This window comes from Plutella xylostella, chromosome 18, assembly GCF_932276165.1.
Source record: "Plutella xylostella chromosome 18, ilPluXylo3.1, whole genome shotgun sequence".
Taxonomy (NCBI): Eukaryota; Metazoa; Arthropoda; class Insecta; order Lepidoptera; family Plutellidae; genus Plutella; species Plutella xylostella.
The window spans coordinates 3,310,743-3,454,921 of NC_063998.1; the positions used below are offsets into that span (position 1 = coordinate 3,310,743).

A 144,179-nucleotide genomic window follows, 5' to 3' on the forward strand; every position below is an offset into this window, starting at 1 on the left:
TCCTTCATTGGAATGAGAGACCCGTGCCCCAGCAGTGGGGACGTGATGGGTCGTGATGATGATTTGTAAACTTATTTATACAAACAAGATATGGTTACGAAGCTTAGGCTGAGGCCAGTTGTGGTGCTCCTTGGCAAAAAGACCTATGCCTGGACAGCAGGAGTGCATGATTACAGGTTGATGATGACTAAAATGGATAATGATAATATAATACAGAATCTAGTTCATACCAGAAAATACTAGATAGGCATTCGTTGCACTACTCCTATGTATTTCCATATCTAAGTGCCTGTTTTTCATATGATTACTTATACAATTTTATTCTATTTTTAGTTTTAACAACCTAATAAGTGTTTTATTTTTCTACTTGTATCTAACAATAGCAATTCACAGTGGACATGTTTTCATGTTTGTCGGATACGTCTATCAAGTGTAATACGATGATAATGCAACGTTGAATATGTTAATTTAATCAGCTATAAATGGTACAGTCAACAAAAGAGATATCTACACCCCGTGCAAAGCTATTAATTACCTATTTAATTAACAAAAAATCGAAAATTTTTGAAAACGAGATACCTATCCAGGTAAAGAAATGTTAAAAGAAACACCCTGTGATTTTCATGAATCGAAACATTCTAAACTAAAGGATCAAATAACTTCATGGCCGCATTTATTTAATTAATCTTAGTTCTGACAAGTTCTCATTGTAAATATTACGCATTACGCATGGTTAAATTGTCAGCAAGGCTTTCTATTGCACGTCAACAATGTAATAATTACAAATTATTATGTCACAAACATCATAATTTGCTGTGAGACCAACGTCCTAAGTACCTTAGCCTACCGTTGCAGTGCTTTGATGCACTCAAAGTAATACCTATGCTATACACAATAAGAGCCAAAATATAAATGCAGAATAAAGGATGGTGATCCGATTGTACCTTATCAATTGTGTCCCATTAGTGCATAATTAATATGACAGTATACAAGGCCCGTCTCAATGATTCATGTTTATGATCAGATCACACAAGATGACATGCTGTACGAGTATATCTCGTGAGATAGCGCGGGAAATAGGTCCAATTGATTATTTACTACTTAGGTAAAAATACACCCTGATATTTTATTGAATTTTCTTCGTCTTAGCGTGTTGGTAATAAACACTACACCTGGTCTAGGGTTGGTCGTCAATCTCTAATTAAAATAAACCCTCTAAACCCTATAGGTATAATGTTATTAATTACCAACAAGTAACTGGAGCTGTTATACCAGCTTGGTAAATAAAGTAAGTAGGTACTTAAACTTGGTTCTCAAAGCTATTAAGAACAAACGTGTAAAAAGTGGTTTAGTAACGACATCTATTGTGTCCGAGGATTAAATTGTTGATAATTCGATTGATTGTTCATTTAATTCTACACCTAAGATACAACATGACTATAGGTCCAGTTATATCGCCTTGAATCTTTTCCTGCTGGGTTCCTAAATTACTGGTACTTACTCACGTATCCGTGGTGTAAGTTTAAAGACGTGAGTATATAGGATTATTAACCTTATGGATTCAATTTTATATCTTCAGGACTCAAATTTATGGAATAATTAGTAACTACATAATAGGTAGTTGAACTGAGTATTTTTCTTCTTGTATCTTTAGGTACACCTATATTGTAATTATGAATCAATACAATATACAACTGTACACGTGTCTAGTATGTAGGTACCCTGCCCACCTACAAATTGCATTCGTCGTAAAATGGCAGTTAACATGGCTAAGTGCTAAAGCGTGACTAAATATGCAAAATAAACAATCAGAGAAGCGGCTGACATCATAAAATCATAATTCATGCATGTTATTGTTTACCGACTTTACTGCAGGACTTATCATTAACCAGATATTCATCAATACAATATAATTATTATTACCAATACATTAAATTTAATTACTTATTATATTTGTGTAGTTGATGCATTATTTTTTAACCAGAAGGTAACCTTTAAAGCATTCACCTGAAAATTTACCATGATAAATTACTTATTCAGTTTTAGCCTTTTGAAGTTGGTATTTTACAGGTGAATAGTCGAGGGTATGCAAACTTAACGTGGGACGCGCTTTAGTCCACTGGACCGACGATCTTAGACTGGTAGCAGGAGTGGTAGAATCATGAATTCCTATACCGATTTGTCAGAGAGCTCAAAGACGGGTGGATAGATACAGATGGACTGCAAAACAACCTACTGCTGCAGCTATACCATTCAGTAAAGCTATCCTAACTGGACGAAAGCGAAGCAGATGACAACAAAATATGGCTACGGATGATGTCCATCATTGGTATTCAATTGTCTGTCGTTGCTCCAGGGAACTTGGGGTTGGGGAGTCTACTCACTAATCAGAGAGCTCCAAGACCGAAGGATAGACACAGATAAGAGAGAAAGAGAAGACGCAGTTATAGACAATCCATCAATTTCCATCGTCTGTCGTAACACTCGTAACCCTAGCGTTTCTCTTTTGGCTTCATAACGGCTTTTGTACTAGATCCTCCTATAACAAAGGCAACTCACTCAGTCTCCTCGCACAGCACCCTCATCAGTCCTCGTCCGCGCCACGCGGAGTGCGTGGAGGCGATGCGCACCTCCAGCACGGGGGCGCCGGCCAGCTGCTCCCACACCTGCGCCGCGCGCTCCAGCTATTGCAGCACGGATAGGATGCATAGGAACGCGGGGTTGGGGCAGTCAGCCGACTTATCGAGTGACTTAAGACCACAAGGATGGACGGATAGACACAGATAGACGACGAAATGACCGGACAGATAGACACAGGTGGATGATAAAATCACCTTATACCTATCAGAGAGCTCGAAGACGGACGCATAGACACCAGATGTACGACAAAACGATCCTATCAAAACTGCTGCAGTTATGAAATTCAGTAAAAACACTACCCTGAACGATTGCACAGAATAATAACTATATAGTAACTAGCGTTAATAACGATAGCTAAGTTGAGAAAGAAACATGGCGTCGGATGACGTATTGAAAGCAAAAAACATTCCATCGTCTGTCGTAGCTCTAGTGTTTCTCTTTTAGCTTCATACTGGCTAAATTTGCACTATAGCCCTAAAACAAAGGCAACTCACTCAGTCTCCTCGCACAGCACCCTCATCAGTCCTCGTCCGCGCCACGCGGAGTGCGTGGAGGCGATGCGCACCTCCAGCACGGGGGCGCCGGCCAGCTGCTCCCACACCCGCGCCGCGCGCTCCAGGTGCCCTAGCACGGATAGGATGCGACGGAATTTGTGGTTGGGGCAGTCGGAAGACTTGTCAGAGAGCTCAAAGACCGAAGGATAGATATAGATGGACGACAAAAATGCCTTATATTGCTGCAGCTATGCTATTCAGTAAAACAATCCGATCTGATATGGACACAGATGGACGACAAAACGATCCTATACTGCTGCAACTATGCAATTCTGTAAAAAAACCGCCCGGGACGCAATAGCACAGAATAATAACTAGTAACTATCTTTATCGATAGCGAAGATGAGAAAGAAAGATGGCGTTGGATGAGGTATTTCAATATCTCATCCGTCGACGCAGTTAACTACCTATAGACACTCCATCAATTTCCATCGTCTGTCGTTGCTCTAGCGTTTCTCTTTTTGCTTCATAACGGCTTCTAATATATCCATAAAACAAAGGCAACTCACTCAGTCTCCTCACACAGCACCCTCATCAGTCCTCGTCCGCGCCACGCGGAGTGCGTGGAGGCGATGCGCACCTCCAGCACGGGGGCGCCGGCCAGCTGCTCCCACACCCGCGCCGCGCGCTCCAGGTGCCCTAGCACGGATAGGATGCGACGGAACTTGGGGTCGGGGCATTCTGATGATTTGTCGACGGCGGCGGCTGCTAGCGCGTCCTGTAGAGGAAAGTCGGGTTAGTGATTGTGGGACAGTTTTTTCGTTGGATGCGTCAGAACTTAAGGTTGGGGCAGTTGGGAGACTTGTCGACTGCTGGTTGCTATGTCGAAAGTATCAGATTCGATTCCCGGCCGGAGCAGATAAGCTTAAATTTTAATTAATTAACAGAACAGTAAGTAGGTATTAAGTAAGTAGATATGAATAGGTACTGTATAAGCTAAATACCAGCTCGATACTGAACAAGACAAATTAACTTAATGACACGATAAAATAATTTCATGGTTGATCAGTTTCTTCGCTTTAGATAGGTAATTGTTTCGGCCAATTTCTTAAAACAACAATGATTGTGCGTTATTTGATAGCTGCAATTTGCGAATAGCTTTCCGCATTGGTTTTGTTGAATACCTTATCGGTACAAAATGGTACAATTCTGGTAAATTCATAGGTGAGAACTAGTCACTACAACAACAGAAATTAGTTTAGTAAATTATCGATTAAGAATAGGTAAGTATAATTAATAATGATATAACTGTATATGTAAAGTTTACTGTCATGTCTGTAATGTCTGTTAACTGCTGGTGTTCCTTATTTAAATAAATTAATAAACTATTTATGAATAATCGAGTGGTAATAAAAGGTAAGATAGAAATGCTTTAGCAGGCACGTAGGTATTAATTACCACATTATAATAATAATAATAATTATACTAAGAACTAAACGTTTTATACATTAAAATTAGCTCTTCATTACAAGTATACATGGACATGGATATAACAATAAATTATTTTGTAATTACTTCTAGTACTTATGGGTAGACTTCAGTACCATCTCCTATAGGAGTCCGGTAATCATGTACCTACCTAATTTTTCTTGTAACTAAGTAGGTAAATACTATCAGTATCAATATCATGAATTAGCGGAATCGTCCCTAAGGCTCAGTAACAGTCGGTGGAGCGGCGCGCGCACTGAACCGGGTCAGCTTCTCTCATTGCGACACCTTGAACTTGAGACAGACAACTAGATTAGAGGATTTATTGACTAATTCAAATATCTATCGCTATCGCTGTATTTATTTTTTTGATTTCACCGCTGAAAGACGCTACGGCCTCTTCTTGTGCCTGGTCTGAATTTCCTTCCGTGTTAATTAATTTTCTAGATTTTCTATCAATTTTAAATCTAAACTTTCCTACAAAATGATAACCATCGCATCTCGCATCACAGTAACCAGACAGATATTTCGATATCGATATAAGATAGCTATTTATAGGTGAGGTGAAATAATACTATCGTGAATTAATTTCGTCGTCGTTAAGCCTAGCCTTCGGGCGGCTTGAAAACATCTGACAGTCGGGTTGCCCACTTACCCGACAACTCTCTCAGCACAAGCTTGCTTGTGTTGGGGTCCACCAACCCGCACTTGGCCGGCGTGGTGGACTAGGCCTAAACCCTTCCTTCATTGGAAGGAGACCCGTGCCCCAGCAGTGGGGACGTAATGGGTCGTGATGGATGATGGAATTAATTTCTAGCCTAGCTTGTAATTATACAATCTATAATGATTGCTTTTCAGAGAAAAGTTCAAAGTATGTAAGTCAAACAAACAAACAAAGTCAATGCACACTGGAAATTAGAAAGGTCCTTTCAAAGTTATAGCGATAGATATTTCAACTAGAATTAACTAGATAATAGGTACCTAAATGCAGGTCAACTAGAGTTAGTCAGAGAAGCAATCTAGTAGGCCTAATGATTTAAAAATTTCGAGGCAAGGCCTTTCTTTACACGCGCTTAAAACCTGTCAATCTGAATAACAAAGGTCACATACCAGCCTACTTTTGTTTTTATTATTTTTGAATTCGGTAATGTTTGAATTGATTCTAAGTCAGAGACGGACTGTTTTTTTCGAGGTTTTCAAAATCTCACCGAAAATACAAATTAAAATCGCAAAAAAGTACGGTGCCTCCTACGATGGAAAAAAAACTTTAGAGTTAAATCACTTATTTAAAAAGTTCGGCCATCCCATGACCTTGTCATAGGCTGAAGGTCAGCGACTGTAATCCGTTTTCAGAATCTCCTTTCAGAACCTTCAGCTGAAATCCAAGGACGGAAGTGAAAGACACGAAATTTCCGATAAATTAAAGAGGGATAGTAATATTGATGGGTTCCGCTCATCTGGCATAATCTTTATTGACCAAAACTCATTTCGCATAACTCGTATGGTCTAAACTTTTTTGGCAGAACCATCACTTTGCCAAGACTTATGTGGCATAAGGCTCGTTTCGTCTAAAACTCTTTAGGCACAATCTTTAAAAACCTAAGTTTCGTTTGCTCAAATTTATGTTCGTCTATACCTATGTATAATCTTGTTTCTCCTAATGTTATCTTAATAAATAATATATTAAGTATGTAGTAAATGTACAAATTGTGGTATTTTTCTCCTACATCCCGAAAATCACCATATTGTATGATCAAAAAATCGAAAGTTAACGACCAATATAATTATTACAAACCCCATGAGATCGAAACCTAAAAATAGGTGCGACGACGAGCAAAGCGAGGAGGAGCGTGTTAGGTGCACATGTTCATCAAAACCAAAGCGGAGCGCAGCGAAGCGGAGCGGAGCGTTTTCCAAACAGCGGAAACAATACAAGGCACCAGTTTGCGCTATGTAGGGAGACGCTCCGTCAAAGTTAAAGCCAAACGAATATTATTACTTTGTATAAACCTATGCCATAGCATTATTAGGCTATTCAAGATTTGGCCATACCATTATTAGGCTAAACAATGTTATGCGAAATGACTTTCTACTAAACGAGATTTATGCCATACGATTTTCGGCGTAACGAGACTTTGACCAAACGTTACTATGCAATACGAGATTAGACAAAAAAATCTTATGCCAAAAAAGGTAGAACCAATATTGATACCTTTTCTTCAGAGTTCTGCGAATATTGAAAAGGTAGGACGGGATTTGCGAATTAAATCATTAGATTATTTAAAAAGACTTGTACTGACGCAGTGGTTCGTATTGAGTTGCCTTCTCAGCTGGAACAGATACCTAGTCGTTTAATCAATCATTCATATTTTTTTTAATGTGCCCATAAATAATAGGGGATTCGAGTTTCACTGCATGTTTCTGAGTTCGTTGTGAGTTTCAAAATACACTGATATTGCCCTTCCATGTTAGGTATGTCACTGGAACATTTTCATTGCTCGTGAGTGTATAAACAACGGATTCAATTAGTCAACAACACACAAACAACATAATATACAAACGAAACGTGATGAGATTGGAAAACGCTGAACGGCGAACACCTGGCCGGAAGTACGTAGCAGGATTCACAATGCCTTCATCAAATGTTGCTTTCAAATCATATCAACCGACGTAGGTTAGTACGCAGTAGCATGGGATTCATATCGAGGTCCATAAATGGGGTGGAGTGTATGGAGAAGCAGGATTTTTTAAGTTGGATCACAAAAGTGGTTTTAGCTACGCCCGTTTCGGTGTACCAACTGCGTACCATTGGTGTTCTTTTTTCTAAGACACTACAATGATAGAACTACATCAACAAATTGCGTGAATCTTACGTGTATACTTAATTGTATTTCTGCACACCCCCGTAACATCACCGCAACGCTTTATAATATTCGAGCACCAATAAGTAGAGGTACAGTCTGAGTCAAAGTAACCTGACCCCTAGATTGGGGGGTCACTATGACGTCTATATGACGAAAAACGAAGTTGTATTAAATTAAACGTCTCAATTGCACGGCAGCTCCCGTTCGTTCGTTTTTCGTCAGTACAGAGTAACCCTCCTCTACATACCACGTATCAATCAAGCTAAACAAACTCACCTCTCTTCTCACGATTCCATTAATGATGACCCCGGCGAACTCCCCCTGGTCGTCTACCACGGCAAAGGACACCTCCTCATCCAGGGTGGCTGCGGCGTAGTCCTCCAGCTCCTCACACCTGGAGTCGGGGGTCTCCAGCAGCTGGATCGCCTGGTTCATGGGCTCGTCGCGGAAGAAAAACCTGGGAGAGAGGTGAGGGTATTGAGCTTCTTCTGGGTTTGAGCATCGTAGCAAAACATGCAAAGCATTAAACATAATTTTATTCTAACCAAGTCTTTCTCTACAGGATGTTGCAAAAAGGGTATAGTTACTAAGCCGAAAGGGGGTCACTCAGGTTGTCCTTGTGAAAATCTTTGGGATATTTTTTTTTGCGGATTTAAAATGACTCCCTATTGGCTTAGTAGGTATACTCTTTTTACAACACCCTGTATAAGAGCCAGAAATGAAAGCGATAAATGTAGTCCAACTAGTGTACCCTAGGGTAAGCCTACATCGCGCCGTTGCGCCGTACGTTACTTTGTTCGTTTCATGCGATGCGTAGGAATTATTTTTCAATCCGTTCCACAAATGATGCATACACAAATACTCGTACTGTGGTTTGTCAATTGATTTGTGTTACCTAGATACTTACCTATAACTAAATGAACCATTATTCATTGTTCAAAAAACATAACAGTCAACTTCTGTGGGTTTTTATTTAAGTAAATGCCCAGTAAAGTAGTTAACTATAATAACCAGTGTTTCTGAATAACTCTGTGGTAACGTTATGCGGTAGGTTCATACCTAACTAGATTGATATTTCCTATAACTATTTAATTAGTAATAGAGTACCTGGTATCATGTCAGTTTGAACCGTGTAAATGCTTTATGACAACATTATTGGATTAATTGAATACTTGTACATAAATACACTATGTAAGTATTTATGAAGTATTGGACTTATATTATGTCACATCTATCTATAATCTTTGTAGAAATAAGTGCATTTTATGCACCTCTACGTGTACCTACATATACACTCGCGAGCAACCAAATCGACTCAAGCCTTGACGGCGCAAACATACATTAATACAAGTAAAATTATGAATAGAAATAATAAAAATGATATGTCATTTAAAAGCTTAAGATGTCAGCTTTAATTTGATATCATTATTATTGAAATCCATTCATCATTTTTGAAATAAATGATGTCTGAACGCAATTGTAGGAAAAACGGGAATTTAGGAAAAAAGGGTATGGGTATCGTATTATACAAATTAAACAAAAAATGTTAAGATAAAAATTTATTTATTTAAATCAATACTTTGTATTGCCCCCTCTTGCCCTAATTACAGCCTGCAGCCTGTTTCTCATAGACCTTATCAACTTTTTGACAGTTTCCTGAGGAATGCCGTCCCACTCCTCTAATAAAGCTGTCTTCAGCTCGTCCACGCTTGCAGGGACTGGATTCCTGGCCCGAACTCTTCTTTTGAGCTCGTCCCATAAGTGTTCGATGGGATTCAGGTCAGGACTGAGCGCAGGCCAGTCCATCGTGCGCAATTCCTTCTCTCTCAGAAACTGCCGACTGACTCGTGCCGTGTGGCAGCGGGCATTGTCGTGCATTAGCACGAAGTCTTCACCGACAAATTCTGCATAGGGCACAACATGACCGAGTAGAATGTCGGTGATGTACCGATCAGCTGTTAACCCGCCTCCTCGGCCGCCTCCAGGCACGAAAACAAGTGCGGTTTTTCCCTCTAGAGAAATACCAGCCCACATCATGCAGGAACCGCCGCCATATGCTACTGTTTCAGCGAAACAACATTGGGCAAATCGTTCCCCCGGACGCCGGTAGACCCGGCCTCTCCTGTCACTGCCATGCAGACACACTCTGCACTCATCAGTAAACAGGACCGACCGCCATTGCGCAATGCTCCAATCGAGATGCTCTCGAGCAAACTGAAGACGCGCTTGTCGGTGGCCTGCAGTCAATTTGGGGCCTGATGCAGGTCTTTTTGGTGTCAAGTTGGCTTCCTTCAAGCGTCTTCTCACTGTCCACTCGCTGACAGCCACTTGTCGTACACGTCTCAGTTCTTGCTGCACATCAACGCCCGTAAGGTGTCGATTGCGCAGCGAGGTTGAGACAATGAAGCGGTCGTCTCTCTCTGAAGTGCAGCGGTGGCGGCCCGTTCTTGGTCTTCGATTGAAGGCACCAGTCTCTTGGAACCGTCTGTATACTCGGGATACAGCAGACTGGCTCAAGTGGAGCTGGGCAGCGACTGCTCGCTGACTTAACCCTTGTTGCAGCAAGGCAACAACTTGAGCAGCTTCTTCTGGTGTGGTATCCATGGGTTTGCGAAAACAAGGAATACAATGCAACGAGATGTGTACCGGTCAACTTGCAACAAGCGACTGATAAGGTACACCGGATGTGGAAAGGTTTTATAGCGGGATCAGGTAGCGCAAGGCGTGGATTCCTAATGAGGTAATTAACACTGACGGGCAATTAAAATGCGTCATTAAATCTGCGCTTAGTTTTTTTTTATGGTATTGATCTTAATTGAAAGCCTAATTCTTCAGCTTTCGAATGACATATCACTTTTATATTTACCATTTATCGTTTTAGGAAAATCAATGTATATGTGCGCCGTGAAGGCTTGAGTCGATTTGGTTGCTCGCGAGTGTATTAAAGATAACTTACTTAATAATTGTACTAAATTTTATCTCAATTCAGCCCTCTTATCAAAACCTGGGTTTTGAAAATTCATTTTCAATAAGACACACACCCTTTTTTGAACACCCTGTAGTTCGACATATTCCTCCTTCTTACCTCCTCAAGAACTGTAGGGTCTGTTCCTTGTCCTGAGGCCCGAGTCTCCGGACGGTATATCCCGGCCGCTTGTCCTTGCTTAGGGGGCGCTGGTCCATACCCAGGGGGCGTTGGTCCAAACCTAGGGGGCGTTTGTCCAAGCTCAGGGGACGAAGGCGCAGCTCCGAGAGCTTCTCTGGCAGCTCGTCGGCCAGCTGTTGGCAAACAATTTTTCTATGTAAAAGGTAATTTATCAGGTAGGCTTTGTGCTAATAGGGAAGACAGTCAGCCAAAGAGTGCACAATATGCAAACTTCACTTTACACCTGCATGGATCATGTTGACAATATTTTCAATTCCTAATCATTTCCTGTATAAAATTAAGTCTTTATTTTAACACCTAAATTAAAGTAAAGGCGGCAAACAAATTTAAATTTTATGACGAATGTGGAAGGTCTCTAATCCAACTCTAATTTGTAATTTGTGACTGTAGACATTCAGTAGACGTACCTACCTACCAAATTAATTTCAGTATTAATATAGGGATGAATTTCGTGAGCGGTGGTAGCTCAGTCGGGTAAGCGCCCGCTTCTCAAGCAAGAGATGCGGGTTCGAATCCCGGCGCTGACATGTACCAATGAGTTCTTTTAACTTAAGTACAATGTATACCATCGCTCTTACGGTGAAGGAAAACATCGTGAGGAAACCTGCATATCTAGATTTAGCACATCTAGATATGTGAACCCACCAACCCGCAGTGGACCAGCGTGGTGGGAAATGGTCCAAGCTTAGGAAGGCAGTTTAGACCTTGGGGACATGCACAAAGGTTCCACTCGAGAGAGCCAGGTGCAGGTACTTACACCCCCACAGAGAATAGAATAGAATAGAATAGAATAGAATAGAATAGGGATGAATTTCTATATTAGGTTATTTAATCCTACCAATATTATGTTTGTGAGTGTGTATGTTTGTTATTACTTACCGATAAACTAAACCAATGAACCGATTTAAATGAAATTTGTTATGGAGTTAGCTAACACCCTGGATTAAAACATAGGCGACTTTTTCAAGTATAATTAGTAGTTTATGATAGACAAGGGATGCTTAAAATTTTCAAGTGGGAATTCCGGGATAAAAAGTATCTATATGTTAATCCAGGGTGTCATCGTCCTACATACCTTCATGAAGATCCGTCCTGTAGTTTATAAGTGGTGAGAAGTAGGTATTAACTAATTATAATTATAACTTCAGTATACAGTTTTTCCATAGACAACATTTTCAATAAGTTCTCGAGGTCTCGAGGGAATTTCTGGTAAAATTTTCACCGGAGTCACTATGAAAAGCGCAGGTGTTTAGGTGTGAAGCTAAGTACAGGTATAATAATTATTAATAGTAGTTTGCTGAACAGCAAATTGGCAACCCTGTTTGAAACTTGAAACTGTCACAGGTAATTTGCATTCAACAATGTAACTAGGTATTTTACTACAGGTATAAAATATCAATAATTTCGCTACTTGCTTTGTATTCCAAGATAAGGAGAATTGTGTTCAGTATTTCGCTAGGTAAGAATTACTATTTGCTGTGGTAAATACTTATACCACCTATAAAACAGTAACAAATCTAATGGCACTTAAGTATTTTTTTTCTAGTTCTCTCTGTCACTTGACTAGAGTTAAATCACTTCAAAAAAATCAATTTTCTTGAAAAAAATTTTTGATACTGGAGGGATTCTTTTTGCAAAGCTTTGAGTACTTGTAGGACACTCGAAAAGTATGGGATGGGCAATGTGATATTCCATAGGATTACGAAGAGTTTTTATGATTAGGCAACAATTTCATATTTATATATTATAGTGTCTGATAAAGTCCACATGAGGAAAATACAACGCCCTTGGAGGAAAATTACTCTCTTATAGAGGTATTGTTTATGTAGAAACGATAATGACACAATTGAGAGAAAGACAAAAATCTGTAAGTACTGTATTGTATATTTATATGTATTTGCTTATACCGTTTGCATACAAACTCGGTTATTTCATAGCAACCTCATTCATCAATCAATACATTGAATTGAGACAGGAATAACATTACCTTTTAGAGAAATCTTTACCATATTCATCTCATTCCACGACACACGACCAACGCTGTTAACAAACCCCAATCAACATAGCTTACCTAGGACTCATAGCGTACCTAGCTCATACTAGGCACTAGGAAATGTCCTACCTACACCCTAAGGTATTCGAATATCGCGTCCGGTTAGGTCACCTTGATCGATCTATAACCGTTGATAATTGTCCCGCCATAGTCAGAACCAGCTAGGTACGAAGTTCCTATAACGGATAATGAGATTAATAGGCAATAAATAATAAAAGGCTATACTTAGTGCTTGGCTAAGTCGTTGTAAGTATGGAGCTGCTTGAGTTCCTAACATGACGGTTGTCACGAGCTAGGGTTTTTTCAATAACTATTTTATAGAATGAGTAATATATTTATAAGTGGTGATCAATCAACTATCAGTGCAACAGTGTAGGATGTAGGACAGTAGCAGAAGCCTATATCCAACAATTATTTCCAAGACCTAAATTACAAATTATCTAGTATTATATCAGTGACGGGTAATGTTAGGTGTGAAGATTAACCCGCTCAACTTTTTGAAAGATAACTACATAGTTGATTCAAATATTTTTTAATTAATAAGAAATTGGGCTCTATTATTCATTTAGACGTTACGTTTTAGTGCTATAGATCTATCTTACAAACGATACACCCCGTATACCGGGGCGGGCGGGCTCTTTGTACTGTTTAATTACAATCAGGTAAAACGTTGGTTGACTGTGCGACGTTGTACGTTTGAAAATTGATCGCCTCTGATATTCCCGTTTCACTTACGAAAAAAATGTTAATTGCAAGTTATTTTAAATACAGGATGTAAATTTCATGCAACCAAAAAATAAACCACAATCACGAGTGTTATGTCATGACTCGTGAATCTCGTAATCACAAATTAATAACCGTATGATGTGAAATTTAATTAATAAATTGATAAATACATTTGCATAGTAATTTCTACTCAAAGCCCAGTATTCTTCCGGGGCAAGATCACTGACGAAAAAAACATTGTAGGCTAAGGTGACCTATATTTTATCTAGATCTAGAGAGCACGAACATTAGTCTGTGGGCCTGTAAGCCTGATGGCCTTTTCTCATAATGTTCTGCACGACAACTACATGTCATGTAAGGAAGTTGATCTAACATCGGATATTGTTTGCAAATGTCACAGGCTTGTCACAGGTCATCGGGATATAAATTGTAGATTGTCAACTTTAACGACCAGTCATTAATCAATTTAACATCCATCAGTCGACATATAGGGTGGTTCGTTATCTAACTGGATCAAACTTGGAATGCAGATACCTAGCCAACAAGATACTATAGGTCACACGTAGCAAATTTTATTAAATTAATCATCATTATTTATCACTACCCATCCCCACTGACGGGTCACAGGTCTCCTTCCAATGAAGGAAGGGTTTAGGCCTAGATATTACAGTTAAATAACTTAATCAAGTCAAATCGCAGCTCCATACTTCATACTGAAGTAGGTATTAAAAAGCCGCAGGACGCTGAATGTTTCACATAAAACTGATATTTTAATTAACTCTGCGAGATCGATAGTTCGGACCTAGGTACCTAGGTATATACGCTCTCTGATTGGAAATTGGCTTTTCCCGGACATAGCTGTACACTCACGGACACATCCATACTATGAATGTACCTCTTATTGTAAGCGCGCGCGGGAAAATTGCTGGGTAAGAAGCACAATAGCGTTTCACTGTACCTTTCTTTATGCAACTCGAATGCGGTATTTTTTGTACAAATTGTTGGCATTCATTCCTGCTACATTCATGAAATATTAAGTTCAGAGTAAGTATAATTATAGATTTTTTTAAACTCAAAAAAGGGAATTCAGAGTAAGTATATTTATAATTTTTTTTAACCCAAAAAAGAGAGATAAGTAGTTATAAACTTACGTAAGTATATTAAGTACTTGCACTGTAAAATAAAAAAATATAATATAGTCTATTAAATATGAAACTGTTATAAATAAGACGTTATTTACTACCCACAACATCCGCTCCTCACTAAGTAGGTATGTAAGGCAGTAAATCACAATTTCATTAATTAAATCCACATGCATTGTGTTGTTACGGTATTATGTAAATAATATACATGGTGCTCACGAAATCGTGATGTTTAGCCTCTGTGAGGTGAACTAGTTTGTAAAAGTTTGTGGAGCAGTGAGGCGATCTGTGTGACATTTGATTTATTGTAAATTGGAACCTAGGAATGTTCTAGGGTGCCTAGGGCTTACGTGAGAAACTGGGGCTTTGTTAAGCTCTTGGAAGATAAATGTTAGCAGCTTTGGATAGGACGGAATTTAAAATGTATCTGTGTAGGTAGCTATTCTCTGTACCACCACTGGTACTAGTACTGGTACTAGTTATTATTCTGTAGTACCACTTTAAATTAACTGACGCAAAGATACCCTGTGGGATGGGAATCTCGGGATGAATATTAATTACACGAGGATTTACAAGAAAAATTGCAGCTGTGTGTTTATTATATAGAATAAATATTTTATTTTATTTAAAAGTAGTTTTTATAACCACTTTCTCGGACGCATAATGTATTGAATTTGACACGAATTAAGTACTTAGTATATGTTATTTTGTTTTGACTTCGCGATAGGCCCCAGGATATCGTACGGGTCATAAACTGAAAATCCACGTATGATAATGACAAGTGATAAGTAGAAATAATAATTAAAACTTTATAAAAAAAGCTTCCTGTATTCCTAGAAAGTTCTCGAGTATTTCATAAGCCCTTATCTTGAAAGATCGACATTAAATATGCGGAATTGATATTTAAAAAAATTACATGGCCTCGCATGCTTTCAATTCGAATAACTGGATCAATTGTAAATACCATAAAAGTAGGTCTGTATTAAAAATAGCCATTTTAAAAATAAACTTTAGTTCTATAAATAAACAGTCAAGGCGATGCGAGTGAAAGGCCGAGCATCGAACCTAGAACCTTGATATTGAAATCAACTCGCGCAAAAAGTAACTACCTACCTCCGACTTGTTCGAAAAAAAAGTTTAGCCTTCGTAAGTAAGTTAGGTGGGTTTTATGTGTTGTCTTTGTGACATAGACAAAAAAATAGCATCGTAATTTAAAAAAATAAATACTGGATGGGGTTAAGTAATAACATCCTTGAACGGGCGTGCTCCAGGTGCACAAGTCAACCAATTTAAACAATAAGTACGATACCATCCCGTTATATTAATCTTTAATATTATTAAAATATACCTATTAAGAATATTACTTTCTGGATGAATGAACCGATATTTATACTTAAGTAGTTAGTTACTTACTATAAGTTAGTAGTTTATTTGTGATGAGTAATGTTTCACATATAATGTATAGGAATAGGACCTTTTAAATTTTGGCTCGCTTTTATTTCTTTCTGTATGCTAGAGAAAATTTAAGTTTTTCTACAATTTGGTTCCTAGTTATTGGATAAGTTCCAGCAGACCAGACCCTTTGCCAAGAATTAAATCGATCTGTAGTAAGTAACGTCTTTAAGACACAAAATTACCCATTAGTTTTATCTCGTAGCCATTTCGTAGCCCATTGTATCACTACCTACTAAGTTTTTATAAGCGGTATTTTGGTTCTACAAAATCTTACATAAGTATTGCGTCGAAACCTAGTAATTCGCAAAAATAAAGCCCTTAAATTAAATAATCCTTTCAAATAGACAATTATTTTCATATAAGTATTATACTTACGTCTATCTATCTACGCACTGAAACCGTTTCAAGATGTACCAAACATTTAAGGTCAATTGGCCGGTCAAACATGTTGTTTATATCGCGACCTACATAGGTACAATTTTCATGACCAATTCTAAATTAGTCACTTGAAGAAATTGTAAACAAGACCTACGCTGAACACAATATACGTCTGTACTTTTCAGTATAAACAACATTAAATGCTCCGGCCGAGAATCAAACTCGGGAATTTCGATTTGAACTTTTAACTAACGAAATGTTTACATATCGGCTTAGCGATTGCTTATTTCTATTGATTGCCAAAGTTAATGAATATCTAAATAAAATTTTAAATACATTTTCGTACTATATAACTGATAGACGTTTGACAAGGGACGTCAGGAGACAATCGATTGCACCAATTAATACAATTTACTTGAATTAATAAATATGATTTCACCATCAATAATCATTAATTCATAGTCACGGAACCCTTAGGTAAGTACTTAAAGTACTCTACTGTTTCAGAAGACTAATTAATGCTATGTATGAATATAGGTAGGTACTCAATGCTGATTTTATGGTGATAAAGGATGTAATCAGCACCTTTGCTGCACAAATTTTGGTCACTAGGTAGGTTGTAGGTCACCTTTTACCTACAACCTACCTAGTGACCAAAATTTGTTGTTTTATTTTTTTTTACAAATACAACGTTACTTATAAATACGTAAGCATTTTTTTGCAGAATGGGGATTTTATGACATATTGTACATAAACACATAATAAACATTTCATACAAGAAACAAAAAAACCCTTAATTTATTATAAATACTCTACTTTCTCTTCATAAAACCAACTAATCATTGAAATATCTCAGCTTAACTTTGGACATGCTCTCGGAACAATGTATGCCCACCAACCGTTAGTCTATGCTATTTATTTATGAGTCACGATCAATTGCGGCTTGTAACTACAACATTCACGGAACGGAACCTAGTACAGGATGCAGGTTTACCCGCGAATTGCGATAGTTCCGGACCAAATAACGACTATGGAAAGGCCCCAGTTCCTAGGCGGGCATTCCCAATTCTTATACAGCGTGTTGCAAAAAGGGTATACTAAGACTAGAGAGGGTGACTCAGGGGGTCATTCTGAACAACTTTGGTTCTACGAGTTTTGAAAATTAAGGTTTTTTTTTCCTTTTCCATTAGAATGACCTCCTGAGTCACCCCCTTTCGGCTTAGTATTTTTGCAAAAGTAGTAAAACCCTATACTTATGTATAATGGCTGTATGGAAGAATTGGCTTTTTATGATAATAAAACCGCCATTAATCCTATATTTTATAAACGTAACAGGATGGATGGACGTACGAGTACACGTACGAAAACGGATTATAGTTTTTTTTTATGTAACCTGGCATAACACCCTGGACAGTTTACATTTTATTACGGAATTCCCACGGGAAAACATTTTAACCCTACATAATTATAGTGTGGCAGAAGACGTTTACTGACCAAAGCATATTGTTATGCAAAAGAACGTAAATATACCTATTTGATAAGCGATCAATTTCTAAAAGCTGAAAACTAGAAGCAACTTTAAGGCACTTAATTCCTTATGGAGTCACCGGCTATAGTATGGAAGTACGAGTAAGTAGGTATGTACCTACATTTAACAGCGCATCTGAACATTACAATTACAAACCAAACCGTAAACATTGTGATCAAATTCTAAATTAAATCTGTTAAAAAAAAACCGGCCAAGTGCGAGTCGGGCTCGCGCACAAAGGGTTCCGTAGCAGCAAATATAATAAACTTATTATGTAAATTACAGTTAAATCAACCTATCTCAAAAACTATAAGAGATACTTTGATCAAACCAAAAATCGTTGAAAGAGTTAATTAGCATGCATCACCTCTATTTTTTTTAGAATTTTATACCCCGTAGTTATAAAAATAGAGGGGGGGGACATACTTTTTACGAGTTTGAGAGCTGATATCTCAAAAACCGTTCACTTTAAGAAAAATGTTTTTTAGAAAACTTTATATCATTTTAAAAGACCTTTCCATTGATACCCCACACGGGTATGTACATCGAAAAAAAAAATTTCATCCCTCAGTTACATGTATGGGGGGCCCCACCCCCAATTCTTTTTTTTACTATTTAGTGTCATATTTTTGTAGCGGTTCATACAACACATATTCCCATCAAATTTCATCACTGTAGTACTTATAGTTTCCGAGTAAATCGGCTGTGACAGACGGACAGACGGACAGACGGACAGACGGACATGACGAAACTATAAGGGTTCCGTTTTTGCCATTTTGGCTACGGAACCCTAAAAATTGGGTGATTTGGTGTCGAAATTTTGTAAGTAGAACTATTTCATTGCTCGTGAGTGTATTATTATACTGAAGTGGGATAAGAAGAGCAGCTGAGTGGCTCCGAGCAGCTGAGAAGCAGGATATGTCTGCCCGATATATCATCATCATCAGCCTATAGCAGTCCACTGCTGGACATAGGCCTCTCCCAAAGTAACTACGTCACTGGATGCGATCCATAACTTTCCCTATATTTTAGTTAAGTACTTTAATTTTCCAAAGAGAGCGTTCCTAAGGACACTTAAAATTTAAATATGGAATAGGTTTACGCATGCAGCAGTCGAAATGAATCCTTAAATCATTATAACATACGAATCAATCAATAAATACATTAATTTGTCAGAGTTTATTTTAAAATGTATGTTTTCAGAACGTACAGTTAATTGAAATAAATATTGGTGGTATTGAATTTAAAATTTGTGTTTTCAGAAGGTTCACCATTGGTTGTTCATTATATTTCAGGTTTATGAGGCTTTTCTAAGTAGGTATAAACAGTTTCTATCAAGAAAATATCTTCAATGTAAATTTTACAAAAGCAGATGCCAAACGATATAACCATTCGGGATTTGTGACAGGTAGATAGACTAAAATGATGCGTATTGCAACTTCCTGTATTTTTGTTAATCATTAATTAATAGGCCTATGTCCAGCACAGGATTACGGCATGATGATAAATCCAAAAAATATAAGTGGGGTTTTAATTTAAAAACATCAGCCCCGATTTATTATTAGATTATTACGCTACCCTCCATTAAATAGTCAAAATTACCGTATATTTCTCGATCCTCGCATCTTCATGTTCGAAATGCCCCTTCTCCTTGATCCCCACAATGGCCCGCGCACTGGTAACTGCCATCGCACTATTTCAAAAATCGAATTTCGAAAAGAGAAAAAATTGCGTGTCACTTTTCGCGCACTTTTCAGTTGACCGGCTCTTTCGCCCTCCGATGGGGTCGCGACAAGACTCCGAGATCAAATGCTGCGAAATAGCGCAGCCACACTTTTATATAAAACTGCGAGTAATATTATGTGCTCCGAACGCTCCCCCCGAGTTGTCCCTTTCATAATTAGCGCAGTGCATTCGCTCTCGCCTGCACAGATACGTTCAAATACCATTGTTCTAGTTTTATGTCTGTTTGTGAACTAGTTTCGCTCGAGGTCGGGATTTTCAGGATGCTGCCGGCTGCAGTCTTGTTTGTGTAACTTTAAACCTGTTTGTTTACATTACGGTTTGTGTGTGTGTGTGTGTGTGTGTGTGTGTACAGGTAGTTACTGCAATTGCAGCTGCTTTTATTTCAGTGAACAGCGCTACGAGAAAATTCCAAACAATTCGAGAGTGGTATTGCTATATCGTTGTTGTTAGGCACGCTTCCTTTTAATATTAAAATATTATAATAGTGGCCCAAAACCCTTCCTTCATTGGAAGGAGACCCGTGCCCCAGCAGTGGGGACGTAATGGGTCGTGATGATGAATAGTGGCAGAGATAGGATAATTTAAATTGACATCCTGTATATTAGTCCACAGGTTACTGGCAGGCCGTGGTGGATACGCTTGACGTTCAGGATAAGTATCCCAGATTTCAACAGCGGTTGCATAGTGCGTTTGATGTGTAGAAGACCAAATTTCAATGGACATTGGACAGATTTTTCTCCTTTATACGTCCTGAAGAATTTCCTCCTGATTCAGTCCTGCAGAATTTTATATCATCTTTTATATAGAAATGTGCTCCTGCGGAGTTGATTTGCTTTCATACATTACATATAGGTCCGAATTTAGACTGAATGCCCGGTGACCGTGAAACAGGGGTGCTATTATGATACTTTTTTTCACCATTGTTAATGTCAGCCGCAATGGCCATATTGCCATCTTCTGAGCACATGATGTGCTCACATCTAACACCAAAGAAGTTGAGACGAAATGTTTCTCCAGACCGCGAATCGAACCCGGAACCCCGTTCAGGTCGACTGGTGGACTCCAATACATAGGCTCGTGTAATAAAAAGACATTTTCAGATTTATGAAAATACCGCCATGAATGTACCACCCAGTTTTCCAATTATCTAATATATGTTTTTGTAAATACTCATTAAGTACTGTAGATTTTATATAGGTAGGTATGTTATGGTGGTACATTTAATGTGTCTAGTGCATGGTGGTTTGGTAGTGCAAATAATAACTCACCGCAAAACAATAACTACATTTTAACTATGGGCTGATGTGTGGTTTTATACCGTCTCATAAACATAAAACAATATCACAAAGTGTTTCTCATTAACAGTAAAAAACACGACGACTTACGTATGTACACACGGCAACATCAAATGGTCGGCAGGGCACACTAACGTAGTGTATGTGTGCACACTAACGTTGTCTATGTGTGCATAAACGCAGAAATCGGTTTACACACCAGTAACAAACCACACACACACACACACACAACAGCACAAACGAGTTTGCGCGTAGGCAAACGCCCGCATACCAGCTGTGACATAAAAATATCAACCGGTAGTGTTAGTGAAATAGTTATAAAATTGATGTGAAGCAAAATTTCACTACCTGTGTCTATACACTTCGTAGCTCATTGGTAGAATGTTAGACTAATGAAACATAGGTCGTGAGTTCGAGTCCACGGATGGTTATTTTTATTTAACTTAATTCAAATTTTGCGTTCATTTAAACGCTGTTGAGTATAAAATTAATATATTTGAAACTGACAAATGACTACAAGCTGCATAGCTGTCGACTATTTCTCTTCGCCAAAAATATATGATTCGTTCTTCATTTGAGAATTAAAACCATTCTACCCTCATACAATATGAATAAACGAAATTTGTTTTTAGTTTTAGTGACAATTCACCTCTGCGTCTGCAAAGTGATTCACTTTGTGATTTGTCAATTTAATTAATTACTCTTCGCAGTCAGTATGGAAAGTCACTTAACCATGTTCAAAAAGGCGGAGATAATCGTATTTATATGAACAAAACATTACAATTAGTGAAATCGCAAGACGTTTAACGGTAAGTAACATAGAATTGTAAATATTTTATTTGACTGTTAGAACATTTGTATTTGTATAAGCTAAGTATTTGTTTTTTTTTGTTTGCAGAGGAGAACTGTTCAATTATGGGTTCACCGATACGCAGATTCGGGACATGTAGACAGTAGTCGTCTATACGGATGCATCACCACGCCATCGAGATATCGTAGCTGCACATAGCGCTGATCCGTTCTGCAGCACCCGTTCTACGGCCACAACACATAATCTATCCCTACAAACAGTACGGGTTCACTTGCGTGCTGCTGGGTTGCGGTGTCGGAAGCCGACGAAGAAAATTGCTCTAACCGATCAGATCCGACGATGTCGAAACAGAGTGCGTTTTGCGACTGACTATTTTAAACTTTAATTGGTGCAACAATGTGGTGATATTTAGTGATGAAAAGTCCTTTAAGTCAGACAAGGATGGACGTAAGACATTATGGCGAAAAAGTGGTGAAAATTATAATTATTGGGGTTAGCTCAGTAATTTTTATTTTTCCATTTGTATAAGATTTTAGTTATTTTGTTAAAGACTTATTATTATTTACAACTATGGGTAAGCCAATGTGTTAATGATGTTATTGTTACTGAGGTTGGAATAAGTTATCTTATTTCTAGCTAATTAACATGTTGATTCATATAACTAATTACTTGCCTATTTACTTTAGTAAAACAGCCAGTCCATCCTTTTCTGATGTTTATTATGATTTAAAACTGCTAATTGAAAATGTTCCTTATTAATATAAACTACAACTATGTTTTAAAACGAAAAACAACTAAAACGTAACATCCTTAATGTTTATGTTACGGCAAGAATAAATTTGGTAATTTTAACACTTAATAACTTGTTTCATTTACTTTCTGTGTTGCTTTTATTCGTATATACTACAATACTATTATTAACCATCTTAAAAATAAATTAAATCTATAAAAAAAAAAACAAAAAAGGAATATTGTAATGTTCAGTGGGATTTGAACCACCATATCGATTCTTGTAAGTTTTGTATCATACCAACTGAGCCATTCATTCTATTACAATCCCTTGCAAAATTTTGCTTCATATCATAAAAACAATGAATCATTGTCACTGGCACAACTACATGCTTACAATATCCGTGTGTGGGTTGCCCAGAACTAAATAATTACGTCGACGTCGCTGACACACACATACACTACCTACGTTAGTGTGCCCTGCCAACCATTTAACGTTGCCGTGTGTACAAAACTATGACATCGTAAGGTGGCAATTTCCTACGATCGAAGTATAACAGTTTGTTGGGATCACTCATAAATCATCATAGTCAATCGAAGTTCGTTGGAGCTACCACTTTCATGTCACTGGCTAGGTAGGTACCTACGTACATAGAATAACGGTACTTGTTATTCTATGGTACGTAGCACGGGGCGCAAGACGTGCACTACAAGATTAGACAAAATTTTTATAACGCGCTCTGAAACCCGCGCTATATGGGTCACCGAAACATTAAACTTGTATCACGTCTTGTCAAGCGCTTCTGGGTATGCTGAGCGTTAAAAACAATGCAACAAAGTCCCACACAACCCCACTTTTAGTTCAGGTTATGTAAACACTAGTAGGTCTAGATTCTAGATATAACCTGGGTTCTATTCAGTCACAGCCGAGTGGTTCAGGGCAGCCTCCCCTTGATGAGGTGGTCATGGAGTTAAGAAAAGTGGAACAGGTATTCTTCCTATCTACGCATTTTCTGCTTTTGATAAGGTTCTGTGGGCATTCTGGGATAAGCTAGAAAAATTGCTTTTACACAATTATTATAAGATATAGGGGTGCACAAAAGGAGCCTGCTCAATTGACGTATAACGTTTGATAAGTACGTCCAACGCCCCTGGTCAGCGTCTGACGCTAATCTGACCGGCTAATCCTTTCACTACAATGACAAACCCCCTAGTTTATAGCAAGATGAAAAAAAAAGAATTTTAGCCTTGAAACAACTTGAACCAACTAGGTACAAAATTGTCAGAAAGTTGCTGACTGTATTGCAAAAATATGATCGAATTTCATTTAAACAATTCTCGGTGCATACTATGCAGTACAGTTATGCAACTAATATTATTTTAAGTAATTCATATTTATTTAAAAAAACTCAGTATTTTTTTTCCTTCTCGCCTACTGAGACATTTACATGACACGTAGCATGAACACGTCACACCGCGATCGTCAAGCTGACAGCTACTGGAAGCCATATTGGCAGGTGCTGACACACGCATCCGCCCCCTGACTCGACGTAGCTGGTAAAACCCTCTATTCGGATTTTACTAGGTACTATACTATGCATATCAAAGTCGCGGATACGTCTCCAAAAGGAGTCATCCTAAACAAAATTTTGTTTAGAGCTTTTGAAAATTCGGGAAAAAAAATTATGACCCTCTTTTTCGGCTTACTATACCACTTTGGCAACACCCTGTAGATCCCTATTACTAGTAAGTGCATTAGAAAAAAAAACCACTGTGGATTACTAGTAGATAAACAATAATACATTATACTTAGTAACAACCTCACGAGACGATAAAACTACCGCATCCTTCGCATTCTACTCTACTCCCGTGTGTTTATTTTTCTTTCAGCGCTTTTCATCATGTACATTCGTACTAATCCGTAGCGAGCGCTGCAGGTTAAAAAAAACACAATCTAAAGGGTTTTGTTGCAGTTCTCATAGCTGATAGAGTGTTTGTCTTTTTCCCCTCTATAGTGGCTGTGTCTAATTGTTCATGCTGAAATTTACTTTAAATAAAACTGCTTTTTATAAAAAAACTCGATTTTCAATAAGAGTGTCAAAAATGTAAATTAACTACGAAACATTGACATTAATTTACAACAACATAATTAATAATAAGATCGATTTTAATCAATATACACACACTCACTCCTTGTGCCTACTATTGTATCCTCTTTCGGGGTAGGAAGTGCATTACATTTTCACCAGGGATGAATGAGACTGAATTCATTTATTTAGTGGAGTTTATTGATTGCAATCATTCAGTCACAAACTCCATAATTACCTATATGCTATAAATACAATAACTATGCAACTGCTATTATAATAATGCACCCTGTTTAGGACAATAGAATTTAATAACATTTTAGACCATTGCATTGCATTTGCATTACAAATTAAATCTTAAATATTGAGCTTTTAATTTTAAATGGTTGAGCTTTCAAACGATATTAGGCTTGATTGATTAGCACCCGATACTATTTATAGACTAATTCTAATTCCACATTTAAAAGTAGGTAATTAATATAATAATATCATATTTTAGCTTCTACCATACACTATTTCAAGGGTATCAAGCCACTTTCAAATCTGAACAATAATTACAGTGCCTATCTAGTATATCAAAATCATTTGACATCGATAATCGGCCAAATACAATAGGCGACACTTTCCATTCATTTTCCTTGTTAGTGTACCCATTTTATTTGGCTGATTAATAGATCCGGAATTATCATCTCGAATTCCTAACCGATCTAGCAGCTAGACTGACAGGCAAAAACTAAATAGGTTAGATACTTACTGCTAGTGAAAAAAAGCCATATTTTAATTTGTGTGAAAAAATTATGCCTACCTAAACCAAGAAGGAAGTTGTTGAGGCAGGTTTTTGCGATCGAATACCGATGGAGTTTATTTATAAACGATTGTAATAAATGAGGTAGATCAATGCTTCAATAAACATATTTTTCAGGATTTGTTGCTAGATTAGATGTAAGTATGTCTATTCCCTATGAAAGACTTGTGGACTCGCCATCATTTACTTTCTCTGTAACAATAAAGTTAATATTACTTTCGCATTGCGCGTACCTACTTAAATAATTTAAGTTTGCTTAGATCATCTTTTGTATCCATCAATAGAAAAGTTTCCATGGTATGGAATCTGATTTTTCAGTATTTTCTAGAATGAAATAATTTCATAACACGTATACTTTTCCCTTGTTCCATGATTTTTTTCATTTTTCGCGAGTGTAAGTACTTATACCCTAACCTAAGGATTATAGTGAGAGGCGGTGCGGCAATAACTGAAGCCAATATCATAACTACCACAAACCTGTACTTAAATATCTAATGCTAATTGATCTGTTGACAAAGCTAATTGCAATTTAATGGTTTTATGATAATAGTTTACTTGGTAGGAAAATCTGAATAAATATGTATTGTTGAGTCGTTATTTATCTATCAATTAATTTAGGTATTAGTATACAATAAATTTGTGCCCAGTTACAATGTAAAATGGATTCATGTATAACAGAGGGATCTATTAATTTGGAAATCTATTATTGGTGGAATATATTAATAGCTGTAAAATATAACAACAAACAATAGCTAGGGTTTTTCACCGTGGTGAAAGAATTGGCCAGTATGATTATAAAGTCAGTGAACAGCACAGGGCGCAAAAAAGAATTTTTAATATTATAATAACCCCATCGCGACATTTTGAAAAACATTGTTAAAGTTATATGGCGTCAGTCAGTTATAGTTATAGCTTAGAATGCAAGTCTTTCAGTATTACTCTATATTACCCAATGAAGCCCAAACCATAATAAACCATTGTCTCATTTAAATAGACCATGAATAGATAAATAGACAAATTTTATGACAATTGCAATAAAACAAGATAAGAATGGATTGGAACGAAATATCTCTATAGTATTTGATTTAAGTAGGTATGTAATTTTCCCAGTTAAGTACTTATTTATTTTAATTACTGCACGTTAGCCAGTTGCTAATTAAACGTCACTTTAATGACGCTAACCATCGAACATTCATAATTAATTACTTTCGGATCTCAAAAATTGCATTGACTTTCAAAATTGATAGCTTGCAGGCCACAGCTTGCACGCGCCACCGTATGAAAGGTCAAGCGGGCCAATTCAACCTTCAAAATTTTGAAAAAAAAAATTATTATTATTTGTATTCGAGCCTATACATTAACATGAATAATAATTTACAATGGACCATAAAACAAAAGATTTCAGACACAATTTTCAGGGAAAGCTCGAGTTTTTAATCCGTAAAATTCAATTCTGCTATTCACAGGCTTGGTCCGCGTCTATGAAGTTTCACCACCGAACGGCAATTGAATACCAGAATCGGGTTAGGTTTTAACAGTGCGTATCGCTTGCCATTGGAGTTCCATGCCTAGCAGTGGCTAGCCTAGACTTACACGTGCTGAGCTAGATAGATATACGATACAATAACTCACTGCAGTGGCCTTTGCTAAGCTTTATTATCATGTAAATACATATGATATGTTTTCATGATTGAATGGCACACGACTCATAATAGCTATGTTATGATCTTTTTTAAGATTATGACAGAAGATAGATAGATAAATGAGCTTGGGGGTCGTGTACTTCGTTAGTAGTAAATTGTTGTATCAAGAATTATACTGAAAGTGATAGGGTGTTCGTGACCGAAATAAGCCTATCCTTAGGACTTGATATTGGGTACCGCTTATACAGAGTGTTGCAAAAAGGGTATACTAAGCCGAAACCAGCATGTGCAGCATGTTTTATCAAAGCCCGAAACAAAAATTCCCTTTTAGAAAAAAAAACCCTTTTTGCAACACTCTGTATAATAATATTATAATAGTAATCACCCTCTCTAAGCTTGGACAACTTCCCACCACGCTAGTCCGCTAAATTAATAATTACACGGTTATTTGAATACGAGTACATACATAAGTACTTATATCGTAAACATACATAAAGCAGGTATATTGATTAATAATTGTACACGTACTTAATTAAGTAAGTATATTACCATATTCAATAAATAAAAATATTAACTCATTCTGAGATCTGTATAAAATAAAAAAATTGTACAAGCGAGATAATTCTAATTTATCTTTAAAATCAATTACCAATTTGCATTAAATATCAATTTGCACCTATATCGTTTTTACAACTAAACGAAGATTATTTATATTAGTGTACTGTATAATATATTATGTATATTATAGCTATGATAAGTCCATACCTTTACTTACTTTTAACTTTAGGAAAGAAGGAAAAACGATTGACATTTCCCGCATATCTAGAATTGGAATCTATATCTAATCTAGATTTAGCACATCTCATGAATCGCTTACCCGCAGTGGACCAGCGTGGTGGGAAATGGTCCAAGCTTGGGAAAAGAGTTATTTGACTTTAGAGATATGTATAAAGGACCATTCGAAAGAGCGAGCTGATAGATGGAATAGCAACGCATTTGCGTTTTCACCTGTCCCAGCTGTATTGAACCTATATAATGAAAAAATAGGGGTGATATGTTTAAAGTGTTTGTGTATGTATATGTCTGTGGTAGCGTAGCTTCCGAACGGCTGAACCAATTTTCGTTTTGTTTTTTTAGGGTCGTAGGAAATGTAAACTTGGGTGTTCTAAGCCATGTAAGTATCATTAAAATCAATTCAGCTCAATAGTTATGCGACTTATAAACGTTCGTTCGGTTGTTGCTTAAGTTAGAAGCACTTACTGGCATGGAGTCAGACATTTTGAGATTTGAGCATAATGAACGGGAGCGTATAGCAACAGCCTGTTTGGACTCTATTAATCAACTAGTCAACTAAAAAACATTACCCTCCTCCTTCGGCAGTCGGGTAAATAGGTAAATAATTAGTATAAGTACATAAATATTACAAGCATCTTCTCAGTTCCAATTTATTATTTATTGAATGTATATACTAGCCTATACGAATAATTATTTAAACTGCCTAACATAGTAATCTCGGGACTGCAAAAGTTATCCTTGACATTTTGGCTCCGCTATACTTCCTTCATACTTTCATACTTAGATGTTGAACACGCGTTTCTTGCAAATTGACACGCAAACTTGGGTTTTATTATTATTTTACTAAGTGCTGAAAATATATTATTAAAACGTGGAATTTGGTGGATTCGAATAATAAGGAATTAAAGCATTTCTTAGCTTAAAGCAGAATCAACACTTATGTTACTAATGTGGATGCTCGTCAGCTCATCCTGCTGGATGTGATATGATAATGATAATAATATAGGTGAATTTTTATCAGTGACGTCATCGTTTCCATCTTACTAAGAAACCCTTTCGGGTAGAGTATAGCTAAGCAACCTTTAATATAATTATTATCACCTATGTAACCTATATTCAGCAAATAAATGCCTTTGACTTTGACTTTGACTTTCATGTCGGGACCAAATCTGAAATTTTGAAAAATTCATTCAAAGCGCTTTTTATCTATTTTTTTTAATGTTTGCATTTTTCTCGAATTTAACGGGCTAAATACCTATGTCGGGTACATTGACCTGGGAACAAGAACTTCACTGATAAAATTCCACCCTGTATATAAGTGCTAAGCAGGAAATGCTAATTCGTTGACATCGCTGTGATTGTGACACGATCTTTCTGATTTCAGTGTCCGATAAGGAAGCGTTGACCTTAGCACCTCGAATGGACAGGAAGAGAAGTAATGCAACTAAGTAATTACTTAAGTTACAATATTTTAGTGTTTTAACAGTCAGCTGAGATAAGCGTATTTAATTAGGAACCTACCACTAAGGAAAAAATCATAAAACTCACAAAGACACAACGTCTGTAAAGTTGTAGAGAACTGGTTTGTAAAGTTTGTTGAGATTGCAATGTCTCGTAAAGCAATGTGAAAGGAAAGAGGCCACACAACTAGACATTCTGATCAATGTTATTGAAAAAACTCAGTCATATTTTTCTGCACACAACAAACTTCGATATATAGCTCGATATAACAACACGCTTCTTATCTGAGAATTTCTAGTTCAATCATCACAATTATCTTTTAAGTAAGTACATAAATATGATAATCATCATCAGCAGCCTACCAGCGAGCAGAAGGCCTAGCACGGGGCGCAAGACTTTACAAAAGTCGTACTTGCGACGTATAACTTTTGTCACTTCTTGGTGTGTGCGTATTCTGCCTGTTTTTGGTTTTCCGAAGTGGTAAGTGCGCTCTGAATAAAAAATCATATGGAAGGGTTTTAGAAGATCGACTTTTTGTATAGGAACTACGGGCCGATTTAAATTTCTCCTTATCACTCCAACGTTCTAGTCACCAAATATTCGGTCCTGTCCGGACAGTATAACGCTAGTGAACCTCAAGTTCCGATCATTCTCCGTAATCGGATTCATCGTTCATTGATTACAATGTCTGGTAAAACCCCAAGAGAAGTTAGGACGTCATAGGCTCAGCTAGCTCATTAAATAACTACCTAGAATACCTACTGATGTCGGGAATGCCAATGGATGGAACTGGTTAGCGATGGTACATGATCGGTAATATTCCCCCCATTAGTGGTGGCTGTGGGTTGTGCTGTGACGTCATACTAGTTACATAGAATCGGGTGTAAATTGTAATGCCTAGGTTAATGCATTAACCACATTACTTAAACTGTCAACAATAAGAAAGAGGCTTTATGATGCCTGACTGCAGTACAAAATAAGGCCCAGTGTCTCATATGAGAATGTTTACTTATGCATGAACTTAAGTCGTACCAACGACAATTAAATCGGCCACTGCAGGGGTCATCATCATCAGCCTATAGCAGTCCACTGCTGGACGTAGGCCTCTCCCAAAGCACACCCCTGGATGCGATCTTTAGTAGCGGTGATTGGTGACAACAGACCCTTTTTTACCTTCCTAGGCCTCGTTGAGATCGGGTCAACGGCTTTAAAAATATTCACAAGTTTGCACTAATTTGTCATCTTAATCATTGCCAATGGGTTTTAATTTAATGTCAGTAAGTTATACTTAATTACATCATGTTTAAAAAAGTGGTAACGGTAAACCAGATGACCTATAGAAAACGCCCATTTTTTCCAAAAATAAACTTTTCATTACTTACTTACCCAGTCACAATGTGAACAAAGTCAAGGCTTTCTCGAATGTTTTGGATACTACTCGAATATTTAGTAGGAAATCAACATGAACAACTTTCAAAGGGCAGGTTTAAATTATTTTTAGACAGTAATATATTAATAGCTGGTGATATTTATTTTTAAGTGGGAACACTATGTTGCCTTGAAGCCGAATGTTTATTGGGTTCCTTATTCTTGTTATTGTTTTATCACCTGCCTGAAAATAAGCCGAGGGTAATCTTGACAAAATAAAAAGTTTCGGAGACTCATGCAATATTGTTTTAGTTAACTTCTCATCTAATGTAGCATAATCGTAATAGAGCATACTGTATGAATAATACTAAGGTAGTAGGCACTGCAAAGCATTGCATCTTTCATACATACCGCAAAACCCGCTATAAATGCAGTATGTACCAAAGTATATAGCTACCTACCTATTTACTATGCGTGTGTGTTTGGTTAGTAGGGTAGCTTGTCTAATGTCTACCTAGACTAGAGTGTCTATGTACGGTGGCCTGCGCCTAAAAGTATACAGGCGGAGTTTTTAAAATAGCGATCTCAAACTCACATGCTGCTCAAGCACATCCACATAAACACCACTGCTACACACATCACACTCAACACGTCCCCGGATTTATAACAGATGTAGCTAGTCCCTTCATCATCAGGGATCGATATTTTAAAAACTCCGCCTGTATACTTTTAGGCGCAGGCCACCGTACGTTTATTTTCTGTAGCATAGGGTTAACGCTGTAACGTTGTTATTACACGGCGACTGAGTGTCAATGACTTGTCTTGTTTACAATATTGCACTGAGATTATAAATTGCATTAATATTGAATTTACTTGCTAAGTAGGTTGATGGGTAAGTATTTGTTTATGTCAGTAGTGCTTATTACGTAAGTACTAGGTTCTTATATTATAATATATATACTTATAAAGTTATTTGCCGACCGAATGGCGTAGTGGTTAGTGACCCTGACTACTGAGCCGATGGTCCCGGGTTCGATTCCCGGCTGGGGCAGATATTTGTTTAAACGCAGATATTTGTTCTCAGGTCTTGGATGTGCCCGTGATATGGTAATAGGCCCGCCCCCTATTACATTGGGACATAAACACTGGCGAAAAGTGGGTGCAGCAATGCACCTCTGCCTACCCCGCAAGGGAGTACATTAGTACAAGGCGTGAGTGTTTGTTTTTTTTATTTTTTTATTTGCGTTTCTAGTAAATAAGTAATATTTTTAGTTTTTAGACTCCTAAAGAAAGTATAACGAACGGTGTCGGCCGAATGCCTAACCCAGACACGTCTAAGTCTAATTACCTATATCTAGTCTAGGTTTAGTTTTAGGCTACTTACTATCTACTAGTATTAACACTTTAAAACTTTTCTTTTATTAGTAAAGTCACGTAAGATCATTATTTAAGTATGACATCTGATATAAGTAATTTCTAAATCGCAACATGCATCATTATTACTATCCTATACGAGTACAATAGGTAATTCGTACTTTATCATATTCTTGTGTTTAAAATTTCAGTGTTAATCATCACAAAGATTCGAGTCACAGTAGAGATTGGTAGGTTATGTAGGTAAGCAGTTACTTACAAAATTGATGACTAGAGAACTCTTCGGTTCAGCCAGGCGATTTATAAAAACTGCACTTAATGTATTTCTATAAAATATTTGATAATTTAACAATATATTGTGTCGTAACTAGTCACTATCGTCTACTATTCAGGCTAAACTGTTAGTAAATGATAGCTATTACTTAGTTAGAGTGATACGAGCTAGGGTGACTCCCGGATGGACAAGTGCTTACAATTCACGACTATGATTTGGTACAGTCAGCTTTATTAGTAGTTTGATAGGTATGCACGTAGGTAACTACCTCGTCAAACTCATAAACCGCTGAATCGTAACTTTGTAATTTTAAATTTCACAAGGTAGGGTAGTTACACTACTATTACTTACTAACTATCCTGTTGCAAAAGATTGTTTATCTTATTTTACTAGAAATGATATCTTTAGCAAACTAGAAGACCACTTAATTTATTTACCCTTTTTAACTACGTAGAAATTTACTTACTTACTTTGTTAGTGCAAACGCGGTCACAGAATGGTGGCCTAGAGACGGACGAAGAGCTGTTGGCAGACCACCTGCTAGATGGCCTGATGACATCTGCAAGGTTGCGGGGAAGCAGTGGACCCGAGTGGCATAGGAGCGGAAGAATTAGCGTACAAAAAAGGAGCCACTATAACAGTGGGCGATAGAAGGCTGATGATGATGATGATGATATTTTCCTAGCCGCATAGTCAAACGCCAACACAGACCCCTGATAGTTTCGTCATAAGTTTCTGTTTATCCTAAAAATGCTACGGACAGACTTATCTACACTGTCTGCCCTATTCACAATCCTATTTCCTACTCCCACTTATCTTGTAACGGGACTACCCCTATTTTTTTCTGAGGGCGTAGGTACCTAAGTAGACTTGGGCTCCGTATCTACATAGGATTTCACGGACTTCCACATTTTGTTTAGGTGGTAGGTATTCGTATTTCTCACTGTGACTGTACCTAGCATACGAGTATTATAAACAACTATCAAAATTGGTAAGTACTTCAACTAACACGGGTTACAAGAATACTACTACACTATATACCTACCTTATACATATCATAGAATAAGGAGTACCTACCTACATATACCTACACATACCAATGAACTGCTGTTATTGAGTCTAGGAATACAGATAAGTAATAGGTACTAGTACGTATACCTAGATACATTTAATAAAATACGGTAGTTACATCGGAACCGATAGTATATAGTGCTGCTCACGTTGTATTTTTCATGTAATTTTCAGAGTTCAAACATTACTCTTCTATTCTGAGATTGAGATGGTTGAGGCAGGTAAATAGGCAATTATCTATTTTTTCATTTAGGTATGTCCAGTTATAAGTAATTATAACGTATAATAGGTAAGTAATTAATAATCATAACGAAGTGCATGGTCCTTTAATTACATAATTACAATTTACTTTGTTACCGATGACAACGACGTAATTTTCTGAAATCCTGTGAACCTTTTTTGATTGTTTACAAATTAGCTAAAACACAAATGAGAACCTTCAGCAATAGTTCCCTTCGGCTAATCCCCAATTGTAATTAAAGCATTTACAGGCTCGTTAAAAAAGATAGATAGATAACTAGATACCTACTGCAATAATTTGTAAAAGAATATGATTAGATAATTCGTGTAATTGTAATTAGTAAGTATTAAGTTAAACGTAGCTCGTGCTACCGAAGCATTTATTATCCAATTATGTGTTTGTCTTTTCGTAGTCAGGTGACGGATGATTTTTTTGTGAAGCATCAGTTAATCTTGTTAGTTTAAAGCTAGTTTTAATTATTAGTTGTGACGGTTTAATTTGCAGACCCTTCCTGACCTCAACCATGGCACAGTTGTTGGGTAAATTAGGTATCTAGTGACCAACTAAGTTGGTACCTGAAGTAGACCGACTTGCATTTGAGATGCACTATCAGACGATGGTCAGATGACAATTACATCAGCAAGGTTGCCAGCATACCTACAGCAGGACCGAAAACTTGGGGTAAGTATAGGTAAGTATATAAATGGCGGCCTATATCCAAGGCTCGTGATGACGATCTCCATGATAGCTTGCTTCTAGAATAGAAGCTCACTTCTCTAACTAGGTAAGTATAAATTGGTGGTGCCTTTAAAAAACTCAAGTGACAGACAAACCAAATTATCCCAATTTACCACCGAGTGACCTTAGTGATTCTTGCGTCAGAGTAATTTATTCATAAAATTGTTGTCAAGGTCCTTAGCTCCTCGGGTTACTGTTATGTGTATGATCAACTAGGTACCATCAGGGAAATTAATGTGTTCCCGACTTACTTCAAAATAATGTCCCGTGGCAGGCTTCAGGCGGTTCAAAGTTCAAGGGTCTCCCAGAGAGGTCCCCAACCCCATAGGTATAGTAGGTAGGTATAGTATGTTTCTTGGACCCCGATTCAGCATACCTAGCTAGGAAGCTACATACTTGGGACTAATGCCAATTAGAGAGTCTGGTCCCTTACCGATTCCCGATAGTACCTACCTGTGGAAGAATTTGCTGGAATGCCCACTCTTATACCCCATTTACATTCAGCCCCTGCCGCTGCCCCTCGCGCTGCCGGCAATAATTCCCTAAATATTGCTGCAGCAGGATCGAGAGGAGTGTGTGTTTACATACTGCCCTACCACTCACTTCGCTTTCAAGTGTCGGCAATGGCAGACGTCGAAATAATTACATCGGCCGCGGTCTCATTTTATTTAAGGAGAAAAATGTATAGGCAGAAAAATGAAACGACCACTAAGGAGCGACACAACATTATCTGATGCATTAAAATCGGTTCAGTCGTTGCAATTACCTAAACGATCACTATCCGTAGTAGAAACAAAAGACACATGCGTTACTCGAATGTACCCATAGTACGTAAGAAATTAGCTCTTGATAAAAAAATTTAAAACCCCGAAATTTATTAGACAATCAACTTAAGTACAAGTGAACCTCCTCCAGGCGCTCGGCGAGTACTGAGCGTCGGAGCTGAATGTAAACACGCACTGCCGCTCGCGCTGCCGGTCCTTTGACTTCCGCACAAAAAACCGCCATTTAGGGGAGCGCGGGGCAGCGCGAGTGGCAATGGCAGCGGCATGAGAAGTATCGCGTTTACACACTGCCCTGCCCACTTCCCTGCCGCCTTCCCTGCCCACTTCGGCTGAATGTAAACGAGGTATTAGGGGCCAATTTAGGGGAGTATTTCGTTTCATACTTAGGCACAAGAGTTTTAACCAAGTTTCATGATGAGAACCTATGATTTTTATGTTCGGTACCTCATTTACTTTTTGGGATCTTCACTTGGCTTGAAAATGGGGATAGGTCAGGTCCTAATTTAATTGAGACTGACATTCATGGAACAGCATGAAGATTAGAAGAGTTTTTCGATTGAAAATTTTAGACCCTATTCTGTTATCACATTTAGCCTAAACTCTCTAAATGACTAAGGCTTTGTCAAATTTTCCATCTAGCTCTCATTCCCTGCGGATTTAAAGCGATGCCATTATAGTAATACAAACAAAGTAGCAGAGGTAACTACCAAATAAAACGAGCCAAAAACATTGACAAATACGCTATTTAATCCATTCAATTCATTCTAGCTTAACACTAACACTATAACTCATAGCTCGGTATACGGGACCCTCCATCGGCTGGCCGGTTGTTCGTGATGGTAGAAGTTGCACTCCAGTTTGTTTGTGCACGCGTTGCCATAGCGACAGGGCTTCGGGTGGTAGAAGTGGCAGGCCGGGTTGACGCAGCCAGGGTAGAACTTGCACATGTTTGGGTTGGTGGGTTGTATCGTTTTGAAGTTCGCTGCCGGGACTACGTGGGAGGCTGTGGGAGAGAAAAAATAGGGGTTAATGTACCTATTAGCTCAATGCAGAGCATTGCATTACGGGTTGGTTAAGTTAAGGGTAACCACGGGTGACCACTTGTCAACTTTAAAAGTTATTAACTCATTTATCATAAATATCAAGGGTCAGGCAGGGGATTCTATGATTTGATACGGCCATTAGGTTTATTAACAATAGGTATACCATCTTAATCTTAAGAACCAACATCTGAATTAAACAAGTTCTCCAGTGGAGATCGCGACAAGAAAGGCAGACCGAAGCACTACGATACTACCCAAGCTTTCGTATCGGTGGTAGAAAAAGGAAGGCAGATTGTTATCAATCCTCTTTTCTATATTTATTAGATCATATTCTCAACAGACACAAAAATCACACTCGAGGAGATTCTTTCGCCAGTTCGTCTTTGTTAAATGGTGGTACAGTAATATTATGACTATCGACAACTCATTGTAATATTTTACGTCGATTAAACCATTTGACTTTGACTCACCGACAGCCGGCACAACCCTGGCCGGATGCGAATACACGCACGCGCGTCTCGTGCACGCAGCGGCGAACTTGCAGGGCGGGTGCGCGAACACGCACGCGGGGCCGAAGCGACACGCGGGGAACGAGCGGCACGCCGGCTTGCGCTCCGGCGGCGTGGGGACTGTTGATACTGCGGGGTGGAATTAAAAATATTAGCTATAAAAGGTTATTATTATTAGTTATAAAGGTTAGCTATAAAAATATTCGTTGCAAATGTCGCAGGCAACTGGTTTAATCTCCTGTTTGATTGAACCGCTAGCCCGTTCATTGGATGACGATATTCAGTTGTATGACTAGGCCGAACGTTGATTGTACAAGCGTCACAAAACGTCCAACTAGTTAGCGGACTTAAAATCAGTCAGGTGGTGAATAAAACAAATATGGCGTCTAACAGCGAACAGCTGACACAAAAAGCACTTGTATTGTTATTTTTTGCAAATAAATTAGCTTTAAAGTGCGTTATTTTTATTTAGGAAATTGCGAGGCTGACCGACTAGAGGAAATTGCGAGGCTGACCGACTAGCAAGAATGGGATCAAATACCCTACCAATAGGGCCAGAACCATTTATTAGTCTGTCATCAAAGGCAATAAGGCAATGTCTCACCGATAAAACACTATCTGAACACAATCAAGAGTGGAAAAATCGTGTAGATTGCAGACAAACTAAAGCGTTTATTGTATCACACAACCACAAACTTACACGCTACTTACTCAACCTGTCCCGTAGTAATATATCATTAATGGTAGGACTAATAACAGAACATTGTTGCGTGAATAAACACTTATATACCATAGGTAACTCAACTAGTCCCTTATGTAGGACATGTAAGGAAGTAGATGAGACGGTTGAACATATTCTGTTAGCTTGTCCACCTACTACAGAAACAAAATTATCTATTCTTGGACCAACAGAGCGCCTACCTCAGCTATTACAACACCCAGGCCTGCTACTCCAGTTTACCCGGGAGCTAGGCTGGCTGAGCTGAAACCAAGGGGATATGTACAAAGGTTCCACTCGAGAGAGCCACGTACAGGAACTTCACCCCCTATGAGAATAGAATAGAATAGAATAGTTATTTATGTTAAAATAGTGTGAAAACATGGATTTACCTATTATTTCCCAGCCGGCGGATAGTGTCAAAGAAAAAAATGTGCTGAAACTGGATAATTATGAACAACAATATCAAGATACGTTTATTGTTATTGTTTAGTTAATTTGTGAGATGAGAGCTTTGTAACATAGTCTTTTTGTTGACTCTTGTCTGGTCATGTTCATCCTAACCAGACATTACAAAGTTGCTATCATCATCATTGGCCACAGCATCTATATAGATGACTAGCTGTCCCCGCGCGCTTCGCTTCGCCTTAAAAAGTTTTCCCGTGGGAATTCCGGGATAAAAAGTAGCCTATGTTCTTTCCCAGGGTTTAGACCGTATGTATACCAAATTTCATTCAAATCCGTTCAGTAGTTTTGGCGTGAAAGAGTAACAGACAGACAGACAGACAGACACAGTTACTTTCGCATTTATAATATTAGTTAGGATTGTTGCAGCGCTCGTGGGTTATGAGTTACGACGGCCGCACCGTCGTTGATGGCTGTATATATAAAGTTGCTATACTATATCCCATTTAACGACTTCGCTGAATAACGTTCAGTCAAGACGTTGGACGTTACAGTCAACCACTTGACGAGTTGTTCTTTAGTCATTCAACTGAGTAGCGTCATCCAATGAACGGGCTAGCGGTTCAATCAAACAGGAGATTAAACCAGATGACTGCGACACAAACACTACATCATCATCAATCCTTTTATCCCTAATCAGCGGGCGTTACACGGGTTCTTTATTGACGTCGATAATCTCGTCTTATGCGCGTTCCAACAATCTCTACGTTTTATTTATGGCGAATCGCGAATATGGTGACGTTTATCTACGTCGATAACGAACCCGTGTAAGTGCAGCAGGGCTCGCAGTATCTTTCTCGATTCGGACCATTATCTTATTCTCCATTGTATATAGACACATTTAAATACAGGAATGTAAACTTGATAACGACATGCGGGGAACGAGCGGCACGCCGGCTTGCGCTCAGCGGGCGTGGCCACTGTTGATACAGGGGGGTGGAATGTGCGTGTTAATATTTGGGATGATACTGTTGAAAAGGTTTGGTAGCCACAGTTGTCTTGATAGGTGGGGTAGAAGTGTTTTCATGGTCCTTGGAGCCGGATATGAACCAGCGACCTATGTATACAGTCTAGGAGTTCAACATATTGTGTAACCTTTAGACTTACAGCAGTAGGCAATAGCACTTCAAGATAAGATGTTTGTGTTGCGCTCTCATAAACCGCGCGAAGTAAGGGAGAGCGACGTAATTTTTTTATCATGTCTTATCGAATGTCCTACGGATTTGTTAAAAAAAGCATTTTGGAAAATCCTGGTTTCCCTGAGTGGTTTATCCCAACGGCTCTGCTATACAGGGACTTTACGCCGGATTCCATAGCATCCACCATATCTGAGTAAGCATGAAAAGTAACTCTAAAAACATACAACGTTGTACAATACTTACAAGGCGGCAACGTGTCATATTTATGCGTAGTGGCGTTAGTAGCGACTGTCACGTGACTATCACTGCCGGTGCTGACAGTCCTCTCTCTGACCCTTTCCTTCTTACTGACATCGAACACGATCGGCGAACCCCGTCTCTTTCTAACCACCGGCGATTGATCCTCTTTCTCTACTACTACTGATGGTTCACTTTCGACCTCCTTTTCTTTAGGTTCCACCGATTCTTCTTCGCTTTCTTTAGCTTGTAGTATAACTTGTGTGTCACTTTCTTCGCTCGTATGACTTGTGTCACTTAGACGCTTTTTCTCAAGTGTTGGCGCGACTTTTTCAGCCGTCTTCTGTTCTTCGATGTTCTTCTTTTCCGGTTCTTTTGTTGGCGTTTTTGGTTTTGGTTTCGGTTCCTTCATTGCGTTAGTGACGTCAGCTTCCTCGTCGAGTAGGCCTTCTGTTTTGAGTTTTTTGGCCAAGAATATGTTTGGGTCCAGTCCGTCTAGGGTCACTACGAATGTTGGGCCTTTCTCTTTCTCTGCAGGCAGTTTGTGATTGTTACTGTAAAATACATACAAAATTGCTTCGTCATTACTTTCGTCTGAGTATTGTTTTGTCAAAAATCGTATGGCAAGTATAATATATTTTAGTACAAACTCATTCCACATAGCTCGTATTGCCAAAAAGTTCATGTGGCTGACTCGTTTCACCTAAAACTCCTTTGGCACAATCTTGAAACTTCGAAGTTTCGTTTGCTCAAATCTCAATTAGGCCAAATAACCATTTTGCGAATCATTCGTACCTATCATTTGTCTATGGGGGGCTAGATAAGTGTCTCTACACACACAGTCTCTACTCACACAGTCTCTATACACACAGTCTCTACTCACATAGTCTCTACACACACAGTCTCTACTCACACAGTCTCTACTCACACAGTCTCTACTCACAGTCTCTACTCACACAGTCTCTACTCACACAGTCTCTACACATACAGTCTCTACACACACAGTCTCTACACACACACAGTCTCTACACACACAGTCTCTACACACACAGTCTCTACTCACACAGTCTCTACACACACAGTCTCTACACACACAGTCTCTACTCACACAGTCTCTACACACAGTCTCTACTCAAACAGTCTCTACACACACAGTCTCTACGCACACAGTCTCTACACACACAGTATCTACACACACAGTCTCTACACACACAGTCTCTACAAACACAGTCTCTACTCAGATAGTCTCTACTCACACAGTATCTACACACACAGTCTCTACTCAAACAGTCTACACGCACAGTCTCTACACAGAGTCTCTACACACACAGTCTCTACTCACACAGTCTCTACTCACACAGTCTCTACACACACAGTCTCTACACACACAGTCTCTACACACACAGTCTCTACACACACAGTCTCTACTCACACAGTCTCTACAAGTCTACACACACAGTCTCTACTCACATGGTCTCCACGATGAGCGTCTCGTCCACGCGCGTGCTCTGTCTCCTCGAGGGCACGTACTCGGTGTTGACGAACTGCTTGCTGATGCAGGTGGGGACGTACTGGGCCTCGCGGGGAGCGGGGGAGGGGCTGTGGAGATGGATATCGCCGTTTTTGAATTAGAACAATATACGGGTAAGTGGGCAACCCAACTGCCAGATGTTTTCAAGCTGCCCGAAGGCCTCTGACTAGGCTTAACGACTACTGCCGAAGCAGCAACCGGGACCCACGGCTTGACGTGCCGGCCGAAGCACGGAAGCGTCCAGAAATGAACCACTTGAAATCAGTCACCCATTGTTCGGGCACCTTTATTTTTTTGGTATGAGGATAGTTAAACTACCCTCACATGGCGGTTTGTGAGCTGCGTCCTACGAGAGGCGGCCATCATCAGTGTGGACTCGGGTTTCGTGCAGAACGTTTGTCGTCGGCTGCCAGCGGACCTTATAACCGCTCCCACTCATTTATTACGGACAATTGTGATTGGTGAACTTTTACATTTAACAAGACTATTTGCATAGTGAGCTGTGTGTGTTTTTTATCAAGTAAATATAACGCCAGGCCTGGCAAGAAGAACTCTTCTCGGAAGACGGAGCGGCCATTGACCACGTGTACAGGTTGGTGAATTGTTCTTATCCCAATTTAATAAGGGTGCCCAATAACTATACGTGTGAGTTTAGGAAAGCTAGGACCAGTCCTTACTTAAAAATACAGTCCACTTATCTGCGCCAACATAAATTATTGGTCCTACGACACGGATCTAGTTTTGCTTTAACTTATAACGGTAGTTTCTTTGGGTAAAATCGGCTTTTCGGATAAAATATTATTTCATTCTCATAGTAAAACTAATGCTTAAGGTTCGGCATAAGTTTTTATTTAAATATATTACGGTTTTCGGCAAATATTAAGGTTATAATAGTACGGGCAGGCGTTATCATTTCTCGGATGGCACGGTGCCATTTTGTATTTCGGCGGTAGGTACCATACGGTGGTTACTCGGTACAGTTCCACTATATTGTTACTTACATACGGTTTCTCCCTGAGAAGTTACGGTATCTTCGGTTATATTCGGTCGTACGGCGGTATTACTTTCAATTCGGTTCTTCGGTTCATTAATTACGGTATCTTCGGTTTGGTTGCAAACAACCTTCGGCTTAATTTTCGGCTAGTGTATGTTATATTTCGTTGGTCAAACGGTTAAACTACGGTTAGTTATATACATGTTTTTCAGTAGGTAGTTATTGAACTAATCTATATTAAGTAAGTTAGTTTGCTAGGCAAGTTTTAGCATTAGGTGTTATTATTATCGGCTCGGTTACGGTGGTACCTACCAGTTTATATTTAGATTAGGTAGAAGTTGTTATTTAGAAATAAACACATATTTTATACTTAAGTACTGTTAACAATGTACGCATTACGGCGGCGGCGGCGGTTTTACGGCTAAGATAATTCATAATTTCGGATACCTTACAATACGTAGTTTTATTTATGTACTTAAATTAGTTTACCTTTCTTAAGAGGTTCGGTCACGGGACTAATATATAATCTACGGTTGATTATTGTTTACAGATATTACACTGTGTGTGCATAGAAATATTCAAAATGGCGAACAAAGTATTTTTGACCAAATTTAAATTACAGTATGATTGGTTAAAGAACACGTTAGATATGAGTAACAGTAAAACTCATACTTCTAGTGTGATTACGGCTAGATTACGTAAGTTAGAGGACAGATATTCGGCGTTGAGCGAGGCTTACGAGAATATATTAATTAATACGGATGATTCAGAGATTATCACTATGTACGATAAGGAGTTTCGCGAAGCTGAGGAATGGTATAACCAGTTGGAGGCACGGTCGGCGGCCTATCCGAACTTAGACGGCACACATGTCCCTACAGAAAGTACACAAACGGCTCGCTTGCCACCAATTAATCTCTCGGTATTTGACGGCGACTTATTCTCATGGACTAGTTTCTATAGTCTATATAGTTCATTGGTTTTATCCAGGAAGGATATCTCCAAAACGGAAAAATTTCATTATTTGTTCTCTCATGTTCAAAATGAACCTCGCTTACTGTTAAAACACCTACCTATGGTAGACGACTCTTTGGATTCGGCCTTAGAGATTTTGAAATCAAGATACGAAAATAAACGATTACTCGTGGATTCAAATATTTATCGTATTCTTAATATACCGGCTTTGAATAAGTGTTACGGACTTAGAAACAATGTACTTAATCCATTATTGGAATGTACTCGGGCGCTTAAAAACTTAGACTTGCCAGTGGATGAATGGAGTTATCTACTTCTATTTATTTCACTGAATAAATTACCGGCGGAGATAAAAACTCGGTTCGAACAAAAGTACGGAGGTGACTCAACTTGTTTACCTACCTTTAATCAGCTGATAGAATTCTTACAAAACGAATGTCGGCTTCTTGATACGGCTAATAATAAAAGTTGCGTGACGTCACCGACAGCGGCCGGCCCCGCTGTCCGTGAAAATCGGTACAGTAACAATATTCGCAATTCACATGCACATGTAACTGACCTTGGTCAACGCAGGTCACCTGTTTTAGTAAAGCAGTGTAATTTCTGTCAGTTACCACGCCATACGATTAGTGAATGTTTTAAATTTCGGAACTTAACTAACGGTGAACGGAAGGATTTCATTAAAAATAATGATTTGTGTTTCAAATGCTTCGAAAAGCACACGGCGAGAACCTGTCACAACAATGTACCATGTGATAGATGTGGCAATATCGGTCACAATAAAATGTTATGCTCTCATTACATTGCGCGCTCTGGCGTACCTGCAACGGAGAGGCTACGTTCAGGAAACGAATGTAATACGTCATCAAGCGATAGGACAGTTGATCGACAATCGGCTCGAAATGTTCATATCGCACAGGCGGCAACTCCAGCTTTCGATGACTCGAGATTCATGAAGGAGGGCGGTAGGTTAAATGAACCTTATCTCGGTGGTAATAAGTCACTAAATCATACCAGCCCTACTGGGTCGCGGCAGCAACCAAATAATAATAATTGACAATTAATTAGTAATGTCGTTTCAGTACCTAAGCTTGCGGACGGTATAAATTTACCCACTGTGATTATCCATGTACTTACGGTTAGGAATGATTTTATCACAGCGCGGGCGCTGTTGGACCTAGGTTCACAGTGCTCAATAATTAAAAGCGAATTTGTTGCGCAGTTAGGATTAAAGCGACATTACAGTGACACATCTTTGGTAGGTATCGGCGGAATTCAGGCTAGTGGTAGCCATTGTATTGTGTCTATTCATTTTAGACCTGCAAACAAAGTTGATTTTCCTTTGTTATCGGTTACAGCGGTAATTATAAAAAGGCCGACTGCGTATTTGGCGCGTCGCTTGAATTTAAATAATGATAATAATATTAGGCTATCGGATGACGGCACTCTTAAGCCATTGGAGATAGATATTATTTTCGGATGTGACATCTTAGGACAGATTTTAACCGGTGAAAAGTTAGATCTGGGAACGGGTGGTCCCTATGCGTTGGGAACTATTTTTGATTTCGCTATCTTCGGTGCGGTAAATTTATTATGTTGTCAATCCGGTGACAATGTAGAAACATTTTCGGGTACGACTCTTTTAGAGGCGGTTCAAAGGTTTTGGAGAACTGAGGAGCCGCCCATGCATAAAATTAAGGATCCTTTGGACATAGAATGCGAGAATTTGTTTGCGTCGACTACGTCACGTGATAGTAACGGAAAATATATTGTGCGGCTTCCTATTATACCTAATCACGAGCGATTAGGAGATTCTCGGCAAACGGCTTTGAAACAATTTATGTCCATTGAACGGAGGATGTCTAGACAGCCTGAGTTTAGGGACAAATATGTTGAATTTATGGAAGAATATTTAAGACTTGGACATATGGTGATATCGGAGTTCGATTTTAACTCAGGTGACGAATATTATGTACTTGCTCACCACGGGGTGTTCAAGAGGTCGGGCGATGTTAATAAGATTCGCGTAGTGTTCAATGGGACAATACCTAGTAGCACAGGGGTGTGCTTAAATGATTGTTTATATACAGGAGAACGGTTACAAAATGACATAACGGATATAATAACAAACTTTAGATTTCCACTTGTAGTGTTTACGTGTGATGTTAAGATGATGTTTCGGCAAACCTACATCTGTCCGGAGGACCGCAGATATCAGTTAATTTACTGGAGGTCATCGCCCTCGGAACCTCTGCGCGTTTACGAGTTGACAACTAATACGTACGGGTTGAAATCAAGTCCTTACATTGCCATTCGCTGTCTTCACCAGCTCGCTCATGACGGTAAGCAAGACAGCCCTCGTGCAGCTGAGCTTTTATTGAGAAACTCCTACGTCGATGATCTCAACGGGGGAGGGGATAGCTTAAACCAGTGTTTTTCAACCTTTTTCATGACGCGACCCCCCTGGTATAAAAAAATATTTCGCGACCCCCTTAACCCTTTCGGTTTTTTATCATGTATGTATGTGTATGTTACATATTCATTCCATACGACGTATTGATGGTCTCCATGATTAGGATTCAAAGTAGTACATACTTATCGGATTTAAAAACACATTATTTTAGAATTACACACTTACCCCCTTATTCATAGAGAAGTTACAAAACGTTTTAACTAATAAACTGTTTTGTCCCTCTCCAACAAAGAACAATTTGTTCTTTGACAGAGAGGGACAAAACAGTTTATTAGTTAAAACGTGTTGTAACTTTTCTATGAATAAGGGGGTAAGAATACGTGTGGCCATGTACATAGGTACGTACAACTAATGCCATTGCGACCCGGAATTTCTTTTTCGAAATTAGCTTTTTCTATCTGACTTTTTTGAGCATTTCAATATCTTGAATAAAAGTTTTCAACGGTGAAATGAAAGTAAAAAGACAAACTACCTGGCTTTACAAAAAAATAAATACTTGTGGTCGTCGTCTTTGAACTAGGCAGGAAGGCCTACCCACGCTACGTTTGCCTATTCGTGGTCTCCACTCGAGAACTCATCTACCCCAACGGTTATCGGTTCTTTGGTAGATATGACCAGCCCACTGCCACTTCAGCTTGCATATTTTGACAGCTATGCCAGTAATCTTAATCCTCTGACTGACGGAAAACCTCATTTCCGATACGATTTATCAGAGAAACCCAAGCATAGCTCTCTCCATAGCACGTTGAGCGACTTTAAATCGGTGGACTAGTCCTACCGTCAGTGCCCACGTCTCTGCACCATACGTCATCACTGGCAGGACGCACTGGTTGAAATCTTTAGTCTTCAGGCTCTGAGGGATGGCCAAGGAGAATATGTGCTGACGAAGTTTTCCGAATACAGCCCAACACAGTTGGATGCGCCTTGCAGCCTCCTTGTCGAAGTTGCTTCTGCCTAGCCGAATTTGCCTTTTGTCTCCCCGAGGTAGACATATCTTGCACAAATTCGATTGTTGCCTCACCAACGATCATCGGCTCCAGTTCGATGTGAGCATTGTACCTATATGACTTTCGTCTCGTCCAAATTTATACCCCGAAGCCTACACGTTGGGAAGCAGCATTTAGGCCACTTCCATCATCCAGCTGAGTTCCTGCAGAGATTCTGCCATAATAACGATGTCGTCCGCGAAGCAGAGAGGTGTATCATGTACTCGCCATTTATACATATGCCAAGTCCGGCGGCATCGTACAGACTCCTCAACTCCTCGATATAGCGCCATTCGATTTGAAATCTCTGCAACGCTACCAAAATTTCCCATGTCTAGATGGTGTTGAAGGCGTTTTCATAGTCCACAAAGGCTAGACACAGAGGCTGATTATACTCTTCGGTATTCTGTGTAATCTGCCTTACTGTGTGGATGTGGTCTATTGTACTAAAACAGATCCATGAGATAATTTAATTAATAAAAAACAAGCTCAGCCTTCGCATTAAAGATTTATTTTTATTTTTAAAGTATGAGTACTAATTGTCTTTATTGTTTTTGTACTAAAGTTCCCAGTTTTTTCGCCCTTTGGCGACCCCCCTACAGAAGCTTCGCGACCCCCCAGGGGGTCGCGACCCACAGGTTGAAAAACACTGGCTTAAACGAAGCTCTTTCTTTACGAGATGAGTTGATATCGCTCATGAAGTCGGCGGGTTATGAACTGCGGAAGTGGTCTTCCAACGTACCGGAGCTGCTTCAGGGACTTCCGGCAGATCACCTGGAGACTCCTCGGACGTTTGACGGTACAGACGGCTCGGTTTTTATAAAAATATTGGGTATTCAGTGGGACCCAATTTCGGACGGTTTTACATATAGGGTTAACTTACCCTCGGACTCAACGGTTACTCGAAGGAGTATTTTATCTATGACGGCTAAACTATACGATCCATTAGGGTGGATAAGCCCAGTGGTTTTTCGTTTTAAACTTTTACTACAATCGGTGATCGGTACAAGCGGAAATAAAGTAGATTGGGATTCGCCAGTCTCGGATGATTTGGTACGGATGTGGCAAGATTATATTTCGGACTTGTCCAATTTAGAACGTCTTTCCATTCCTAGGTGTTTGAGACCTGGTGCACAGGCTCGGTACTCCTTGCACGGTTTTTGTGACGGTTCGTCGTTAGGACATGCGGCGGCAGTGTACGTACGAGCGGAACTACCAGACGGCAGCGTTCTCGTGAGACTAATCATTGCTAAGTCAAGGTTAGCCCCACTGAAGACTCAGCAGACCATTCCCAAGATGGAGTTAAATGGCGCTGCGCTGCTTACTACCCTTCTCAATCATGAGGTCAGCAAGGTTGCAGACAACATTGTATTCGAGGAAGTGGTCGGATGGTGTGACAGTACTATAGTCCTAGCGTGGCTTCGTACTCCTGCGCATACATTACAAGTTTTTGAAGCAAATCGGGTTTCTCAAATTAATGCATCTACGGCTTCCATTCATTGGCGTCACGTGCCAAGTGAATTAAATTGTGCGGATGTTTCATCGCGCGGCGCTGCGGCGGCGGATCTGCTCAACCACGAGCTGTGGTGGGGCCCGCAGTGGCTGTGCCAACCATCGGATTGTTGGCCGGTGGATGGTCCTGCATTTCCGCCAGATATGTTACCTGGTCGGAAGACTAAAACTTGTGTAGTTAATATCGGAAATTTACCATCGGACACGGACACGGACTTTCTTATTGATAAATTTAGTTCGTTTGAAAAATTAATCAAAGTTACGGCCCTGGTATTACGGTTTGCTCATTTATGCAAAAATAAAATTAAACAGTTTCCACAAAATATATCGGTTTCGGAGCGTAGAAACGCTATAATGCATTTAATTCGTATAGAACAATTAAAACATTTCAAGGATGAAATTTTATGCTTGACAAACAAAAAATCGATTCGGACTTCTATGAGAAGATTAAATTTATTTATGGATGATGACAATATTCTACGGGTCGGTGGTCGGATAGGAGCTGCGGAGCTACCTTATGATGCACGACATCCGATTTTATTGTCGGCTAAAAGTAAATTCACGGAGATGTTGGTAAATCATTACCACATCATCAATTGTCATGTCGGAGCGAATACACTTGCGGCTATATTATCTCGGACGTATTGGATAATGTCGGCGCGGCGAGTCACCCGACACATTACATATAGGTGCGTGCAATGTTATAGATCTAAAGCACGACCTACGCAGCCGTACATGGCTGATCTGCCACCTGACCGGGTCAGGGGGGTGCGACCATTTCTCGGCGTCGGAACGGACTTTGCGGGTCCTTTTTATATAAAGACATGTACATTACGGAACGCTAAGATAACAAAATGTTATTTGTGCATCTTTGTATGCTTATCGGTTAAGGCGGTCCACTTGGAGGTAGTTTCGGACCTTACGGTAGAAGCCTTTGTTGCAGCTTTTGCACGTTTTTCAAATAGGAGAGGCTTGCCAACTCTTGTTAGATCAGACTGTGGAACAAATTATTCTGGAACGGATAAATACCTTAAGGAGCTATACATATTTCTACGAAACAATCGGTCGGATATTGAAAAAAGATTGGCGCGAGACAGTATAACTTGGTTATTTAATGCACCATCAAGTCCGAATCACGGTGGACTTTTTGAGGCTGCAGTTAAATCTGCCAAAACTCACGCTCGGCGCGTTCTCGGTGAGACCCGGCTCACTTTTGAAGAGCTTACTACGTTCTTCACCAAAGTAGAAGCGGTAATGAACTCGCGACCGTTGTGCCCTCTAAGTACGGATCCAACTGATCTTGAAGTTTTGACTCCTGGTCACTTTTTAATCGGACAACCTCTTGTGGCTCTTCCCGAGTACGACTATACGGATACTAAAGAATCTCGTTTGTCTCGGTTTCAACACGTTCAGAAGATGTCGCAACATTTTTGGTCGAGATGGAAAACGGAATACCTCCATACTCTACAACAACGTTATAAATGGACGTCGGTGACGGAACCTCCTAAGTTAGACGACTTAGTTTTGATTAAAGAAGACAATTTAGCGCCTCTACATTGGAAACGCGGTCGGATCGTTAAATTGTTACCCGGTAAAGACGGTATTGTTAGAGTCGCGGAAGTAAAGACTCAGAATGGTGTCCTGTTGAGGCCCATTTCCAAGTTATGTCGGTTGCCTATTGAGGCTTAGGAACCAAGGCGGACCTTGGTTAGGGGGCGGGATGTTCGGGCACCTTTATTTTTTTGGTATGAGGATAGTTAAACTACCCTCACATGGCGGTTTGTGAGCTGCGTCCTACGAGAGGCGGCCATCATCAGTGTGGACTCGGGTTTCGTGCAGAACGTTTGTCGTCGGCTGCCAGCGGACCTTATAACCGCTCCCACTCATTTATTACGGACAATTGTGATTGGTGAACTTTTACATTTAACAAGACTATTTGCATAGTGAGCTGTGTGTGTTTTTTATCAAGTAAATATAACGCCAGGCCTGGCAAGAAGAACTCTTCTCGGAAGACGGAGCGGCCATTGACCACGTGTACAGGTTGGTGAATTGTTCTTATCCCAATTTAATAAGGGTGCCCAATAACTATACGTGTGAGTTTAGGAAAGCTAGGACCAGTCCTTACTTAAAAATACAGTCCACTTATCTGCGCCAACACCCATCCAATGGCTGATCGTGCCAATTGTTGCTTAACCTCAGTGATCAGTTACGATCACTGAAGCCAGCTCGACTACGGACGCTTTGAGCGAATATTCTGAGAAATATTATATTAATCAGTCATGTAAAGGGGGTTATCGCGCAGTCAATATTAAGTAATTAGCGTCTAATTAAATACATTACGAATCCGAAAATCGGCAGTAATCATGGAATTGACACAAATGCTCGACACCTTCCAAGATCTTTCATGATGAATTAATGAACTCACTCGCAATGAACAGCATCAGGCGAGGGCAGTCTATCCGAGGGTATCTGTATGACGATCTTCTTGGCGTCAATAGTACGCCGCATGGGTAGCACGATGCCGCGCTTGATCTCCGTGTCTTTCTTTAGTGGTGCCTGCGTTGAAAGTGATTATAAATTAGTACACCACGGTAAGTTAATTAACTTGGAAATTGGTCGAGAAGAAACAAGGTTCAAGTGGAATTCTCCAGGTTGAATATGGACTTCTGTGTTGTAGCCACAACTTAGTTCAGCGGGTTATTGGGCTAACTCTTTGTGCTTGGGTGGGATACTACTCTGTGTAAAAAGTATCGGGACAGAATCAATCAAACAAAAAATGTTTGTTATTCATCCAAATTTATATTATCACCTTCAAAGTATGCTCCTTCAGAAACGATACACATACGCCAACGAATTATCCAATCTTCACAACATTTTTTTAAACGCATATTTCAGAGTTGTGTTTAGTACTCGCGGCGATTTTTCCTTACATTTTCCGATTTTGTCTTCTATCGATTGAAAACAGTGCCTCGAAGTGGTAATTTGGGTTTTGGCAAAAAATGAAGCTAGAGCCGTGATACCTGTTGCACTGTTACCTGGCGCACTCGCACCACAATACTAGACCCTACTGCTACGTACATTGAGTAGACTCTTCTGTGCGTCGGCCATGGCTCGCCTCAGCAGCGCGGAGGCGGGGGCGGGCGCGGGGCGCGGGCGGGGGCGCACCCGCACAACACTGGCCGGGCCGGCGCGGGTCACTTCACGCTCTATGGGTTGCACTGTGACTCTGTGGGTAGGGATGGAATTCATGAATAGAATGATTAATATAAGGTGTAATTAACACCTATGTAAAACTTATGAAAGCAATAATACTTTTAGCATTAAGTCCACCCTTTGTACAATTATGTCATATTAGTGCAATAAAGTATCAAATAAATAAATAAATGATTAAGTATTGAATTGTAGTGGTCAATAGATATGAAATACTGTCTCTTTCACACCAATGTCAAATATATGGTGCTACCAAATGCTACATTGATTGTACCTACTTCGTTATACTTACATAGGTAGGCAGTAAGCTCTGATAATTATAATGTAGGAGCGAGTACAAGATACTTAAAAAATATAGGGATAAAATTTTCGGAACAACTGTAAATGTGACGTAAATGATAAAACAGATGTGCAATGAGCGAATTGGAAAAGATACCCAAGTACTTATAACTTACTTAGAAGTCAATCGTTTTGACGGTACAATTTCACGATGTTCCGGGCTCGATTCTTCAGAAAAAGAAGGTTTTTTGCTCTTCTCTACTTCGATTGACCGCCGCTTGGACTTCGGCCAGAAGTCTGGCTCTCTTTCTGGGGTGAACCTATAACATAAGGTAACAGGTATTACTTGTTAAACAATAACAATTATAGTTCAGGGATAACCTCTTGATATGAAGAATGCCTAGGTTAGATCCCATACCACTGCATGTATCTATAATTATAATATTACACAATATTATATGAACAATCTGAGTAAGTCCGATTACGGTGAATAAAAATATCGATTGGAAATTTGCATAACTATCTATCGCTCCAGATTTATAACTGAAGTTTGTTTTACCGATCCACTTAAGATTTTAAAAGCATTGTGAAATTAGTAGCAAAAGGTAAGCAATATGTTTAGTAGATTTCCTTATCTAATATACCTGATCATGTCAATAACAAATAAATATATAAGAAAAAATAATATCAGTCAACTGTCTACCTTATATTGGTTTTATATTTATAACAACCTTTCTGGACTATCATGTTTCTCTTTGGAACTTTCTGAGACCCTTCGTGTTTCAGACTTTTTAGTCACAGCAGGCTGTTTCACTTCCACGGCCTTTGCCACTTCCTGTCGCGAGCCTAGCCTCTCTCTGATTGGTCGTTTGGGGAGGTTTAGTTCAATTTGAGGGAGGACTTCCGGCTCTTTAGGCTTTTCTGGCTTAGAGATTGCCGGGGATTTAGGTGTGGGGGGTGGGGACCTAAGTGAAGGAGGTAGTAAGGGGGGAGTATCAGTTGCTAGAGATCTGGCTTGGTTGGCTGAGGATATTTCCTGAAAATGAGATGAAAATTTTGTTAAGATATCTTAATTTTCTAGAATATTACTGTGTGAAGTTGGTTTCATAATAATAATTATTATCTTTTCTTATTACCTGAAAAACATCTTCAGCAAAATCAGTCATTAGCTCTTCAGCCTCTGTTCTTATATTTAAAAAGTCCTCATCTTCTGACATTGAATCCAGCTGATCAGCCAATTTCTGCCTTAGCCCCTGGATTTTAGTTTCAATCTCATGTATCTCCTTCAAATGCTGTTCTCTAGGAGCCGCTACATCCACTGCAGCAGAAGTATTTTCAACATTTATATCAGTAGTAGTTGTGACTTCATTATTTGTTGAATCCTCAACATTTGTGGGACCATCTTCAACATTTGTTGTTGATTTCTCAGGTTGTGTTGAAGTAGAAATCTCTGACGTATTTTGACTAGAATCTTCCTCAGTATCTATGTTCTCTGAAGTCAATATTGTAGCTGGATCAATGATGGGAATGATTGGCCTCTTTGCATCTGCAATAATAGGTTTCCTATCAACTTTGGGTTCTGCTTTTGGTGTGTCTATGGTAATGCCATGGTTTTTAAGGATTTGTCCAGCAAACACATCAGTTATTGAGGGTTCAGAATCTTTCTCCATGTTCATTAGTAATGGCGGTACATTCGGTCTTATCATCTCTGTTTCCTTATCTTTATTCTTTTTCTTGCTCTTGTGTGATTTCTTTTCATCTTTCTTTTTGTGGCTCTTGTCCTTTGATTTTTTCTTGGATTTTTTCAAACTGTCTCCTTTCTTGTGTTTTTGCTTCAGCTTATCTTTCTTCTCCTTAAGTTTCCTATCTTTTGATTCTGATCTAACTTTGCTTTTGTCTGTGTCAATACCTGGAATAGATAAATAAAATTAATAGGTACCTACAACCTATATAAAAAAGGAACATTATGATTGTACGAAATAAGGATGAAATTAGTATGCTGATATAATTTAGTCTTCAGAGCTTCAATATATAATTATAATTATGGTTACATAATGTATTATTCATATATTGTGTATGGCCATGGCCAAACTTACATTTTACAAACCATTTAGACTATCTGTTCCATTTTATCATTTTTGGGCAATTACTATGATGAATGTAACAATAGTAATTACCTATAGTTAAGTGGGCACTTAGGGGAAGGGAGGGGGGTATTAAATGATGCAAAATTGAAGCTTTACCAAATAAGTCAGTGATATATTCTTTTACGATTCCAGTTTGGAATAAAACAAACAACCTACCAGCCCTTATAAACTATCCTGGAATTAGGTATTGCGTCACTCTTATCTGCATGCCAGCATAGTGTGTTCTTATGAAATACACTCACAAGAAATGAAAAAGTTCAACCTGCTATTGACATTCCATATGACACTGGAACCTTTTCATTCCATGTGTGTGCACATTTACGCTACATCTCACACTATGATATTATGAAGTCAAACATACAGAAGTGCAACCTTTACAAGTATCGCAATGACCTGTAAAATGGTGGTAGAGTAACATTATGACTATTGACAAGTAATTGTAAAATTCTACATTGAATATACCACATTTTACTTACTTTTAGCCACTACCGGTGCAGTGACGGTGACCTCCTGAAGCTTCTGCAGCACCTGGTGTAGCCAGTTGACGAACTGCACTGTGTTGTCTCCGAGGAACAGCTGCAGGTCATCCTCCATCTGCGAGCGTGTGCGCTTGTTCGCCACCATCACCATCACATAGTCTGGGAGCTCGTCGTCTGGGGATTGGATTGGTGATTATTGTGATTATTGTAGAAGTATGCATGGATGACCATTTTCTCAGAAGATTGGCTATATCAGCCATCAAAGGAATATTCCTAACCAGAAGTAGTCTCTGTAGCCATATTGGCCAGAGCCAGCCAGCCAGCCAGCATCATCATTTTGTAGTTCTTTAGTTAGATGGTTTTGAAGGACAATGATTCATTTGGTTGTGGAATTCAACAATGCTAATGTTGATAAATAAATCTCTCTATATTTATACTAATATTATACAGGTCTACATTTGCACTAATATTATACAGGGGAATGATTTGACTGTATCAAAAAGGCCTCAAAACTACTGAACCAATTTGAAAAATCTTACACTATTGTCACGCTACATTCTGGCTACTTTTCATCCAGAATTACTACCAAAAACCCATTAATTTGATGTGGAATGTGAAACTCATACAAATAACCTTTTTTAATCATGTACTTACCAACATAGCAGCCTAATTCAGTCAGCTTGGCCTTGATGGCTGACTGGAAACAAAAGAGTTTATTGTATAATAATATAATTTCCAACTAAAATGCAATTTGTTTAAATTGTGGAGAGGAATTATTTCTAAGGAACGGACATAGAGCTGTGGGAATACCAGATAATCAGACAACATTGCATGGATGTGCGCCTACTCTGAAAGAGATTTTAATCTTAGCTGTAGTTGTGGTACAGAGCTGATAATAATAATACACAATTCTCAACTCAATAAGTGAACAGGACATGAACTTATTTATAGAGTCAATGAAGCGGAATTTAAAATAAGTCTGCTTTTCCCCTTTGCCACATTATGTACAATAATGTACGAAAGTTGTTGGTGAAGTTGATTATTATTTCGTTTTATTGTATTGCTACTAGTTCGTTGTTTTTTTTTCGCCGAATAGGTCTCGGATATTTCAAATCAGGGTAAGCCTAAAACCATTCCTACATAATAATAAGACCTAAAACTATGTAATTCAGCTATGAAAATGAAAATTGAGCTTATTTACCCGCATCTTCTGGCCAATTTCACTTCCAACGACGTCCATGTTTGGGACTTCCTGGGATCACTTGAAACTAAACAAACCAACAAATATTTCAAGTTCTCAATCACAGAGACCTGACAAATTTAAGAGAGTGAAGGCATAACTTGAATTGATACACATTTAGATACTTTTTTAACTTCTTTTACAGTTTAATGTGAAAAATAATTTCATCCGGTCGAAAATCTAGTCAAAATGTCAATGTCAAAATCAACAAAATTGAGATGTCAAAAAGTTACATAGACAAACAAATAAACTTTTTAAATTTCGTTCAGAAACACCAAAATATTCTGAGCTGATCTCAGAATAATAACTTACTCCCGCTATGGCGAGGGTTAGAGAAGTACTGCACAACGCGCACCACGCGGAAATTTACTATTATTAATTAAATTTATTATGTTTTTATATTAAATCCGCAATAAATCCGTGCGGTGAGGCGGTGAAGTGTGTAAACCGCCAAAGCGCTATTCGTCCTAAGAGCATAGGAATGTTATATTTAGTTAAGTAAGTACATTATTTTTATGTACTTATACAGTATTAGTCCGTGGGACGAAGCATGTAGGACTGTAGGTATAAAGCTGCGTACAGACCGGCCCAACGAACGCCCAACGTTGGATATTTATCATACATAATACAGGGCAGATTGCAGCAACGAAGGTCAACGAAACCCGTTCGTTGGCGTTTTTGGCCGGTCTGTACGCAGCTTAATACCATTTATGAGTGACTATAGCCACGGATATATTATAGACCGAAACCTTTGGGTGTGGGCGTAGCGTAGCTATGACTCGTTCGTTGCGAGTGCCAGTCGCCTCTGACTTGACTACACCTTCGGGAATTACCGGCCAATAAGAGACAGCTGGGAGAATGTCTTTGAATGATTCCATAGTGTTATGGTTCCAGATGGATTATCCGCGGTCAACCGCGGTAGAGACTTGAAGCTGTCAGTGGCTCGCCATAGGCCATAACGGAACAATGAAAGACGAATAACGAGGACGCTTCGTGGTAGAGTCCTATCCTGGTAGGACCTTGATAAAAGCAATGGACCTACCAATTCTTCTAGAGTAGAGCGGTCTTTGTAGCAGGTGTTGTCAAAAAATCATATATGTACTTAACTACCTGTAAGTGGGTCAGGGGACCTACTCCTACTGTCTACTACTATTATATTCTATTCTCTGTGGGGGTGTTAGTACCAGCACCCGGCTCTCTCGAATGGAACCTTTGTGCTAAACTGTCTTCCTAAGCCTGGACCATTTCCCACCACGCTGGTCCACTGCGGGTTGGTGGGTTCACATATATTATCTAGATAATATGCAGGTTCCTCACGATGTTTTGCTTCGCCGTAAGAGCGATGATATAAATTGTAACTAGGTAGGTAGTTACTTTAAATTCTAAGAACTCATTGGTATGTCGTATGGAAAGTTAAAGATTTCATCCAGTGGCGTGCTTTGAGAGAGGCCTACGTCCAGCAGTGGACTGCTATAGGCTGATGATGATGATGATTGGTATGTCAGGCAGAGTCTGACTCTGGCGTGAGAAGCGGGCGCTTACCCGACAGAGCTTATTACTACTACTAGAGTCTGCTTCATAAGAAGTTAGAAGGGAATTTGAAATAAAATTATGGATTTCAATAAAAACCTTTAATTTATTTTAAAAATAAATAAATAACATGTCACAAACATTCGTCAATCTTATAATACCTAACAATTAATATGGCAATTCATTCAATAAGGCCTATGAAATTCAATTACAGGCACTTTTGTATTCATACCTTTTGCTTTAATTGAGAAATCTACGGATATCTGATAAAACAGTTTGGATACAATTTAGTTTGGTATCTATGTGAGTATGTATGTATATTGTATAAAATAATATGGAATGCTTGTAGGTATTTTGTGAATACTTATCAATACTTCAGAAAATCGTATATTCGAGGAATGTATTTTTCATGAGGTCGTTTTCGTAAATACAGGTCCATTAGACAACAATATGATAACTTAAATTCTTAGATGATACCTACCTACCTAAGAACGTAAAAGTAAATGCAATAAAGACATGAGATTTCATTGAAAGTTCATTTACAGAGTTCATAGACAAATCCTAAAATACACTAAATTTTTGGAAGACTTGGTCAAACTGAACAATTCTTACAGGTACAACCTACCTGCCTACTTATTAACCATTTATTAACATGACTATTATAATTATTTACAAAATAGTAACAATTTACTCAGAGATTCGTCGTTCTGTAGTTGGACGGACCATAATTAAGTAGGTAAAATAAATCTGTAAATTAATACTATCAATTTGGTGTAAATCTATTCATATAAAATATTTAAAACAGTACGTTAAAGTAAAAATAATAATACAAAATATAGAACATCTTCTAAGCATTTACACTTAGCACCAAAATAATACAAACAATCTTTGGAATAATCTTTGGCAATGTCGAACTAAAGAACGACGAATCTCACACCTTCGCTTGTTCTAATTTCCCGCACGTGCATTTTTTCTCCCTAGGGACGACAGGACCGACATACTCCCTAGGGACGACAGGACCAAGCTGCACTTTCCGCGGTGGTCTGATCGGGAACTTGTCATTTGGGAGTACCGGCTTCTTTTTAAGGCTTGGTTTCGGTCCAAGCTGTAGTTTGGTGGGTCGTGGCTTGGTCGGGCTTGGTCCAGTCGGCTGGGTGCTTACCGAGCCGGTCCGGCTGGCGCCATGGAGGCCCGAGGGTCGGCTCTGGACTCTCCCAGAGACACCTGGCTGAGAGCCGTGCGTGTGTTGCTGTAGCTGTAGCCGTGACGCTCGTTCCATTTCTCTAAAACGAATTGAGGACTAGTTTTATTGTTGATTGGGGTGTTGGATTCAATGGAAGAATGGTTTGGATATATCGGGCATACAATCGTGTCAATGGTGTGCATGCTATCATAAAACGTGCTCGAAAAAGTGGATGATATAGAGTCAGGTGATGCTGTTACTATATTCGATTAATGCCGATGCTTTGCCAAGAAACATGCTAAATAACATTTATCAATGAACTCGGTATTAACCAACTAACAAAAAAGGTATATTTAGGGCCTGTTTCACAATGTCTGGGTAGTGGCTACCTGTCGGGTAAAGTTGATGCTGTCACTGTCAAAAAAATAATAACAGAGAGTGACAGCATGTATTTTACCCGACAGGTAGCCACTACCCAGACATTGTGAAACAGGCCCTTAACCTGATATTCATCACAAAAGCCGCCCACCACCAAAAAGGTTAAGGTTAATAAGCAAACGCAATACCTTCATCGCACATAAGAGGCCACTTGCGTCGTGCGTTCGGTCTTCTTGGCCACATGCTGGCATGCCGGTGAGCTTGGATACGCACCGCTGGTGAGACCAGTGAGCCTGGACAGGGGGCAGCAGAGGGCCGCAGCATACGCCGCTCGGTACTGAGCGTTCATGATGACGTAGATGATGGGGTTCACGCAGGCACTCGCGTACAGAAGTAAGTAGCCCGCGATGTGGAATACTGGAAGTTTGAGAGACACTGGTTAGATGGCCCTAAAAGACATTTTAGGTTTTACGGTAAGATACATAATGTGAAGAAAAAGTGGACGAGGCCAATGAAGATGCGGCTAGCCTAGACTGAGTGCAAATAACATGTGATCGCATGATGATAATATAATTATGTGCTAGGACGGAGAACGCTATGCAGGTTCAGTAACGATTGGATATAACGTCGTCATTTTTAAAGATAGAAGCACACTGCAGACTTTAACAGAATAGACTACGGATTTAGTATCTTCTGGAGTTGGAATTGAATTTACTTTCCTGTAGGTTTGATAGTTAATCAATTTAATTATCGGTAAAGCTACGCAAACACACCCACGGACGGAAGATCCGAACTCGAAGGGTTAGATTAAAGCGATAAAGTAATTACAGACGGAAAAGTTATTGATTCTGGGAAGTTCCGACAGACTAGTTGTTTCAATACTGTTAGTCATAACAAATACAACTAACTAGGTTCGCCCTTTTGGCAGAGCAAAGCGAAAAAAGAACAACCAAATTACGAGTTATTATCAATAAATATCTCTTCTTCCCTCTGGTATTCGGTGCATATCGGCTTATATTGGCAAACAAATAATAATTAATATACTACTCTGGCAAGTTAGTGTAGAAACGGAACTTATTTTTATTTTGGGCAGCTAAGCCCAACTCAGCAGGGAAAGCTGCTGGCACCCCTATTAATTCTCCCTCTTTCTTGCCAGACTGTCTTCTGTGAGGCTGTATATTTGCGATGTAAGTCTCTTGAACAATACGCTTATGTATTCCAAATACCTCCGCAACTTACCAGGATAATGCACATGGCTATCGGCGACCTTAGCCATCGTGATCGGCAGGTAGCAAACAAGGAAGGACAGGAAAATAGCCAGGACCATCTTAGTGATCCTCCACTCGTTCCTTCTGGCCTTGGTGTCCCGGTTGTCCTTGATGGTGCTTCGTTTGTCGGTGCTGTTGTTGAGGGCTCCAGCCCCGCTGTGTTGAGTTCTTTGGTGCTCGCGCATTCGCTGCTCTGAACTGGAAATGGGAATGCTGTGTGAGGATTGCTGAAAGGTGCTGGAAGAGTTTTGGTTTACATGTGTGGGTTTTAGGGTCACTTTTGTGTTTAGCAATCGATGTGGCACGATGCTATCTTGCCTTATGTATGATTGCAGCAATTAGGTATCAGACGTTATGGTAGCTACAGTGATATTAATAGCAACCATATTGTAAAGTACATAAAAGAACTACATAACTTTTTTTTTTTTAAATCTATTTTTATAAAACTTAACTACATAACTTAAAATTTAAAAGTATCATGCATTAGTATTCTTTATTATACGGGGAGAGCTCTTCAAAAGTACCAGGGAATAATGCAGTCAAAAGAGGTGACGTAGATTGCTACATACCTGTGAACAACCCAGAATATCCTGGCGTAGCAGATGAGGATGAGCAGGGCTGGCACGATGAAGGCGATGATGAACATGGCAGTCTTGGACGAGCGCCCGTTCTCATCAGGCAAGATGGAGCAAGTGCCCAACTCAGGGTCGTAGTCAAATTTACCTGGGGAATTAAGAGATATTGAGATTACAGCGTGGAGCGTGGAACCGTGAGTCTAAATTACAATTTTAAGCATGTTATACACGATATTGGACATAATTATAATAGGTAAATATTAGAAACCTTTATTTCAAATCTTCATGAAAAAATGTGTAAATTTAAATCTAGATGTGTAATGTGAACACAACAACCCGCAGTAGGTAAGCTTGGTGGGGAAAGATCTAAGCTTAGGAAGACAGTTTGAGGCCTTAAAGGATGCATAAAAGTTCTGTTCGAGTGATTCAGTTATAGGCACTAAGGGTCACTTTTACCAAACGCTAAACATATTTAAAATTGTATTTAAATCAAATTTTAAATACATTTTGTACTAACTGACAAGAGTTTGACAGAAGACTAAATACGTTTAGCGTTTGGTGAAATTCCACCTAAGGGTGGGTTGCACCATTTAATTTTAACTATTACAGACGTCAAATCTCTTGAAGATTGATCTGTCTCGCCAAGACGTTTGTAATAGTTAAAGTTAAATGATGCAACCCACCCTAACAGTACTTACACCCCTGCAGATAATAGAGTAGAATAAGTACCTACATTACACACTCACGAGCAATGAAAAAGTCCCGGTGACATAATATATATTGTAAACAAATCCGATAGGGAGGGTGCACCAATATTAAACTCACTTGTTACCACTTACTTATTTATTACTTTTACAACACTTTCACCTGATCATTCCACAATTAATAAGAAATAATAAATATTTGTTTTGCTCAGCGCAAAACAACAACAAGCGCATCGCTAAAGATGGCGGATCCCGGAAGTAACTTCCTCTATTTTAATCACAGACAAACCATAGACAATGGGAGATCACAGAACAGATGTCATTCCTAGATCTCAGAATAATAATGTAAGACCAAATTACAAAGTAAGATCATTACAATGGAAAAGATCATTACTTATTTAATACAATTCAGATCATAAAATCCATTTTGTTTACATTCGGCCAATTCTGACCTCGCACGCGTCCTCGCGTGTATAAGTAAAATATAAAATTCAGTTAATTTAATTAATTAAACATTTAGCCATTTATGACCTATTGTGACATCAAGTACTCAACACTTACTAAAATCTCATTCTAAATCAATAATTACAATCAAACATTGCCATTACAATAATACTGAAATTTGTATAAGCTAAGTCCATATATCACATTACCAAACATAACAATTTTATTAATATCTCAAAAGATAACTCTTGGCAACCAAATTTTTTATTTAATACAAATGTTTAAAAGATAATTTACGTTTTAAAGTCTTTTAAATTACTAACCAATTTTTCTTTAATCTCAACAGTTAATAAACAAATAATAATAACTACCTCATCATCATGTTAACATTCGGCCAATTCTGATTTAACACACGTCCTCGTGTGTATACTACTTAAGTAAGATGCTTACAAATAAGGCATTTATACCCTCACTTTTAATAACATTCACCCATTTATATTCTGAGCAATTCTGACAAAACTAAGAACAGACAAAATAAACAAACTATTTTACTAAAATATTGATACGCTAATAACCATAACATATTTATTAGGTTAATGATAATTAAAGAATTCTTGTTTTACAAACGTCCATTTCATAACATAACATTCCTCCCCTCTGAACAAAAACCTAAAACAATATAAACCAAAATATAACAATAAATAAAGTGTAACATAGCAGGTAAAACTAAAAGATCATAGCTAAAATTGTAAAATAATAAAAATAAACAAAATAATTATTAAAAGCTTGCTCTGACCAGCACCGTATTCGGCCTGGGCAAACCTGCCAGCAAGTGCCCCTCGTGAAGAGGCGACCTCTTCCGCACACGCTGCCTGTTACCATGGCCAGATGTCGACGCGCTGTCCACGCCAGCACCAGCTCAGCCACTTAGTGCCTGGGCAACTGCCGGTGCTGCTGCTTCTGTCACGCCGCGCGCACCGCCCGGCTCGAGCCTCCGCACAGCCGTGTTGCCGCGCCGCCCACCACGGGCCACCGCAGCCGCATCCGCGACACGGCCCGCCTCCGCAGACGTCTCCTCCGCGCGTGAGAGTTCCCACGCGCCTCTCATCCCCGCGCGCCTCAGTAAGAGCTTCCCGCGCTCTCATGTATTTACATCAATACTGTCGACTATGTTTAACATAACATAATACAAATTGTTTCCATCAACAATTATAACTATATAAAAACTGAATTACTTATCAATCTCAACAGTAACAAATCACCAATAAATTGATATCTACTTTATTATACCTCAACAAGACAGTAATCATTCAAATAATAATCGGTAGTATTTTGTTTAAGTATACATTTACATTATTGTATACCTACAAATGTTTTCTGAATATCAAAATCACCAATACTTTTATAAATCTCAACAAGTAATAGACAATTTAAATAACATATTTGCATTTTAGTAAATCATTTTGTTTCTCACAGTTTTCAAAGTATCAAATCAACAATACTTAATATGTAATAAACAATTAAACGAATAATCTGCATAGCCAATTTCTTTACATTCTTATTCTTATATTCACACAACAGTTTTCTAGATATCCATCAAAACGCCACATGGCGCTAGTCACGCCACTTAGGGCTATAATAAACACGCCACAGAGGCTATTTACGCCACTGAGGCTGGTAACGCCACAGGGGCTGGTTAAGTAACGCCACAGGGGCTGGTTAAGTAACGCCACAGGGGCTATTCACGCCACAGTAGCTTTTAATGTAACGCCACAGGGGCTGGTAATGCAACGCCACAGGGGCTATTCACGCTACAGGGCTTTTAATGTAACGCCACAAGGGCTCTTATTGCAACGCCACAGGGGCTATTCACGCCACAGTAGCTTTTAATGTAACGCCACATGGGCTGGTAATGCAACGCCACAGGGGCTATTCACGCTACAGGGCTTTTAATGTAACGCCACAGGGGCTATTCACGCCACTGGGGCTGGTAACGCCACTGTACTCGGGCTGTAACAACAATTACAATTAATTTCAACGACAAACAATTCAGTCAAGTGCACAACCCAGCTATATAGCAAGCTGTACTTCTCACATAGCCAGAACTTTAATAAAAATATCAGACATAAATCCATCAACTTAAAGCTAAGGCCTTAGAGCCGCCTTCCATGGCTACTTTAGGGAAAACCAATCAATTACTGAATAATAAATTCACCAATAATATTCATAAATCAGAAAACCATTTCGATTCACTTGAATGTTAGTAGTGAACAATGCAAGTACAATATTTCAATAACCCAAAATTATTCTCTTTCAATCGCTGCTTTGTTTCTCCTCTCTTCAATCAATACACTTCTGGCATCCTATTAAAATTATATCATACTTTATCCCGTATCACACAACACACTTTTCTGTATTTACTTCACACCCAGATTTGTATTTGGCGGAGGCTCCCCTCTCACTCACCAAGTCAGTCCTGGCAGAATACCAGCACTTTCCAGTCAGAGCTCTCTTGCACAAATGGCAAATAAATAATTATGCTGCTTGTCTATACATTATTATAATTATTATATATGCTTACGTTTTTCTGTCTGTTTACTATAATTATTATAATACATATTTCTTTTCTGTTTTTATTGTTCAGTGAGTCAAATAAATGTTTCTTTCTTTTCTTTCTAATACCGTGTTTTTATTGCAATATTTCCGTGTAACTCGTGTAGTACCTACTGTGTTCAGTAAATAAACAATTTATCTTGGAAATTATAAATGATTCGATTTGATTTGATCTATCCATCCAATATTATATTAATGTCCTCAGTATAACACTTTACTGGCCATCAACTTATGGAATGATCCTCCCAAGAAAATCAGGTATGCATCCACTCCATCATCATTCAAACATGTACTTAAGTCAAAAGGGTATACTTACCTCTCAAAGTTACCCAATGCAATATACATAGAACCATTCGCTGTATGTATAAGTACAATTATATATGTTTATGTTCACATGTTATACAATATACATGTGCACAACCATACTTTCAACATATTGAGTATTTTGCATGCACCAAATCAATAAATTTATATTATTTTAATTTCACACTGCACCACATTTTATATTTTATTCTTACCTGTTAGTTTTATTCGGAAGAAATTACTGTCAATAATAATACCTCAATTTGTACATTTTGATTTATATATCCTTCAAAGTCTACTTGAGAATATCAGTTTTATAATTTCGAATAAAGGTGTATTTTGCTTTCTCTAGCTCTTACACCATAAATTATTACGTTAAAATTGTCTCTTCTAAGGCCGCCTTATTGTTGTAGGTACTTACTAATATTATTTAAAAAATTTCATTTGTTACCTATATTTTTCTTACATTGCACAATAAAGGGTATTCTATTCTAAACACTGAAGAACTTAGAAAACTCAGAACTTATATGTATAATTGGAATCGAATACTCACTGCATTATACACTTAGCTCAAAAATGCTACTAACAACATTTCACTCAAAAATGTCAGTTTTTATCAAACTAACATAAACTATGTGTAAATTATATACTTACTACACTTAGTGGTATTAAGCTCTTGAAAACATATGCATTGAAAATTACACTCATTCACAGAATGTATAAATTGGATATACTATAGGTACATTCAAATAATAATAAATAATACCTAGTTATGATGTGCGAAAATAACATGAGTGGCCTTTGTCCCAATTTGTGCATGTTAGTCAAAGAAAGATAGGTGAGTAATGGAAGCTTAATCGGCTATATTAGTTTTTTTTTTTATTTATTATTATTATTATGACATTCTGTAGTACACATTGTGAAGTTCTTCATCACTAATGAGCATTAATTGTAAATTTTTCTTGTTAATTAATATTATGTCCTAATTATATTTGATTGTTATGAACATTAAATTTTATGTTATTATATTTAAGTTAAAAATTCAAACACAATGTAATTTGTTTCTGAATAAATATACAATACAATACAATCTCAAACGGATGTGTACGCGCCTTTCCGCAGTTACAACATGATTCCTGGTTTTGTTTCAAGAGTACCTGCTGGTGTTTGTTAAAACTGGACTGAAGGCTTACATATAATAATATGACTGTATTAAGCAATCTGATTCATTGTTTTTAAATATGAAAGTAACTGTTCAAGTTCCTCAAACCTTCACGCGATGGCGCCCATTCTGATAAATTTATCATGAATCCCATGTATTAAACAACCTACGGCCTTACTCTCTGTAATATGACCAACTTTTATAATACTAACCAACTTCTATGGTTTCTTTTTTTTTTTTTTTTTGCAATACTATATGATATACATCCTCGATTGCCACGAGACTATAACATTGTTTGTAGCTACAGTTACAGTGACAACACCACCATCTAGTGGAACACCCCAACGAAAAATGCCAATCTGCGTTTCGTTTTACGATTTTATTATTATTTTTACTAATTTATTTTTACTCATTCACTTCAAGTGTCCATGTTTCAATATTTTGCGAGCCACCACTAGGATCAAACTCAGATTGGTACGACGTTTACGGAACCAGCAAAAATATTAGTGTTCCGCGGAGAGATCACTGACCTCTGAACTAGGTAGGTATATTAGAATTTGATCTTGCGGTCTAATACTGACAGGACTGCAGTGGCGGCATCTTTGCAAGTTTATTTATTTTATTTTAGGAAAACTTAAAGCACAATTTTTTGGATTTTTGAACTTATTAGTTGTAAGTTGTAAACAATTTTTTGAACTTGTTAGTTGAATCTGCTACTGCCGTCAATTTACATTAGTAAGTTTATTTGACATGAGTACTTTTCCTTCCCTTTATTGCACGCTCAGAGAGTCTGCTATCCTAATCGCGAGTATCGCGACTTGAGAAAGCGAGGCAAATTCAAAAATCGAATATGGCTCCACTGTTTAAGAGGTAGGTCAAGTACGAAAATTACCTGGTACGTCTTGAGTACTTAGGTACCTATATTTTTTTTTTGTTTTGCTCACATTTGTTAATGTTTAATGTTTTGTATTTAAATTCGTTAATTCCTTTTACATTTTCCAAGACTATCAATAACATACGAATAATAATCACTTACAAAATACTCATCAACTAATCATTCAACAAATATCAAAATTACACAATCATACTATTGACTATACTCATAAAATCCGAGATCGCATGTAAATATTGAAGCTTTCACATGTTATTCCCTATCTATCCACCCATTATTCAGCCTCAACAAACAATTACTGTTCAAAAATTAATTTATTAACGAAATACTAAAGATTACGATTTTATTGATTTCAAACTAGCTTACGTTACGACACTTAAGACTTACAACTGACAATTTATTTATTTATTTATATACACTTTATTGCACACAAAAAACAATTTTTACACAGAAGCATTTTAAAAAACATAGCTTATAATTTGCGCACAAAGGCGGACTTATTGCTAAAAAGCAATTTCTACCAGCCAACCTTTGATTTTAGTCCAGTCATTTCAGCCACTCAGTAGCCATTCAGTATTAACTAGTTTAAGACAGCTTTGTATGATTTATGATATCTTCCGTTCCCTCAGAAGAATTCAGCTCATAAAACGACAGGCCGGTGGCCATCTATCGGACGATTTTGGAACTTTTAAACTGTCAAGGAAAATCTCCCATTCATACAATTAATATTTTATACAGATTGCCACAAAATAAAGTAGAAAATAGTAAGGTTGAAGTTAAAGAACTAACTTTATTTCAACTCTTCACGATAACAGTGTAAAATGTATTTATAAGTACTTATTGAGAGGTTGATTAGCATCTTAAAATGAATATTTACTTATGCATTCTTATACTTTGTTACTTAACAACCTAAAACAACACGCAGTGTACCTAACACGTAGGTAATGATGAACAGCTTATAAATGAACTCGAATGATTAAATTTAATTATGGAAATTTTAAAGTAACACCATGAACTATTCTTTTTTTTTTTTTTAATAATTTTCAGTATTCATGAACCGTGAGCCACATCACATTTTACACACACACACAAATACTTTTAAACGCACACGTCGTACGTAGGTGCGCCCACCCAAAATGGCGGGAAGCGAGCAGAGCACCTCACGGGCTGCCGCCGCGTCGCCGCCGGCGCCTCCGCCCGGCCCGGCTGACCGCCGCGCACCGTGAACGTACCTACTATTCTACGCGGTCACCGACCCCGCGAGTAGAAGCGTATGGATGTTTCCGAATCCCAAATACGAGTAAATTACGCTCTGTTCAGTTCACTTATAGTTGTCTGTATGCTCCGAAATTAAATAGGTATATAAGCCTTGATTATGAACACAAACAGTACCAGTCTTTCGCGATCACTTGGTAATCATCATAATTTTCACGTCACTTTTGGATTTACGAATTAATAAAAATTGGAACGCACTGACCTCTAGCCCCCAAAAGTTGGATCTCACGTTCAGATAGGTATTTTCCATGGAAGTAATAACTTTTCACTTTACACAAGTCAGGACCGTTCATCCCCTCTTCTGACTGTAAACAAATCCGATAGGGAGGGTGCACCAATATTAAACTCACTTGTTACCACTTACTTATTTATTACTTTTACAACACTTTCACCTGATCATTCCACAATTAATAAGAAATAATAAATATTTGTTTTGCTCAGCGCAAAACAACAACAAGCGCATCGCTAAAGATGGCGGATCCCGGAAGTAACTTCCTCTATTTTAATCACAGACAAACCATAGACAATGGGAGATCACAGAACAGATGTCATTCCTAGATCTCAGAATAATAATGTAAGACCAAATTACAAAGTAAGATCATTACAATGGAAAAGATCATTACTTATTTAATACAATTCAGATCATAAAATCCATTTTGTTTACAATATGGAACGTCAATGGCAGGTGGAACTTTTTCATTACTCGCCAGTGTATCAATTCAATTCAATTCAATTTCATTTATTCATATACCTACGAATTAAAACTTAAAACTAATACACAAACAAACATGCAATTATTACGGTAACATTGTACATCGAGAAAAAATATATATAAAAAATAAATGACAATTAAGAATGTATAATTAAGAATATCTTCACTTACCCCAAACTCCAATGAGGGTAGGCACCTGCATGCCATACGAGAACATCCACGAGAACACGATCATGAGAGCTATGTTGTGCTTTCGGTACACCCGACCGTACCAGCTGTGGTGCGCTATCATTATGTACCTGGAAATTAGGTTGACAGTCGTGTAAGTTACATTTTTTGATGCGAAATAAGTTTTGTTTGGAGAACGGAACTGAAGTTGTAAAAATTCTTTCACTTTCCTTGTAGACCTTTTCACCACAAATAGAGTAAATAGGTGATCCATATTTTCACCCTAAGTATATGAGTATAAATCAATCAGGCGCTAACCAATTTCCTGAAAACGGACGTAGGAAATAAACACGATTTCTTATAAGATGTGAACGTGTGCTTTCATTTCATGTCCTTTTATAGATTGGCGTACCTAAACGTCTTTTCAGTGAGTCACTTTTATGTCCAGCAGTTACATTTTCATCGAGGACATACCTAGGTAATATTTACTTCTGACTTATTTATTTCCCTCGTGTAAACCGTTTTTCAAAGCAATCCAGCAGAATATTTACTTAGCAGTCGACATTTTCACTATAGTTTAAGAACAAAGGCTACCCCCCCCCCCTTATATTATTATTATATGTTTTATTTGTATCAACAATATGTTTGAGCTCAACTTAGCCACCAACAGAGAAGAATGGAGGCGCCTAGACGCTACATAAACTCCCTGGAGGAGCAACATGAATGAAGAACAATAACAATAACTTCACCATTAACAGTTAACTCACCTATTCAACGTAATGAGTGCGATGCTCAGCAGGGACACGCCTACATTGCCATACCGCAGGAACGGCACCAGCCGACACAGCACGCCCCCGTGGGACCACGTCTGCGTCCAGAAACCAGATATGGCAAACGGTAACACCATGGCACAGAATAAGAAGTCCGCTATGCAGAGACTGGAATGGGAAATGTGGGTTGTTAAGAATTTTATACGTACCTACTGTGATTATAATAAACAAGGTTTCAATTAGAATGTGTTGATTGCTCTGCATTTTCTGATAAAAACAAACCACAATGTAGATTTCAATAAAATTTATCTTCGTACAATTTGTTAGCAAATTATAACTTTTCCGCGAAAGATTATCAATTCAAGGATACCTACAAGGTAGTCTAAGTATTATCTGTATTAAAGCATCCAATTCAGGGGTTCCTAATAGTTTTTTTCTTCAAATCAGTTTAACATTACTTTTGTAGCTACACAAACAAACGACTCGACAAACAACCAAATATTTCTTTCTTAAAACATCTAACCCACTCACCTAATAATGAAGGCTGCGGCCACATTCCTGACCTTGGGGCATTTGAGCAGAGCCACCACGGTGAGTAGGTTTCCCGACAGACCCACCAGCATGATGAGTCCAGTGACAACGGCTGCGAAGGTCAGCAGGCCAGGGGAGAACCTGGGGGCAGAAACGTTTGGAAATTGTAAAGCGAATCTGGAGGCAGAAACGTTTAGAAATTTAAATGCGAACCTGGAATCAGAAACGTTGAGGACGTTTATGAATTGTAAAGTTTTGTAATTTGATGCACTGGCGTTGAAGGCAAACGGGTGAAGATAGGTAAGTACATGATATTCAGTTTAGTTGAGAAATTCTACAGAGCCGTATATTAGAAATTAGGTATATCTCGGTACGGTCAGCAACCGGAAAAGGGGTGACTGATCTCATAATTCTGAACAACTTTGGCTAATTAAGGAAAACAAAATTATAATAGTAAAAAACTCATATTTGATTAAGTCGAGGCATGTGGAATATTATGACCTCATTAGGTAGCAGCGTGCTATTACGTTGTAACATACAAGGAAATACAATTACCTACCTTATAATTTTGTTATAATGGCTACTACCAACACAAACTAATGGTAAGTACCTACCTATCTACAACTAATTTTGGATTACTTTAGATGCGATATTATACTCAAAGGGTCTATTAAGCTAATATAAATGGCAAAATGGTTCCTATTAGTAACCTGAGGATACCTCTCATTGTACCCTTAGGCCGAAATGTAATCAGGGCTGAAGAAAGATATAGACAGCAAAATAAATATCAAATGTAATTGTACATAAATAGCAATAGTAGTATTTTGACCAAGACCTAAATCAAGTAATAAATCAGACATCCTAGCTTATAACTCTCTTCTTTGTGGATTGAAGTCAAACATCGATAAATTAATTATGTACTTATTAGGTATCAAGTAATGACATAACGTTATTTAGCAGAAGCATGACATGACCTTGCGATCATCTGAGGGATTAGACCATGACATGCGGACCTGTACAGAATCTAATTTAGTGGCTACTGGCTACTGATCAAAAGCTACTTAAACCCTGTTTAACGGACACAGATCTAATTATTCATGTCATGGCCCATTTAGCTAAGTTATTTAAGCTGGCATTCCACTGGTGCACTTGCATAGTCATGTTAATAATTAATCGAGGATCGAGGGGTGAAATAATGGTAAACACAAGATAGATAACTTAACAATACTTATACGGATCAGACTTTTCTAGATCCATATTTTTTTCTACTTCCATGAGTGCAATACAGTAAAGCGTGCAATTTTTGCCGATGTTAATTATGTATGTTAGTCGCGATTCAGATGTTGTAGGAGCTGAACCTATAACGTACCATCTTTCGAGCACATCCAAGACCCCAGAAGAAATAGCTGCTCAATCCACGATAATCAGTGGTTAACCTGCTGCACCATTCGTTCTTTATTCATACCTACATGATTACTTGATAAAAGCCTCAAAACAAAAAGTTTGCTTGAAAGCCCTTTTCACTATATAGACCACGGAAGTTCTGGAACATTTTGTGCGCTATAAGTACCTAGGTATGTAGGTACCTACCTATATCAGATTACTTCCCGAGCATCAGAGCAAATCTGAATGTAATGAATAGACAGGAAACCTGCTTTGAAAAGAGCATTCACGTTTAAGCTTCAAAAACAGCCAGCCACCATGGCGGGCGGAGGTATTATGTTTTTGGTTTTGGAATCGTACGGATGCATAGAACAACGCAGACTCGGTACTGGTTTGACCCTAATTAGTGCGATTCTAGGAAATACATGTTCTGAGGGCTGCTTTGAGTAAACATTGGTAATTAAATGAACCAGGATTAATTAAAAAATAGGTAGCCTTAACTACCTACCTACCAGTAAATTAAAATAAAACTACGTACACACGCTAAATTAATTTTTTACTTTTCGCTGTTACGCAATTTTATTGGTAGGTACATACTGACTAAAATGTGCGGTCTTCTTAGCGTTAATGACAGTCATTAGTTTTAGATATGAACCAGGTTCTCAATGTAGCACCTAATGAACATGATTGATGTGAGATAGCAAACTTGAATTACTTGTTGAAGCTGTATCAGTCAGTGTATACCACCGTATACGTATAACTAGCTGCTTCCGATCTTTATGTATGTTTTCTTTCAAGTTTTTCCATTTTATTAAACGAATAGAAAGAATACGGCGATACAAACTTTCAATCTTGTCGAATCTCTTCTGTAGTTACTGAAGTGCCTCAAAAGTTAAAAATGAAACCCTGTCTGTCAAGACCCTGTATCTCGGCTATTTTATAAAACTCCGCCTGTATACTTTTAGGCGCAGGCCACCGTACGTTACCCTTTCAACCCTTAGTTCCCAATACGGACTCGCACTTGGCTGTTTTTAATAAGTTTTATTGGTGGTGTTAGTTTGGCGCGGTCCGCATTAGGTTTTAATTAAAACTTATTAATTAATTATTATAATAAGCTAAAGTTTACTCACTTGGAGAATTCACTAGGCTGCACACTAGAGCCGATGTCATCGGTGAAATTCGCCAAGTGCTCCATATTGGGTGCCTGTAACAAGAAGAAAAGTGAATTTATTAAATCTTCATTATGTTAATGTTCATACACTCACGGGCAATAAAAAGGTTCAACTGAGAAAAGCAGCAAATTACGCCTAAACGGAAAAAGCTAACTTAGTGACGACTTCTGCGGCATTGAAGTACATTGAAAAGAGCATCAGGATATTACCAACTAAAAACGGTAATATTTTGTTTCAATTTTAAATTAAGTCTTTGATAAAATTGGGGTTATTTGGCGTCGGCATTTTGTGAGTGGAACTTTTTCATTGCCCGGGAGTGTAATTTTAGCTCCTTAGTGTTTCGATGACAAGCACTACCTATAGTATAGATAGCTTCGCAAGGGTCAGTTGGGCCTTTTAACATGGTAAAATGATTAGCAAAGCTCTACTTATACCTAGATGAAAAAAGTACCACGGAATAACCTCCCTTCTTACGATTGGTCCTTTAAAGACTGACCATAATGTGTTTTCTCGTAACTTGTAGAGAGATGCTAACGAATAAAATGCATACAAAAAATGTAAGTAGGTACTTATACATAAGTATTTCTTAACAAGCGCAAGATGCAGATATAATTCCATCCTCATTGAAATCTATTACCACCAAGTTTTCTGAGCAAAAGGTTACATCATAAGGTCACTGGACCAATTGAGCTTGACCTCTGCAATTACCAGCGGGGCACGGCGATGACTGGCGCTTCGCTTCGGACGTGACTCAGTTTAAGCTGGTCAGGTATTTGAATGACTATTCAAGTCGGTTGTACGTTGTACGTGTCATCTGATCAACAAAAAATCTCATGTTGATTGGCAAAGGTGGGTATGGTGATTCATTTTTAGGTAAAAGTGGTTGGCTTGGTTAGGCCACAGAATAATAAGTTGGGCCATTAAAGGTAAGCTAATAAATGTAGTTGTGAATGAGTCATTGTGAATACGAGTAGTACCTCTGTCTGCGCTGCAAGGCACCGTTATGCACGTAGATAAACGTAACGTGATAAACATTGCGATGTGATTGTTGGAACGTGCATAACGTGCATTAGACTTAGACAAGTTGATATATCTGTGGCATAAGATTATCCACGTCGATAAAAATGCCGTGCAACCCGGTCTGGAGGACCAATTATTTTGTCGGCGCTCGCATATACATGACACTGTACTCAATAAAGGAGTACAATAGTACGCACCCACGTCCTCCGTATTGTACGTGGACCATGAAATTGTCGACACACAAAGCCGTTTCGCATCAATGCTCCATTTCTGTTGATGTTCCAATTTTAAAATTTGAGTTTTTATGCCAGTACGTTGGTATAGGAAGCTGTCACCATACAGACTATCGCCTAGTTTAGGCTGTGTATTTTAGGAAGCAACGTGACTAGTGGCACCGACAGATCTACAGGCCAAAATTATAACAATCCTTTTTTGCTCCCACACTAAGGACAACATTTAGTTACGGAATGGAACATACCAATCTGCGATTGAAATTTCACGTGCTTTTATAATTAAAATTAACTATGTATTACTAAAACAGCTAGCGCAAAGTTCCGACGTGTGCCTGGGTGACCTAGGTAATTAGGTCCCAAGTTAGGTAAACAACTGAACACTAAACAGCCCAACTTTTAACGTGAACTAATTATTTCTTACTAGCTGTTCCCGCGAGCTTCGCTTCGCCTTAAAAAGTTTTCCCGTGGGAATTCCGGGATAAAAAATAGCCTATGTTCTTTCTCAAGGTCTAGACCATATGTATACCAAATTTCATTCAAATCCGTTCAGTAGTTTTGGCGTGAAAGAGTAACAGACAGACAGACGGACAGACAGACAGACACAGTTACTTTCGCATTTATAATATTAGTTAGGATGGGTTGCGCGTTGGGTAAAGCCAAGTTATATTTTACTTTGTCGTTGTGAATTTGTGGTGGGCTTGAGTAGAAATTTGTTTACTTTAGTACTTGACTGTCGGTTTTAATTGATGTTTTAAATTTTGGCTAAGTAAGTTCATAATTTTCTACCAACATGTATGCAATTAGAGTTACTATTATTTTTGATTTTATTCTATCAGTGGAAACTTATAAAAGGCTTTCTACTGCTCATGCTATTGCTGTTATAAAATTGCGTTTTAAGTTTTCCTTAAAATAAAAACTTATTTTTATCTCACAATATTGTAAAGGGTGCTAAATTGTATAGGTAGGTATTTTCATCGGTCTGGGGTTTCTAACATCGCCTATGTTAGTCCATCACGCTATAAAGTACAAAACACAAATGCCAAAACCTCCGAATAATAACGGTTTCGCGCTTAAACCAATAAGCTAGCGCCACCAGCGGGCGCTTTAATTAACACCACGCCCCGCTGCCGACTGCTCCGGACCAATTTAACTTGTTTAGTATACTTACTACACCATCATACGTACAGCTATAGTATGACTATACTACGTAGGTCGTAGGTTCATGAAAGATGAACAAAGATAGAACGATACCTACTATCACTATACTACGTGTACTACGGTTCATAAAAGATGAACTAAGATAGAGGTGCTATATTGTAAAAAGCAACAGTTGGGATGGTTGCAATGGAAGTGGATGTTGTCGTTGAAATAATATCACATAATTATAAATAATGTTACTGTATGTAACTAACTTGTTAAAGGTAACTAATCATATCTCTTATGGAATTATTGAAACAGATTATTTATAGGTATAAGAACAATACTATAAGAAATTAGGAGGCGATCATGTTTCTATTCTGGTTTAATATGAAAGTTAGAAGCACCTCTGGTAGGGTTTCGTTTTTCCCGACCTTTTTCTGTTCCCGGGAAACGGGAATTTTTTTCAAGATTTCCCGGGAATTCCCGGGAAACGGGAATTATTTTAAATGCTAGTTTTTGCTATTTTCGGGTATTAAAACACTAACAATTAAATCAAATATACTTTTATAACTCTTACTTTTATTACTCGTATAGGTAGAAAAAAGCAACAGTCAGATAAATTAACAACCAAAATTATAATGATTTGTTTTACATGCAAAATCATTTGTTTTTCTTAATTGTAAATTAAACCAAAGGTATTATGATTAACAGTTTGAAAATAATTAAAATTAAAATATTCAAAATTAATTACACTTGAGGCAATGTTTTAGAAAAATTAATTCATTCAGCGATTTATCGCTCAACCTACTTCTTATTTTAGTTTTTTCTCTGCGTTAGTAATTTTATAAAAATAAAAACGCGGATAAAAAACCGGGACATAAAAAAATTATAATTATAAACAAACAAAAACCCGACTGCACGCTAAAAAGGTGAAAACAAGTCCCAATATTAATGGAAAGTATCGTGGGCGGGGACCACCAGAGGTTTCACCATTTAGCTGAATGTTACTTAGAAAACGGCCTTGTGTGGCGGTCAAGTTGGTCCCCGGAGTCCCCGCCTGCGATACTTTCCATTAACATTGGGACTTGTTTTCACCTTTTTAGCGTGCAGTCGGGTTTTTTGTTTTTTTATAATTATATTTTTTTATTTGTAACTTTTTAGTTGTTTTTATTTTATGAAATTTTACGTCAGTAGTCGGGTTTTAGTTCATGAACATTTTTTATTTCAATAATTTTGGTGTTGTTATTTAAATACCTACAATATGCATATTTTTGTAATGTGCAAATCAAGCCCATTCATTTGATACCCCACACGGCATAGTTGCAAAAATATTATTTTTTCGATCATCACGTTATGTCCTCTAGAGGGCGCTATGTACATTTTAATGTAACGTCATCACGCCATCAATACGCTTCTAACGATACCTCATACATCAAAATCTATCAAGCCTTTTAGGCTACAGGAGGGAACAAAGAAACAGACAAACATACATACATACAATCGAAAAACATTACCCTCCTCCTTCGGAAGTCGGGTAAAAAATATGACAGGCGTCACACTACCGTTAGCTTTTACATACTCTTTGGTCACATATGTAAAAGCCGATATTTTTTTTGGTTTTAGGTAAGAGAAACAGATAAATAAAGATGAAAATATAGCATAGAATCGATGAAAAATAATACCCGGGAATTCCCGGGAATGATATTTTTTTTCCCGGTTTCGGGAATGACATATTTTCCCGGGAACACGGGAACGAAACCCTAACCTCTGGCGACTTTAGGGATTCTTGGAGAGCACAACATTTTTGAAAGTACCTACTTATGATAAAAATATAAACAAACCCCTTAAGTGAAATAAGAAACATTAAACCAGGAGATTTGAATTTATTTTATTTATACATGGAAATATTTGTCGTTGTTTCTGGTTAAAAAATATTAAGCTTTGTACAGAAAATATATTTTTACTAAGTACTTTGTGGGATTTAAAGCACTCTAAAATATAATCGTTTCGGGTAGACAGTATAAATTATTCGGTTTAAGTATACTAAATAAAAGCTAAACTTTAAAGCTTTAGTTTTAATTTCAGTAGAATATTAAATTCAGTTAGATTCGTATAAAAAGGATTCAAAATAACACTTAAATTTTTATGAGGGTTTCAAGAAATTACGATCAAATAAATAATTTTATTAAGACGAAGCTGATTACAGTTTAAAGTAAGAAAGCAAGTATTTATTTTAATCTATCACGACTTCATTGCCGATGATTTAAAGTCAGGTCCAAGAGTTAGTCAAAAATAGATCAGCTGAGAATAAAAACACAAAATGAAATCGAATCGCGGATTTTGACGGACTTTGGAGTGCCTTATTGGTTATTGGCATCCACTTGGCTGCTCGATGCATCGTCAGTGCCAAGTTAGTTTTGACATCTCTTTTCGACTACATTGTTATGTGATTGTAATAATGGATTGTAATACATTGGGCATACATATACATTCGTATCCGCATTGTTATTATTATTAAGTATTATTATTATTTAATTCATTATTGTATAAATATGACAAATAAAAGTACAAAGAGTGGACTTAATGCTAAAAGCATTGTTCTATGCTCTAATAGGTTAACATGTGCAGATGAAAAGAAAGGGCAAATTTAATTACTCCTGAAGAAAACATGAAGCCCCAAGCCCTATTCTGGATTGACCTGTCACGAATAATACCTAGCTCCATATCTGTAACAATCCTAGATAAAGCAGTGCTCGGCTCACCGTGGCGAAATAAATTAATTTCATGAAAGAAAATACCTACGTTTAGTTATTTATTTCTTTATTTATTTCTGTGGCTACTCCGACATAGTAGACGCGGGCTACTGGCGTGTCCGAAGACGCTCCATCAAGGAAATGTCGGGATAATAAACTGCTTTTACCGAAATGTGAGCGTAAAAGATGATACCTACTTACTCATATTTTTTGAATAAATAAATCTGAATCTTTTCTTAATAATCCTAGGTATAAAATAATTTTCCAGACTAGACAATGGTCCTAAAAGAAATTAGCGCGATATCTACCCAGAATACAAAATTATCTAGGTAAGTGGCGGGAAACTAAGACATCTGGGTTTTGTAAAAAGCAACACTCCTCCACACTAAAGAACGAATTATAATCAACTCTCGTGTATTTTCTTACTGAAGTCTTTAGAAAAAAGAAAACCTCGTTTTTTTAAGCGAAGCCTCTTCTAATTTTATTATTGCTTTTTTTCCTAATCTTATAGAATATTTTGCAGAGAAAATTCAGTCTGAATAGTAACATCAATGCGCCATTATGTTCTATCTCTCGCTTCAGGAGCTGTCTATTGTCGGAGATATGCTGATATTTTCGTGGAAATCTTGGAATGTTCTCCGAATTACTATGCCGGCGTTGAATGTTAAACAGGAAGGCAGGTATATGTAGGAAGTAGTAGGTAGTTTGTAAACTTGTGAAATATAAATATAACGTCAATAGCACTTATAGTTATTATGCTTGTGAGTGAGTAACTATTGACGCAAAACAACTAGGACTGCTTTACATCAACCTTTTAGTTATATGTACCTAATAGCGCTAGCGGGATAAAAATTATTATCATGTATAAAATAACACTTTTGCCCCTCCTCTAGCTAGGTACCTACCTAGAATTCTAATTATGGATATTTCATAGGCAAAGTGAAACTTACAGGAAAAGCTATAAATCTTAGAGGTATATTCTTTACTTACCATATTTACAACTTTCTTAACGGGTACAATTTAAATCATCACCAAAAAAAATAATTGTACGCTAATACATTGCACCAAAAAAATAAATTAAAACCAAATTAATTAAACCAACTCCAAAATCGAAATCCCCAAAAAAAACGTTTACGTTCCAAAATAAATAAACACGCCTCCAAATAATTGCAAGTTTACAATAGAAAATCTTTTTCGTCGCCAAAACGGATAAATCATCACCAAATTATGCTATACTAAAATATAAACATTGACACCAAAACTAAGTGTTCAATTTTTTTTTATATCACCAAATTATCCTACCCAAAACAATATCCTAACTATTATTAATATTATAAATGCGAAAGTAACTGTGTATGTCTGTCTGTCTGTCTGTTACTCTTTCACGACAAAACTACTGAACGGATTTGAATTAATTTTGGTATACATATGGTATAGACCCTGGGAAAGAACATAGGCTATTTTTATCCCGGAATTCCCACGGGAAAAGTTTTTAAGGCGAACCGAAGCTCGCGGGAGCAGCTAGTATAGTATAAAGGTAATCGATTACCTGTTAATTTTAATATGTAGGTATTTGCGGCTCTACGAGTGGTGCGGCATAAAATTTGAATTCGCGCGATGCTTGTGGACGCAATGTATCAATGATGTCTAGTACATCGACCTCAATACATCGCGGCAAATTCTGGACAAGGTCAAATTTGAGCGGCGCCATCCCCCCACGCCCGCATACTCATATACATACATATACCTATCATCATCATGATGATCAGCCAATAATCATCCACTGCTGGACATAGGCCTCTCCCAAGGAGCGCCACAACACTCAGTCCTCGGCCTTCCTCATCCAACCACTACCGGCTGAAACCCGCCTAAGGTCGTCAGTCCAGCGGGCAGGAGGGCGTCCCACGCTGCGTTTGCCTGTTCGAGGTCTCCACTCGAGAACTCGTCTACGCCAACGGTTATCGGTTCTTCGGCAGATATGACCAGCCCACTGCCACTTCAGCTTGCATATTTTGACAGCTATGTCGGTAACCTTAGTCCTCTGACAGATAACCTCATTTCTGATATGATCCATCAGAGAAACCCCAAGCACCAAGCACTTAACTATAATAAATTGTATTTCAATTCCTTATTTCTATAGAATTTATTGGTACATGACAGAATTCAAACCCTCGGCCACACGGCCACACGAATGGGAGTCGAGATGGCGTAACGGATAGATTTTACTAGGCACATACTAATGATTTAATTAATTCATAAAGCAATTTAACAAGTGACTTTGTTTTGGGGTAAGCTATTGATTATTTGGTATAAACTTTTTTTTTATATTTACTTTTACTTTTTTGGTTAGACAGGATTATTAAAATGATACTGATAAAAGAACATATTGGTTACATCTATTTAGCGATGATATACTTTATTTGGTTTGAAATAAATTTTAATGGTGTCAATATAGTTTTACAGTATGCAGTAAAAAATAATTTGGTTCATTTCAAAAATATTTTGGGAAGCATGATTTGGTGATGATTTATCCGTTTTGGCGGAGATTTCGAATTTATTGGCGGCAGTATCATATAATTTCTGGTGGAGGTTTAAATACAAGCCTTTCTTAACTGGCGCTATTAAGCCCAACTCCATTCCTTGCACTCATAAATTGAGTCAAAGACAATGAGCACCAATTAACTAATTTATCACCCTGTATATGCGCTCTATTGAAAGCAATGAAGCTCATTTCATAGAGAGGAAACGCCTACGGAGAATATCCTTTTTAAGATCATCCTGTGAGATCCGGGTAGCCCATAAATAGTGGTTTTTTAAGCGAGATTTAAGTACCGTGTTAGGGTGATATAGTACTCGTAAGTTTGACATTCTGGGATAGTAAGTAGCTTATTTTTGCGTTAATTTTAGTGGCGTCAACCATGTCATGCTGAGGTTCTGTTTAACTTGATGTTCTCATTTGTGAAACCGACACTATAAATACGAGCATAATGTAGGTAATGATAAACAGTAACTTATCTGTGATATCATAATATTCATTTAAGGATGTTATGTAGGAATTCATAATACTAAACTTTACATAATTTATAATACAAGTTACATTACACTGGCTCGAGTTGATAGGTATGTGAATGTGGTCTATGTGGATTTTATATAAGTAGACCATTGAATATGACACCCATTACCTATTTTACATTTAGTTATTACCGTGATAAAGAGTCCCACTTGACTGTACAGTCAACTAAATATTTTACTTAACTGTTTGCGTTGCCGCTTTGAGGTAAATTTATCTTTTTTGTTGACTGTACCTGGATCTGTACAAATTCTTTTACAATGTTGACGATATGTGCACATTTATTTAGCAACTTCACTCCTATTTGTTCAACTAATTATGTTATCTAATTAAATCAACAGAGTCACAGTGAAACCACCGCTCAAACTTGTTTGACAAGGTTCCTATCACTTTCAACTTCATTAGTATGACAAATAACCTGCTAATCCAGCATAATTAGGTATGATATATGAAAGAAAATTATTGAAAAAAAAATTGTTCGTATTTATCTTTTTTTTTGAGTCAAATTCAACTTTTCATTCATATTGTAGTATACTTTGTGTGAACTTATGTAGTGTCGTTTTAGGAATTGTTAAGTTACTGTTTACGTTGACTCATTGACTCACAACTTTACCTGAGGACTAGAGAATGTGTGAGTCAGCTATGATTCAGCGGATCAATGATTAGGAAAACTGCAGAAGCGACACGGCAAATATCTCGGTTCTTAGTTACTGTTTGACCTTGTAGGTATATATGTAGAAGGTATAGGTATCTACAGTTAGTTTAAAGTTTGCTATATTTACATAATTTCGCACAGTAAATAATACTTTGCTAAGCTTAAATGATACATCATATAAGGCTTAACAGGCACGTGTCATGTAGTAAATTATTAAGTAGATAAGGTGACGAAAGTAGCGAAGTTTTGAGTCCAAAGTTTATTTTTAATAAAATTAACACTAGAGTGGGCGCGTGGGCTACAGGTGTAGACCAGGGTATGATTTTGTTGTAAATATCTCGAACGCGCGGCACTAGCGCTCCCTCCCCCCGTGTATTCCTTCCTCACGTCACGAACCCCCGCGTCCCCCAGCAGTGTGCCCACTGTCCCGGCACACGGACACCTGAGGAGCACAGTGGCTAAAGTTGCTGGGCTACGTATGTAGCCCGCGCGACCGTTCTAGGTAAGTGATTTTTTCTGATTGTCTGTTTTATTTTTTGGATTAAATCTGTTTTTATGCACATTTACTTTTATATAAAATGTATAATCATATTAATTGATTGTTTTTTTCACTTTGTTAGTTATATTTTGGTCTTAAAACACTAAAAAATCATTTGAATCATTTTAGGTAATAATGGCGATGAACGAAGGTCAAATTCGGAGATGGCTTATGGAAGACGAGGAAAATAGTGATAACTTGACGGTAAGCGAAGAAAAAGGTCCTATGGAACCGTTAATTCTTTCCGATAATACTCATTTATCGGAGAGTGAACAATAAGTAGAAGATTTGGACGAAGATGATGTGATGTGAAGGTATGGAGATGCTGGAGGTGGTAGAGCATCCCCATGCAAAGGGAGGATCCTCCGACCAGGCCGGGTGGTGTGGCCTGGCGGGCAGCTGCCCAACGGTTAGCGTTGGGGATTTCTATATATTGCAGAGTAGGTGAGAAACTTCGAATGCGCGATGTAGGATTTTCATAGTAATTTGCGTAGTTCCCATACATCCTCTCTGTATTGCATTCCGAGCGCCATCTGTTGATCTTCGTCTGAACTAGTGGCTAGGAGTCCGCCACATCACTCCCCCACCGAGACCGGAGGGCGATAGTCTTCAGTGCAGCCGAGAGTCTTGATTGCCAGCCAGTGCCGCGTAGTCCGCAGTGAGTCGGGACTGTGAGTGCGGTGAGGAGTCCCCAGTGAGTCGGGGTGATGCTGCAGTGGCGATGTCCACGGTGAGTCGGGATGAGCCTGCAGTGGAGCATGGTGGCAGAGTGCTGCGTCGACCAGGAGAGGATGGCTCTGCTTGCTGACCGGCCGAAGTGCAGTGGTGCTGTGCCAAGTTGCTGGTGTGGGTCGAGGGTGTGACCAGGCCTGCGTGTTCGCTGCATGCTGGTGGTCATGATGCCCTTTGAGACCGGATGCTGGTTGGTTGGCTCCAGGGGCTGCTTGCTGAGAGTTCTGCTGCACGGCTGTTGAGGTGAGGAGAGAAAGTCGATGGAAGATGGCGTGGAGGCTGCTCTGCGGGTCTTCAGAAGGCTGCGCTGATGTTCTTCACGGGGTCACCAGTATGGAGATGCTGGAGGTGGTAGAGCATCCCCATGCAAAGGGAGGATCCTCCGACCAGGCCGGGTGGTGTGGCCTCGCGGGCAGCTGCCCAACGGTTAGCGTTGGGGATTTCTATATATTGCAGAGTAGGTGAGAAACTTCGAATGCGCGATGTAGGATTTTCATAGTAATTTGCGTAGTTCCCATACATCCTCTCTGTATTGCATTCCGAGCGCCATCTGTTGATCTTCGTCTGAACTAGTGGCTAGGAGTCCGCCACAAAGGTACCATCATCATCATCAGTTTTGATCAGCTACAAGTCCTGGAATTTTATGAAATGGAGTAAATTTCCACCATCTGCTACTATATTGTAAGAAACTATGATCTGTTTATATGTTTTGTGTCCTAAACTAAAAAAAAATCTGATTAGTGTGATGGTCCCAAATAATATCGATATTTAGAAGTATGTTTTTAATTGTTAAAATTTTTGTTTAAAATTAGAAAATTTTCATACGTTTTTTACTTTAAAGTTAAAAAATAAATATGATACTTGAAATGTAGCAAAGTGTTTTACTTTTCAATCAAATATCTGTGCTTATGAGGCATTACAAATGGGCTACACATGTAGCCCGCGCGACCATCCCAGGAGTTAAATGAGCGCGCCTACTCTAGTGTTAATTTCATATTTTTACTAAACTTAACAACACTTATAAATTACAAAGTTCTGCGAAAATGTGCATAGTTATTTGGTGTCAAAATTCTAGTGACACAAAGGGATGATGATCTTTTTATTGCCAAAATCTAAGAAGGACATAATAATTTACAGTCTTCGGGGAGAAATAGCAGTTCACGAATGTCGGATACGTGCCTCCGGCGAAGTTTTATATTAAAAATCTTGATCGTGGTCATGAGCTCTACTTTATTACATTTCCCGTGAGATTCGTGACGGTTTTAAAGGGTTCTCTTAGGTTCCGAGAGAGGTGAATCGTACCTATATTATGTATCATCTTCAGTGTTCAAATGCAGTTATTCAATTTCTCAAAATAATAAGAGTAGTATACTTTCCATTCATTGATGAATTGTCAATCTTTTTTTTAAGCATGTCGGTGGCGCACACTAGAGCTAGAGGTTTGTCACCGTGGTGACAGAACTAGTTAGTCAGATACATTGACAAGGGAATAAAGAGAGGACATGGCATATCCACGAAAAAAATGCGCCTACCTAAACTTTGGTTTCAATTAAAATGGCGGCTTTTTTCTTGAAAAATGTAAATAAACAAATTGTTTGACAGCTGAAATACCTTGTGTTTGGATGTCAATCAAAATGGCGACCGGTCGCAATGTTGTAATTTTAGGCAAAGACAAAACTACTGTTGTCCTTTTTTACGTAGGATAACACCAATAAGTTAAAAAGAGACGACGATATATTTTTAAGTACCGATTTTTATGCCAGGTCCTCTCTTTATTCCTTTGTCAATGGTCAGATAGAACAGCGTCAGCCTCTGACTTTTAAGGTGTGGCGGACGCAGACTCAATTCGTGCACTAATGACAATTTAAATTATTATTGTGATAAACTAAAAGTTAATTGATTTAAATATATCTTTATATCACTCAGCACAGGCAGGTAATAATAATGTACACTGTCCATTATAGTAGTTTATTCTTTGCCGCGTTCACCTAATCCGGAAGACATGCGAGTATAGTCATGTATTTATGCAAGAATGTTATACATCTACCACATTGTTTACATCTGTCATCTGTGTTATTCTAATAGGTATATAATACAAAGCGCTAAGCGAGTAATACTTATTAAAAAAACAAAAGTTTATATTAAATTGACGTACTTAATTTATAATATTTTACCTATGCGAATTTCTCAAATCATTTTAACCATTCATAAAGTGTAGGCCACCACGCGTTGTAGGGTCGACCCGAGTTGATCAATCAACATCATTATATAAATTTTATGGCAACTAAACTGTATGTTTTAGTTAAATAACTAAAATAAATATACCTAGTATTGCAATATGAAAACACTGGAAAGTCCGAAAATAGCAATAGCAATTAATACATTAATGTTTACTTCGCTTAATCGCTTGATAGCGATTCCGATTAACCTATATTTTTTGCACATCACTATCTCTCTACGACTGATGCGGTAAAATGCGCTTGTATAGTATTTCTCTGCGACAACGAATCAAATAATGTACCTATGTTTGATGTTAAAAAAAATATTTATTATAGCTCTGCGGCCGCACTTGTATGTTTAAATTTTAAGGCACCTCTGTGGTAGTACCTAACTATCTATTTATGCACACAAAAGTTATAATTATAGTTATTTAAAAACAATATCGGACATTGTAAAATATCCATCACGACTTTACTAAAACTTTAAATATGCCGTTCGACATACAATACACCAAGTCCGCGTTGTTCTATGTACGGTCAGCTGCATAAGTACACTTTTTTACCTTGTCAAACTAACTATATACATAACAATCCGTCAATGTTTGAAGAACAGGCGGCAGTTTGTGAGTTTGACAAGGTATAAAAGTGTACAGCTACTTATGCAGCTGACTGTACACAAACGATCAATTTACCTATATGCTATTGCAAAATAACATTGATCTTCTGACAGGCGGTAGCCAAATATTGCCGTGTCACTACCAACAGAGAGGCTTAATCGGAATAGCTCACCGCAGCTCAATCTATTTTATACCCTAAAACCGCCTTCGTATGGTTGACTTCTGTTTGGGTAGATGATCAGACCGTCTAGTAAAGGTTTGATAGATTGTCGATAACTATAAAAGTTTCAGTTTTCTCGTATACAAAGTGGCGCCTCTAGCTGAAACTATCATGAAACTATTGACAGATAATGTATGCAGAGGACAATAAAACCAAAACTTTTTTCGTTTACGTAATTTGCAAAACCCGTACTAGAGGCTCAGGTAACAAGCGTAGACAAATGGTGATCGCTTGGGAATGGCATCCGCATCCAAAATGAAGCGGCTTGAGGCTTGGTGATGTGGAAACATTGCGGATTAGTAGAGCACTCAGGTGATGGATCGATGCGCCCATCTCGAGAACAGTTTGAGAAATCGCCATCGATTTTAGTAATCGATTCCGCTAGTGTGATCTGGTGGGAAGTGGCTCGGTGCAATTTGTTTGGTGACTGCGGATGCTATGGAGATGGATATGCCAATTTGATGGGAATGTTATTACATGTAGCGGTTCTGTGATTGGTCGATTCATGGGTAATTTTCTATTTTACCTATCTACGAACGAAAAGAAGTGTTTTGTTATGTTATTGATATATGTCTTGTGACCGCCTGCATATAGGTACTACCTATTAGGTAGTATTGGTAGTTCTGTAATGAATGGCCCTGTTTGAATAATTTGATCAGCTGTTTACCAGCTTTACTGTGGATCATCGCAATAGGTATGCTCATTTAAAAAATATAAGTTAGTGTTAGTAATTGTATTGTGTAAATCAGAAGTCATTCTCGGTATTGTATAATTTTTCCGTTTTACGGTAACTTCGTCTTTTCGTAATTATGTTCCACAAACAAACAAACAAAATTAGCATTTCAGAAAGAGCGGATTCGCTCAAAAGACCATTTTAGCTAAACTTTTAATACTCGTACATCTCAGATTGAGATAAACGAGTATTCTTCGTACGGAAATGTTGCTGACTTTCTACATTGTGGCGTAATTATCTAGAATTCAGCTCTTGTTTTCGGGTTAATTCTAAGTGATCAATCTTTGTTCGCAACATTTTGTTTGTGTGGCAGTAATGTTAGACCAGCCGTCTTGTGCTGGCATTGAGACGCAAAGATTTAATAAAAATAGACGGGACAACTCCTTAATATCCTGAATGTTTTTTTTTCTTTCTTCATTTATTTCATACGAAGGTTTAGCTGGGACAGATATTTGTTTAGCTAAACCAAGCGTTTTGGGCTTTCTAGCTCATTACTAGAGGACCAGTGATAGTGACTTATCAATTTATTAGGTATATACAAATAAAATAAAAGGTAAAATATGTACAATGGTTATTCTGTCCGTCTATAGGCACTACTGTACTTCTTAGGAAAAAGGGAAAAAACTTATTTTTATACCAATCTAATCAATAGAAAGGCCGATAAAATTAACAGCAATCGTAGATTACACAGGAGTTACACAGGCTATGCCTTAAAATAATATTCATGCAATACTCGTTTAATGTTTGTTATTGCTCTTTCGATATTCAATACCACAAACACTACGGTTGACTTCACGGCCATTTAGTAACTACTGCATTGCCTAAAATTGCCAATATATGTACTTACGTATGCATAAGTATATTACTAAGTCAATAAGGAGACATAAAGTTTCGCAACAGGTAGTTGGGGTAGACATCTTTACACCTGAGCAGAACTCGAGTATGAAATGCAGAGCTGTGATTGAATGGACGTTGAGTAGGACTTATATTTGATTTAAGTTCATAGTTAGGGAGACGTTCTCAAGTGAAAAACGGGGCTATACTCTCTGCTGAGAAATACCGATACACAATTTACACACATAACCTAAAAACAAAGGAAGCAAAAAGTAAACTCAAGCTAAAGCATTCTTCTAAAGCGCTTGGAATCACCTCGATGTGTTTACAAAGTATCGCATCTACTCGCATTTGATCTGTGTCGGATAAAAGGTTTCAGCTATTTATGGTGTTCACAATTTGCTTACACTGCCCGATTCGAGTCTGCTCTCTTTAACCACCTACCGAAAACAAGGGGTGATATATATTTCATGCGTTACCTTATCTGCCTATGTTTGTGTCTGTCTGTTTCTCTCCCTCTCCATTGTCTTACACGGATGCACGGAAGGTAAGACCACAAGACGCGTAAAACACGACATATAAAAAAAATGCGTCGTTCTATCTCTCAAGTCCGTTTAATGCAAAAAAATTATAAGTGTTGTTATGACCGTCTTGCAACCCATGCTGGATTCTTCGACCATTATAATCAAAGGCTGGATTAATGCAGTCCTGAAATTGATAGCCTATTTTGAATGCAATTTCTGTCGTTTCAAATGCGCATAAAAAAAGTACCTAATGACTAAATTATTATTTTGTGACATTTAACTGTCAAAAATTTACATCAATTTTGTCACGACATTATCACAAAATTTAGCAGACTCGGCGCTAAACAAGTGCTCGAGTGTTTTCAATGTTGTTGTTCTAAATCCCCGTTTTGTTTGGTTTTGTGCCTTTTCTTGGAATTTTCGCCTCGTGTTTGCGTTGTTTGTTTAGCTAAATACTTATTGGTTTACATAATTAAAAGCCTGAATTCAATGTTTTAAGCTTATTGAGGTTAACAGGTTGAGACGTAACTTTTTGAAACAACCATCGAAAACATTAGTTTAATATTTGGTCAGCTGGGAAATCCTACAATATTGGTTAGGACAACCCATTAAATATTTTACAGATTGTTATAAGTACCTATATTTTTTATACATGACCTACTGTATTTTGTGTAATTAAGTAGGTATCATGTAAAAACCTGTACATGGCGAAAATTCTAGTACTAGTAGTCCAAAAATGTGCGTGTATAATGTGCGAAGACCTTAATATTGTCACATCTCTGCTTGTGACAACAACGGATGTTTCATTCCACGCTGCATAAATTGGTTAAGTTACGTGTATCGATAGCACAAAAACACATTGGTAATATGCTTATTAGTTATAACTTATTACGTTAGTAAATGAATCACCATAACGCAATGGCTCATTATGATAATTGTGCGCCGGTTCATACGGCAGCGAAGCTCGCCTGCATTTGAATAATGGTATTACGAGCAGAGCCCATTATGATTTGTGTTCAACAAGAATATATCTAATATTGTCATTAATACCGCATAGTTATTTGTAGTGTTCAGGTACTGATTCTGTTAGGTCACTTTACTTCATTATTAAAGAAATATCACAAAGAGATTACATATAAATAAATTATCGCCGTCGTAAAATAAAAGAAAGACCTAGCGAATAAATGAGAAATGTGACAGAAAGGATAAATAAAATGGCCTACCTACCTATCATAATTTGATTCCTTGCAGTCCACAAAATGTTCCCTTACGCTGAACACTGTAACGGCTACTCAGCTATACCACAGTTCCGAGTGAACTCGTTCCAACAATTTATTAATTGTAAATTGTAAGGATGTCAATGTCCAATTGAAGCTGACACTCATGGGGTCCTCACACCAAGGACATCCGTCCCCTCGGACATTTGAGGGTCACTCTAAAATACGAAAAACGTGTGTCCCGTTGTATAAAGGTAGCGATTACATGACAGTCTCTCATCGTTTGTTTGTTATTAAGCTAGAGCAATCCTCTAAAAGCTGTATTACTAAACGTGTCCCTCACTCATATATCGCCCAATTTCATTGCTGCTTCCGGGCTTCCGTTATGTTAGCTTAGCTATAGGATTTAAATCTGTATAAGGGTGCTTTTACACCAGAAATGCGCTGCTATGGATGCGTTTAGTATCCACCAATCATATTCATTGGTCCACATTGTTTAGCACTTATTGGAACGGATTTATCTCTCACTAGCCTTAAAATGTTTTCCCGTGGGAATTCCGGGATAAAAAGTAGCCTTAGATGTTCTTTCCCAGGGTCTAGACCGTATGTATACCAAATTTCATTCCAATCCGTTCAGTAGTTTTGGCGTGAAAGAGTAACAGACAGACAGACAGACAGACACAGTTACTTTCGCATTTATAATATTAGTTAGGATCATCGCAGAATAGCTGTATAGAACATAGCTGGTGGAAAGGCCTTATACGTATATTATAATTTTATATTATACCAACATAACAGCGATACTGAAGCATACAGTCTATGGGGAATTTGGCCCATTTCGTCATGTTTGACTAGCTGTAACTCTGACTGTAAATATATAATTTTATGATTTAAATCACATTTAAAAAAATCTACTACTCAGGTTTTTCATTTTAGATTTTTATTGTCTTACTCTATTTAAATTATATTTTTTAGTCTGGTGACTGGAACCGTGCGCGTCTGACACTGCTACAAATTGTGGTTAATTGTTGTGGCTCGGCCGATGCGGGCTGTATCAGATCATATGCCCCTGGTAATTGGAACATTGTTTTTAAAAAAACTTCGATAATAACCTACATCAGCCAATAAAGTTTTTTTTGCTAAATTCGTGTTAAGATTTTTTTTTGCACTCCCATACAATTTGATCTCTGTACTTACCTCCTGCAGGTTGACTGGTAGAAAGTCCACCTGATTGTACATAATTACTTTTGTATAATATTGTGCAATAAAATAATAAATAAATAGACTGTCGATCGAATGGTGTAGTGATTAGTGACCGTGACTGCTAAGCCGAATGTCCAGGGTTAGATCCCCGACTGGGGCAGATATATTTTAAAAGACAGATATTTATATACGGGTATTATACAATACAATACTCTTTATTTGCACCAAAATAGAACAACATACAAAATAAATAAAAACTTAAAAATAAAATAGGACAAAAAGGCGGCCTTATTGCTTATAGCAATCTTTACCAGACAGATTAGTATTATCAGATATGTCAGCTGTCCGATACCTATATTACAGGATCTGCCTAGCTTGGGGCGCTGACCGGTCCCCATCATCATCAGCCAATAATCATCCACTGCTGGACATAGGCCTCTCCCAAGGAGCGCCACAACACTCGGTCCTCGGCCTTCCTCATCCAACCACTACCCGCCACCCGCCTAAGGTCGTCAGTCCAGCGGGCAGGAGGGCGTCCCACGCTGCGTTTGCCTGTTCGTGGTCTCCACTCCAGCCCACTGCCACTTCAGCTTGCATATTTTGACAGCTATGTCGGTAACCTTAGTCCTCTGACGGATAACCTCATTTCTGATACGATCCATCAGAGAAACCCCAAGCATAGCTCTCTCCATAGCACCATAGACCGGTCCCCACATATCATTAAATAAACCGATGTTTTACTGGTGGACATAGGCATTTGCCAAAGAACATCTACTCTATCCTCGGCTTTCCTCAATAAGTACAAATTTTTTATGTAGCGATAACAGTGTTACACTGCTGGGCAAAACACCTCTCCATGCTTATTCCACATCACTGTTGTCGCACCGACCTACGTATAATATGAAGTAATAATTTTACTTAGAACTTACTAAGAAATTAATGATTAATGTTTTTAGTATTTTGTTTAAATTTTACTTACCTCGTTAACATGAATGCTTACCTACATGAATTTCAATACGGTAGGTCCCTACATGTTAACTATCGGTTTTTATATACATACATCTTTAATTAAATATGTAAAGTACTTGAAACAAAATGAGTAAGGTAATTAATTACTTAATTACTACTAACTAATTATTGTTAGTTTCTGTGCTGAAAACTTCAAGTTAAATACAACTTAAGTGTGCTGCGTCGCTGAGATAGGCTGATTTGTCATCTAGTAGGGGTTAAAAAGTAGATTTACTCAAGTAAGAAACTGGGCCTTATTCACGTTTGTTGGTAAGTGTAGATTATTTGGGATATTTTGTAATATCCACCTGCATATCAATTTATTAGGCCAAAAGTGTTAAGTATTAGGTACTTTTGGTTAAGATATTATTGGACTAACCACAAAATCTAGATAAGTACACTTTCAACATTTCAATTGAATGTGTGGAATCTAGTTTAAACTTTTAGATACCTGTTATCGATGGAATAATAATTTATATATAATACCCAACATTATAAATAAGTACTTAATAATATAATGTTTTATCGAAAATACACTGCCATTTAGAATTGAATTATGTTTCGTATGAAAAACTGAAAATTATAATTAATCGATTGAATCGAATCGATTTATAGTGCATTTTATGCGCAGCATAACAAACAACTGATTATCGACTTACACGTTTACATGGTTTCACTTTAGATTTTAGAATCCAGAGCTCTAGAGGCAATGAATGATAATCAATATTCTTATATTGTAACCAATGTGGAAGAGCGGAGCCTCTTGATACAGGTATTGTATTGTTTACTTAAAAGGAGACTCCATTTACTTGTAAATATTATGATTATGTTGTTAAAGGAAATAAATGATTTTGTATTTGTATTTGTTTAGGCAATGAATGAATATAAGTACAGATGTTTCCACATGCAAAGCACTTCTTTATTTCCAGGTCGGTTAAAACATTTAAATTTGCATCAAATATTATTATTGTATTAGGAGTCGGCCAAAATAAAGAAACTTACTGTTCTTATAATAAGTTGATAACCTTTCAAACATTACACAGTGTTATCATTTCGCGGACAGTCAATGAAGGAATCATTTGTCACAATTTGTCTTACTATCAATGTACAGTCAGCTGCATAAGTAGCTATACACTTTTGTACCTTGTCAATCTGAAACCGCCTATCCATTCATTGAAAAATATTGATGGTTCGTCAGTTTGACAAGGTACAGAAGTGTATAACGACTTATGCAGCTGACCGTACATACTGTATACATATTTACCGCTTCCTTAAAGATTATAATTTACTAGCAGTTCCCGCGAGCTTCGCTTCGCCTTAAAAAGTTTTCCCGTGGGAATTCCGGGATAAAAAGTAGCCTATGTTCTTTCTCAGGGTCTAAACCATATGAATACCAAATTTCATTCAAATCCGTTCAGTAGTTTTGGTGTGAAAGAGTAACAGACAGACAGACAGACGGACACAGTTACTTTCGCATTTATAATATTAGTTAGGATTAGGATAATTCACTAGCGATCTATGTGAAAAGCTCCACCTACAAAATAAGGACACGAAATGGCCCCAATTTCTAAAACAAAGTTTGAAAACGATATTTTCGTTTTTTGTTGATAATATTCTGCGCTGATAAATTAATGTATAGTGCGACAAACTTATCTGTTCCGGTGACAGTTAACGAAATTAAATAAGATATTGATTAAATGGGTTTATTAAAACCTCAAGGGTAAATTACTATTACGGGAAAAGTTAATATCTTAAAGAATGAAGAAATATTGACATTTACGTGAGCTCTCACCGGAACAGATAAGTTTGTGGCACTGTACTTCAATATGGCAACGACGTCATTAGGCTAGCTAGCCTTTGCCGTTTCGGAGTAATATTGGTGCTATGTCACTGCGATTTTTTCATTGCTCGTGAGTGTCATTTGTGTGTTTTTTAAGCTGGTGGGATATCGGTCAGATTGTAGCTACTAAGCTCCAATTTCTCCATAGTCGGTTAGATTGTAACCTGGGAAAGTTTGATGAATTATACGTCATCTCCATATTAAATTATTGACAGATGTGTCAAAAGTCAAGCAATAATCCCTGGTTATACTCTAACCATGCATCGTTATTCTATGGCTCTATCCCAGTATGGCGAATTTGGCACTTAAGTAGGCATGCTATTATGGCTTGTTATAGTCATCTGGTTGGCCAAAACTACTTTTCAGTAAGTATTTTGCCTACATAATAAAGTGTGCATGTGTCTCACACACAATATTAACATTTTACCTTATTTACTTACCTAATTATGCATCGTTGTGGTCAAATACCATCAAATCAATTTGTACTGCACACTAATTAATGTTCTAATAGAAAAAAATATAAGAGGAACCAAGAGAAAAGCTAAAGAAGAGTAATATGTCAGTTTTAAGCGGCTGTTTTTCATAATATCGTTAATAATAAGTAGGTACCTAATGGGTGTCGTTATTTTAGGTACTTACAATTAACAAAAGCGATAAGAATTAAGATACATATCAACTACGTTTTTATTTATTTTATTTGATACTTTATTGCACAAATATGAAATATAAGTGTACAAAAGGTGGACTTAATGCTAAATTTTGTAAAAAAAAAACTTCAATGGTAAGTTTTATTGTGCTGAGTTGCTGATGTATGGATGGACAGTTATTATAAAAGGAGTGGTTTGATCACGGGATGTCCTGTCTACCGTGAACTTTGGGCTCTATAATTAGAATAATGCTTCCTATGCGGTGGTTTATACAGCTATTAATTATGTTTTATACGATTATAATGCATTTCTTTTTCTTCTTTCAAAAGAAGGCTGCCATAAGTCTGTATTGTATGTAGTTAAACATAAATATGTGTCGTTTCGCTCCAAAACTAATGAATTCAGAAATGTGTTTTGTTTTAACGTGATTTTAATTGACGTTGTATTTTAGCCTATTAAACTTTGCGCTCTACTGATCTATATCGATCAAATTGTCAGTTACACACCTGAGGAAGTTAATTTAATCAGAACTTGAGCACAGAATGCCGCGCTGTGATTGGTCGAATTAATAACATTGAGATGAACTTAAATTAATGCATATAGCTAAGTAACTAGATTTACTCAAGTGAGAAACTATGCTGCTATAAGAAAAAAACCCATACCTATATAAACTTATTTTTTATTATTAAGTTTGTTATGTTATTAGGTACCAACATTACGTTTATTTGGTTAGTTCCTAGATACACATAGGTAAGGTAAACTTTCTTGACCATACATTGTTATTTTATTTGCTCATTCATTATTATTGTTAGCTTAGAGGAATATAATATAATTTACTTTGAACAAAGGTAGAAGACATAATGTAGCAGTAAGGAAATCATAACAAACATGATCAGAGTGTAAGCAAATAACTTATGACCTAAATAATACCTATTATAATATTAATAGTTAACTATAGTTTAAAGTTAAGGTATTTTGCAAAACATAAGATAGGTGATGACGTTACTATAAAACACAATCTTAGGTATTAAGTCCATAAGTACTTAAATCAAACATTCTCAATTAAAATTAATTCATATTCAAATAGGAGGTAGAAAGAAAGACTCACCGGTAAAAATTCTATTGACGTAACGAAATCCAAATATTTAGCGAGTGTGCTGTGTTTCACCGGATCCACTCCAATATTGTTTGATTTCTTTTACAACACTTATCAATGTATAATACAGAACTGTAATAACTACGATCCTCACCACGTATTTTATACGATCGGACATCACAATTTATTTTCAATAACGTAAAAAATTACTATTAATACTTCATCACAGTAAATACTGTGACATTTAAAAGAAAATTCGCGCCAATTTAAACGCGCTTCAACACACGTGCTTCTCCCGCGGCGGTATGTGTCAGACTGATTTTTAATGAGCTGCGATTGGTAGCGCACCGTCAACTCACGCGCAGCTTTGTCAATACGCGGTGAGTAAGCGAGACGGCAGATGACTCATTGTACCGCTACTACAGCTGTCTGCGTCATTCATACTTTTTTCGCCAAATTAATCTAGGACGTAAATAGAACCCAATAAGGTTCAAAATTCTCCATCAATGTCAGTTTGTGACCTGGGTAATACCGGACCTCGGATATTGATATGTGCAATAGCAATTTCGTCTAATTGGTTGCTACCGTATGCTTTACCTCGCTGCATGGGTTTGTTATGGTCCACAATGGTCTCGTCATCATCAGCATCAGACGAAAATCCGTCACTGCTGAATGTAGGCCTCTAGAAGTTGTCCTCAGCCTTCCTCATCCAGCCACTGTCGGCCGACTTAGATCACTATGTGGCTGAGCTGAAAAATAATGTTAAAATCACTTTTCTTGATCTCTCACTATACTCAAGAACTGACCTGCCCCATACACTTACGATCAAGTTCATTACCGAAGATCTCTGGTACCAGGTAACCAGACACCATGAAACATAAAGTACCTAAGTACATAATATTTTATGTACTGGGTTTTTTTAAACGCGCACCAAACTCACTATATCTACCAGCAAGAGCATTATTAGCATATCTTATATTATCATCATCACCAGCAGGACACACTGGTCCAACAATGGAGGCTTCTTGGAGACAGGGCAGGCTCTTTGAGCAAAGTGGCCGTTTACGAAGTGAGAAAAAATCCTGAGCATGCAACATACATTAAAATGCGGCTTTGCTTTGTCAATTTACTTATCTATAAAAAAAAATAGCAGGGGCACGGACTGAGTCTAGTGTCTTAATCTAGGTTGAGTACGAACTAAATCCATTAGAAATGTACGTTATTTATTACAGTTTACGGTATACATAGTACATACTACACCTACGGTTTACTTAAGTACCTACCTAATTCTGGTATGGTAAATAGGTATGTACCTAATAATACATTCAAACAAAGGATCCTGAACAGATTACTAAGTGTAATCCCATTAAAACCTTTTTACGATAATTATGATTAAACCTGCTTTAAAATCTCATTATGTGTGACTTTTTTTTTCATTTTTGTGCAAAAAAAACCCTCATCATCATCAAGTAGGTGCTACTAAAAAGGGTAAAATCACGTAAAAACTCTTAATTAGACTAGTAATTATGACCAAATGTTGCCGAGGCTTTTTTGACCTTTTTGTATTTACTTTATTATTCTTTTGAAATTAAAATTTTATTTCATTTTACTCTACGATGTTGTCTGAAGCAGTACTTGTCTGATTTAATTATTTATTTTCAGGGTAAAACATTCAGGGTTTGGTTAGGTCACTTGCCATTTTGAAGCAGATACATGATCTGCTTCAAAATGGCAAGTGACCCCTATTACACTCACGGGCAATGAAAAGGTTCCACTGAGAAAAGCATCAAATTACTTCTAAACGGAAAAGGATAACTTAATGACGACTTCTGCAACATTGAAGTACATTTAAAAGAGCATCAGGATATAACCAACTAAAAACAAAGTACTTTGTTCCAATTTCAAATTAAATCTTTGAAAAAATTGGGGTCGTTTAGTGTCGGCATTTTGTGAGTGGAACTTTTTCATTGCCCGGGAGTGTACATAACATAACCCAATCGCTCAGAAGTATAGCAGCAACATATTCTCCTACTTGATTCTGCTCCTACCCAACTATTCGGTGATTCGGTGGCTGTTTTATATTGAAAATAATAATTTATCACGCCATAAACAACCAATGGTGTAAGTCATTGAGTAACCCGAGTCCGTGTTGTTGTTGTTTTATGATGTTGCATGTACCATGTAAGCTTAGAGCCTAGTATAGCACATGCTAGACGTAGCATTGGTGGATATCAAACGCATCCATAGCCGTTGTCGCATCAATATCGTTTTTTAATCATATTCATTAGTCCACATATCATGGCACTGGTAGGAACGGATTTCTTTCACGTCATCGCAGCACGGCTGCAGAGCCGAATAGCAACATAATTATCTGGTGGAAAAGCCCCCTCAGGGCTTCAAATAGTATTTTAAACTAATCTACCCTTTTTTGTATTTTATTTACACAAAAATCTAAACAAATAATTCCCAAATTGAGGATCATTTCGCGGTCAAATAAATTCGGGTGTCGTTCAGTAAATAGCACACATTAGGTCCACATGATTTTATTTCCCCATTTAGGTAACGCCGGGACTCTAGCTTAAAATCAAAGGTCCAAAAACGAAGTTCGGGAGCGCTGCTGCGCTTACCACGACTCTATCTGGTTGCATCAAAGTCAAATGTTTTTATTCATCGTATAAATATTACATTTTCTGATGAACGTAAATTTTTACAAACTACTCTCTGTTCGGATAAGGCTCTTTCTACCGTTATTGTTACCGTTTGCATGACAGTTCTCATTCATTTGTTTTTTGCAAAGCTAGAGTAAGCCTCCCGGCAACATTAGATGGTCGTTTTCATGCTGTTCGGGAAATGGGACACTTTTCAGGACGAGTTATCTCGCGGCATTGAATCACGGGACCGCTTCATTCTGAAAGAAATCGCGACAAATACAACAAAATATGAATGAACCATTATACCTATTTACACAGATACATAGGTAGACACAGTCATAGTAGTGGTTAGTGGCCCTGATTGCTATGCCGAAGGTCCCGGGTTCGATTCCCGGCTGGGGCAGATATTTGTTTAATATCTAGATTAGATATTTTGTTCTCGGGTCTTGGATGTGCCCGTAAAATGGCAATAGGCTCGTCCCGCCCCCTATGACATTGGGACTAACATACATAACACTGGCGAAAAGTGTGCGTAGCCTTGCACCTCTGCCTACCCCGCAAGGGAGTACATTAGTACAAGGTGTGAGTGTTTGTTTCTTTTTTTTCCATACTATACCTAACTACACAGATAAATAGGTATAATCCGACGACGAATACCAGAGTCGTGAGCACAAGTTTCGATCCTCCGTTAACGTTGCGTATCGTCAACTGTCACTGTCAAAATGTAAGGCAAAGTTAGTTCCAAAAGTGACATTTGTTTTTTCCATATGTTAGGTGGAATTTCACCAAACGCTAAACGTATTTAGTAGCCTGCCATACGTCTGTCAGTTAGTACAAAATGTATTTAAAATTTGATTTAATTACGTTTAGCGTTTGGTAAAAGTGACCCTTCGTGTAGATTCGAAAATAGTATCGAATCCTATGCTCGCTACACAGAAATCAATGCTCGAACCCAGGAATTCATACTTTGTGCATTAATGCAGTCAATGTGCAATTTAGATCTGCGGATATGCTAGTACTTACCTAGTAGTTTCCGTAAAATGCAACTAAGTAAATGCAAATCTCCTGGTCTATGCAGGCATTCCGGAAATTTCAGAATATAGCTTGCCAATTCTATACCTATCCAGTCAAGCAGAACGTAAGTATAGCATTACATTCTCATAATCGTCTATTTTTTATTAACGTACCAAAGTGGCCCTAGTCACCTATCACTACTCCTGAGGACTAGTCGTTAGCATAATAGCTAAATAAACTTCACAGGTTTCCTCCTGATGTTACAATGCAATGATAAAACACATAATATACACTCACGGGCAAACAAACAGCTCCACTTACAAAATGCATTCATCACCAAATGGCGTCAATTTTTTAAATCATTGAATAGGAAATTTGAACAAAATATTTATGTTTTTAGTTGGTAATATTCTTATGTGACGATAAATGCACTTAAATATTGCAGAAGGCGTTATTAAGTTAGTTTTTTCCGTTTCCGTGTAAATTTATGATTTTCTGAATGTAACTTTTTAATTGCCCGTGAGTGTAATAATATGGCTAGTTATAGTTTATTTAGATTGTGACAACAACATGCAATATGTCAAACAATCTAACTGCGGCCTAACTGGGTTCTAGTTTAGGGTCCCGTGGGCCTCGGCCGGCTTGCTATATTCACTGACTTTAGATGAATGGAGTTGATATACCTACTTCATGTTTTAATGCAAAACTACATGCTATAAATTTAACATGGAACACCTTCATTTACTTAATACAAGTTGTAGTATTTGTATAGTTAAAATAAAACAAAATATATTTTAAATTACTTATGCTGCTATAAACATACACTCTCCTGGAAATAGTGATCCTGCAAGCCTGCATTGGATATTTTAGTCTCCATGCACAGTAGGAAGGTTGGAGATACCAAACATCTACAGAAAGTGTTCAAATAAATGTCGGGAATTTCGACACAAGTGTCGGTAACGTGCATGTATATCTAAAAGTTTACACATCTTTAAGTATCACTTTTTATTAGTTATAAAGGCACATGAGGGTTACTTCACAATGCAATCGCGAATTTTAATATATCAAGATAGATTAGTGGACGCAGCAGACCGTTTGGAAACTTCGTCCTTCATTAGATGGAGTGACCCCCTGAGCCTAAGTCGTAAACCATCCGCTCTAGAATGCTTAGGATAAGATTTGGGTACGCAATCCTTAGCCACTAACTTCGACCTCACCAATTTAACAACCCTAATTAGGAACCTTCAGCCCATGAATAACCTTCGACGTAACACATGTATGCGGCTTGCTATTACTCCTAAGCCAGATTCAGATGTCACAAATACAGAGTTGTACGACCATCATGAAACCGTAAAACTGAATTCATTCCCACGAAACTATGTATCAGAAAACGCAACGCCATTTTATAGTACTTAAACAAATCATATTGTCTAGATCTAAGATCGAGATCCATGGAAAATTTAGAAAAAAATGACAAAGTGTAGTCCGATTTACTCTTGCTCATGTCATAGTGGCAAAAAACCTACGGAACCACGGCTCTGCACACAAAACCTCTCTTGTCGCCTATGGACGGCTTAATGGTCGTAATAGAATTGTGGCGGAGAGATCCCACCGTGGGGATATGATTGACATCCTTATTAGTGCGTGGGGCTACATAAACTGATGCAGGATGATTCTGGAATATGAACGCGATCGCAGAATACGATTTGAACTTTCAATAATTCTTGACTGCCTCGACGTACAGATACGGTTTTGATATCATTGTTTAGCTTAACTCAAATACATACTTTTAAAAGAATACATAAAAATACCATCAAAGGGGGGCTATTTTCAAAGTCATTTAAGTAAATGTAAATTTAAATCTCGAGATATGTTTTTTTATGAAAACTCAGCATCTAAAACTTGAAAATGCCACCATTTCTAGAATATTGAGATTAGACCCCGCATATGGGGGTGTTTTCTCGATGAAATCACTCGTAACATACACCGTTAAAGTTTGTCGGGTTCGAAAAACAACACATTGTATAAGCTTCTAGTGCATTGTACTCATTTAAAAACCGCGACCTATCACGTGACTACAATGTACTGCGACAAGCGGGTGACTCACTTGCCAGTCACTTGTGACTACATGTCATGAGCATATAGGTAAGTGTGAATGAAATATTGTAGTTAAAATAACGCATTGGTTCTCGCCAAAAACCCTCCAGTCCTGAAGGATTGTGTCTTGTAATGGAATATTTGTGTGCTGTGTGTTTTTTTAATGCTTTTGCTACATTGTAATATAAGAAGAAATTATGACCTATGGGATAGGGCTGATCGTGGGCACTTAAAGTGGGACTGGTTCACAAACTGAAGGTCACTCAGCGAGCTATGGAAAGAACTATATAGTCCAAGCATATGCTTGGAGTCTGTCTGAACGATCGCATCTGCAATGAAGTAATCCGACAGAGTACTAAAGTCACCGACACAGCTCACCGAGTTAGGCTGGTCACATTTGTCGAAGAACCGATAACCGATGGAGTAAACGTGTTATAGAGTGGAAACCGCGACTAGGCAAACGTAGTGTGGGACGCCCTCCGGCTAGATGGGGTGACGTCTTGCGAAAGGTGGCAGTGCACTATAGGCTGATGATGATGAATATTAGAAGCAGCAGTTTTAAGATTAGGAATGCAACAAAATAGTTTCAAAGTAATTATTGTGTTTATATTATGTACATACCATTGAATGTATTTTTTTTTCAGAATACGACTGCTGGTATGGTATAATAGATATGGCAGCGTAACACTTAGTCAAGGTGAAATAGGTTACACAGTGATAGGATGGGATCATTGCAGGTCGCATTACATGTACATCCTAGTAAATTGTTAAATTTATCAATAAATGATTGAAATTGAAACTATTAGGCACAGAGCAGATAGACAATAATTAGTACTCACTCCATTTATTGGGTAGTTCACTTTTCAAAATTATATTCACGAAACGATAATGCTTGCTCATAGAAACTTTGTTGGTCATGGTATTTTTTTACTAGAGATAAACAATTTTTAGAACCTATATTTTAACCATATTTTTTTAACAAATTCTGAATGTTTTGTGAATGTATCCAACGAGGAATAAAAAAACTCCTAATTTTCCGTACTACCTACATATACCCAAAATCACAGTTGTTGATTTGTGGTTGGCATTCGTTTAGTGCCCACAGTTGCTGATTCGATTTGGACGGGAAATACGGAACTGGGTCGAAAATAGATAAAATCTGATCGATTTAGGTAAATTGATGTGTTGGCGTATGTAGAATAAATACATGTTTTCCGTTATGTCTATTTTGGCCTGACAGCTGCCGTTTGGATAACGTCCCACGATTTTCCTATATATATGTAGGCGTTGGTAGGATATCATACATATAAATAGAAATAAGTACTTAAGTAGCTGCCTTTCCACCAGAGATGTGCTATGCAGTTATACTGCAAAGATGTGAAAAAATCCGTTTCGTGTAGTGCTATGCTCTGTGAATCAATGAATAAGATTGGTGGATAATAAAGCAGATCTTTGGTGGAAAGGCAGCATACATAAATTTAAATATCGTAAGTTTTGTGTTCGCAACAACATCATCATGGGATTTAGTTTTGTGCCCAAACGACGAAGATTCAATAAAATAAAGACGGAATGAATGGTGGCCGGTTTGTCGCAATAAACGTACGGCTTTGAAGTAATGACAGAGAAGGGACCAGTGGTGGAAATTTCGCAATGGTTACAATATTATTTTAGTTGTATTCCAAATACATAGGTACACATAGGGTAGGCAGAGACTATGGACCTCCACGTGCCACGATCCTGCCATACATCTTTCGCTTTCTCTTCATTTATAAGTCTCCTCATACATGCTCGTCGGTTTCGGAAACTCCTAATGTGGTTTTTCTTGAGTATGTCGCCTATTTGGGCGAAATATTTTCGCCTAGGACGACCCAAAAAAAACAGGAGCACCTGAATCTTTAAAGAAGTTCAACTCAACATTTTACTAAGTTGAGTTGAGTTAAGTCATAAAAAAACAAAAAAAAAGTAATGCTTTATTTAGTTAGTAGTTAGTAGGTGGTGTCCTTTCCCCTATCCTTTTTTCAGTATTTATCAATACCCTTGTCACTGTCCTTAAGTTCACCTCCTACCACCTGTACGCTGACGATCTTCAGCTTTACGTTTCCTGTGGTCCCGGTGAAGTTTTAGAGGCTATTGACAGGATGACTGCTGATCTCGAGGCTGTCAAAACATGGACAGCAGCTTACGGTCTCCTAGTTAATCCCACTAAAACCCAAGTTATGTTTGTTGGCAGCAGGTATCACTTGGCTAGATTGCGAAACGGCCCACTACCACCAGTAACATTTGATGGAGTTTCCTTGAGTTACTGTAACAATGTTAAAAACCTGGGTCTTCACATTCAGAATAACCTGTCATGGGAATTGCAAGTTTCAGAAGTTAGTCGCAAGATCTATGCTTCGATGCATGGACTAAAACGACTGCAGAATTTCTTGCCGTACTCGACCAAAGTTACGCTAGTCAACTCCTTGTTGCTCCCTATTATTGACTACGCAGATGTGTGCTACCCTGATCTCACCGAAGAGCTACTTGATAAACTCGACCGTCTACTCAACTTATGCATTCGCTATATTTTTGGCCTGCGTAAGTATGATCACGTCTCCACATTTCGGAATCAACTCAAGTGGCTCAATATCCGTCATCGAAGGAATGCTCATATTGTTTCCCTAGTCTATGGTATAGTGTATGATCCTAATGCCCCTTCTTACTTAACAGAACGCTTCTCATTCTTCGACTCTACTGACCGTCCTCAACGGTCAAGTAGAAATTTGATCTTTCGAACCCCAGAGCATAATGCGGCAGGGTATTCGGATTCTTTCACCGTGTCAGCGGTTCGCTTGTGGAACCAGTTACCATTGCATATAAGGCAATCGCAGTCCATTGAAACTTTTAAGTCTAAGGTTCGTCTGCACTACCTCCAGAAACAGAACAATCAGCTTAACTGATATAATACACATGTTTTGTTGTAAGTAGTATGTAAGTGTGACGATGATATTATTATATATATATAAAATATTATTTTAGTTAAGTATAGTATGTATTAGGTTTATGTATTGTATATGTATGTAACTTCTAGGTATATATTTATTATACATGTATTATATACAAGTAAGTGTATTCTAGTGTTTGTAGGTATTTTTACAAAATTATCTTTCCTCTCAGTCTTTCGCACTACCTATAACTTTCTCCACAACACCCAAGGTTAGCTGGAAGAGAATGCTGTTAGCATTAAGTTCGCCTATGTACATAATTTTATTATTGTGCAATAAAGTATTTAATAATAATAGCTTTCTATAACAAAAGCATTTTTACGCTAGAATGAGAAATGCATAAACATTATAAATATGCCGGTTTCCGTGCTTGCAAAGATTTGAATGCAGGATTCTGATATTTCATGAGAATTACATGTTTCATTCAATCAGTTCGCGCAGCATGGCAAATTATCCATAACATGAAGGTAGCTATGCGTTTTTGGTCTTTTCAAATATATCTATTGATTATTTTTGTCATTACTCAGGTTTGGTAATTTCGAATTTTCTTGTCCAAGAAAGACGTTTTGGACTTGACTCTCCTTTTATTACGCCACATAAATCTCCAGATGTGAACATGTGCAATAATAAACGTTCTCATTTTGGGCGAACAATGAAATATTTTCATTTTCATTCTATTGTCTCAGGTACAGATACATATTATTACCTATCTACCAACTTATGTGTTTTATTTTATTGCTGACTGCGTATACCTATATTTAGTTTAATTAATTTTCTAAATTCTTGAAATATAGGAAATGTACATTAGAAATACTGCTCCCTAAAATCCTTGATTGGTGCACCTTAAGAGTATTCAACAGTTATGGTCCGTTTCAAAAATATACACATACCTATTTAGTTTAGAGTTGTCGATAGGCCTCTATTGAACTGGCATGCACCTCTGGCCTGCCTTCCCGTTAGTAATCATACAAGTGCTTGTTATGTACTAATATGCTACAAGTATGACGAAGAACACGCTTTTAATAACTAACACGTGTGCAGGTTGCATAAAGTGCTCTATGGGCTTTCGGAAGTCGCACTAAGTTTGCTACCCTATTCAGGACATCGAGCGATTCTAAAACGATAAGAACTTCTTCCAATCACATTTGTAAAAAACAAGAGTAGGGTCTGTCACATTGCCAACATAATTGGCCAGTCAGATTAGCATCAGTCACGGACTGCCCAAGGTAAGCCGGACGTATATGAGGAATAGTATTCCATTTTGTACCTGTATCCATTTATCAACGATTAAGTTACGGGGACATATAAATATCACGGATAATTCATTACCAATTTATAGTCGATTCTGAAACGCTGAGTAGTCTTTAATATAGAGCAAAAAGTTATGCGTTTGAGCAGTTGAGCCATATATCGTAACAGTTTGAATTCATGATAATGTTATATGACTTATGCGTATGACTTTATGAGATCTCACAAGTTTAACCCCACTTCAAGGTGAGGATACGCTTCAGCGTATTTTTCAGTTTGTAGTGGAAATGTCGCAATCAGTGCATTTACTGTGAATAAAATACACGATTTATTAATATGTATCAAATACTTTTCTATAATAAGCTATTTAAACACAAGGAAAAAATGTGGTACCTCTTTATATTTTATAGGACGCCATCGGGGCAAGCTTGTAATAAATTATCTCTAAAATATATTCTGTTTGTGGGAAAAATTTACAATCAAAACAAACACCCACCTGCTTGTTAAGATTCAATTCGTCGGTTTCGTATTTTGCCCGCAACCTTCTAGTTTCTTCCATCGATTCAATTTATATTTATATAAAAAATCTGTTTTAAGTCCAGAACTAACCAACCAGATTAGACTATGTTTAAAAAAAGTTTTATTATAATTATAAGTAATATGAACAAATTGTGCTACGAAATAGTTTCGTAGCCGTTTGCTACGGCGTTCCCTACGACGCGGTGTAGCGAGGCGTAGCGCGATCGTAGCAATTATGTAACGGCACCCTTCATGTATTGAAATGTAATTATATAAGTATGTATACCGCTGATGGTTTATTATTAAATTTTAAGGGACATTTACTACCTGACTAGAACTAGGTAGGTAAATACCTAAAGTCTGAGTTTTAGTAGGTATTCGAAGTCTTAGTAGTCGTTAATGTTAGAAGAATGAAGTTGGGATCAGAAACTATAGTACTACTTATCTTTACAAAATAGTTTTTTTTTATTATAAATCAAATGTGCTTGATCTCTAACGATCGATGTAGGCAGAGGCGTAGGTAATTACATCTTTTCTCCAATTAATCGTAGTTGATTGTGATGGCTGATGATGAGAAATGAACAATATTCAGGACCGGTACTTATCATCAGCTTGAATTGATTCCTGTTGCACTTACTATACTCACGAGCATTCATAGCACCAAAATTACCTACTCTTAAACGTCGGCAAAATTAAAGTACATTACAACTACAGCACATAAGAATATTTACTACCAATTAAAAACGTAAATAAATATTGTGTTAAAAAAAATCACTGTTTTTCAAATTATAGTCATTTGGTATCGGCATTTCGTAAGTGGAACTTTTTCATTGCCGCGACTGTATTACTACCCTAATCAAGCATAAAAAACATTATTTTTTTATTATTAATAATGCTAAAGACTAAATTTTAATGAATTCCATACTTAATTACGTTCACTCTAATAAATAGAATGATTAACTATGAATAATTGTATTTCTGTCTGATTCAATAAATTAAAGAACACCTTTTGTGTTGAAAATAATAGCTTTTAGTTCGAAAGTTTCTTTGTCACGAGATTGATGCTCCAAGTTGAATTAGCTGACTGCTGTATCTAAAACGTGCTCGGAAAACGAAATCAGAAAGTAAATGTGTGGTGGAAATTTATTATAAGTATGGGGTCCTTTCCTAGCCTCCACTTATATAAACTAGCGACTGAAAGCTAACCTAACCGGCAATCCCATTTCACCACGGTGACAGTGATAAACCCTAGATAGTTCATTGTCATCGATTCACTAAGAAGAAGAAAGAAGAATTACTTATTTGTAGAATAAAATATATGAATAAAGTTTTCTCGCTTTTTCTTTAGATTCGTTTGTACATAATTAAATGTAGGTTAATATTTATTTTAAGTGTCGTATTAATTTGCGGTTATTTCGCGGAATTGCCGGGACCTGGTCCAGTTATTGCACCATTTAGCACTAAGTGCCCATTAGGTATTGTATATTGCAAGGGACCCCATAATACTCTGATTGAGGGGACATTTCCATGAAATATTTTTACTATTGTAATAATGGGTGAGGAAGGGGAAGGAAGAGCGGTGGTAGCTCAGACGTGTAAGCGTCCGTTTCTCACGCTAGAGATGCAGGTTCGGATCCCGGCGCTGACATGTACCAATGAGTTATTTTAACTTAAGTGCAATGTATATCATCGCTCTTACGCACACACACACATTCACGCCTTGTACTAATGTACTCCCTTGCGGGGTAGGCAGAGGTGCATTGCTGCACCCACTTTTCGCCAGAGTGCTATGTTAGTCCCAATGTAAAAGGGGGCGGGCCTATTGCCATTTTATGGGCACAACCAAGACCCGAGAACAAATATCTGTTTAAACAAATATCTGCCCTAGCCGGGAATCGAACCCGGGACCTTCGGCTCAGTAGTCAGGGTCACTAACCACTACGCCATTCGGTCGTCACCATCGCTCTTACGATGAAGGAAAACATCGTGAGGAAACCTGCATATCTAGATCTAGCACATCTAGATATGTAAACCCACCAATCCGCAGTGGACCAGCATAGTGGGGAAATGGTCTAAGCTTAGGGAGGCAGGTTAGACCTTGGTGATATGCACAACGGTTCTACTCGAGAGAGTCAGGTGCAGGTACTAACACCCCCACAGAGAATAGAATAGAATAGAATGGGTGAGGAAGGCTTCAAAGGCTGCAGTGGTTAGTGCTCGTTGGGAAAGGCCATGTCTAGCAGTCCAAAATTATTGACTAACGATGAAGATGATGGCCCTACCACAAAAGGGATAAAGTACCGGTAAAGGTTACTCTCATTTTTGCTTAGATGTAGGCGGGTTTATATAGCCATGATATAGATAAATGTATTGTATTATAAATAAATAAAAAAAAACCTTATTTTTTGAGCTTGAAAGTGCTCACAAAATAAGGATATTTTTTATGGACGAGTGCGATTAATTAAAAATGTCTACAGGCAGAAATATGCATGCATGCATACCTACATACAAAGATGTTATTATTCTGAGAATACTGGTACATTTTAAGAGCATAATAATTATTCTGTGTTCTACATTTCAAAGATTTTTATAACTTTTTCCGGGACATATAGGTGGTAGCATAGACCTACTACCTCTAGACTGGCAATCGCCGTGTGCACTATTCTCTTTCTCACTCAAACCATAGATGTTGCCGACAAAAAAATAAAACCTAAATATGGGGAAATTTAACTTATCATAATAACAAAAACAAAACTTGAGTATATCGTCGGTTGATAGGAAAAATACACTAAAGGCTGATTTTTCAATAGCCAGATAAAAGTTTTGCTGGGAAATAATTTTGATGCTGTTGCGTCTCAATGTTTCTCAATGTTTGTATTACCCAGATAACATTTATCTGAATATTGAAAAATCAGCCTTAGTGAGTTTTTCCTGTCAACCGACGATATAAGAAAAAAAACTTTACTCATACTTATTTGATTTCAATATAATTATTTAATATACACAAATTGAGTGGATTGTATGATTCATTGTCTTCGTCCAATCGAAACAATCCTCTTCAAAATGTGCCGAACACAATTTTTGTATGTTTCTTTGGTTCCCAATTTGTGCGACCGGTAATGTCTATCCATTTTCTTGATATATTTTTTTCTGTCGGAAACCTATGAAGCAGAGATAAATGGATGAGCATGAGCATTATAATCGTGGGCCAAATATGTGATGGGGTTTTTTTAAAAGGAAACACGCATTTCGTATCAATACAATAAACTTTATATTATACAGAAGAAATCACACATAGAAGAAAAAAACGAAACGAACGTTTCCTCACAATGAGAGGCACCTCATTTGAAAGAGGAGAATGACTTCTACAAAATACAATCTTCACAAAAACCGAATTCGTGCACCCCATTTGTAAACCCAACCCGAGTCCGTTACAATTTCTAGTATTTTCTTTGCATACTATAATATTTGTGGGTAAAATAAATTTTCAATAACTTGCAACACCATGTGATTTGTTATGATATGGTACCTCGTAATTTTTACTTAAAACTGCTACTAAAAGACCTTACAGTATTAAAATTAGTATCGTTTTATATTAAAATCGACCCAATAGATAGTACTATGATGAATGTAAGCTTGTTAAACTTGATAGTATTTACTTACATGTGAAAATATATCTCATCCATCATTCCATCGTGTTTTCGTTCAATATGCTCTATACCACCGAACAAAATCCACCCACCCATGTCACACACTCGTTAAGTGATGATAATAGTCTAATAAACTTAATAAACACCCACAAATCACTAGCAAATCAAAAATAAATAGCATTTAGAAAATTTTGTTGTAACTGTCAGCCTTTGTTTGGCACAGATTTTTCATTTGTTTCATTGTTTGGCACAGAGAACTGACGTAAACAGGCGCCACAGCAAAAAGGACAAAAAACATTTACAGCTTAACGTTTCTTTCTTACGCTTAATGTAGCTAAGCGTCTCTTTTTCGCAATGTCAGAACTGTCACGATTATACCCCTGTGGGTGGTAGGTACAGAGAATATTCGATTCGATGTCAGAAGTATATGCGCCCAGTGATTTTGCATTTATTTTGAAATAGATTTTAAAGACATACCTATACGTTTGATTAATATGAATCAGTGGGTAGAGTTCTCCATCTACGTCGTTCTGCTTACATGTATCTATACATATTTGTATTTAGTGGCAGAAAGTATAGTTGAAAGTGACCCAGGTAAATAAGCAAACATTTACTTAATGAAAGCTTGCTAGTCAATACAAAGTCCTTCTTGCTAGTAAACTAGAACTGAGTATCACTGAGCCATCATAAATCTTCGTACAACTACCGTTCATCGGGTTTTAATTAGTTATTCGACCATAATACGACAGAAAGGAGTAATGAATATCGTATCCTATGGCTTAACAGGGCTTAATATAGGACAGCTAGGGCCGAGCCAATAACCCATACTTATAATCTAGTAAGCCTACACCTTGGATTAACACATATGATACTTTTTATCCCATAGGAAGACATTTCCAGGCAAAGTGGGAAAAGCTAGCATGTAATTAATAATATAGTTCCTTCCACGCATAGGAAACCTAATGTTGCTGTTATGTAGCATTGCTTATGCAAGCGTAAGGTGCCATAATTTCTAGTTAAAAAGATGCCTATTTCACTCTCCAGACCCATACCTACCTTTCTAATATTCGTCAAAGTCATTCATTTTTAATACAATCACGGGCAATGAAAACGTTCCATTGAGAAAATTACCAAATTACGTCTATGCCGAAAAAACTAACAATATGACGCTTTCTGCAAAATTTAAGTACATTTAACGGCGCATCAGAATATAAGCACCTAAAAACATAAACATTTTGTTCAAATATCCGATTAAATGGTTACAAAAATTGAGCCTTAGTGGCGTCTGCATTTTTTAACTGTTTCTTTACCCGTGAGTGTATTAACATCGCTATTTGTTTCAGATTACAATCACGATGAACTGTAAGCAGTAGAATGGACAAGATTATAGCTGTTATTGCGCACATAGGTAAAATAACATGTTGTATAGTGGAGAGCACAATTCGTGCTATTGCGCATTCATTGTTCCACATATCGATACGCATCGTCTGTATTGGTTTGGCTGTAATGGTTGCTCTAGCTTTATATCAGAAAAACAGTACAAGTACAGCAAATACGATAACTTTAATAGGATTCAGTGCCATTGTGGGTGTTTGTTTGTATGACCTCCTGTTTTAGCAATAAATGTAATGATATTTAAAACTTATATCTACTTACGAGTTTTATTTTTAACCAACGAATATAAAAGATTGGAGTTAGGGAGTGGTCCTGGATAGTCCTGGGCCATGAAACGGATAGACCGAACTTTGATTATAATATATTATTTTGTTTAAGAGGTCACTGACCTGCCATATTTTTGTCATGAAACTCACACCAGACGTTCAAAAGTAAAAAAAAAAACATATTTTTGAAACATTGGATATACCTATTACCATTATCTCTAGTCCCTTTATATATTTATTAGCTACCATACCTCGGTGTTGTAAATTACTCTCATGAATCATGTGAAATTTAAGCACCTGCCTAGTTCAGTTTTCGTTTTAATTAGAGCGACATTTTATGACCATACCTATACAATACCTATATTATGACTTTACTAAAGGGTTAATATATTATGAAACTCGGGAGTATCGATCGCCTGAATAGAACTATTAAAACTTGTATACATAGAAGCTGAAGAAAAATCATTTTTCGGATTATAAAAACCAAGTATTGTTTTGTAATTAACATTAAAACAAAGAAATAAATAAACTTTATTGTAATATAAATATCGTATTAAGAGAACCGGCGACCAATGCTTTAGAAAAACCCTTATATTTAAAATAATAACTTTCTCTGGGTGTTTTGTGGTGGTGGGTTTCCACTTGCCATATTATTTTTCAACTCCGCGTGCATCGCATTGCCTCAGACGATATTTCCACAAAAGAAAGTCGTTGAAAACACCATTTTTATTTACGACTTCTTTACGAATAACGATTTAACATTTTATGTGTCTAAGATTTACATAATGTTAAGAAGCTGCATTCAAACACCGCTTTATGATATTTTTACGATTTTTCATTAAAGATTATGATTTTTCTTCGCCGACAGAAAAAAGTAGGTACTGTTTTAAGTTGATTAGGCTTCTATGTGTCTACATGTGACCTTCTAGAGTAGTGTTTATATTTTATTCTATGTGAGGGGTGTTATGGCCTGCAGTCGCATATCTCGAACAGCACCTTTGTGCAAGGGTTTATGTGGCTTTCGCTCATACCAGAAACCGTATCGCGAAGTCAAAACGAAGCAACATTTACGAAGTAATTAGTGTCTAATTTGGTCAAATTCAATACTAAGAAGTTCGCGATCGGAAGCCAGATATGCGTTCGATAACCTTTAATAACCTCCGATAATCTTCTAGCTTCAAGACGAATTAATACAATACTTAAGTATGTAATAGACGCATTTTTCCTAAAATAAAAATGACATATTATGTATCTAGCCTATCTGAAACCTAGTTAAACATTGTGAGATATGGCGTTTCGACTTTCTCCGTGTTCGGCATCATAAGGGTCACAGTGACAGTTAAATAAAGTCCAATTTTCTCTCCACCTTTAATTTGCAAGGTGCGGGTGCCTATATAAATAGAGTGAGTCGTCCGCGCGCCTCAGTTGTAATATCACCATGCAGAAATGACTAGGTTTCAGATAGGCTAGATACATAATATGTCATTTTTATTTTAGGAAAAATGCGTCTATTATGTAGTCTGAGCCTATCTGAAACCTAGTTAAACATTGTGAGATGTGTTTATTATCGCATGGTGGAGAGAAAACCAACTGTGACCCATAAGCTACTGATGAGTATATCAGTAGATAACTAAATATTTGAATCTATAAATTTATAATGCATAGATTTCTAGGTAATAGATATACTAAAAAGAAAGGTATAAGTATACATAAGACTTAAGTACTTCCTTATTATTCCTGACTTGACAGAAAGTTATGGAAGGTATGTACCTATACATATAGGTAGGTATTTATACATATGGATACACACAGTGCCTCTTCGAAAGCAATCCTTATAAGTAATTATTGATCAAAATCTTGTTATTGTAAAGGTAATATTTTTAACATACACTAGCCGAATGGATGGAACCAGTGAAATACTTTGCAACAATATTTAAAGGCTGTAAAATGTAGAATATCGATCCAGGCCGCTGGGGCTCAGGTCAGCACATGCTGACTAGGGTATGTAATTCTGGACTGACCTCAGAAATGCAGCAGCCGACCCTGGAGCCTCGAGGACCTGCTCAGTCAGCCCTGTACGACGACACGGCCTGCAACACCTGGCGCGGCATCTAGTCCTTGGAACGAGGAGTGGTGCTTGAAGGGAAGATAATTTTACTAAATATCTCAGCCTCATCAGCTACTGGAAAAGATTAGATGAAGGCTGTGACACTGGCGGATAACTAAGTATTCATTTTTTCAAAACATGATGCAGGTCACTATATTCATATTCTAGATTGACAAGTAACACACAGTCTAATTTTGTATTCTAACTAACTCGGCGGTTAACGAGTTCCTGTGCAGTCCAACTAGGAAGGAAAGTTATTTTATAAGCCTTTGCACCGATTTTGCTACTATCATTCTGTATCATCATGTGTGAATATTATGAGCTCTGGCAGCATTCCTTGGTAGATGACATCAATTAATAAAGATTGATTAACACAACAATAACAATTATAATAGTTGATAAATGAAACCCGGCTAACATGTCTTAACTGGGTAAGTAAATGATCAGTCATGCCACCAGGATAAGTAAAATGTTCAGTACTTCATATGAAAAACATTAACAAGGTCACCTTTAGGTATGTTCGTCAAGACTAAGGGCAGGTCTCGGCCAAAACCTTAAGGCTTCGCCTTGTTGCAACTTCAAAGGTACGTAGGTAGGTACCTACTTACATTGTTGTAGGTTCGATTTTGAAACCATTAAGTCAACCTAGATAAAACAAAATAAAATAGCTCGATTAAATTAATAAAGATGGTACGTAAAGATGTTAGTTGTACCTGATCAGACCTGATGCAACGACAGCCAACATAGACTCTCTAATCTGTAGAAGCAACAATCATGGTGGCGGGAACATGGACAGTTGGACGAGCCACCTCGAGCCTGACTTATCAATCAGAACTGACAGTTCGCCAACAGCAGATAGCTTGCGGCTGTCTATAGGTAAACTTAGGTAGTTAGCTATACCCAAGAAAAAGTCCTTGGACATCGATATGACAGTGGAACGGCGAATAACTGTGACATTCTTTAAAACAAAAAGGCTTGTTGTTGTCCAGCTAAGGAAGGTTACCTACTTCAGCGACCTGGTATTGCATTCTGAAAGAACTGCGAAGAGTTAATATTATGACTAATAATTATTACTTATTTAGAAAGTTTTCAGCAAACTCTAATAAATCAAGCAGCTACCACGTCACCGCTGCCCGGTTATAACTCTGTACTAGCTTAGTAGATATATATACCGGTTCTAGCCTTCAGCTAGAGGCCAGAGAGCTCCTAAATGAGATGCGAGTACGAGCATGACACAAGTAATTTTTTACTTGGTAACTAGTTACGTAACTAACTGAAAGATCCATAAAACAGTTGAGGATTACTCAAAATGGAATTGTGAAAACGGCACGTCTGCATCTTAACCAGTCAGTCTAAGTAGTTTCAGCAGATACAGTGTTGAAAAATAGTTATGAAACGTTTGCGCCAGAATCGAATTAAAAATACATTTTCATTAGAGAAGCCGTTTAGGCATGAATAGGTACTTTCACACTTTGGATTGTGCTCCAAATGATGACCTTCGAAATTCATAGAAATTTTATGACGACTGCCATTGTTTATTATCTAGCCCCGTACATTGAGTAGGGCTGCGGCTACACGTGATGTGATACACAGTACACAGTAGGTATATGCATGTTCCCAGAATAGTGGAAGTTATAATTTTACCAAAAGGTAGTCGTCTCGTGCAAGAGCACCGTTACTCGATTTATTCGATACACAACTAGTAGACAGCTGCTGCGGAGGAGGTTCACGCATTTTTCAACAAAGAGCTCGGATACACACTCACAATCCACTGGGACATAAGGAAGACAGCTAATATGGTGCCACTCAGAAACCGCGATGACACTCCGATCATGATCACCCGACAGTAGGATCATAATAAATTCGGTAACTTGTGAAGCGGTATGGTATAGCAACAGCGACTTTCACGAAATCAGGAATTAGCTCAGTGCTTTTAGGTTGAACACTCGCCGGTGGGATTCACTTTGCTCACAGCCGAGAAAAGAAAAGACTCAAAGCTGGAATCTGCCGATGTGTCATGACACTTAAGATAGTGTCTAGGGGGTCACTTTATATGACGAAAAACGAACTTTCAGTGTACTGCGGCGCGAGCCGCTCTATCTGTTTGTATGTATTAAACGTGCCGATTGCACGACAGCTCTCGTTCGTTCGTTTCTCATCAGTATAGAGTAACGCTCCTGTACTTACCGTGCGTCACCATTCCCATGAGCAGTCCAATGATCTTTAGGCAGTTTAGAACAAAAGCTGCATTAGACTGTTTCTGCAGCAGATACATCGAAATAAAAAAAATAAAAATAAAAAATAAAAATTGATTGCACAACTATCCCCAGGAGCAGTCTACAGGTCACTTTGGGCAGTTCAGAAGAAAGCTGCTTTAATAGAATACCCTACCTCAGCGGAGGCATCAAATTGAAGTGCTATAACACTTTTAGAAGCGGTGCACGTTACCCGATTTGTCGTCATCCATGCCGATGCGGCTACGGCGACTGCAGGTGGTTACTCAGGCTTCGTTGGTGTGCCCTTGTATGGCTAACATGACCAACCTTGGCAGTAAACGTTCGTCTGCATATGCCAAAATCACTGATGAATAGCGCACGTTACTCGATACCTTCTAAATAAGTCACTCATAATGATGGCTGATGATGATGATGACCGTGCTAGCAATAGTGCAGGCGGTTCCGCTGAGCATAAAATCTCTTCCCAGACAGGGGGCGTTTGGATCTGGCAACCAGAACAGGAGTGCCAGGTGTGCGCAGCGATGCAGGTGGGACAACACAGCCGCCAGGGCAGGAGTATGGCTGGGTCTATGCAACGATGCAGGTAGCACAAACCGGTAGCCAGGGCCAGGACCGGGTGTACGCTGCGATGCAGGTGGCACAAAACGGTGGCCAGGGCCAGGACCGGGTGTACAGCCGCCAGGGCAGGAGTGAATGGCTGGGTCTATGCAGCGATGCAGGTACCACAAACCGGTGGCCAGGGCCAGGACCGGGTGTACGCTGCGACGCAGGTGGCACGAGACGGCGGCCAGCGCAGGAGCACAGGGCCGGGTGTATGCTGCGATGCAGGTGCCACGAGACGGCGGCCAGCGCAGGAGCACAGGGCCGGGTGCAGGTTACACGAAACTTCAATTTCACCGAATCGGCCTGCCTACCCTCAGCGAGTAGGTACCGGCGGATCACATTACTCGCCGCACATGCCACAATGTCCCAACATACTGAAACTCGGAGCCACGTGCTTCCTGTAAAAAATTCTATGACGGTCCTGGAAAGCTCCTGTTTGTAAAGCCTTACATAAGCTATAATCAAGTGCATTATTGTAATAGCAAAGTTTTTATCAACTGTTTTCTAAAAATATTAGAAATTGAGGGTAGAAAAATATATTTTTATAATTTTTTCCTGTATAAAATTAACATATGCTTTACTTAAAGCGGTCATTAATGTAAGTATCTAGCTCAAGCGCCACTAGTAGGACCGGAATATGTGATCAATAATCACCACTACTAATCTTCTTCTTCTTTCGTGTCAGTGAAATGCGATTTTTTATATTTGTCCAGACCAAAAAGAAGCAACTTTGATAGCATTCTGGTTGGCCTGGAGTAAGTCTTCCCGTGTGCAGGTGGAAGGGCACAGGGGACAGGAGAGTAAATGCTCCATAGTCTGGGGGGCGGTACCACAGTCGCATAGGTTGGTACCAACGGTATAGCCCCACTTACAGAGATTGTCCTTGCAGCAGCCTACCTCTGCTCGCAACCGATTTAGAGTCTTCCAGATGTGCCAGGGAAGACTGTTACCGGGAGCAAGACCACGACTAATGAATCGGACCCTACTGCGTGGGATAAAAACCCCAAGCGCCGGAGCATTATGACCAGTGGCTGAGCTTTTAAAAGCAGTAAATAATAGCATTTTACTCACGGCTTATCAACTCAAACCTTCGTTGCGAAATCCTCAGCAATGGCTGCGTGCGCAGCAGCCGGCAGGCCCCGCGCCGCCTGGTCCGCATCAAGCTACAGCTCCCGGCAGCGAGGACTCCGCAAATTCAATATTATATTTTTCCCCGTCGGAGCGAAGCCGACGAGAACCGTGGCTACATTGAGCCATTTTGCCGAAGTGTTCACTTCAAAAATCAAAAACCAACTGAGGCGCGCGGGCGACTCACTCTATTTATATAGGCACCCGCACCTTGCAAATTAAAGGTGGAGAGAAAATTGGACTTTATTTAACTGTCACTGTGACCCTTATGATGCCGAACACGGAGAAAGTCGAAACGCCATATCTCACAATGTTTAACTAGGTTTCAGATAGGCTCAGACTACATAATAAAATTTTATAGCTATTAATGTAATATTTCACGGAAAAATTAATAATCTAAAACTCGTAACAGTATTTTAAGACGTATTGGTTTTTTATACCAAAATTGAAGTGGATAAAGTCATTTCATAAAAACTCTGGCAGGATAATAGGCTCAATGGAGACTTGATGGTTTTTTTATGAACCGTTTAATTTTCCTTACAAAGTTCTTTTTATGTTCTCATTAAATGGAGCATTCCTTTTAGATTTCTACTTTCATTTATAAAGGAATTATACTTAAAAAAATCTTGAAATTGATATTTTTTGTAGATAAAACGAGAGATGCCTAGATTGTCTAGTAGTAGTTTTTCTCACTTATACGCAACATGCATACCTACTCTTATTGTGCAGAATCCAAACCGAAAACCGTAGTAAACATGCTTACTTTAAAAGGAACAGGGGGGCACTCTCTAAATCGAACGAGAATTGTCACTTAATCGGCACGCTTAATACAACAAAATTAAGTCCTAGTTCATGATGCAGTTTTGTTTTTCCCAAGCTTCGTAGCTTTGCGCTAACCTCGTTGTACAAATCGTGTCGATTGCGTGTTGCGTGACTATTTTTGTTCCTTTGTTCGTCGATTTAAGCTGCGTACAGACCGGCCAAACGAACGATAAGGAACGGGTTTCGTTGACCTTCGTTGCTGCAATCTGCCCTGTATTATGTATGATAAATATCCATCGTTGGGCGTTCGTTGGGCCGGTCTGTACGCAGCTTTAGAGAATGTCCTCCCAGACCTCGTAAGTTCAACTGAGTTCCTATTCTCCAAAAGTTAATCAATTACTGACTTTTGCAGCGATTCGTCTGCCGTTTGATGGACGTCGCCCCGCCTGAAAGCACTTCAGGGAAAAAATGGGCCTTACATAACTAAGGGTGCGTTCCGACTAGGCTCACTGGCTCCCACTTCACTTGGCGTTACACTTATATCCTGATTATGATTACAGCTAGGTACCGAGTACAGTGGCGAGATAGTATCCTCGGCCGATTCTCGGCTCGAGCAATTGACCGAGTGCACTCTACTCGGTAGGTGTAACGAAGGTATTACTGCTAGCTTTTGTTTCACCTTCTATAAATTGTTTATACCGGCCATATTCAAAGTATCTTATCATTCATACGGTCTTCGATATAGTGAAAGTTATAACATCAATACCTTTATGAAAACGTCATATTTTGACATGGACACTCATCCATGAATTTCTTACTATCGCTACGCGTAATGTAAACGTACCCTTACGTGAATTATTTCAGCGTTGCAAAGGACGGAAATTGGCTCCTTTGAACAATATTGAAAATCGGCCCTTGAATGTAACATTGGTAATTTAACATTTTATTCCTGAGTTTAGACAGGTCGTCTAATTTACTTTTTTTTCTTAATGTTCTAGGGAATTTTATAAATCATTAGATAAATTATATTGTTTTATTTTATTTGTAAGGGAAACAAACAGTCAAAAATTAAAACGTACATTATATGTATATTTACTTTTATATGAATATTACAAAATACCATCGTCATCATCAGCGAACTCTAGTCCAATACTATTTACAAATTGACTATCCGAGGTGTAAATGATGTGAAATATGTAAAAAAAAAACATTGATTGTAAATCTATCGATTTTTTGGCAACACTACGCCTTCGCACTTTGCGATCAAGTGATTTAAAGAGCAGGGCCACAGGGTGTTCGTTTCTAATCAATATGCATGAGACGACACACCATTTATTAATTACTTTATTATTCATCCTGTGTCTGCGATCCGCTGGAAGTGTTTCTAACCTTTCGAGGCTATTAGTTAGGTACTGCTTTATTGAAACTATCTATTCCTACCTACATGTGCAGCATGGTACCTATATCTAAGCCCGAAACTGAAATCAGAATTTCAAAATTCGCGAAAAAAAAAACATTTTCCAATGAAACTTTGTTGGTCACGTGACTTTTTTACTATGGTCAATTTTTTTTTTCGCGAATTTTAAATTCTGATTTCAGTTTCGGGCTTAGATATACCATGCTGCACATACAGGTTTCGGCTTAGTATACCATTTTTGAAACACCCTGTATATTGATCGATGTTGCGCCAGCTATGAAGATAATTTTACGATTACGGTGTTTTTTTAACCGTAAAATATCATAAAAAATACACATAATCCAAAAAGGCTCACGACTGTAATCCCCGAAGGGTTAGTCAGAGGTGAGTCGTAAGCGAGCCACCCACTTGTCGCTATACATTTATACTCATGTAATGTCATAGGTCGCGAATCTAAAAGGAAAGTATGTATTTAGATTTACCTACTGCCATAGAATGAACGTAGTACTTTTAGTGGAAATTTAGTGTCAACACTGTTCTATTCAGTAGAGAGTATTATGTTCCTTGGTTCTATTCTAACCGTAGTCAAGCTATAATCTAGTGTTTGTTTGTTTAGTCTAAAGTACTCTAAAGAGTAAGAGAGATTAAACGACTGGGTGGTGTAGTCTTAGTTCCCAGGGTCCTGGTTTCCATTCCCGGTCGGAACAGATATAATTATATACCCATAGATCTATATACCCAGTCGTTTAATATTAAGAATGAACGTTAAAATATTAATGGAATGTTTTATAAAGTTTATTACGTTTTATACTAAAATAGTGATCAAAGTAAATGTTTAATTACTTAGGGATATACTCATACTCATCCCCTAATTAATTTAATTACTAACAGAGTGATATCTTATTTTATCCTTGAAACACCCACACACAAAGATTGGAAACTATATTAAACATTGTCATCATTAATTCATCATATTATCTCAGCTAGCCTGAAAATTAAAAATATTATAAAAAAGTTAGTAGGTATACTACAAACACCTAAAAACAGTAAAAACCTAACAACTCTTGTAAATACCTATGTGCTTGTGTATGTTTTGAATGCCTATTATTTAATTAACATAGTAAATGTTCGCTCCGACAAATCAACAAATATTTTTCCTCTGCGAGAAAAGAAGGATGTAGCCGTATAAAATGTACGATTATACGATTTTCCGATGCATGAAAAAGGTCGGGTCACAAATAAATGAAGGTCCTACATGAACCGACAGTTCATTGGGCCAGGTTCGACCGGGTCGCTCGGATTCACTGCCTCTGTTTAACCCTAAAATGATACGGACCTAGTAAAAAAGTTACGTTTTCGGTTTTAATAATTTAAGTATGGACTAAGACGAGACTGCGGTAGGTAGGCATTGAACAAACCATGCCTCAATTTCTTCAGACTGTTACTCAAGGGACCTATGATAAATTACTGTCACTTTATTACTTGAACGTTAAGCAGAAGTAGAGTATAGAATACAACGCTATCATTGCCTGAATGTGCCTGAATGAAATGCTTATTGATCAAGAAGAAAAGACTCCAGGGCTATACAATTTGAATCCGAAAATCATTGTCAAAAAACGTCTGCTATAAAAGGTCTGAATTTCCACTAGCCGTGTCCAGTTCCCACTTGGCGAAGGAGAAAAACTACCGACATAAAATCAGGGGTCACTATAACGTATACTGTTATTAGCAGGCACTGATTCTGCCCTAAGCCTCTGCTAATACAGTAAATAGGGTAATAAATTGTGGCCACCCGCCGACTGTCTCCGTAAATCCTAAACTTGGAATCACTTAGCGGCGACATTGTGGGAGCACGCTACGAAACATTCATCTTTGATAGATATTTATTGAGAGAGTCGTGGTGGTGTAACTGGTAAAGTCTCGGCTTTCATTCTTGAAACCGTGGGTTTGAATCCTGCCATGTGAATGAAATTTATAGATTGTAATAAAAACAATGACAAGGAGGCAGTATACGAGCTACTCGCGAACTCGCCGACTAGCAGCTAGTAAATTAGCCCAGTGAGTGTGGTTGAACCTTTACGTATGAAGGGTGATAGTTTCTATGTCGGCCTATTAAATTTCACAAATTTATTGGGTCATTTAGGGTCACTTTTACCAAACGCTAAACGTATTTAAAATTGAATTTAAATCAAATTTTAAATACATTTTGTACTAACTGACAGACGTTTGACAGGCTACTAAATACGTTTAGCGTTTGGTGAAATTCCACCTTAAAGTTCGTACATAAATCTATATGAACGTACGGCCTACTGGCCTTTCTTCAGGCTCATTTGGCTTTAATGTTAGGAGGTGATATTTAGTATATATAATATATCTTATCTAGACCTACTCTTCAACCAAGATTTATTATTTCGTCACGCATAATTTACTTCGGTCTACGAAGTCTAGAATGTTTATTAAAATGCCGTCGCGTCGATGTTCTTAGTACACCTACTTATTTCGGTCCGATATTAATTTATGTTATTTATGATAGACGACCGAATGGCGTAGTGGTTAGTGACCTGACTACTGAGCCGATGGTCCCGGGTTCGATTCCCGGCTGGGGCAAATATTTGTTTAAACACAGATATTTGTTCTCGGGTCTTGGATGTGCCCGTAAAATGGCAATAGGCCCGCCCCCTATTACATTGGGACTAACATAACACTCTGGCGAAAAGTGGGTGCAGCAATGCACCTCTGCCTACCCCGCAAGGGAGTACATTAGTACAAGGCGTGAGTGCGTGTTTTTTTTTTTTTTTTTTTATTAATTTATGTTTAGAAATTCGCTTTTGAAATCTATTCATACCTATATGTAGGTACAGTGAAACCTGTTTAAGTGAGACTTCAAGGGTCCTGCAATATCGTTTCACTTATAGAGGTATTCCACTTACCCAGTGTCTCAGATATACAGGTATAAATAAATGTCTGTCTCATTTACAGAGGGTTCCATTAATAGAGGTGAGAATACAGGTTATTTCAGTTATACAGGTGCGATCATTAAATAAAATTATATTTAATATAATTTTTTATTAATTAAAATTCAGCACAACCTTCTTCGCGTGTCTTCCCACTTTCATAAACGGATATTAACTTCAGTTTTTCACGTAGGTAATGTTAACGATTGTAGCTTTCAATTTGGCATTTTTTTTCAAATTTATACTTCATACAGAGAGTAAAGCGAAACTAAAACTGAACTTAATTGATTAATAAATACATTGAACTGAACTGCACTAAAGCTCAAAATTTATTTATTTATTTATTTTATTTTAAAGCAGTATCAAACAGGTTGTTAACAATACATGTCACAAATGATTAAACATGGCTAACATACATACTTAACTAATTAACATCCCACAATAGATACTGAAAACATGTCTTGTTAGTTGCTTACATAGTATTATATAAGTACAAAAGTTAAGAATTTAAGGTTGAAATAGTTATACTTAAATTAAAGTTTAAATTACTGGTTTTAGTTTTACATAAGTAGTTAAGTTAAATTTATTACTAACCAACAGTTTCCATATAAAGCTCAGGTTCATATAATTTTGGATATAAAATATAATATAAACTAGTGAAAGGAAGAATAAATAAGTGATCGCAATGTAGTTTTATTACTAACAAATATATCCAAATTTGGTTCACGAATGGTTAATTCGTTATACTGCCTACAAATGCGAGCAATTGGAGAGTTCGAGTCTCTGTTTGTTCTACGTGTCTTAATATGAAATGTCTTGTAGGCTCTACCTGCTCTTGGTGCTTTTGTGACAAAGTTTATGTAAATTTCAGACAAAAGTGACGTATGAAGATTTCCGTGGATTATTTTATGTAGAGTCAAAATATCTGTAGAGCAGCGTCTATTCTTTAACGAATCTAATCCAAAATGAAGTAGTCTACTTTCATATGAATGAACGTAACTTGTATTTAAGACCAAAACGGAAGGATAATATTCTTAAGAATTTTCTCTGAATGCGTTCCAAGAGGTTAATGTGGACCATATAAAACGGGTTCCAGATTATACTGGCATACTCTAATTTCGATCTAACAAGACAATTGAAAAGTGTAATATATGTGTAAGGATTTTTAAACTCCTTGCAAACTCTAAGAATGAAGCCTAACGTTTGATTGCATGAGCTAATCAGCTTTTCGTAGTGAAATTTAAATGTAAATTTTTTATCTAATATGACTCCTAAATCTTTTACTGTCTCCTCAGTTTTCAACACGGTGTTATTAATTTTGTATGTATAATCTCGGGATTTGACTAGATTACTAAATTTGACAACGAAACACTTAGAAATATTTAAACACATTTTATTTGATATGCACCAATTATTAAGAGTTGATATATCGTTTTGTATATCCAAACAGTCAGCATCAGATGATATCTTTTTAAAAATCTTAAGGTCATCTGCGTATAGGAGAGAGTTACATTTTAGTTTTTTAAGAAGGTCGTTTATGAATAAAATGAAAAATAATGGTCCGAGGTGTGACCCTTGAGGAACACCTGATGTTACCAAACTTGGAACAGATTTGAAACCCAGAGTTACCAACTGAGACCTATTTGTCAAGTAACTATCAATCTATCGGTATAAAGAGCCATGAATACCAAAAGATTGTAATTTTAATTTCAAGATTTCATGATTCACTTTGTCGAAGGCCTTTTTAAAATCTGTATAAACCGAGTGGATTTCTTTTTTGTCATCAAATGCGTCATAAATGTGGTTCGTGAATTCTAAAAGATTCGATACTGTGGATTTTTGCTTTACAAAACCGTGTTGTTTTTCTGATATTAAGGGTTTAACTGATGCGTAAATGTAGTCATACACCAAGCTCTCAAATAGTTTGGCAATGATGGCCAATATGCTTATAGGTCGATAATTTTCACATTTAGATGCATCACCACACTTTAGAATAGGAACGACATGAGCTTCTTTCCATTTGTCGGGAAATATACCAAATTTCAATGATTTGTTAAAAATTATTTCCAACGGAATAACAAGTTCGGCTGCACATGATTTTATGAAAGTAGTGGGAATACCATCTGGTCCTGATCCTTTGAAGTCGTCCATGTGTTTTATTTTAGTTAAGATTTCATCATTAGTTATGTAAATATTGCTCAAGCAGTTGGTGGCATTTTCACAGGAAATCTCGTCGGTGTCAAAACTAGAGGGACTCTCAAAAGTAGAGGCAAAGAATTGATTAAACAAATTACATATAATATTGGGGTCAGAAGTTGTGATGTTATTGTAGGACATTGATTGGGGTATTTTCCCACATGATCGTTTAGAATGAATGAAAGACCAAAATGCTTTTGATGTGCCACTTAAAAGAGAATGTTCGGTACTGGCTATGAACTCCTTGTAACATTTTTTAATCATGATTTTGCTTCTTTCACGAAGTAGACAGAATGAGTTGTAGTCTCTTGGATTTCCAAAACGTTTAAATTTTTTATGGTATTTTAGTTTTTCTTTAATACAATGAATAAGGGCATCGTTGTACCATACAGGGTATTTGATAGCGTCGTTTCGTTTTAAGGGCGTATGCTCGGATATTATTTTTTCTAATTTGTTGTAGAATGTGGTTATATCAGTATTTATATCGTTTGAATTCAGAAGCTCAAGCCAATTAACTTTTCGTAGGTCATTTTTGCACATATCAATATTACATTTTCTAAAATTTAGAATTCTATTTTTGGTGTTTGATTTTATGGATGGGGTTTCGTCGAAATCAATAAATATTTTAAATACCGGATGGTGTCTATCAACTTTGGTCAAAGAATGAATTTCGTGGTTTAATTTAATACTTGTCATGTTGGTAAGGCAGAGATCAAGAGTAGTATCGTTATCATTTCGCAGATAGTTTACCTGTCGCAAGGAACCCAATGATATAAACTCTAAAAGTATATCGGACTTCCAATTGGCATTCGCTATGGGCAGACAGTTATTTGTGGATCTCTCTAAACACCATTCAATATTGGGCACATTGAAGTCACCAACCAAGAGAAACTTATCTTCAGAATCTACAACAATTTTAGAGTTAACTTCAAAAAATCTTTCATAAGTATCTTTTATAACTGTAGGAGGTAAATAGACTGCACATAGATGAAAAGTGTTGTTAGAGTTAGGATTTATCGTAAGCCAAATATCCTCAGCACCTGTCTCCCATTCATATCTACGGAATGCAGTTATGTGATTTTTTATAGCTATGAGCACGCCACCGCCGTCATGTTTGTGACTGTCAGAGGAAATACGGTCCCTACGAAATAAAGTATATGTATCGTCGAATAATTCTCTATCGAAAACGCCAGGATTGAGATTCGTTTCTGTAAGGCAGCGTTCCCACTACGCCGGACCGGCAGATCTGCCGAAAACCGGACACCGGACAGAGTGTTCACATTACATCGGATCCCGGAAGAAATTCAGACAGTCCTCAGTTGAATTTGGACCTGCGCGCACAATGGACGACGAAATTGTTGTGTTGTGGTGGTATCTTAATAGAAGGCAAAATTAAAGAAAACATTGGGTACACCCTATTTTACGGGAAAGATTTTCCATGCTTTTCATTTTACATCCAGGGGCGAGGGGAGCACGAGCGGGGCGAGCGGGGGACAGATACCGGCACAAACTCGTTCACATTACTCCGGGCCCGGTCGTTCTACCGGCAATTCGTAGTGACAAAACGTTCGGTAGAAATGCCGGGCTCGGCAAAAATGCCGGACCCGGGATAATGTGAATAGCTTCATATAAATTGTACAGCCACTAGCTCTTCCGGCAGATTTACCGGCGCGGCAGATCTGCCGGTCCGGCGTAGTGGGAACGCTGCCAAAGGCATACTATATCATAGTTAATTGTTAGAGAGCTTAAATAGAAACTGTTAGTTTTTGATCTAATACGATTTACATTTTGATAATATATAGATAACATTATTATTTTATTTAATGACAAGTTGGATCATGGCAATAAGAGCAATATGTTTTAAGTTATACAGTGCTAAGATAACGTATCCAGAAAGATTTCATTTTTGATAAGTATCGGTTTGCTGCCGTCAGTTTTTCTAATGAACACTCTCCCATATCTAACCCAAGTATATTTAAAGCCATTTTTCTTAGAGAACTGGCGGGCTTTGGCTTGCAGTGACTTGATTTCCGATGGTAGGTGCTCAGTTACAAAAACCGGTACAGGATCGCCATTAACATCAAGTAATTTTGAGTGTAGCTTGTTGTTTGGGTTACTTTTATTATAACGCAGAACATTAGAAATGATGCGGTCTCTATGCTTAGCCGAGCGTAGAGTCAGGATGATGCTGCGAGGTCTCGGTGACGATGGATTTAATTTAGCAACTCTTCGGCAGGCGACTATGTCATCATCAGACATTGGCTCAGAAATGGTTTCACATAATTTTTTAACAATAGTTTGAGGATTTTCGTTGCGTTTCTCGGGTACCCCTTGGATCTCTACGTTGCAACTTTTGAGACTTTGCTCGAATGAATTAATCTTGTGAGAGTGCTCTAGTAAGGTCCGCTGGAGCTCCAAATTTTCCTTAGTAATCGTCGATATAGTAAGCTTTTGCGCATTGACTTCTTTTTTAAGGTCTTCGTATTCCTGAGACATAAAAGTGAAGGAGTGTTTTAACTCTTCCAAGTCTTGGGTGAAAGTCTTAATGATCGCTTTGATCTCGCTTAGAACAACGTTCTTAAGTTGAAGCATGTTTTCTTCAAGCAAACATTGCATCTTCGCTATAATTTTTGTTGAAAATTCGTTCAGTTGATCACTCATGATGTTGAATTAAAGGATTCCGTAGTGTAGAAAGTTAACTCCAGATTAATGCCGCCTTCGTTGTTTACTATATGATGCGTAATTTCGCTATGCGGTCTCAATGGGCAGATGGTCCTGTCGGGCGCACGTTCGACTCAAGTGGTGAAATTGAAAATTTGCACTAACGTACTTGGAATTACGTGTGGAATTTGTGGGTAGAATAAGAATGAGTAAAACAAAAAATGTAATCTCAGTTACAGAGGTTTATGCATATAAAATTTACTCGCTGTCTCAGTTATAGAGGTAATTATGATGATAAATCGAAAGAACAAATCCCAGTTATAGAGGCTTACCTCGTCCCACTAACAGAGGTATTTCAGTGCGAAAGTGTTGGGACCTCAGCATGAGTTCCAGCTATGGAGGTTTCTCACTTATCCAGGTCCCACTTAACCAGGTTTCACTGTACTTACCTACTAATGCTTTATCGTTTTACGTAAGTACTCGTAATGCTCTATGCTGAATCTGAATTATTGATCAGATGCACTTTTTTTTCCTACTTCATTCAGGATTCAACTTTCAAGAAGTTCAGCCCATTAGCGGTTCGCACCTTCTTTTACGATTGTTTCAACCATTGCTAGGGACAAAACACTTTAGTGTTCCGCAGTAAAATGGGCAATGGTACGAGTCAAATACTGACTGAAAGTGATATGTAGAGTGCGACAATTCTAAGTTTAGAGTTTATTTATTTATTTAATTCTTTATTGCACAAATATTAAATAAACAGACTTTAGACATATAACCATCTTTTAAAAAACTATAATAATATGTTTGTTGTCGGTGTATCTATATTTTTTTTGTTATTATTTTGTTATTGTACACTGAAGTGTTTTGTATTATTATTCTTCATTTACTTAGGTACACTGGTACATATGGCAGTTAAAGAAAAAAAACTTATATATTTTACTCGTAGCAAAGTTAGTGTTACTCAACTATACCTACCTGGATAATCTAGATTTTATAGGCGGTCTTAATACAGGCGGGTAGTTGTTGTAATGAAACTACAAAAGAAACGTATAAAACTTCATGTTGTCATGAACAACAGACGAGGTTAACTAAATTAAATAATAAAAATATATAGAATAACGATGTAATAGAAGAAACTATTTGTTTTGCAAACTGTGTCTCCCGACCGAACTATTAGATAGATAGATAGATAAGTTATTTATTTACTTAACACAACACATACACAGGTTACACAGCAAGATTTCTAACATTAATTATTACAAAATTGCTTTGTGGGTTTTTGGGATATCGAAAATGTGGTTATAAGTACCTACATTTAAACTATAAATACTGCAAAAACATTAATTTTGATTCACTCTAGCATTCGGTAGGGTCAAGTGTACTCAAGTGAGTGGGTCGCTCTTGGTCAGTTTTTGCTCAATAAAGTTAGTCCTTATTATTATGCGGAAGTGGAGGAGAAGTTTTGAATTATGGACTAACTTGGAATGCTTAATGTTCACAAGAGCTGGTGTCAATGTGCTTGATATTATAAATGCATGGGTAGTTAATCCCATCTACCTACCTGGCCCTGTAGCACAGGACGCTAATAAGACGTGACAAAAGTTCTCCGTCGCGCGCGATGTGAGTGACAACGATGCAAAACCCCGTACTAGCCCTTCTGGATTTGTTTTTTCCTACTATTTCAAATATTCCGAATGATATGATTAATTTTAATTATTAATTTTAATTCCGAATGATATACTGACGGTCGAATGGCGTAATGGTTAGTGGCTCTGACTGCTATGCCGAAGGTCCCGGGTTCGATTCCCGGCTGGGGCAGATATTTGTTTAAAGACAGATATTTGTACTCGGGTCTTGGGTGTTAATATTTATATTTAGTATCTATCTATTTGTGTAGATATATATCAGCTGTCCGACACCCATAACACAGGTTCTGCCTAGCTTGGGGTCGGATGGCCGTGTGTGAGATGTCCCCACATATTTATTTTTATTATTAATTTAATGGTTTGCTATGGCACCCCAGTGAGGTAGAGCTCTTAGGTCGTTTGTCCACCGCACGACGTGAACGTCACCTCACGAGAACGAGATTATTTCCGGCCGAGTTTAGTGTGACTTGACGGCGACGTGACGGATGTGCGGTGGACACGCGGCCAAGTAAAATGTATTGTACCGCTACTTTGGCTACGTCGTCTCGTTCTCGTGACGTGACGTTGACGGCCTGTGGTGGACAAACGACCTTAAGCCCGTCACAGACTTATAATGTGGCAAGTTACTTGGCGACCCTCCTTGCGGGGTGAAAGAAGTGGCGGGGGCTAGGTAGCACGACATGCTACACACGTAGAAAAGTGTGCCCGGAATGGCCCGGATTAATCTCGCGATAGCTTGTAACTATTTCTGACGTAAGTAAAATTTTATTCTATGAGTGTTCCCGTAAATGTCATATTTAGCTTAAAATTTATAGTTTGACAGCATTAAAATTTGGATGTTTACCTTCAGAATATCTACCAATTTGAATTTATTTATGTAAAAGTGTTTTATTTTATAAATCAATTTCCATGTCACTTTCATGTTCACTCTCTGTTTGAACTTGTTCATCGTCGTCATCATCCTCATCTTCATCATCGTTTTCATTAACTTCAATTATAAATCTAAGACAAAAATCAAAAAACATAATACCTACTTTGAAGTATAATGTACTAGAGTATGCCAGTCATATTAGTTCAGTCAGTGTACACCTATAATATTTTATGTTTAATTTACATTAAATTATAAATAAACAATAACATACCTGTCCAATACATCGTCAAATACTCTATCAGATTTATAATATTCGTCTTAATTTTTTATGACATGTTCGTCACAATTTCTCCACTTTTCAGGCGAATAATTAGAGAAAAGCAACTCTAAGTCTTTTATCTCTTTATCTAAGTTAGAGTCAATCGACGTTCTTGCGAGCTCGCCTTTCACGTACCGCCATACAAGTTCAATAGGATAGGATTTAATTCCGGGTGGTATGGGGGTAGGCGAAGCACGATATGACCATTTTCTTTCAAAATTTCATCAATTTTGTTTTTTTCTCTGTGTTTTGCTCATTAATTACTTTAATTAAATCACATAAATTTTGGTTGCTTTCCTAGTTACAAGAACTGACAACTGACGCACTGTCATATGGACTCTTCGTCTTTGTTGTTTACTTTTTCGTATCTGACTGCGCAGTACCAACCTTTAGCCGCGTAGCATGACTGATCCGGTACGCTGTTCTACAAGAAGCCCCTATATTGAGACATTATATACGATTTGTTGTTTTTAACGTTATTTTGTTGACGAATAATAGATACCTAATAATAATATAATGATAATATTAAAAAAGGCCTCAACACTCATCCTAAGACTAATGGTCTCAGGATCAATGATCTCATGTGGGTCGCACTCAAATTATGACAGACTATATAAGACATGTGGCCGCCTCGGCTGCGCGGCCGAGACTGCCGTAACAATGACATGCAGTGCACGCGTTGCCCTTCACCGCTACCCCTCCCGCTACCCGCTGTCGTCTTGGGTACCTCGTCCCCTCCGCGTCTTTCACCCCGCAAGGAGGGTCGCCAAGCAACTTGCCAATCTATAGCTATAATATATATTAATATACCGTACAAATATATCAGTGGTGACTTCACAGAAATATATATTATAGCTGAGTGTGCGGTCACTGCGAAAATGTATAGAAAATATATAGTAATATGCCTAGCTAAAAGCTAGTGTAAACGCGTCTGACTAAAACTACAGGGTGTCACAGAGCCTGGTTTTATAAAACCCGGGGTTGTCATCCAGTAAATCCCCGTCGTCTATAGCCCCGGGTCACGTTTGAGACTTTTGTTTATTCAATTTATAAGCCAATTTTCTCGCGGTCCCTTCCTACTAAGAAGCTGAAAATATTTCATTTTGTTTGCTTTAATTGTTAGCTGTGATCAAAAAGCCTTAGCTTCCCTTCTTGGTCGCGACCGCGGGGTTTTTGAACGTGCTTGAACTCCGAACAGATTTTCTTGTGGAAAATTCAATTAGACTATTTTTTTTAGTTAGGAAGATATTGTTAGTTTTATCGTGTCTGTGTTTTTAGGTAAGTATACTCCAAGATAGGAAAGGAAAATACTTTAAAATTCAAAGTATTATTAATAATAATAATAATTCTTTATTACGGATATCAAGATCCATATAAAAACATACATACCTAGTATACAAAAAATAATAATTAAAAGTACCTACATAAAAACATTAAAACTAACTAGATAAATACTACTAACTAAATACCTACACCAAAACAGTCATTCTCATTTATAATAAGTAAATAAAATATCTTAAACAGGGATGCCATTTTTTTATGAAAAACCATCGAGATCCATTAAATTTATAAATGTAACCTCTGAAGTCTTACGTAAGTACAAGACGGAAACCTTTCAATGAAATACTTTGAAATGAAACGAAGAAGGAAAAACCGGCCAAGTACGAGTCAAGCTCATTAAAAATAGTTGCATATTATGATATCTAAATGCCATAAATGAGATACATGTACAGGGTGTTGCAAAAAGGGTATACTAAGCCGAAACCTACATGTGAAGCACGTCATATTGTTATTATTTTTAGCCATTTGTTAAGGTAGTAAGAGCATCTCTTTTTTTCTCTACAAATGTCATCCTGAGAAGACCTCATTAATCTGCATTTCTTTTTCAAGTATTTTCTGTTGGTTACTTCATTATTTTCTAGTGGGTGAACCAATTTTGATGATGATAAAGAATTTTATCGCATTGTGGCGGGTTCTTTCATTTCAATTGAATAGGAATTGAAATTTCTAAGACGGCTTCTTTACTTGTAAAAATATGATTTGTTTTGATTTTTCAGGCTGCATAAATTAACTTCTTGCCACGGAACCCTAAAAATAAGTAGGTAAGTGCCATGAACGTGTGAAAGAAACGTCTTGCTTGAAAGGCTCTGTATCGCCAAGGCGTACACGTGGCGTGGGAAAAGGCTTGATTTCGCAACAACAATAAAAGGATCAAATGGAAAATTCATTCAGCATGTGGAGTGCGAGTTTGTGCACCGAGTGGGGGAAAGTAAACGCGGAATTTAATGTCACGCTTGCGCCGCCACCTAGCGGTACACGCGCTGTACTACCTTCGCGCTACACAAATTTTACATTAATTTTCACTGCTCGGACGGTATAAAACACTCGCTTACTTCATCGTAATTAATAATGACCTGACTCCGAATGGAATTCCATAATGATCTGCTGCCGTAGTAGTACTTCTTCTTCTTCTTTCGTGTCAGTGAAATGCGATTTTTTATATTTGTCCAGACCAAAAAGAAGTAGTAGTACTATATCAATAGGTACAAAGGCAATCTCTACTCAGATGAGAAATATAAAAAAAATGATCCTAAATACTAGCTACGACTCCGGAGATAATGTGAGTATAATTTTTTTTGTCACATTTCTTTGTTAGCAACCAGATATTACTGTTATTTACTTATTATTATTAAAGTAATAGTAAAATATTATATAACTATTAAACAAACTTCATAAAAAGTAATATTCATATTTTGAAAAAAAAAGGTCGGTACTGTAGTCAAATGTTTATTTTAGGAAATATTCAGGCCTAAGCAGGCTTAATGCTCATTTGGTAAACGGAGAAAAGTGTGAAAATTCATTTTTACGGATTTCAGAAAGCGTTTTATTTTTAGAGTATTTTTCTCGTTGTTTAATTTATTTATAAAGGACGCCAGTGATTGTAATTTCACATTTAAAATGTATGAGATGAGATGGGAGGAGTAGGTTATGGTAGGACTTACTCATTTTTTAAAATAAATCCTTGGTTTACTGGTTATTTTATTAAACCCTTGTATTTTTTGTCACTTTTACCATGGAACAGTAATTATTATAGCATTGTTATCATGATTGTGATAGGTACACATTATACACATTAAATAGTAAAACGCTAAACAGCAAACGGGTTTACATACAGTAGACGTAATTTTAGGAATTTTACTGTAGAGGTTGTTAAAATAACCTCACAATAAATCATATTAAACATTTGGAGTTTCTAAACTTCATTAAACCAAGGAGCCTATGAATATGTAAAACTTCTCACCTTTACAATGGTTTGTGGGAAATTTCCAGGAAAAACAAATCCTGTCGTCTTAAACAGGTGAAGTTGTCGAGTTTTCGCCGTTCTGTTTACAACTTTCTCACCCATTCATCATAATAACGTGACTTATTTAGCGTTTACTTATTCATAAGGTATTAACTCTCGGGTTCTTGTTGTACAATTACCTTCAATTATTTTACCTAGATGTCTATTGGGATTTCGTTATGGAAAATCCCTGACGGGCAATTCGCAATTCTAATTTCTAAGTCTCTATCTCGGCTCAAAGTAGACTGGTAGGTAGACTTACCCGAATTCAAAATGCCTTTTGACACTATTTATAAAACTTAAGTACTACGCTGTGATAGGTATACAAATTTCAACTTTTTGTACGTAAACAATTAAAACTCGTGTTTTTTAAAGTAAATTGTGACCTTGTTGTAAATTTACAATACATTATAGGTAGTTATACTTCTTTTGTATCGTCTCACCAGCTGCTATTGACAATAATTTTTTGCCGCGATGTTTGGTCAGCTTTCACTTTCGTGAATTTCAGTATACTAACTTAGGTCTGTATTCAATTTATTTAACTACTTGTATGGAAAACAAAATCTTTGAGTGAATTGATAGAACCCCCGCTGATCTAGTTTATGGACCCCTGCAGGGTTCGCAAAGCTCTTCTTTATGTGATCGGAACCCCGCAGCGCTGTAGTCAATACCGAACACTCCTGTATGGAACTTCAGCATAAACATTATAGGCGGGTCATTGGCTTAGGTTTTAATTGTTTGCAGTAGGTAATTATACATAACTACTTTAATTGTTCTTCAAAATAAAATGCTCCATGTATTTGAAGCCCGTATATTAGAGATTAAAAAAACGTCAGGTTTTTAGTTTAGTTCTTCGAAGCAGCACTGTTTTAAATAATTGAAAATTATGTACAAAAGCTTTATTAAACAGGTGGGTGTAAATGTAATTAAAATTTAATCTTAATATCAAACAGGTATATTGTGTAATACCTGCGCTTCTAACCGCGGTGTTTTCATTAACAACCACGACTTTGATTAAGTCTAGACATTTTTATGAAACGCTTCTAAATACGTGCTTTATTGACGATACACGTATTACCTACATAAGTACAATAAATGTACCTACATATAATTTCCTTCGAAGCCAGTGATCCACATTTTTTTCTGTATATTGATACTTATTAACTAAACCTACGTGATAAATAGCAAGGTGCGTAAATATCGAAGATTAGGGTATTTGTAATAAAAAAATACCTGTGCCTATAATCTCTTATTAGACTCTCCACTGAAAGGAGCTTTGTTGTGCCATTTGCGTACTTGAGTATTTAGCAGACTTCTGGATTAGTTTCGAATTTTTGAAGTCGTCAATCAATAAGCTTTACTTCTGGAGGTGCGGCCTAGTATACAGCAATGTATAATCGAACAAAATAAATGTGTCAATAACTTATGTTGTCGTCGTAACATTCGCAAGAAGGAAAACACTCGTGAATCACATCATGAGAGGTAATTCCTCTTATAAATCGTCAATAGACCGTCAATATATCTACGTGTTTTCCTTCAAACTAAGCACCATTTAACAGGCTTTTATTGGACTTCCACCTTTATGCGTGTTAAGAAAGGATATTGAAAAAGATTGAAAGCTTTTCAAATGGTAGTTTTTATTGCCATAAAGGCAAAATGGGAAAAAATGTACTTGTTCAAATATTTGGGTAGAGAAACTGTTTTAGTAGGTATTTATTCTTTTCTTGGGGTGTACGATATAGCTTCCACATGAAACGTATCATTTAAAGGGGCAGTCAGCAAGTGACATAATACGAGCAATTAAAAAGGTCCAATGGGATAAGCACCAAATTACTCTAACGGTAAAGTCGAGCTCTACAATATTTAAGAATAAATACCAACTAAATACTTAAAATATTATGATCATATTCTTAATAAAATGTTTTGAAAAATTGGGATCATTTATTCGTCATTTTGTACGTGGGACTTTTTCATTGCTCGCGGGTGTAACAAAATATTGGCGTCAATTGATTATGTCCATATAATTTACATCTATTGTCAAACACTAATTAGGCAGCTAATTATTATAATAATGTTCATTTAGGTATATCAACCGGATTCGCCGAACCAAATCATAATTTAAGTAGCCTACGGGTATCAAGAGTAAATTTCGAGTAGGTACCTGGAAATAAAATTACGTACCAGCATGAAAGTTTTCAAATATGACGAATGATTTCCAAGAGTAAAATCGAAATATAACATAATACGTACCATGAGGAAATTTTAACGAAAATGCTTGGTCAAATCCAGAAGAAAGCCCATTTATTACGTCAAGTCAATAAATCTATGGCTGATTTATATTTCTGTCGAATCGATTTTATCGAAACGGATTGTGAGAAAGGGCTTTAGACAAAGTTAAATCCTTGTCCTTTATAAGAAAAAAGCTCATAATTTATTTACGGCTAGACTGTTATTCGTAAAATAAATTGAAGTTATCCGAGGCTGCCCTCTGCCTGTCACAATACTATGTATATTTAAATCGGTTCAGCCATTTCAGAGCTAAGCTCCAATTTCTCCACTGTCGGTTAGATCGTAACCAGGGAAAGGTTGATCAATTATACGTCATCCCCATATTAAATTCTTGACAGATTTGTCAAAAGTCAAGCAATAATCTCTGGTTATGCTCTAACCCAATATGGCGAAATTGGCACTAAGTCAGAAAGAAATTCAAACATACGTATAGCACCCCTTACGGAGTCGATATTTATTTATTTATAAACACTTTATTGTATACTTACAAAACAGTTACAAAAATGGGACTTAAAAGTAGTGTATACAAAGGAGGGCTTATTGCCAAAAAGCAATTTCTTCCAACCAACCTTTGTTTGATATATTGTTTGGTTTCCAGGAAACAAACTTTGGCTTTGCCTACCTAAAGCCATGTTGTATCAAAGTGCTCAAAGAGCTTTTTCGGAGATGTGTAGAGCAGATGTTTCAGCTGAAAGAGAACCTAAATTTTCATACTTACTTCATTGATAACAATTGTGATGGTATGCTATAATATTAGTTTAGGGTGCTTTTCCACCAGAGATGTGCTATGCAGCTATGCTGCGAAGATGTGATATCTACGCTACGAAAATATGTGACCGTTTCCACCAATACTACGCTAGGTAGCTGTGCGAGGAAGATGCGCTACGAAGATGCGCCGCCGCAAAGTAGCTGTGCGAGAAAGATGCGCATCTCGAACTATGCTATGTATCGATAGTAGGGAAACGACGGGGACGGCGGCGCCATAGCTACACCACTCGCGATGGTCCATAGCACATATCCATAGCACGCATCCATAGCACACATCCATAGCACGCATCATTCCATACAAAAAACATATCTTAGTTGAATCCGTTTCCACCAGTGCTAAGCTATGTGCACCAATAATTATGATTGGTGGATATCAAACGCATCCATAGCATCGTAGCATAGCACATCTCTGGTGGAAAAGCACCCGCGGTTGTTGCGGTACGACAGTCGGCATGAGTGAACATAGAACGCTTATTAGTTTGAATCCGTAACATAGTCAGATAATTAATAAGCTTGCGAACTAACTATCTAGTGACCGCATGTGTTTGCAGCACACAACAACAAAAGCTTGATTGCATTATAAACTTGGTAGCAACCTACATTCTCGCAGTTTATTAAGTCGGTTCAAGGACTTTACAGGGTGTAAAAAAGGGTATATTCAGCTGAAATAGGGTAACTCAACATGTTAGTATACGACTTTTGAAAACTTACTACAGAAAAAAATATTTTCTACGAAATATTTATTGGTCACATGACTTTTTACTATGGAAAAGTTATTTTTCTTACAAATTTACGAGTAGGTATAAGTTGCCACATTGTATGATTTTTCGTGAAAGAAAAAGTGCTCTTTAAAAACAATCTATCGGGTAGTGTTACAATCTAGACTTTCGCTATTAATAAAGTCGTGAAAGTGCCTGCAAAATATACTGAGAATGATTACGGAAATAATTCACACTGCTTTCGGCAATATTTTTTGTAGCGTGTTGCTGATAAAATTTCGATTAACCGTCCCTAGTTTGTCTGTGTCCGGCACCTGCCTGAAAAATTGCTTTAAATACTACATAGCGTTTACCGCAAAAAGGCTAGGTATAACATAGGTACAAAAAAATACAACTGAATTTAGTTCGGTCGGTGGTGTGGCAAGCTTAAATTCCTTGACGGCTGTATACCATTAGCATTTTGACAACATTCGCCCATAATGCTCTTTGGAAACTTAATTACAGGATCCACTTTAGCGTAGCAGTAACTGCCTCAACTCTGAAAAGGGCGAAAGACTTAAAAAAATATATATGTGGAATTACAGGGCAGTTTGCAAATTTAGCGTCAGCAATACGTTAAGCCGCAAAATTATCATAGAAATACTTACCTAATTATGATTTCATCAATATTGAGGTAAAGAAGTTTGTTGCCATTAAGTTATGAATGAGAGATATAGATCACTACGTAGCAGCCTCATAATTTTTCAGATATATTACTCGTATGTACCTACAGATAAGTATATCGATTTACAAAACCATTTATTTACAGCATTTTTGTATGTAAATGTAACGGACGGTAATATACGGGTGGGGACGGACATAATAATTATATAGTACGGGTTAATCTTTATTGAGTCTGTTAACAAAAAACTTTACAAAAGCTCCAAATTTATTGGATTGAGATGATCTTTTTCGGATTGTCAGGTATACACTGTATACACCTAAGTTCTTAGAACAAGTACCTATATAATGTTATTTTGTAATTTCCGTATAAAAACCAAAATATTCTCGGAACAAAAACTCAGCTAAACCTTAACTATTTCTGCAATAAATTGTCGAGAAAATTGGCTAAAAGGGTTGAATCTATCCGGGTGATTAAAGTCAATGGCCATTAAAATGGAGCATTCGAGGAAGGGCCGTTATGGCCTCATGGCTGATGTGCCGGGTTCATGGGCCAGAAGTCCCAGGTTCACTTGTTACCTAGTACCGGAAAGATATATTATAGAAATTATTTATTATCTAGTGCCGGTCTAGCTATAGGTACTTATAAATTAACTGTATTGAAACGTAAGTATTTTTTTCTCCGGAATTCTTTTGCTTTTTAACCAACTTTGAAAAATGGGGCGGTTGCTAATTAGAAAAGCTGTTGTGTCATATTATATCTCAACAAGTAACAATCTCCTACCAGGCTTCGCATTTAAAAATCATCAATTCTTATTTTTTTTAGGTATCTATTGTTACTTATATGTTTTCCAATAAAGGTACCTATCAAATATTCCATTAAGTGCTAATCATCCACCGTGTCTGTTCAATATTGCAGATTTTCCGTTTAGGAGTGTATTGGTGGGATTAAAAAAGCCATATTTACTTATCTATTTTTATTATACATATTTTTATTTATTATTTAATATAAAGTAATCCATTAACCGCTAAGGTTCCTTGTGTCTGTTCACATGCGCTGTTAATTGTACTTCAATATTGGTGGGATAAAAAAGTCATTTATCATTTTTATATTTGTATTAGTTTTCCAATATTCAATAATCCGTGTCTGTTCACATGCGCGCCTGGATCCAGCTGGCGAAGGAGGTGACTCGCGCGTGCCCCGCCGGCAGCCCGATGGCGCAGCCGCGGCTCGAGCCAAACGACACCACACCCACCTGGGGAATAAACAAATAATAATTAAAAAACTTGCAAAAAAATATATTTACAAATTAATGTGATGGTCTTATGCTCTTATGCACGCCACGAAAAGGCTGCATTCCCTCGCTGTATGACCATAAGGCACGGGGCAAGTTTTGTCGCACTCGCTCTCGACGCCGCCGTGTGAAGTGATTGAAGTGCGCATTTTGCGCACCGTACTATAGCCTAGCAGGGTTAACCTTTGGGTGAGGTACGCCAGGCAGCGGCAGCGTCGGTCTAGTCTACGGTCTACCATCATCCGCCTAATTTCCATTATTATAATAAAATTATGCACAAGTAAAAGTTTGGAATTTTTGCAAATACTTATGTATAAGTATCAGTCTTACGTTAAACGATGTGCATGACCGATAGCATTATCATATAGGTATTTACCTATAACTTATATGCATAATATTACAGATAGGTACATAGTATAATCCACTACGTGCACATACCCAAGGGATTTGGTTCTATACTAATTTCAATGCTTTTAAACGGTGACACGTGCGGATTAAGCATTGGTCGGCGAACACGTGTTGAGCAAATAAATTAAAAATATCAAATGCAAACAGATAAAATACAAGCGATATTTCATTTTTGCCCATTTTATTGATGATTTCAAAAATATGGAATGCAATTTCGGGCCATAATAATTACGGATGGTCATTTTACACGTATGCGCTGAAAATTGCAATCGAGGTTCTGCTTTTGAAGTTTCAGAAGCAATATCTATGTTTTGAACCGTTCGAAAATGATACAGGGTGTTAAAAAAGGAAGTATCATAGAGTCTTTCTTATCAGTTCTAGCAATAGGTCTCTTGCAATCATCTATATACTCACTAAGACCCTCCATCCGCATATCCGTACTCACCAAGACCCTCCGTCCCCCGCTAGTAACAGCGATGGGGCCGCCGGAGTCTCCGCCGCACGTGCCGCGTCCGCCGGCGCCGCTGGTGCACAGCGTGGACGCGACCACGGTGCTGCTGCCGTAGGACGCGGCGCAGACGCTGTTGCTGGCCACTTGGAGGGTCACGTGGCTCAGGAACTGGTTGTTGGAGATGCCGGCCGCTGGGGAGTGAAAGTGTAGCGTTTAATGTTACTACTTACTAATTTCTAGGTTCTGGGAAATAGGTTGTTAAAATTTGAATTAGCGTGAAGTGGGCATGAAATGTGTAAATTTTGAGAAAAAACGCTTTTATACGGATATTATGTCTTTTTTATTTTATAACCGACTTCAAAAAAAGGAGGAGGATCTCAATTCGTCGGGATCTCTTTTTTATTGGCGGCGTTTAACCTTAAATGCTGTGGTTCTTCTTAGAAAATCGGTTACTGTGGTGAATGATTTCTAAGGGTGGGTTCCACCATTTAACTTTAACTATTACAAACGTCAAATCTCTTGAAGATTGATTCAAGAGATTTGACGTTTGTAATAGTTAAAGTTAAATGGTGCAACCCACCCTTAAGGTATCAGACGCAATATGCTGTTGAGGAGTTCTGGTGTTGACAGTCGTTGACTTGATGTTGGACAGTATAGTAATATCGGTAACTATGGTAACCATTTAAGAAGGTCATGGGCTTTAGAGACTTTAGTTGACTCGGGATGTTTATATTCCAGAAAATAATTGAGCAACGGAGACCGATACAACATTTACATAACAATGAAACAATACATACAGTCACTGGTCCTGCCGAACCCGGAGGCGAGCACCCAGTTGCCCACGAAGTCGTTGTTGCCGGTCGCGATGGGGATCGGCTGGATGTTGTCTGGAAATTATAGAATTTTATTAAATTTAGGATACGTGCGAAACATTACGCTGCTTAAGTTTGCGATTTATGTCGCGTGCGGTAGCGCACTTGCTGCCGCTTCGCGGGTACTACGTAACCTACGGGTTCGTTATCGACGTAGATAAACGTCACTGATTGGCCATATGACGAACAATATGGCGCTTTGATTGAGAGAACGCGCATTAAACGAGTTTATCGACGTCAATAACATACCCGTGCTGCGGCCGCTGATATTGTTTAAAATAGATTTGAGATTTTATTTTAGTTTATATTGCCATAATATCTAGGGTCAATTAATTTGAATATACCACAGTCCACATACCTACTGCAAAATCAAAATATGTGACCATGTGAAATAATACGAGTTATGCGTGTATCTATGTTTCTTCACACTTTTTAGGTAGAATTTCACCAAACGCTAAACGTATTTCGAGGTTAAATACGTTAGCATTTGGTTTTATATTCCAACCCAACAGCTCAAATAAACAAAACAAATGAAACCGACTGTTGAAGTTGATCCTCGGGATGACGACCATGGCGATGTCGTTGTTCAGATTGTTGAGGTTGTAGTTGGCGTGCGTCTGCACCTGGTTGGTGTTGACGCGGGTGCCTCCGGAGAACAGCCGAGTGGAGCCTAGGACCACCTGGAAGTACATTGTGAATAAATATCCTACTTATTTAATATTATAAAGGCGACAGTTTGTGAGTATGCGTGTGTTTGTGTTTGTTACCTCTTGACGTCAAAAAAGGTGAACTGATTGTAATGAAATTTGGTATGGAAGTAGCTGATACCCTGGATTTAACACATAGGCTAATTTTTATCGCGGGATTCCCACGGTTAAACTTTTTATGGCGAAGTGAAGCTTGCGGGAATAGCTAGTTTATCCTAAATATAAGGCGCTTCCGTGTACTGAATTATTTTCAATTGTGGAATTTAGGGTAGTTTCCACGACGGTGCATAAATATTTAAACTTTTTTTATTTTATTTATAAAAGCCAATAATAGATGTAAAAAGTACACACGGCAACGTTAAATGGTTGGCAGGGCACACTAACGTAGGTAGTGTATGTGTGTGTCAGCGACGTCGACGTTATTATTTAGTTCTGGGCAACCCACACACGGATATTGTAAGCATGTAGTTGTGCCAGTGACAATGATTCATTGTTTTTATGATATGAAGCAAAATTTTGCAATGAATTGTAATAGATTGAATGGCTCAGTTGGTATGATACAAGACTTACAATAATCGGTATGGTGGTTCAAATCCCTGTGAACTTGCAAAATTCCTTTTTTGTTTTTTTTTATAGATTTAGTTTATTTTTTAATATGGCTAATAATAGTATTGTAGTATATACGAATAAGAGCAACACAGAAAGTAAATGAAACAAGTTATTAAGTGTTAAAATTACAAAATTTATTCTTGCCGTAACATAAACATTAACCCTCTTATTCATAGAAAAGTTACAATACGTTTTAACTAATAAACTGTTTTGTCCCTCTCCGACAAAGAACAATTTGTTCTTTGACAGAGAGGGACAAAACAGTTTATTAGTTAAAACGTATTGTAACTTTTCTATGAATAAGGGGGTAAGGATGTTACGTTTTTGTTGTTTTTCGTTTTAAAACATAGTTGTAGTTTATATTAATAAGGAAAATTTTCAATTAGCAGTTTTAAATCATAATAAACATCAGAAAAGGATGGACTGGCTGTTTTACTAAAGTAAATAGGCAAGTCATTAGTTATATGAATCAACATGTTAATTAGCTAGAAATAAGATAACTTATTCCAACCTCAGTAACAATAACATCATTAACACATTGGCTTACCCATAATTGTAAATAATAATAAGTATTTAACAAAATAACTAAAATCTTATACAAATGGAAAAATAAAAATTACTGAGCTAACCCCAATAACTATAATTTTCACCACTTTTTCGCCATAATATCTTACCATCCATCCTTGTCTGACTTAAAGGACTTTTCATCACTAAATATCACCACATTGTTGCACCAATCAAAGTTTAAAATAGTCAGTCGCAAAACGCACTCTGTTTCGACGATGCTGATCGGTTAGAGCAATTTTCTTCGTCGGCCTCCGACACCGCAACCCTGCAGCACGCAAGTGAACCCGTACGGTTTGTAGGGATAGATTATGTGTTGTGGCCGTAGAACGGGTGCTGCAGAACGGATCAGCGCTATGTGCAGCTACGATTTCTCGATGGCGTGGTGATGCATCCGTATAGACGACTACTGTCCCGAATCTGCGTATCGGTGAACCCATAATTGAACAGTTCTCCTCTGCAAACAAAAAAAACAAATACTTAGCTTATACAAATACAAATATTCTAACAGTCAAATAAAATATTTACAATTCTATGTTACTTACCGTTAAACGTCTTGCGATTTCACTAATTGTAATATTTTGTTCATATAATACAATTATCTCCGCCTTTTTGAACATGGTCAAATGACTTTCCATAGTGACTGCGAAGATAAATTAATTATAAATTGACAAATCACAAAGTGAATCACTATGCAGACGCAGAGGTGAATTGTCACTAAAACTAAAAACTAATTTCGTTTATTCATATTGTATGAGGGTAGAATGGTTTTACTTCTCAAATGAAGAACGAATCATATATTTTTAGCGAAGAGAAATAGTCGACAGCTATGCAGCTTGTAGTCATTTGTCAATTTCAAATAAATTTATTTTATACTCAACAGCGTTTAAATTAACGCTAAATTTAAATAAAGTAAAATAAAAATACCCATCAGTGGACTCGAACTCACGACCTATGTTTCATAAGTCTAACATACTACCAATGAGCTACGAAGAGTATAGCTACAAGTTGTGAAATTTTGCTTCAAGTCAATTTTATAACTATTTGACTTACTCGACCGGTTGATATTTTTATGTCACAGCTGGTGTAAGGGCGTTTGCCTACGCGCAAACTCGTTTGTGCTGTTGTGTGTGTGTGTGTGGTTTGTTACTGGTGTATTTACCGATTTCTGCTTTATTGCACACATAGACCACGTTAGTGTGCACACATACACTACGTTTGTGTGCCCTGCCAACCATTTGGAGGTGCCGTGTGTACAATACATAATTTCATGAGCACTGTCCTCTGAACTAGAAAACTCTGTATTACAGAGGATTTATCTTCCAGTGATGGTAATTGGTGAATATTCCGTACTTTTAAAGTTGCAATCAAGGATCAATTTTAAATATCTCAATATTTTCAACAGCGTCAAAATACTCTGAAAAGATATTTTCGGCATTAAAATTCTGACCATTTCGGTAAAAATATTAGTTCATTCCATCAACCTGATTCGATAACTTTGTTACACAAAAAATCACGAATCTAGGTCAGGGTGACTGTCATAGGCCGGTATGATTTTGTTTTAAAGTTATTGCTAGATTAAATAATCAAGTCGGCGGTTTGTTTTAAATACGTAGGCCCCTCTAAAAAAACTGTGTTGGCCTGTAAACACAGTTTTTTTAGAGGGGCCTACTTACTTAAAAACGTAAAATATTCAATATACCTATAGGTACCTATACCTACATATTTCAAAGCATTCTAATAGTCATTCAAGTAACCTATCAATCAAAAATTCGTGCCATTATGTCGTATTTCGCGGAAAGGCCCCTTAAAAATGTATGAAAAAAAAACGCACTGCCCGTATTAATCCACCGCAGAATATGAGCTTCCCACTGGTGAGTCTATTCTATTCTATTCTATTCTCATTCAATATGATAATTGGCATCATGGCAGGCTAGTCGGAGGTGATGCGCAAGCGAGTCACCCGCTTTTCGCTGTATCTACAGGTTTTCACAGACAAAGCTTCCGTGCACCGGGAAAGCAACGTACCTGGAACATCCTGGCCTGGTTGTACAGGTCCCGCCAGCAGTGGCCGGCGGTGACGAGGCGCGTGTTGGACAGCAGAGAGGCGCCGCACACCGACGTGGCTCCCGTGGTTAGCGTGATCACCAGACCGGCCTGGGGAGCAGACATAGATCGGTAGATTTACATCGATTTACACGGTGAAAGCGACTAACGTGACAAATAATATGGCAAAGGATTGGCTGTCAAAGGGTAAAAGATTATCACTGAGTTGCAGCTTTGCTGTCTTGCTTTGTCAGTATATGAAAG

At 37.7% G+C, this 144,179-nt stretch overlaps 4 protein-coding genes and 2 long non-coding RNA genes across 9 annotated transcripts in view; 2 read left to right on the plus strand and 4 right to left on the minus strand.

Annotated features, from left to right (window-relative positions):
• Window positions 1-19,802, minus strand: part of LOC125488442 (arylalkylamine N-acetyltransferase 1-like) — a 21,621-nt gene extending 1,819 nt beyond the window's left edge. Inside the window, exons 1-4 of the mRNA XM_048627443.1 lie at window positions 19,537-19,802; window positions 10,572-10,765; window positions 7,763-7,943; window positions 3,704-3,912 (exon numbers count right to left, since the gene is read on the minus strand). Coding sequence (XP_048483400.1) covers window positions 3,704-3,912; window positions 7,763-7,943; window positions 10,572-10,765; window positions 19,537-19,623 — 671 coding nt within the window. The 5' untranslated portion in view covers window positions 19,624-19,802. The remainder of the gene's footprint in view (window positions 1-3,703; window positions 3,913-7,762; window positions 7,944-10,571; window positions 10,766-19,536) is intronic.
• Window positions 19,803-35,882: 16,080 nt separating this feature from the next.
• LOC105388855 (zinc finger CCCH domain-containing protein 14) lies at window positions 35,883-55,184 on the minus strand. The gene is made up of 12 exons (XM_048627489.1): window positions 55,056-55,184; window positions 54,509-54,551; window positions 53,852-54,028; window positions 52,365-53,137; window positions 51,960-52,264; window positions 51,405-51,548; window positions 50,818-50,965; window positions 50,165-50,295; window positions 40,739-40,867; window positions 39,275-39,822; window positions 36,671-36,838; window positions 35,883-36,160 (listed from the first exon to the last, which is right to left on the minus strand). The coding sequence occupies exons 1-12, from the start codon at window positions 55,092-55,094 to the stop codon at window positions 35,946-35,948; spliced, it is 2,820 nt and encodes a 939-aa protein (XP_048483446.1). The 5' UTR covers window positions 55,095-55,184; the 3' UTR covers window positions 35,883-35,945.
• A 1,526-nt stretch (window positions 55,185-56,710) lies between these two features.
• On the minus strand, window positions 56,711-94,784 carry LOC105388857 (G-protein coupled receptor moody). Of its 3 annotated transcripts, none has more exons than XM_011559879.3 (9): window positions 94,469-94,784; window positions 72,116-72,189; window positions 69,603-69,743; window positions 69,069-69,239; window positions 68,305-68,432; window positions 60,023-60,176; window positions 59,425-59,651; window positions 58,459-58,602; window positions 56,711-57,905 (listed from the first exon to the last, which is right to left on the minus strand). In XM_011559879.3, the coding sequence occupies exons 2-9, from the start codon at window positions 72,178-72,180 to the stop codon at window positions 57,556-57,558; spliced, it is 1,380 nt and encodes a 459-aa protein (XP_011558181.3). In that variant the 5' UTR covers window positions 72,181-72,189; window positions 94,469-94,784; the 3' UTR covers window positions 56,711-57,555. The 3 variants fall into 3 exon arrangements, 2 of the variants coding, with proteins under 2 accessions (XP_011558181.3, XP_011558182.3); XM_011559880.3 differs by having other exon boundaries at window positions 57,772-57,907; window positions 58,374-58,602; XR_007267289.1 differs by lacking the exon at window positions 56,711-57,905 and adding an exon at window positions 57,962-58,163 and having other exon boundaries at window positions 58,308-58,602.
• LOC125489862 lies at window positions 81,417-83,287 on the plus strand. 2 transcript variants are annotated; one of them, XR_007267291.1, is made up of 3 exons: window positions 81,417-81,530; window positions 81,696-81,880; window positions 82,894-83,287. It is a non-coding gene; the product is annotated as an uncharacterized LOC125489862 (long non-coding RNA). The 2 variants fall into 2 exon arrangements; XR_007267290.1 differs by having other exon boundaries at window positions 81,424-81,880.
• A 14,246-nt stretch (window positions 94,785-109,030) lies between the features above and the next one.
• On the plus strand, window positions 109,031-110,264 carry LOC119692725. Its single transcript, XR_005254349.2, has 2 exons — window positions 109,031-109,213; window positions 109,963-110,264. It is a non-coding gene; the product is annotated as an uncharacterized LOC119692725 (long non-coding RNA).
• Window positions 110,265-138,064: 27,800 nt separating this feature from the next.
• LOC119692705 (collagenase) overlaps window positions 138,065-144,179 on the minus strand; it is a 6,753-nt gene continuing 638 nt past the window's right edge. Inside the window, exons 2-6 of the mRNA XM_048627389.1 lie at window positions 143,898-144,026; window positions 140,531-140,669; window positions 139,915-140,004; window positions 139,112-139,308; window positions 138,065-138,219 (exon numbers count right to left, since the gene is read on the minus strand). Of these exons, the coding sequence (XP_048483346.1) occupies window positions 138,115-138,219; window positions 139,112-139,308; window positions 139,915-140,004; window positions 140,531-140,669; window positions 143,898-144,026 (660 nt within the window). The 3' untranslated portion in view covers window positions 138,065-138,114. The remainder of the gene's footprint in view (window positions 138,220-139,111; window positions 139,309-139,914; window positions 140,005-140,530; window positions 140,670-143,897; window positions 144,027-144,179) is intronic.

Coding starts and splice junctions, on each gene's coding strand:
- LOC105388857 (XM_011559879.3), bottom strand. CDS start 72,180: ATGGAGCACTTGGCGAATTTCACCGATGACATCGGCTCTAGTGTGCAG. Junction 68,433..69,068: donor GCACTCATTACGTTGAATAG/GTGAGTTAACTG, acceptor CCTAATTTCCAG/GTACATAATGATAGCGCACC. Junction 60,177..68,304: donor TACCCTCATTGGAGTTTGGG/GTAAGTGAAGAT, acceptor TTAATTCCCCAG/GTAAATTTGACTACGACCCT.
- LOC105388855 (XM_048627489.1), bottom strand. CDS start 55,094: ATGGACGTCGTTGGAAGTGAAATTGGCCAGAAGATGCGG. Junction 54,552..55,055: donor AAATTGGCCAGAAGATGCGG/GTAAATAAGCTC, acceptor TTTTGTTTCCAG/TCAGCCATCAAGGCCAAGCT. Junction 51,549..51,959: donor AAACATGATAGTCCAGAAAG/GTTGTTATAAAT, acceptor CTTATGTTATAG/GTTCACCCCAGAAAGAGAGC.